General features: G+C 47.2%; 2 pseudogenes across 1 annotated transcript; both read left to right on the top strand.

The window, feature by feature from the left end:
• The first annotated feature begins 24,398 nt into the window (after positions 1–24,398).
• On the top strand, positions 24,399–85,558 carry LOC103791184 (potassium/sodium hyperpolarization-activated cyclic nucleotide-gated channel 4-like; annotated as a pseudogene). The gene is made up of 8 exons (XR_013532720.1): positions 24,399–25,752; positions 62,436–62,858; positions 71,399–71,555; positions 72,925–72,987; positions 73,265–73,280; positions 73,882–74,099; positions 77,841–77,916; positions 78,081–85,558. The product of XR_013532720.1 is annotated as a potassium/sodium hyperpolarization-activated cyclic nucleotide-gated channel 4-like (transcript).
• A 24,739-nt stretch (positions 85,559–110,297) lies between these two features.
• Positions 110,298–112,626, top strand: LOC100404285 (ATP-dependent RNA helicase DDX18 pseudogene; annotated as a pseudogene).
• The last annotated feature ends 29,993 nt before the right edge of the window (positions 112,627–142,619 follow it).

The raw sequence follows: 142,619 nt of genomic DNA, 5'->3' as shown, positions 1-142,619 counted from the left end.
GCCTTGTAGCTACAAATTCAGTTCTTTAAATAGCTATTGGACTATTTTGGTTATTAATTTCTTGTGTGAGCTTTGGTAGTATCAACTACAAATTTGAGTTTATTGGCATATAGATGTTAATGTTCCTGTTTATTTTTTAGTATCTATAGACTCTGTAGAGATGTCACCTTTCTAATTATTGATATAAGTCATTGTTCTTTCTTTTTTCTTCTGGGTTGTCTGCATAGAGACAGAAAACCCATGGTTTGCGCCTGCCTTTCATGGTCTTCTCTTTCTGAAGTCCTGGCCTATGAATTTTGGACATGCTCAGCCTCCACAAATGCATAAGACACTTTCTTGTGATAACTCTGTCTTGCCTTCAGGGGCTCCAGTTACATTTATGTTGGGCTGCTTGAAGTTTTCTCACAGCTCACTGATTCTCTTTTCATATTTGCAGTCTTATTTTTCTATGCTATGTCTTCAAGTTCACTCATTTTTTTTCTTCTGCAGTGTTAAACTGCCATCAATCCCAGCCAGTGCATGTATCCACTCAGATATCATAGTTTCCATATTTAGAAGTTTGATTTGGTTCTCTTAAATATCTATTCCTTCTCCACACACAAAATGTGTTCATCTTTCCTCTACCTTCTTGAACATGTAGAATCACTAGAGGCACTCTTTTAATGTGTTTGTCTATTAATTTTATCTGTGTCATCGTGTTTGTTTCTATTGGTTGATTGATTTTCCTCCTCATTTGTGAGTCATATTTCTCTGCTTACTCACATGCCTACTAAGTTTTGATTAGATGCCAGACATTGTGAATTTTATCTTTCTTTGTGCAGAATACTTTTGCATTCTTATAAATATTCTTCAGCTTTATTCTGGAATGCAGTAAAATTACTTGAAAACAGTTTAATTCTTCTGAGGCTTGCTTTTTAGCTTTGTTTGCTGGAACCTAAGCAGCATTTACTCTAGGGCTAATTTTTCCCCAGGACTGAGGCAGTAACCTTCTGACAATTCCACCTGATGTCCTATGAGTCACTAGATTTTTCCACTCTGGCTACTGGGAACACAAACTGTTGCTGGTCCTGTGTGAGCTCTGAGGATTGCTTCTAGAATTCTTTGAGGGAGTAGTTTCATCACATATGTGCACTGTTCCGCACTCCGATGGATACATTGAGGAACCCTTCTGCAAGTCTTGGGAGTTCTCTCCATGCAGTTGGTCCTCTTTGGTGCTCTGCCTTGTGAACCCCAGCCAACTTGAACTCCCTGGACTCAGTTCTCCTCCCTGCTGTAGTGTGAACTCTCTCTCTAGAGAGTGTGGCTAATGCAACTGAGGAACCCAGTGTTGAATTTTAAGTTTAATCAATTTCAACTTAAATGTAGGTAGCCACACATAGCCAGTGGCTACTGCCATGGATGGCTCAATCTCTAGTGCAGCTGGTAGAGAGCCTGGGATGAGGGGTCTCTGCTCTTCTTTTGGGAAGTGAGCTCTGCTCTTTCTGCAGTCAGGACATGTGTGAGCTTAGCTGGCTCTGGTCAACCTGGAAAACCACAGTGGAGAGCTCACCTGTTCATCACTTGTCCAAGGTGGGCCTTACATTGGCCTAGTTGAAGCTGGGTGCTATGATTTGAATGTTTGTCTCCTCCAAAACTCATATTGAAATGTAATCCCTAATGTGGCAGTGTTAAGAGGCAGAGCCTTTGAGAGGTGATTGAGTCAGAGGATCCTGCCCTCGTGAATGGATTAATCCATTCATAGATGAATGGATTAATGGGTTGTCATGGAAATAAGACTGATGGCTTTATAGGAAGAGGAAGAGAGACCTGAGCTAGCATGCTTAGTGCCCTCCCCATGGGATGTCTGGTACTTCCTAAGGACTCTGCAGAGTTCCCATCAGCAAGAAGGCCCTCACCAGATACACCCCCTTGTTTGGACTTTCTGTCCTCCAAAACTATAAGAAATATATTTTTAAATATGAATTACCCAGTTTCAGGCATGCTGTTATAAGCAACAGAATATAGACCAAGATACCGAGTTTTGCAGCAGAGTTAGCAGTTTACCCTTCACTGCAGTATGGCAGGTGCTTAGCTGGGCTCTGGTTTCCAAAGAGCCCCCTCTTCTAGCCCAGTTCTGTCAGAGCTTGACTCAGAAAATAGCTGTTTTCAGATCATCATAAACTCAAGAGGAGCCATTGTGACATTGGGAAAATAGACAGTAATGCCACACTTCCAGCCTCCAGGGTCTTACTCTGTCCTAGGCAGTGCCATGGAATAGAAAATCCCAGAATGCCAGCCCAGTCTCATCTCACAGGTGAGCAAACCAGCCCAGAGAGACTACGGACTTGCATCCAGAAATAGCACATAGGGACGTGGCCTTGTCTGGAGCACCCTGTACCTCCAGACCCTTCATCCTGGCCAGCTGGCCCATCCCTCTCTCTCTGCACATTCTCTGATTCTAACTTGCTCTTGCCTCTGCTCCCTCCCTTTCTCATGGGGCTTTCCCTCTTCTCTAGGTACCCATTCTGGTCCTTTCCAGAGAAGACAAAGAAACACAAGGAGAATTCCATCTTGGGTTCACGTGCAAGGGCATGTGCTGGACGTTTCTCTTTTATGTGGCCCATATCCCCATCTGCGTCCTCCCCTCTGGGGTGACTCTGCTTTTGAAAGCCTGTAGACAGAGAGGGTGGAGGGACCCTCTGGGGGAGAGACACTGCAGGCGGGGAGAGAATCTCATTCCTCAGGGAGGCTTGTCGATTGAGTCCTGGTCTGCCTACAGGCAGCTGTGTTCTTCTGTCTCTGAAGGCCTTCTTAGGACAAATTCTTCATAGTGGGACCATTGGCCCCAAGGTGTCATGCACATTGAAGATTTTGCTACATATCATTAAACTGACATTCAGAAAGAACCCTCACCAATGTCATGAGAACAACTGTCCCCACCCCTCCTCTTGACTGTCTGTCTAATCTTTGAGCAGGCTGGTCTCTGAGTCAAAGGACCAAGGAATGAGTTAATGCCCAGGGCCTAGGTGGGAGGTTAGGTCCCTACTGAGGGATGGGTGGGTGCCCACAAGGCAGGGTCTTGGGAACTTTGATACTCACAATGCAACCATTGAAATCAAGACACCACCTTGACCCATTACTGCTGTCTAATTGTCACAGCAGTTTAAGGGTGACCAGTTGTTTCAGTAAAGACCTGCTTGGAAAAAGTGTCTTGGTCAGAATCATGCATTGCATTTAGCTGTCATGTCTCTTTGACCACCTCCAGTGTGGCTTACTGGCCATTTATATACCTTCTTTAGAGAGATGTCTGTTCAAGTCCTTTGCTATTAGGTTTTTGCTGTTGAGTTGTAGGAGTTCTTTATATATTCTGGATATTACTCTCTTATCAGATATATAATATGCAAGTATGCTCTTCCATTTTGTAGGGTGTCTTTGGCCTCTACTAATAGCATCCTTTGGTGCGCATGTGCACAGATGAACCTTGAATAACTTGGGGGTTGGCATGCCAACACCTGCATGGTTGAAAATCCATGTAAAACTTTTGACTCCCCCAAACTTAACCACAGAAGCCTTGCCGATAACATAAACAGCACATATTTTGTATGTGTATTATATACTATATTCTTATGATATAGTGAGCTAGAAAAAAATGTTATTAAGAACTTCATAAGAGAAAACGTATTTACTATTCACGAAGTGGAGGTGGATCATCACAAAGGTCTTCATCCTGGTCGTCTTCACATTGAGTAGGATGAGGAGGAGGAGGAAGAGGAAGGCTTGGTCTTGATGTCTCCAGGGTGGCAGAAGCAGAAGAAAATCTGAGTGTGACTGACGAGGTTCAGATCTATGTTGTTGAAAGACTAACTGTATGTATCTAATTCATATATATACAATATATATTATATATATACACATCACATTTTAATATATGTGTATATATATCACTCTTTTTTTCTTTTTTGAGACGAAGTCTCACTCTGTCACCCAGGCTGGAGGGCAGTGGTGCAACCTCGGCTCACTGCAACCTCCACCTCTCAGATTCCAGCAATTCCACTGCAACCTCCTGACCTTAGGTGATCTGCCCACCTTGGCATCCCAAAGTATTGGAATTTCAGGTGTGAGCCACCGCGCCTGGCCAACATTTGTACACATGTATGTGTCACATTTGTGTATATATATGACATTTGTATATGTACTATATATCATGTGTGTGTGCATGTGGGTGTGTGCCTGTGGGTGTGTGCATGCATGGGAGTCCATTACTATTAACTGATATTTAGGTTGCTTCCACCCTTTGGCTACTGTAATTAATGCTACAATGAACATGGATGTGCAAAAATCTCTTCAAAATCCTGTTTTCAGTTCTCTGGATCTATACCCAGAGTGGGGTTCATAGCTAATATGGTAGGTAATTCTATATTTATTTAATTTAATTTAATTTATTTTTTTTGAGATGGAGTCTCACTGTCATCCAGGCTGGAGTCAGTGGTGTGATCTCAACTCACTGCAACCTCTGCCTCCTGGGTTTCAGCAATTCTCCTGTCTCAGCCTCCCAAGTAGCTGGGACTCCAGGTGCACGCCACCACACCCAGCTAATTTTTGTAGTTTTTAGTAGAGATGGGGTTTCACCATGTTGGCCAGGATGGTCTTGATCTCTTGACCTCATGATCTGCCTGCCTCAGACTCCCAAAGTGCTGGGATTAAAGGGGTGAGCCACTGCGCCCAGCCTATTTTTAATTTTTGAGATGACATTTTGTTCTTGTTGCCCAGGTTGGGGCTAAACGGTGTGATTTTGGCTTGCCACAACCTCTGCCTCCCACGTCCATGTGATTCTCCTGCCTCAGTCTCCCAAGTAACTGGGATTACAGGAATGCCCCACCACACCCAGCTAACTTTGTATTTTTAGTAGAGATGGGTTTTCACCATGTTGATCAAGCTGGTTTTGAACTCCTGTCCTCAGGTGATCTACCCACCTCAGCCTCCCAAAATGCTGGGATTATAGGTGTGAGCCACCATGCCTGGCTCAGTAATTCTATTTTCAATCTTGCAAAAACCTCCATACTATATTCCATAGCAGCTGTGTCATTTTACATGCCCACCAACGCGCATAAGGATTTCACTTTCTCCTCATCTTTGCCTATACTTGCTGTTTTCTTTATGGTGGCCATCCTGAGGAGTGTGAGGTGGTTTCTCGTTGGTCTGGATGTGCGTTTCCCTGATGTTTAGCTGATGTTGAGCATGTCCCTGTTGGCCATTTGTATGTCTTCTTTTGAGAATCATCTATTCAAGTCTTATTCCCATTTTTTCATCAAGTTATTTGGTTGTGCTTCTTGTTGTTGTTGACGAGTTGTAAGAGTTTTTAGATATATTCTTGATATTAATCTTCATCAAGATATATGTTTTACAAATATTCTCTCCCATTCTTCTGTGTCGTAGGTTGTCTTCACTGCTGATTATCTCCTTTGCTGTGCAGATGTTTTAAAGTCTTGTCTAGACCCATTTGCCTATTTTTGCCTTTGTTGCCTGTACTTTTGGTATCATACCCAAGAAACCATTGCAAAATCCAATGTCATGAAATTTTCTATGTTTTCTTCTAGAAATTTCATAGGTTCAGGTCTCAAGTTTAGGTCTCTAATCCATTTTGTGTTAAGTTTTGTTTGTAGTGCAAACTACGAGTGCAACTTCATTCTTTCGCATGTACATATCAATTTTCCCAACACTGTTTATCAAAGAGAGCACTCTTTCTTGATTGCATGGATTTGACAGCCTCATTGGAGGTCATATACATGAGTTTAATTATGGGCTCTCTACTCTGTTTCACTGTTCTATATTTCTGTCTTTATGCTTGTACCATATTGTTTTGATAAGTGTAGTTTTTGGAATTGTTTTACTTTCTTTATTTCTTTTTCCTTTTTTTTTTTTTTTTTTTGAGTTGGTGTCTTGCTCTGTCACCCAGCTGGAGTGCAGTAACATGATCTCAGCTCACTGCAACTTCTGCCTCCTGTGTTCAATCTATTTTCCTGTCTCAACCTCCCATGTAGCTGGGATTATGGGCATAAGCCACCACACCCAGATAATTTTTGTTTTTTGTTTTTTAGTAGAGATAGGGTTTCACCATGTTGGCCATGCTGGTCTCAAACTCCTAACCTGAAGTGATCTGCCCTTCTCAGCCTCCCAAAGTTCTGGGATTACAAGCGTGAACCACCATGCCCAGGCTGAAATTGTTTTCTTAACTTTCTTTTTGGATTGTTCATAACTAGTGTATAGAATGCAACTGATATTTTGCATGTTGATTTTATATCCTGCAGCTTGACTGAGTTTATTTATTATCTCTAACAGTTTCTTCGTGAATCATTTAGGATTTCTTTTGTATAAGATCATATAATCTGTGAAGAGAGATAATTTTACTTTTTCCTTTCCAATGTGCCTTTAACTTTTTTTTTTGAGATGGAGTTTCACTCTTGTTGTTCAGACTGGAGTGCAATGGTGCAATTTCAACTGCCACCTCCTGAGTTCAACTGATTCTTCCCTGGCTCAAATGATCATCCCACCTCAACCTCCCAAGTAGTTGGGACTACAAGATATGTGTCACTATGCCCAACTAATTATTATTATTTGTAGAGACAGGGTCTGACTAAGTTTCCCAGGCTGGTCTCAAACTTCTGGGCTCAATAAATTACAGGCATGAGCTTCCACATCCAGCAAGTTCTTTTCATAAGTGTTTGGTAGAATTCTCCAGTGAAGCCATCTGGCTTTGATTTTATTACTCCTCACTGGTTATAGGCCTGTTCCAATTTTTCTCTTTCTGTATGTGTCAGTTTTAACACATTGTGTGTTTTAGAAATTTTCATTTTAGTTAGGCTATCAAATTTATCAGTATACAATGGCATTTACTCATAATTTTTTGATTTCTGTAAAATCTGTAATAATGTCCACACTTTCATTTCTGATGTTATTAACTTGAGTCTTGTGTTTCTCTTTCTTGGCTGTTCTAGTGAAAGATATGCCATTTTTTGCTGACCTTTTGAAAGAAATAACTTTGGTTTTATTGATTTTATTTTTCTATTATGTTTCTATGTTCTGTTTCATTTATCTTTGATCTGATATCTTGGATGGAAAGCTTTGGGTTTAGTTTGCTCTTTTTTCCCCCCAATTCCTTAAGGGGTACAATTATTGATTTGAGATACTTTTTCTATTTTAATGTAGGTGTTTATAGCTATGCATTTCTCTATTAGCACTGTTTCCACTGTATCTCACAAGTTTTGGTATGTTTCATTTTATTTTCATGCATCTAAAGGTATTTTCTAATTTCCCTTGGTATTTCTTCTTTGACTCTTGGTTGTTTAAGAGTGTTTTGTTTAATTTACACATATTTCTAAAATGTCCAGTTTTCCTTCTGGTATTGATTTCTAGTTTCATTCCATTCTAATCAGAAAATACTTCAGATATTTCAATTTTTTAACATTTATTAAGAATTGTTTTGTGGCTTAGCATATGATTCATCTTGGAGAATGTTCTATGTGCATTTGAAAATAATGTGCATTCTGTTGTTGTTTGGTGGCATTGTTTGTATGTTTTTTAGGTTTAATTGGTTTATAGTATTTTCTAAATCTTTTGTTTTCTTAGTGTTCCTCTGGTTTTTCTGTCCATTATTTAAGTGGGATGTTTAAGTTTACAGCTACTGTTGTATAACTCTTCATCCCTTCAATTCTATCAATGTTTGCTTCATACATTTTTGGTCTCTGTTAAATGTTTATATATTTATAGTTTTACTGTCTTGCTGTATAAAGACTTTACTCGATATATATTGTTTTTCTTTGTCTCTTGTAAAGTATATTTTTCTGACAATAATATAGCCATCTGAAGAACAATCCAAGATGGCTGATCGCTGACATCTCGGGATTGCAGGTCCCAGTTAAAGCAAAGAGAATGAGAGGACGCCACACTTTCATACAAAATTTGGTCACTCATGGAACAAAAGATTCCCAGTGGAGGAGTCACACGAATTGCGAGTGCTACTCTTGTGGCTGGCGCAGCGGTTTTGCCAGCACTTGGACATGGCAGCTCGTGGTGCAGAGTAAATGGGACTGGTCCCCCTTTTGACCGAGGTTTGGGAGGAGCTGCACGGGTCACCAGCGCAACTCTTGTGGCTGGCACAGCAGTTTTGCTGGCATCTTGGCACAGCAGCTCTTGGTGCAGAGTAAACGGGACTGAATCCCCTTCTGACCAAGGTTTGGAGCTCCAGGAAGGCAGCGTTGCCTATTACAAACTCAATAAAGCCAGAATGGAGATTCCTGGGCAGAAAAGCACCATCAGTCTTAACGCCGCTGTTTTGGCCAGTGCAGTGAGTTGCTCATATTTTGGCCCTGGGAATTAACAAGTTGGACGTCCACTCAGAGACCTTATTTGAAAGTTGGTAATTACAAAGACGACAGGTGGATAAATTTACAATGATGGGAAGAAACCAGTGTAAAAATGCTGAGAATACTCAAAATCAGAATGCCTCTCCCTCTAAAGAGGATCACAGTTTCTCACCAACAAGGAAACAAGGCTTGATGGAGAATGAGCACATCCCATTAACAGAATCAGGCTCCAGAAGATGGATAATAAGAAACTTCTGTGAGTTAAAAGAACATGTTGTAGCCCAATGTAAAGAAACTAAGAACTTTGAAAAAAGGTTTGACAAAATCCTAATGAGAATAGACAACTTAGAGAGAAATATAAGTGAATTAATGGAACTGAAGAATACAATACAGGAACTCTGAGAAGTATGCATAGGTTTAAACACTCGATTTGTTCAAGCAGAAGAAAAGATATCAGAGATCGAAGTCCAACTTAATGAAATAAAATGAGAAGATAAGATTAGAGAACAAAGGACAAAAAGGAATGAGCAAAGTCTCCAAGAAATGTGGGACGATGTGAAAAGACCAAATTTACGTTTGATAGGTGTACCTGAATGCGACGGAGAGAAAGAATCCAAGCTGGAATATACTCTTCAGGATATTATTCAGGAAAATTTTTCTAAACTAGCAAAGCAGGACAAGATTCAACCCCAGGTAATACAGAGAACACCACAAAGATATTCCTCAAAAAGAGCAACCCCAAGGCACATAATCATTAGATTCACCAGAGTTAAAATGAAGGAGAAAATACTAAGGGCAGCCAGAGAGAAAGGTCAGGTTACACACAAAGGGAAGCCTATCAGACTTACAACAGATCTCTCAGCAGAAACTCTACAAGCCAGAAGAGAGTGGGGGCCAATTTTCAACATCCTTAAAGAACAGAATCTTCAGCCCAGAATTTTATATCCAGCAAAATTAAGCTTCACAACCGAAGGAAAAATAAAATCTTTTATGAACAAGCAAGTACTCAGAGATTTTATTACCACCAGGCCTGCTTTATAAGAGCTTCTGAAAGAAGCATTACACATAGAGAGAAACAACCAGTATTATTAGCCTTTCTAAAAATATACCAAAAAGTAAAGAGCATCAACATAAAGAAGAATTTACATCAACGAATAAATAAAACAGCCAGTTAACATCAAATGGCAGTAATCCTAAATTTCAATTGACTAAATCCACCAATCAAAAGATACAGCCAAAACCCAATGGTATGCTATATCCAGACCCATTTCACATGCAAGAATATACAAAGACTCAAAACAAAAAGATGGAGAAAGATTTACCAACCAAATGGAAAGCAAAAATAAATAAATAAATAAGAAGCAGGAGTTGCAATTCTTGTATCTGATAAAATAGATTTTAAAGCAACAAAGATGTAATGGAAAAATGATAAATGCAACAATAAGAGCTAATGATCCTAACACCTAGATACATAGAGTCTTAGACTCAATGAGACATAAAATTAATAAGGATATCAAGGACTTCAACTCAGATCTGGAACAAGTCAACTTAATAAATATTTACAGAGCTCTCCACTATAAATACACAAAATATACATTCTTGCCAATACCGCATCACACCTACTCAAATTTAAATAAAATATTGATTGGTCATTATTAATATCCATTTTTTTTAAATAAAGCAATATTTCTGTTCTCTCTCCCACTTCTTCTTCTACTTTATTCCTCTCCTTCCCTCCTTGTTTTCTTTCCTTCTCTCAAAAAAAGAAAAAAGGAAATCAATTTGTAGACCTCTAGACACAGGTCGGCAATGTCTCTATCATTGCCTGATTTCCTTCCTTCGCTTCTCTCCCTCCCTTCCTCCCTCCCTCCCTCCCTTCCTCCATCCCTCCCTTATTCCTTTCCTCCGTTCCTGCTTTCCTCCCTTCCTCCCTAATAATAATAATAATCATCATCATCATCGTCATATAGCCATCCTAGCTCTTTTTCCTTACTATTTACATGGAAAGTCTTTTTCTACTCTTTTATATTAAACTTCTTTACATCCTTCTGTGTAAAGTGAGCCTCTTGTAAACAACATGTAGATAAACATTGATTTTTAAAATTCAATACTCCAATCTGCTCTCTTTTTTTTAAAATTTTTTATTGGATTTTAAGTTTTGGGGTACATGAGCAGTGCATGCAAGACAGTTGCGTAGGTACACACATGGCAGTGTGCTTTGCTTTCCTTCTCCCTTTCAACCACCTTTGGCATTTCTCCCCAGGCTATCCCTCCCCACCTCCCCCTCACACTGGCCCTCCCCTTTTCCCCCCAATAGACCCCAGTGTTTAGTACTCCCCTTTCTGTGTCCATGTGTTCTCCTTTTTCATCACCCGCCTATGAGTGAGAATATGCGGTGTTTCATTTTCTGTTCTTGTGTCAGTTTGCTGAGGATGACGTTCTCCAGATTCATCCATGTCCTTACAAACGACACGAACTCATCATTTCTGATTGCTGCATAATATTCCATGGTGTATATGTGCCACATTTTTCCAATCCAGTCTATTATCAATGGGCATTTGGGTTGATTCCAGGTCTTTGCTATTGTAAACAGTGCTGCAATGAACATTCGTGTACATGTGGCCTTATAGTAGAATGATTTATAGTCTTTTGGATATATACCCAGTAATGGGATTGCTGGGTCAAATGGAATTTCTATATCAAAGGCCTTGAGGAATCGCCACACTGTCTTCCACAATGGTTGAACTAATTTACACTTCCACCAACAGTGTAAAAGTGTTCCTTGTTCTCCACATCCGCTCCAGCATCTGTTGTCTCCAGATTTTTTAATGATCGCCATTCTAACTGGTGTGAGATGGTATCTCAGTGTGGTTTTGATTTGCATCTCTGATGACCAGTGATGATGAGCATTTTTTCATATGATTGTTGGCCTCATATATGTCTTCTTTCGTAAAGTGTCTGTTCATATCCTTTGCCCAATTTTTAATGAGCTTGTTTATTTTTTTCCTATAAATCTGTTTGAGTTCTTTGTAAATTCTGGATATCAGCCCTTTGTCATATGGGTAAACTGCAAAAATTTTTTCCCATTCTGTTGGTTGCCGATTCAGTCTAGTGACTGTTTCTTTTGCCATGCAGAAGCTGTGGAGTTTGTTTAGGTCCCATTTGTCTATTTTGGTTTTTGTTGCCAATGCTTTTGGTGTTTTGTTCATGAAGTCCTTGCCTACTCATATGTCCTGGATAGTTTTGCCTAGATTTCCTTCTAGGGTTTTTATGGTGCCAGGTCTTATGTTTAAGTCTTTAATCCATCTGGAGTTAATTTTAGTGTAAGGTGTCAGGAAGGGGTCCAGTTTCTGCTTTCTGCACATGGCTAGCCAGTTTTCCCAACACCATTTGTTAAACAGGGAATCCTTTCCCCATTGCTGGTTTTTGTCAGGTTTATCAAAGATTGTATAGTTGTAGATATGTTGTGTTGCCTCCGGTGCCTCTGTTTTGTTCCATTGGTCTATATTTCTGTTTTGGTACCAGTACCATGCTCTTTTGATTACTGTAGCCTTGTAGTATAGTTTGAAATCCGGTAGTGTGATGCCCCCCGCTGTGTTCTTTTTGCTTAGAATTGACTTGGCTATGCGGGCTCTCTTTTGGTTCCATATGAAGTTCATGGTGGTTTTTTCCAGTTCTGTGAAGAAAGTCAATGGTACCTTGATGGGGATAGCGTTGATTCTGTAAATTACTTTGGGCAGTATAGCCATTTTCACAATATTAATTCTTCCTAACCTTGAACATGGAATGTTTCTCCATTTGTTTATGTCCTCTCTGATTTTGTTGAGCAGTGGTTTGTAGTTCTCCTTGAAGAGGTCCCTTACGTTCCTTGTGAGTTGTATTCCAAGGTATTTTATTCTATTTGTAGCAATTGTGAGTGCCAGTTCGCTCTTGATTTGGCTTTCTTTAAGTCTGTTATTGGTGTAGACGAATGATTGTGATTTTTGCACATTGATTTTATATCCTGAGACTTTGCTGAACTTGCTTATCAGTTTCAGGAGTTTTTGGGCTGAGGCGATGGGGTCTTCTAGGTATACTATCATGTCGTCTGCAAATAGAGACCATTTGGCTTCCACCTTTCCTATTTGAATACCCTTTATTTCTTTTTCTTGCCTGATTGCTCTGGCTAGAACTTCCAGTACAATATTGAATAGGAGTGGTGAGAGAGGGCATCCTTGTCTAGTACCAGATTTCAAAGGGAATGCTTCCAGTTTTTGCCCATTCAGTATGATATTGGCTGTTGGTTTGTCATAAATAGCTTTTATTACTTTGAGATACTTTCCATCGATACCGAGTTTATTGAGGGTTTTTAGCATAAAGAGCTATTGAATTTTGTCAAATGCCTTCTCTGCATCAATTGAGATAATCATGTGGTTTTTGTGCTTGGTTCTGTTTAGGTGGTGAATTTCGTTGATAGACTTTCATATGTTGAACCAGCCTTGCATCCCCGGGATGAATCCTACTTGATCATGATGAATAAGTTTTTTGATTTGCTGTTGCAATCGGCTTGCCAATATTTTATTGATGATTTTTGCATCTATGTTCATCATGGATATTGGCCTGAAGTTTTGTTTTCTTGTTGGGTCTCTTCCGGGTTTTGGTATCAGGATGATGTTGGTCTCGTAAAATGATTTGGGAAGTATTCCCTCTTTTTGGATTGTTTGAAATAGTTTTAGAAGGTATGGTACCAGCTCCTCTTGTGTGTCTGGTAACATTCGGCTGTGAATCCATCGGGACCTGGGCTTTTTTTGAGTGGTAGGCTCTTAATTGCTGCCTCGACTTCTGACCTTGTTATTGGCCTATTAATAGTTTCAGCTTCCTCCTGGTTTAGGCTTGGGAGGACACAGGAGTCCAGGAATTTGTCCATTTCTTCCAGGTTTACTAGTTTTGTGCATAGAGTTGTTTGTAATATTCTCTGATGATGGTTTGAATTTCTGTGGAATCTGTGGTGATTTCCCCTTTATCATTTTTTATTGCATCTATTTGGTTGTTCTCTCTTTTATTTTTAATCAATCTGGCTAGTGGTCTGTCTATTTTGTTGATCTTTTCAAAAAACCAGCTCTTGGATTTATTGATTTTTTGAAGGGTTTTTCGTGTCTCTATCTCCTTCAGTTCAGCTCTGATCTTAGCTATTTCGTGTCTTCTGCTGGGTTTTGAGTTTTTTTGATCTTGCTCATCTAGCTCTTTCAATTTTGACGATAGGGTGTCAATTTTGGATCTCTCCATTCTCCTCATATGGGCACTTATTGCTATATACTTTCCTCTAGAGACTGCTTTAAATGGGTCCCAGAGGTTCTGGCCTGTTGTGTCTTCGTTCTCTTTGGTTTCGAAGAACTTCTTTATTTCTGTCTTCATTTCGTTGTTTACCCAGTCAACATTTAAGAGTCAGTTGTTCAGTTTCCATGAAGCTGTGCGGTTCTGGATTGGTTTCTGTATTCTGAGTTCTAACTTGATGGCACTATGGTCTGAGAGGCTGTTTGTTATGATTTCAGTTGTTTTGCATTTGTTGAGCAGTGCTTTACTTACAAATATGTGGTCAATTTTAGAGTAGGTGTGATGTGGTGCTGAGAAGAATGTGTATTCTGTGGATTTGGGGTGGAGAGTTCTGTAAATGTCTATCAGTTTTGCTTACTCCATGTCTGAGTTCAAGCCCTGGATATCCTTGTTGATTTTCTGTCTGGTTAATCTGTCTAATATTGACAGTGGAGTGTTAAAATCTCCCACTATTATTGTGTGGGAATCTAAGTCTCTTTGTAAGTCATTAAGAACTTGCCTTATGTATCTGGGTGCTCCTGCATTGGGTCCATATATGTTCAGGATCATTAGCTCTTCTTGTTGTACCAATCCTTTTACCATTATGTAATGACCTTCTTTGTCTCTTTTGATCTTTGTTGCTTTAAAGTCTATTTTATCAGAGATGAGAATTGCAACTCCTGCTTTTTTTTGCTCTCCATTTGCTTGGTAAATCTTCCTCCATTCCTTTATTTTGAGCCTTTGTGTATCCTTGCATGTGAGATGGGTTTCCTGGATACAGCACACTGATGGGTTTTGGATTTTTATCCAATTTGCCAGTCTGTGTCTTTTGATTGGTGCATTTAGTCCATTTCCATTTAGGGTTAATATTGTTATGTGTGAATTTGATACTGCCATTTTGATGCTAAGTGGCTGTTTTGCCTGTTGTTGTTGATTCTTCATTATGTTGATGCTCTTTAGCATTTAGTGTGATTTTGGAATGGCTGGTACTGGTTGTTCCTTTCTATGTGTAGTACCTCTTTTAGGAGCTCTTGTGAAGCAGGCCTGGTAGTGATAAAATCTCTGAGTACTTGCTTGTTCGCAAAGGATTTTATTTTTCCTTCACTTCTGAAGCTCAGTTTGGCTGGATATGAAATTCTGGGTTGAAAGTTCTTTTCTTTAAGAATGTTGAATATTGGCTCCCACTCTCTTCTGGCTTGTAGTGTTTCTGCCGAGAGATCTGCTGTGAGTCTTATGGGCTTCCCTTTGTGGGTGACCCAACCTTTCTCTCTGGCTGCCCTTAGTATTTTCTTTTTTATTTCAACACTGGTGAATCTGATGATTATGTGCCTTGGGGTTGCTCTTCTTTTGGAATATCTTTGTGGTGTTCTCTGTATTTCCTGCATTTTAGTGTTGGCCTGTCTTGCTAGGTGGGGGAAATTTTCCTGGATGATGTCCTGAAGAGTATTTTCCAGCTTGGATTCATTCTCTTCGTCCCCTTTTGTTACACCTATCAAACGTAGATTAGGTCTTTTCACGTAGTCCCACATTTCTTGGAGACTTTGTTCATTCCTTTTTGCGCTTTTTTCTCTAATCTTGGTTTCTCGTCTTATTTCATTGAGTTGGTCTTCGACTTCAGATATTCTTTCTTCTGCTTGGTCAATTCTGCTATTGAAACTTGTCCATGCTTCGCGAAGTTTTCGTATTGTGTTTTTCAGCTCCTGTAATTCATTCATATTCCCCTCTAAGTTATCCATTCTTGTTATCATTTCCTCATATCTTTTTTCAAGTTCCTTAGTTTTTTGCATTGATTTAATACATGTTCTTTTAGCTCACAAAAGTTTGTCATTATCCACCTTCTGAAGTCTAATTCCGTCATTTCTTCACAGTCATTTTCCGTCCAGCTTTGTTCCCTTGCTGGTGAGGAGTTTTGGTCCTTTCTAGGAGGCGAGGTGTTCTGGTTTCAGGTGTTTTCCTCCTTTTTTCGCTGGGTTCTTCCCATCTTTGTGGATTTATCCGCTTGTCGTCGGCGTAGTTGCTGACTTTTCTATTGGGTCTCTGAGTGGACACCCAGATTGTTGATGATGAAGTTTTTCTGTTACTTGGTTTTCCTTCTACCAGTTTAGCCCCTTCGCTGTACGACTGCTGAAATCCACTCCAGGCCCTGCTTTTCTGGGGTGCACCTCTAGCAGCTGTGGCACAGTGAGGGATGCTACCAATTTCTTTTTCTGCTATCTTTGTCCCAGGATGATGCCTGCCAAATGTCAGTCTTTTGGATATAGAGGGGTCAGGGACCTGCTTGAGGAGACAGTCTGTACTTTATAGGAGCTCAATTGCTGAGCTGTGAGCTCTGTTGTTCATTCAGGGCTGTTAGGCTGCTATGTTTAATCCTGCTGCAACAGAGCTCATTAAAAAAACCATGTTTTTTCTCAAATGCTCTGTGTTGGGAGTTTCGGGCTTTATTTTTGGATGTTCGTTGAGGTGTCCTGCCCAGCTAGGAGGCAGACTAGCCACTATTTGCCTGCCGAGGCTCCGCCCTGCTGTTGTGTGGTTTGCCCTGTTGCTGCAGGTTCTCTGGTTTTTTTATTTTTTATTTTTCTATGTGTAGTGCCTCTTTCAGGAGCTCTTATAAAGCAGGCCTGTTGGTGACAAAATCTCTGACTACTTGCCTGTTCACAAGGGATTTTATTTTTCCTTCACTTATAAAGCTCAGTTTGGCTGGATATGAAATTCTCTGTTGAAAGTTCTTTTTTTTAAGGATGTTGAATATTGGCCCCCACTTTCTCTAGCCTGTAGTGTTTCTGCTGAGAGATCTTCTGTGAGTCTGATGGGCTTTCCTTTGTGGGAGACCCGACCTTTCTCTCTGGCTGCCGTTAGTATTTTCTCCTTCATTTCAACCCTGATGAATCTGACAATTATGTGCCTTAGGTTTGCTCTTCTTGTGGAATATCTTTGTGGTGTTCTCTATATTTCCTGGATTTGAGTGTTGGCCTGCCTTGGTAGTTTGGGGATTTTTCCTGGATAATATCCTGAAGGGTATTTTCCAGCTTGGATTCATTCTCTTCGTCACATACTGGTACACCTATCAAACGTAGGTTAGGTCTCCTCACATAGTCCCACATTTCTTGGAGACTTCGTTCATTCCTTTTTGCACTTATTTGTCTAATCTTGGTTTCTCATTTTATTTCATTGAGTTGAACTTCGATTTCTGATATTCTTTCTTCTGCTTGGTCAATTCAGCTGTTGAGACTTGTGCATGCTTCGTGAAGTTCTCGTGTTGTGTTTTTCATCTCCTTTAATTCATTCATATTCCTCTCTAAGTTATCCATTCTTGTTATCATTTCCTCGAATCTTTTTCAAATCTTTTTTCAAGGTTTTTAGTTTCTTTGCATTGATTTAAAACATGTTCTTTTAGCTCACAAAAGTTTCTCATTACCCACCTTCTGAAGTCTAATTCCATCATTTCATCACAGTCATTCTCCGTTCACCTTTGTTCCCTTGCTGGTGAGGAGTTTTGGTTTTTTGTAGGAAACAAGGTGTTCTGGTTTCGGGTGTTTTCCTCCTTTTTTTGCTGGTTTCTTCCCATCTCTCTGGATTTATCCACCTGTCATCTGAGTACTTGCTGACTTTTTGATTGGGTCTCTGAGTGGACGCCCAGATTGTTGATGATGAAGTATTTCTGTTACTTGGTTTTCCTTCTACCATTCTAGCCCCTCCAGTGTACGACTGCTGGGGTTCACTCCAGGCCCTGCTTCTCTGGGGTGCACCTATAGCAGCTGCAGAACAGTGAGGGGTGCTACCAGTTTCTTTTTCTGCTATCTTTGTCCCAGAATGATGCCTGCCAAATTTCAGTCTTTTGGTTATACAGGGGTCAGGGAGCTGCTTGAGGAGACAGTCTACTTTATAGGAGCTCAAGTGCTAAGCTGTGAGCTTTGCTGTTCATTCAGGGCTGTTAGGCTGCTATGTTTAATTCTGCTGCTGCAGAACTCATTTAAAAAAACCTTTTTTTTCTCAGATGCTCTGTCTTGAGTCGTTGGGGCTTTCTTTGCTTTTTTTTTAATTTTTTATTGGATTATAGGTTTTGGGGTACATGAGCAGAGCATGTAAGACAGTTGCGTAGGTACACACATGGCAGTGTGCTTTGCTTTTCTTCTCCCCTTCACCCACATTTGGCATTTCTCCCCAGGCTATCCCTCCCCACCGCCCCCTCCCACTGGCCCTCCCCTTTTCCCCCCAATAGACCCCAGTGTTTAGTACTCCCCTTTCTGTGTCCATGTGTTCTCATTTTTCATCACCCACCTATGAGTGAGAATATGCGGTGTTTCATTTTCTGTTCTTGTGTCAGTTTGCTGAGGATGATGTTTTCCAGATTCAACCATGTCCCTACAAACGACACAAACTCATCATTTCTGATTGCTGCATAATATTCCATGGTGTATATGTGCCACATTTTTCCAATCCAGTCTATTATTAATGGGCATTTGGGTTTCTTTATGAGTGTCTGTTGCGCTGTCCTGCCCAGCTAGGAGGCAGTCTATTCAGTATTTGCCTGTCATGCCTCTGCCCTGCTGGTGTGATGTCCACCCTTTTGCTGCAGGATCTGCCCTGCTGCTGCAGTCTTCACACTGCTGCCACGGGCTATGTTCTCTAGTGGAGTCTCTCTGTTGTGGTGCGTTGCCTCGGCAACAGCAGGCTGCGTCAGCAATGGGAGTGTACCTCAGTAGAAGCAGATTGCCTCGGTAATGGCGGACGCCCCTCCCCCACTGAGCTGCACCGTCCTGGGTTTAGCTGTGCCCACAGTGAACCTCTCCACCCAGAGCATTTGGAATCACCGTTTTGTTTGTCCCACTGCGCTGGCCCAAACATCGTTTCTCTGGAATCTTCTGGCCTGGCTCAGTGTCCAAGTCCCGTTTAGCCAGATGGATATGTCAATCTGCCCTCCCAAGTCTCAGATTGCCGGTTCAAAGGGCACCCGGACCTGTGCACTTTGTGTGGAGTGCCGCTGCGGTGCCGACCATTGGCTGCCCCAGCCAAAACCTTTGCACTGGCGTCACGCGTCTCTCCTATACCTGGGAATTTCCCCGTTCTGTGGGCAACAAAGATCCGTCTGGAAATGCGGCCCTGACTCACCCTCCACCTGTTCACTGAGAGCTTCAATCCTGGGTTGTTCTCACCATGCCATGTTGAGTCGGTCTCCACAGATGGACTTTCTTATAGAGCTAGCTTAGGACCACAGCTTAGTGGCTCCCTAAATTGGACACCTCTCATTAGCCCTATCCTTGATTACCCCACTGTCAGAATGCTGCAGGCCTTATCCATGTCAGGCTACTCCATTCACTGTTTCATCCATACTAAGCACATGCCCCACACACACACATGCACACACACACGTGTGCACACACAGACATACACACACACACACACAGTAACCGCTTTCTACTTCCTCCAGGAAACCCACCTTGACTCTACTCGGAAGCATCATTGCCCTGGGCTTCTGAACATTCCCTCTGACCCTTGACTACAAACCTCTGGGATGGTCTTTTGCTTCTTTGACCAGACCAGGCACTGCCCAAGCTAGGGCCTCTCTCTGCCTTCTAGGCCGCCATCCATGTGTAGCTGTGCAAGAGTTGGGCACCCAAGGGCTTGGTCCAGACTGGCTGGTTGGTTTGTTTCCTGGAACATCTATATCCAGTCTGTTTGCTCCCTGCATGCCCCCTTCCCTTTCAGTTTCCTTCCTTCCTTCCTTCTTTCCTTCTTTCCTTTCTTTCTTTCTTTCTTCTTTCTTTTTTTGAGACAGAGTTTTGCTCTTGTGCCCAGGCTGAAGAGCAATGGTGTGATCTCAGCTCACTGCAAACTCTGCCGTCTGGGTTCAAGCAATTCTCCTGCCCCAACCTCCTGAGTAGCTGGGATTACAGGCATGTGCCACCACACCCAGCTAATTTGGTACTTTTAGTAGAGACAAGGTTTCTCTGTGTTTTTCAGGCTGGTCTTGAGCTCCCTACCTCAGGTGATCCACCCGCCTCTGCCTCCCAAGGTGCTGGGATTGCAGGCATGAGCCACTGCACACAGCCCCCTTCCAGTTTCTTTATCAGGAAGCCTCAGGACAGAAAACATGAGGGCATAGTGCTGGTTCAAGTATTCTTTCTTGGAGGCCTTGTCTCCAGGACAGGACACCCAACAGGAAGCCTATAGTCCCTGATCCCTGTCCAGCCCTACAGAGCAGACCCACGCTGGGGCAGAGGAGAAGGGCAGGACTGTATCTACACTGAACAAAAAGATGAAGTGCCATATATGTATGGATACAACTCCTCGCCACCCCCAGACCTTCTCAGAGGGTCTTGAGCACAGAGTCAACTGTGTGGCCTCTGAGTCAGCAGCTGCCTATGCAGCAGGGTTGTCCAATCTCTTGGCTTCCCTCGGCCACACTGGAGGGAGAAGAATTGTCTTGGGTCACACATAAAATACACTAACACTAATGATAGCTGCTGAGTCAAAAAAAAATCACACACAAAATGTCTCATGATGTTTTAAGAAAGTTTACAAGTTTGTGTTGGGCCACATTCAAAGCTGTCCTGGGCTGCATGTGGTCTGCAGCTGCGGGTTAAACAAGCCTGCTGTAAAGCCTGGGAACAGAGCAAGTTCCTGTCCCAGAGAGAAGGAATTCTGCCTTCTGGAGACCCAGCCAGGGATTTTCAGGGATGGAGGGTTCAAAGGAAGGAATCTTGTATAAAACATCCCTTTCATCCTGACAGGAAGTTTTAAGATGACAATATGACCTAAATTGGATACCCAAGGCCAGGTGCCTTCCTCTCCATTGGGCCACGCAGGTTTCATGCCATCATTTCATCATTCAGTGTTTACAGAGAACTTACTACAAATGAGATGCCAAGCTAGGTGCATTCATTTTCTCATTAGTCTTAGCAATAACTCTTGAGGTGCATATCATCAAGCCTATTTTACACATGAACAAGATTGAGGCATACACAGGCAGTAACTGACAGAGAAGTAGTTAATCCTCCGGTTTTTGTTTTTCAGTCTCATGCTCTGTTGCTTACAACAGGGGTTCCCAGACGTTTGGAACTTACAGACCAATAACATTTCAAAAATGATTTTTTGGAAGAAATGCAGAACCCAGTGCCAACTATTTATTTAGCCAATGACATTGAAAAAACACCATCTTCCAGCACCAGGATTTCATAAAAGGGCATTTTCACACAGAAAATGTGGTAAGGACATAACCTTAGAATAAAGCCAGCCTTCTAAGAAAAGACAGTTGGCAACCTTATCCTAAAATAGCCTACATTGTTCTCTCTCTCCCTCTCTGTTTTTTTTTCTTCATTTCATTTCAAGCATAACTGGACAAAACTTTGGCATTGCAGGGTGTGGGAGCCACTGCCCTACCCCAGAGCTACCTCTTCAAGCAAGAACAATGTCCTCTGCCCATAAGCAAATAAGCTTCCAGAATTTCCCATCCCCCTCTGGCCATCTAGATCCTACCCAAATAAGGCCTGAGGTTGATTTACACAATCAGCTACATTCTCTACTTCTACTCCCAGCAGGTCTTCTACCTTGCCCCAATATCCAGTGTTCCTTCCAGGGAAGGAAACCCATCCTCCCCAATCCCCTTCTCTCTTAGACTCAGATGTTTTCTAGGTTTGCATTCCAGTAATACCCAAGCCCACTGCAGCCCTGCAGCAGCCCATCTGTCTCCAAAGTCCCCTAGTCCTCACCCATGGTCAGAGTAGCAGGTCTTCTCCACATTTTAGTCCTGAGGCAGGGCCTTCCCCTTACTGGGGTCCCCAGGCCCTGGCTACTGTGTTATCAAAGGAACCAGAGCTGACCCCAGGCCTTCTAGGCAGTGCTGGAAAGGAGAGCATCTGAGACCCGGGTGGAGCAATAGGGGGATTACAGAATGTGGGGGTCCTGTTTATTGTCTCTCCATTCTTCACCTTCTCTCTCCTTCTCCCTTCACCTGTGCCTGCTCCCCACCCACCTGCATGAGCAGATGGGAAGTAGAGCAGAGTCTGCCCCCCACCTACCTGCATGAGCAGATGGAAGGTAGAGCACAGCCTGCCCTGTGGAGCCCTTCGTTGGAATTCCAGCTTCACCATTTTCTTGCTATGGGGCATTTGGCAGGTCATTTTACCTCTCATGCTTTAGTTTTCTTGCCTGCAAATGGGAGTAAGAATGTTAGGTTGACCCATGTGAAATTACCAAAATTTGACAATATTGGGCTCACAAAAATCAAAATTTCATGTGGTTTAACAACAATAAAAAGGTGCAAACTGTAGTGCTGGATATATGTCTTTCATCAAGTCTGACCCCCTCCTCCAGGAAGCACTCCCTAGATATTCCATGTCCAGCAATAGCTCCCTCTGAAATCTCACCTGTCTGGGGGCATAACTTAGTACACATTTCTTTCCTGTCTTCAGTTTTCCTTCTCTATTTTCATGCCCTATTCCTGAGAATGAGTCTAGCTTCCTCACAACTTAAAGCCCACCAAAGGCAAGACCTGGGGCTCCTCCTCGTCTGTCCCCTGGAATGCTGGCACACCACCAGTGTCCTCCATTAAGGCTTCCACATAAAGGAGACAGGAGAAGACAGACCTCATTGGAGTTTACCAAGGGCCTGATTTATCTAATATTCGTTGGTGCACCCAGAATTGGTCCTAGATGGTCATGAATGGGTGCCATTAATGAAATTGAGGGTGAGTGAGGTACTGGTGGGGAGAATTTGAAAGACCCTGACCCCCGGCCAACCTGTTGCAACAGTACCCTGGGAAGCAGAATTTTGGTCTTATCCTCCATTTCCTCCAAGCTTCCCCTCCAATGCCATTAACTTCTAGGGTCCCTCACTCATTGGTAGAGTTGGCACTTATTGATCTGCTTTCTGTCCACCCTTGTGTTGGTGAAGAGTTCCCTGAGATAGGGTGGACCTGCTCTACCCTCAGGGTACAGACTGCACTGTGTAATCAGTGCTCAGGGTCACAGGAGCTAATGGGCCATGGGAACCAAAGGCAGGGACGTGACCAAGGTTTTGGTGGTTAGGAGGGTTCCCAAAGGAGGAGATGTCTCTACCATAGGTCATCGGGAAGGCTGTATGGGCTGACTTCCTGAGCGAAGTTAGGGCAGACTAACTCCCAGCTAGACAAAGCCCAAAGAAGTGAGTTCAATGGAGGCCTTCTCTCGTGGCCAGTGGACCAGGGCAGGCTGGGCTCACAGCTCTTTAAGAACACACCTTCTCAAGGAGACCCAAGGACACTCAGGGATTAGGCCTCTAGCATCTGTGCAGAGTACTGTCAGCTCAGAGCTGCTCAAAAGTAAAAATGCCAGCTACCAGTGATATCATCACCCTAGTCATTCCTCCCCCTGTGGTAGGTCCTGTGGTCCAGTGGATGGAGCAGAAGAACCCCCTGCTAGGCTGCCCACCTGGAATCCTGCCTTCCAAATTCCTACTCTGCATGGAGGAGGGGGAAGTGGTCACATTGGGCTAATAATGAGAGTAAAGAAATCACTTGGAAAAAAAACTTGATGTTATTTCTCGGAGAAATGGCAGAACCAGGCGACCTTTTTGCCTCCCTCCTGTGATACTTCGCTGTGGGTCCACTCCAGCATTAATCTCACCTCCAGCCTTTCCTGGACAATCCCCTTCCCTTAATGCCCAATCTATCCTCCTCCCCATTTCTGAACTACTCTGGGGTATCAGGCTGTCCTGGATGTTGGAGAGGGGTAGGGCTATATCTTAGGCTGAGCTAGTAAAATTTGTCCATATGTACACTTGGGAGAGACTGGGAGAGGACATACAGCTGGACCCTTGGCTAGGGGTGGCAGGGCTGGGCTGCAGACTCGAAGGGAGTGGAGGCTGTGCAGCTGCTTGGGGGAGGAGGTGGGGTGTCTGGGTGGAGCAGAAACTCCCAGCGTGGGTCCATATAGGAGGTGTCATAATTTGGATGGGAATACAGGGAGAAGGGGCTCCAAAGCCAGTTACAGAGTGCCCGGGGCGTTCAAGGAGCTGGCCAACCAGCTCCCCGCTGCAGCCAGCTCGTCCCTCTCTGGGAACAGCCCCGGGAGAGGTGCGTGCGGAGATAGGTGTTCGGATCTTGCGTCCGTGACTGTTGCCGGCACATTTCCTCGAAGTCTTACCTCGAAGGGCTGGCTCCCACCCATGCGCCCTGTGCGTGTCTCCCTGTTTCCCCATGACCTCTTTGCCTGGCTGCTGCGAGGCTTTGCAGGGAAAAGACAGGCGCGGGGTTCGCCCCCAGCCCTTATCACTGGAAAACCCTGGGAACCTCCGCGACGCAGTGCATTTCCTGGAAACCCCTTCTCCAAGCGGGTTGCGGGAAGGCCCGGACTCTTCATGCAGACAACCCGGTAGCCTCCCAAGAGGAGGGTCGGGGTACCCAGCGGAGGAGCAAACCTGCCAGTGAAAGGTGAACCCAGAGCTTGGTGATGGAGAAATTGAGAAGCCATCCTGTCCCCTTGGATCTTGGGATGGGGAATTCGCAACTGAAGCCGGAGCTCTAGACTCGGGGCGCGCTCGCAGCTTGGCCCAGGAAAAAGATTTAAGGGCACAGGAGTGAGGACACCTCTCAACCCGGCCCCGAAGGTCTAGCGAGGGTCTAACCTGAGACCCTAGCTGGGCCCGCCCCCCGCCCCCTCCCAGTCCTTGGCCCTTGCGCAGCTGCCCCTTTAAGAAGCCCAGGTAGGCAGGCCCACCTGCGGGAGCCGCTCCTATGGCAACCCGCGAGCTGCGGCGGCTTCATGAATATTCCGAGTGCGTGAGCCCGAGCGCAGCCGGAGGGCACACCAAGGGAGGACGCAGCTGATGTAAGCCCGGCGGGTCGCTAGGCTCCGCTTGGCTGCGGCAGTAGCCCCAGCACTGACCAGACGGGCCGGGGCGGAGGACGCGAGGCTAGCTCGCGGGTGGCCGGCCACAAAGCTCGGGCGGCGAGACAGACGGACAGCCAGCTCTCCCGCGGGACGCACGCCCGGGAGCCGCGCGGGCCGTCGGAGAGGTTCACCGAGTGCCGCGGCCACAGCGCCTCTCCAGCCGGCGCACATTGTTCCCCGCGGGGGCGGGGCGTCTGGAGCCGCGCCGCGACCCCTGAACGCAAGAGGGAGGGAGGGAGGGAAGGAAGGAAGGCGAGGTCCTGGCGACCAGCCCGGCCCGGGAGGAGGCGCACTGCGGCGAGCCCGGGAACTTGGAGCAGAACTGGGAGCCTCCCCGCGGCACGCAGCCTGCCGGAGAATGGGCGCCTGAGGTGGCCCCGCGCCGGCGGCGAAGGACGCGTCCCCATGGGCGGACTGACCGGCGGGCGGACCTGGATCCCGTCCGCGGCGCCGCGTCCCTGTCCCCGGCCCGGCCCGGATCCCGGCACCTGGCACCATGGACAAGCTGCCGCCGTCCATGCGGAAGCGACTCGACAGCCTCCCGCAGCAGGTGGGGGCCAAGGCGTGGATCATGGACGAGGAAGAGGATGCCGAGGAGGAGGGGGCCGGGGGAGCCGCCAAGACCCCAGCCGCAGGAGCATCCGGCTACGGCCGCTACCCTCGCCCTCGGCGGCCGCGGGGGGCACGGAGTCCCGGAGCTCGGCCCTCGGGCTAGCGGACAACGAAGGACCGGCCCGCGGCGCGCGCAAGTCCAGCACTAACGGCGACGGCAGGCGCTTCCGCGGGAGCGGGGCCTTGCTGGGCAGCCTGGGCGGCAGCAGTCACGGACACCTTCATGACTCCGCGGAGGAGCGGTGGCTCATCGCCGAGGGCGACGTGTCCCCTGGCGAGGGCAGGACGCCCGAGGCCTGGCAGCCGAGCCCGAGCGCCCTGGCGCCTCGGTGAACCCCGCAGCCTCGTCGCCACCGCCCCAGCAGCCACCGCAGCCGGCCTCCGCCTCCTGCGAGCAGCCCTCAGCAGACACCGCTATCAAAGCGGAGGGAGGCGCTGCCGCCGGCCACCAAATCCTCCCGGAGGCAGAGGTGCGCCTGGCCAGGCCAGTTTCATGCAGTCCCTCTTTAGGACCATGCTCCAACCCTGGGTCAACAAATTCTCCCTAAGGATGTTGGCAGCCAGAAAGCCATGGAGCACTAGCAGGAGAGGGTCAAGTCGGCGGGATTTTGGATCATCCTCCCCTACAGCGATTTCAGGTAAGGGGCCGCAGCGATGATCCAGTGGGTGCCTCCTGCTGACCCTGCCTCCTAGCTGGAGTTAACTTTCCTTCCTTGCGCTGGGAGCTCCAAGAGAAGCAGGGCGCTTCTAGGTTCCGAGACACCCCTAGGCACGCCCTGCACCTCGCTGGGAACTTTGCTCTGTGTTCAGGCACCGGTCTTCTCGTGTCTGGGCTGCATTGGACACAGACTGAAAAGGTGTTCTGAGCCTGGCCTAGCCCTGCCAGCAGCCAGGATAGGGCTCTGCCATCTTAAGCCACTCATTCCTCCTCCCACTTCAAGGCTGCAGTCAGGATGACCATCCTAGAGGCAGCTCCGGGTCATTCAGCCTGCAGAGCAGGGCCATGAAGAGAGACAGACCTCTTAGCAACGGACCAACTCCTTGGGTACTGACAGCAGGCATTAATATCTGCCTTCTGGTGCCCTAGAAAGCTGTGGCCGGATCCCTGGAGGACAGAGGTCGCTGGGGCCTCAGGCCAGGGTGTAAACCCCCTGCACCCACTGTAACCCTGAGCTCAGCCCCTCATGCTAAGTGGTGGGAAAGGAGCAGGCACTCTAGACAGCTGGCATCAGGAACAGCAGGGCGGAATGACCTTGCTTATAGTGATGGGTGAAGATGCCTGGTGTTCTGACTGATGAGCAGCTGTCCTGTGCCCCATGCTTGTTCAGTGGCCTCTCCGTACCCCAGAGACCCAAGCTCCAGCATAAGCTTGGTCTCTCATGGGCTACTGGTCGGTTCCCAAAAAACGTATGACTGCCAGTCAGGGAGAGGAACCCTGCCCCCTTCCACATCATCTGAGTCAGATGCCACTGAACAGCAGACAGCACTGGGAATTTGTGGGCATATTTGTGTAAAAAGAGGGATTGTTGGTTGTCTCTACGGTTGGGATCAGGGATGCTTTTACCTAAGTCAAGGTCCTGAGGTCCCCTAGTGCCCCTCTGGGCTTACCTGATACATAAAACTGAGATGAAGGTCTGGGAAACAGTTTTCAAGCTGGGTTTAATTCTCTCATTCTCTCTCTGGGCCCTGCCCCCTACGTATCTCTATTCCTTGCCTACCTTGCTTGCCTGCCTATAAAAATGAGCATTTTGCCAACCCAGAGCCCTCTTTGCAATCTCCAGGGAAGATGGGTTTGTAATGAGAGCAAAGCCTTTTTTCATCCAATGAGAGAGATTTCTTGTGCCGGGAATGACCAGTCAGACAACACTCGGTGGCTTAAAATAGGTAGTGAGCAGAGCCCCTCCCCCACTTTTTCCTTTTGGAGACTGCTTTTCCTAACCCTAATACCTCCAGGGTTCTCATTCCCAGAGGATTAGGGAGACCATAGGGCAGGCTAAACAGACAGCCATAGTCATCAAATTGTGTGAGCAAATGTGGGACCCTCCCATCAGCAATGGTGACTGGGTTCCCAGTGCCAGCTTCCTAAAGAGTGTACTTGCCTCTGGGTGGTACTGGGCCCTGAGGATCCCAGGCTGAGCTAGGGAGGAGTGAGCAGGAGCTATGTTTCTTTCACCTCCCTGGGTGTCCTTGGCTTTTCCTCCTGTCTCTGAATTTTTCAGTGGTGGTGACAGGGGGTTCCAGTACCAACCACTTGGGTGTTGAAGGGCCCTTGCCTCCATTGCCCAGGTCCCTGAATAGAAAGCATCTGTTCAGGGTTCTCATCACCAAGCCCATTGCCTGGGGAGCCTACAAGAGGCCAACCCCCTGGCATGCCCAGCCTCCCTCAACAGCAGGCAGTGACTGAGGACCTTCTGGATGCTGGGCCTGGCCCTTCCTGTCTCCCTTACCTTGGATGGTGAAGAGTTAGGACTGGGTCAATTTTATCAAATAGGATCCTTTCCCCCTTCCTTGTCTTACTCCTACCCATTCTGGTATGTGTGTCTGCAGTCCCCCTGCTGCAGAATCTCCCACTAACTGCAGGCTGCCTGGGACATGGCTGCAGAAGGTGGTGGGGATGGGGAAGCAGGGATGCAGCAGGATTTTTAAATGGGCAACATGAAAAGGGTTGGAATGGGCTTTGAATTGGGGTTTGTGCAACAAGCAACAGGGACTGGTGGCCACAAGTGCATTTCTTCTTTGCACAACCTTGTAGCTGTCTGGAGCTAGGTTGGGTGTAAAGAAAGAAATCCAACAAAGATCATCTCAGTGTGTCTGGAGGAGCTGTGGCCATGCCGTTCCTGCTTTTAGGCCAGTACAGCTAGTCCCATCCTCAGAAAGTTAAAGAGGCAAGAGCTTAGCTAAGTCTTCTAAGCTTAGAAAACCTACCACTCAACCGCACCTAACCCATCCCACTCCTACCAGCACCCCCAGCTTCGGTCTCTAGAGTTTCAGCCACTGGCCTTGGGCCTCTATGTGTAGCCAATTGCTATTTCCCATCTCAGGCTTCACAAGAGCTTCTGCAAGCATTGCTCAGGCTAGTCGAGGATTTATTCATCATTTTGATGGGCAGGAAGCATTGATCTAGCAGAAATGGTTTAATAAAGAATCACCAGCAAACCATGATAGATGGAGTTTGCGGTTTGGAGTTCAGGGCTGACCGTGATGGGCTGCTTCCAGCATCTCCCATTCCTGGGGGAGGAAGGCTGCATACCTTTTCCAGGGCAAGGGTGGGCTGTGCTTTGAGGGACCAGCATAACCTGGGCCATGGCTAATAAGCTTTTCTGGGCTGCCTCTGCTTCTCTTTACTCTACCTGACCCCGATCCCACCCTCCAACAGAAAAGAAACCATGCCCTGGGTATCCCTGTGGCTCTCCCAGGCTCTCTGGCCTTTCTGGCTTCCCCTCCCCTCCAACTCCCCATTTGCCTTTTGAAACTTGTGTTTGTGGTGTGTTAAGGGAAGAGGCCAGGACGCTGCAGCCCCTGAGGACATGGCTTCCCGGGTTCCTGCCCGAGGCTGGCTGGGCTCTTGGGTCCTGGATGGAGCCTTCCTTCCATAGAAGCTGTGTCCTGGAGAACCTGGAACAAACAAAACATAGTACCTGGATAATCTTGTTTTTCTAAGAGGAGAGAAAGGAAATGGAACCCCAAGTGCAGATATAGCTGGTTGTGTTCCCGGAAGCTGGTCAGGCTCAGGGGTGTGTGTATCTAGGTGTCTGTCTGAGCAGGTGTCTGGGGGCTATGTGGGTGGATGTGGAAGCTGGTGGGGACCAACCTTTGTGGAATGTGAGTTCTGGGATTGCTGCTGCATCCCCGAAGCTGGCTCAGCCTTGAGAATGGAGGCAGGCAGAAGTTTGGCCTTTCTCATCCCCTGTCCCTATCCTGTTCTAGACCGAGCCTCCTGAAGCCTTGAGGAAGGGAAGGTGCATGGGGATGCTTAAAGTATCCTTTCCTTGGGGCAAAACAGCTGGGCTCTGAAATCTTGGAAACTGGGCCAGTGGCCTAGCAGGTCCCAGGGGTAGCCTGAGCTGACTTCCTGCTGCTGGTCACTGGCACCCCATAGCTGCCATTATTCACCTCCCATCACCTCCCCAACCCTGACTGCTATGGAGCCCTGTGTGCATTACAAGCCTTTTTTGAGCCCCAGTTTTCCCATTTAGACAATGGGAATCTTGTCACCTGTTGCCATGCCAAACACAAATGGTACAACTGTGGTAGCCCTGCAGAGGTGAGAAGCTCCAGTGAGCTGTCACGGGGGCAGTGATGCTGTTGTGAACCACACCTCCCCTGCCCTTACTACTACCTCTCCTAGGTTTTGGGAAGATCACATGGGTCTCTGTCCTTGGCCCAAGCAGGGGTTCTGAACCTGCTTGGGGTCTGAAATTTCACTTCATCCAGAAAGATACCTGGGTGTCCAAACACATACAGTGTGGCACTTAATTTCTGGTGTCTGTGGTCCCCTAAGTTGAGGACCATCAGGGGCCTCAAGGTTGTGAACCCCTCTCTAGGCCATCCCAGAAGAGAGCCTGGGCCTGGTGATAGGCAGGCACTCACCTTCTCTGGAGCCTGGTAGTGGGGTCCCTCTGCAGTCTAGGGCTTGGGCCTCCCATTGCCAGCAGAATGGAAATGAAAACAGGGCTCCGAGTTAGATGCCCAAGGAAGGAAAGGGGTTCTGCCTGGGGACTGTTTTTTTTTTTTTTAATTTCTTCAGTCCTTTATCCTCCCACCTCTCTCCTTTTGAGTCCTGGGAAGGACTCTTCCAGCAGGAGGTGGTGAGGAGGAAGAGGTGGCAGCCTATCTCTGGGTCTGGGGGTTCTGAGGCCCCTTCTTTGCTGGGCTTTCCTGGGGCCATTGCCCAGGAATGCTGTTACGACTCTCAGTGTGCAAAGCTAGGCTGAAAGGAGCCACAGGCTGTGCTGGAGGGGGAAGAGTGCCTAGTTGCAGAGGGGAATTCCAAGGTGAGCTGCCTGGGCTGTGCTATCAGCTGGCACAGTGGGCAGCAGGGCTCCCTGGGAATGAGATGTGTCCCACCTGACAAGGCAGGGGCCCCTGGAGCCCAGGACTGAGATGGTCCCAGGATGCTGGGTGCACAGAAACCCAATAGGGTCAGAGGGCTAGGACCCCTATACTGCTTGGCTAGAGGTACCTCAGCACCAGGTTCTCCCTGCTACTCGGCTCAAGTCCCTGGTCTGGTGGCTACATGATAAGGCTGGGGGTTGCCTTCTCCCCATCTTGGCCCTGCGACACTGGTTCCCTTAGCTGCTGTGGGCATTGAGGCTTTTGGGCTGCCAGGTAGCCTGCCTCACATAGGGAGCTTCCAACTGTGTTGATCTGTCTCCCTGTCCATCCACCCTCCTCTCCCATGTTTTAGGGCCTAATGTCCCTAGGGCCTTGTGGGACACCCTTTCAGGCCACACTGGCTGCCATCCATCTCTCCCTAGCTGACCACTTTGTGGCATTTGGACAGAGCTCTCTGTTTGTTACAATGCAGTTTCTCCTGTTATAATGTCATCCGACTCACCTGGGGATCTTGTTAAATACAGATTCTGATTCAGTAGGTCTGGATAGGGTCTGAGATACTGCATTTCTCATAAGTGCCCAAAGTATGCTAATGTGGCTGGTGCCCAGACAAGGATCATGCTTGGAGTATTGAGGTTACCATTCATGTGCTTGTTCCATCCGTAGCCCAAGCTCCCAAACTGAGCTCCCTGAGGGAAGAGCTCCGTTTTAGCTCTTTGGCCTCAGAGCCTGTGGCCTCTATTCCCAAACTCAGCATGGCAGGGTAAAGTCTGTGAGCTAGGCCGAGCCAAGCCACAGAGGTCTGCCTGGCAGTGTGGGGATGTGGGATTCACAGCTTGCTCTTCCACCGTTCCTGTCCTGCTGCTTGGACCCTGCTGGCCTTGCCTGCTGGCTTTTGGGGTAGGTGTGAACAGGAAGAAGCTGGGTGGCCAGAGGACCCTCATTAATCCATCATGTCCTACCACTTTTTGCAGCTCTTTTCCCATTCAAAGGGCCAGAGGGGTGGGCCTGGCTGGGAAGAAGGGGCAGGGAGTACTGTGACTGCTGCATTGCAATGAGATTGCTGGAAAGGAGCAGATGTCAGTATGAGCACAGAGGTGACTGAGCTGGGGAGCCAGTGGCTCTGATGGGGGCCAGCTGAGAAGAGGACAGAGGTATTCAGTAACTGCAGCTGCCTTAGCACCTTAAGCAGGGCCTTCTTCCCAACCTTAGTCCTCCCCTGCCCCAGGCTATGCCCAGCAGTATCCCCTGGGGGCTGGGCTTGCCTGTCACTTTTCCCTGCCCACTCCTACCCTGGAAGGCATTAGCTTTCATAAAAATGTTGGGGCTGACAAGTATCATAGCAGCCTGAGTGGACCTTGTGCCTGCCACAACACTGGCTGCCATGGGGGAATTCACTCAGAGCAGAAGGTCCAGCCCCAGTCCCCTGGGGGCTTGTCATAGAGCTGAGGAGGCTGCTGGCTCCTGCACATGCTCACTTGGCTCAAGGGCTCTTACAAAGCTGCAACTGCCAGTTGCTAATTAATAGAAGGGCTACAGAGGCCAGCCAGACAGTCTTGCTTTTGCCCAGGGGATGATGAAGAATTCACCTTTCCCAGACAGAGAGGGCCATGGGTGGTCAGGGGCACTGCCTTGGCTTTGGAGAGGATGTTCCTTGCCAGCTACACTTCTTTACTGAGAAAGCATTGCCAGGGCCCTAGAAGTCCCAAGGGCTGGGAAGCCACTTGGAGACACTGTACCATCAGCACCCACTCGGATCTGAGGCAGGAGGCAGCACGGAGAGATGGTGAGCTCCCCGTCACCATGGGCATTCAAGGTAAAACTGAGCAATACTTCGATCAGAGGTTGCCAAGCAGCATCCCTTGCACCAAATATAGCACCCAGATATGCTCTGTTTGGCCAGCATAGTGTGTCATAACAAATCTGAGCCAATGTTTTTTTTTTAAATGGAAAGATATAACATAAAAATATGGCTTTTGGGCTTCTCTTGAAAAACTGGAAACTCTGGCAGCCCTGGCCCCATTTTCCCACTCCACAGTGGGGAGCTGAAGGAGACACCAGAGGCTGCTTCCTTTATGTTGGCTTTTGCTCTGCAGTTGTGCATGGTCCCAGCTGTTGATAAGGCCACTGTCTTACACCCAGCCATATCATTCTTGCCATTTAGCTGCCTGGACCCTGTAGGCTTCAGAGTTTACAGCCCTAGAATCAAATCAGCAGAGAATAAAGCCAAGTGGGTTCACAGATTAGTAACCACCATTTACAAAGCATCTACCATGTACCAGGCTGTGCTAGGAGCTCTCTATCTCCCATTTAACTTGTTCTTCACAATGACCCCCAAATAGTTTTATATCCCCAGTTTACAGATAAGGCTCTGATGATGAAAGGAGAGAGAGATATTCCCCAAATCATGCAGTCATGAAGATCAAAACTGGAATTTGACATTCCTCCTCATTTTATGTTAGCTTTTTAAAATTTTAATTACAGGAGAGGGGATTAAAGATGGCACGGTAAGAACAACCCAGGATTGCAGTTCTCAGTGAATGTGCAGAGGGTGAGTCAAAGCCGCATTTCCAGATGGATCTTTGTTGCCCACAGAACGGGGAAATTTCCAGGTGTAGGAGAGACACGGGATGCCAGCGCAGCTGTTTTGGGTGGTGCTGCTGCTTTGGCCGGCACCGCAGCACAGTGGCACTCCACAACACTCTGCCCAAAATGCACTGGTCCAGGTGCCCCACTAAACTGGCAATCTGAGACTTGGGAGGGCAGATTAGCATATCCATCTGATTAAATGGGACTTGGACAGTAAGCCAGACCAGGAGATTCCTGGGAAGTGGCGTTTGAGCCAGCGCAGTGGGTCGCTGCATGGGAAATCACACAGATCCCAGTGCTCTAACAGCAGTAGACTGAAATACCTGGGAGAGAGTCAACCATTCAACTTAAAAAAAAAAAAAGACGCTCTGAGGCAGGGAGCCAGTGAGCAGGCTCGATGGGTTTCACCCCCACAGGGACAAACAAAATGGTGACTCAAAACGCTCTGAGTGGAGAGTTTCACTGCAGGCACAGCTGAACCCAGGACGGTGCAGCGTGGTGGGGGAGGGGCGTCCGCCATTACTGAGGCAATCCTCCGCTACTGAGGTACACTCCCATTGCTGATACAGCCTGCCATTGCCAAGGCAACCTGCCATAACAGAGAGACTCTGCCACAGGGCGGAGCCTGTGGCAGCAGGGCGGATATCACAGCAGAAGAGCAGAGCCCCCAGCAACAGGGCGGGCCCCAGGCCAGCAGCGTGGAGCCTCAGCAGGCAAATAGTGACTAGACTGCCTCCTAGCTGGGCAGGACAGTGCAACAGACACTCATAAAGAAAACCCCAACTCCCCGAGACAGAGCATCTGAGGAAAAAAGGGGTTTTATGAGTTCTGCTGCAGCAGACTTAAATGTAGCAGCCTAACAGCCCTCAATGAACAATGGAGCTCACAGATCAGCACTTGAGCACCTATAAAGTACAGACCATCTCCTTAAGCAGCTCCCTGACCTCTGTATATCCAAAGAGTCACCACAAAAAGACTGATCAGACTGATATTTGGCAGACATCATTCTGGGACAAAGATAGCAGAAGAAGAAACAGGTAGCACCCCTCACTGTTCTACAGCTGCTACAGGTATACCCCAGACAAGCACGGCCTGAAGTGGACCTCAGCAGTTGTACAGCATAGGGGCTAGACTGGTAGAAGGGAAACCAAGTAACAGAAATACTTCATCATCAACAATCTGGGCATCCACTCAGAGACCCAATCGAAAAGTCAGCAACTACTCAGACGACAGGTGGATAAATCCACAAAGATGGGAAGAAACCAGCACAAAAAGGAGGAAAACCCCCAAAACCAGAACCTCTCACCTCCTACAAAGGACCAAAACTCCTCATCAGTAAGGGAACAAAGCTGGACAGAGAATGACTGTGACGAACTGACAGAATTAGACTTCAGAAGGTGGGTAATGAGAAACTTCTGTGAGCTAAAAGAACATGTTTTAAATCAATGCAAAGAAACTAAGAACCTTGAAAAAAGACTTGAAAAAGATTTGAGGAAATGATAACAAGAATGGATAACTTAGAGAGGAATATGAATGAATTGAAGGAGATGAAAAACACAACACGAGAACTTCGCGAAGCATGCACAAGTTTCAACAGCCGAATTGACCAAGCAGAAGAAAGAATATCAGAAGTCGAAGATCAACTCAATGAAATAAAATGAGAAGCCAAGATTAGAGAAAAAAATACAAAAAGGAATGAACAAAGTCTTCAAGAAATGTGGGACTATATGAAGAGACCTAACCTACATTTGATAGGTGTACCAGAATGTGAGAAAGAGAATGAATCCAAGCTGGAAAATACTCTTCAGGATATTACCAGGAAAATTTCCCCTACCTAGCAAGGCAGGCCAACACTCCAATCCAGAAAATACAGAGAACACCACAAAGATATTCCACAAGAAGAGGAACCCCAAGACACATAATCATCAGATTCACCAGGGTTGAAATGAAGGAGAAAATACTAAGGGCAGCCAGAAAGAAAGGTCGGGTCACCCACAAAGGGAAGCTCATCAGACTCACAGCGGATCTCTTGGCAGAAACTCTACAAGCCAGAAGAGAGTGGGGGCCAATATTCAACATCCTTAAAGAAAAGAACTTTCAACCCAGAATTTCATATCCAGCCAAACTGAGCTTTATAAGTGAAGGAAAAATAAAATCCTTTGCGAACAAGCAAGTAATCAGAGATTTTGTCACCACTAGGCCAGCTTTACAAGAGCTCCTAAAAGAGGCACTACACATAGAAAGGAACAACCAGAACCAGCCATTCCAAAAACACACTAAATGCTAAACAGCATCAACAAAATGAAGAATATACATCAACTAACGGGGTAAACAGCCAGCTAGCATCAAAATGGCAGTATCAAATGCACACATAAGAATATTAACCCTAAATGTAAATGGTCTAAATGCACCAATCAAAAGACATAGACTGGCAAATTGGAAAAAAACCAAAACCCATCAGTGTGCTGTATACATGAAATCCATCTCACATACAAGGATACACAAAGGCTCAAAATAAAGGGATGGAGGAAGATTTACCAAGCAAATAGACAGCAAAAGAAAGCAGGAGTTGCAATTCTCATCTCTGATAAAATAGACTTTAAAGCAACAAAGATCAAAAGAGACAAAGAAGGTCATTACATAATGGTAAAAGGATCGATACAACAAGAAGAGCTAACAATACTAAATATATATGGACCCAATACAGGAGCACCCAGATATATAAAGAAAGTTCTTAATGACATACAAAGAGACTTAGACTCCCACACAGTAATAGTGGGAGACTTTAACACTCTACTGTCAATATTAGACAGATCACCCAGACAGAAAATTAACAAGGCTATCCAGGGCTTGAACTCAGACCTGGAACAAGCAAACCTGATAGACATTTACAGAACTCTCCACCCCAAATCCACAGAATATACATTCTTCTCAGCACCACATCACACCTACTCTAAAACTGACCACATAATTGGAAGTAAAGCACTGCTCAGCAAATGCAAAACAACTGAAATCATAACAAACAGCCTCTCAGACCATAGTGCAATCAAGTTAGAACTCAGGATTCAGAAACTAACCCAGAACCGCACAGCTTCATGGAAACTGAACAACTGGCTCTTGAATGTTGACTGGATAAACAATGAAATGAAGGCAGAAATAAAAAAGTTCTTCAAAACCAACAAGAACAAAAACACAACATGCCAGAATCTCTGAGACACATTTAACGCAGTTTCTAGAGGAAAATATATAACAATAAGTGCCCATATGAGAAGAGTGGAGAGATCCAAAATTGACACCCTATCATCAAAACTGAAAGAGCTAGAGGAGCAAGATAAAAAAAACTCAAAACCTAGCAGAAGACAAGAAATAACTAAGAGCAGAGCTGAACTGAAGGAGATAGAGACACGAAAAACCCTTCAAAAAAATCAATAAGTCCAAGAGCTGGTTTTTTGAAAAGATCAACAATAGACCACTAGCCAGACTGATAAAAAAGAAAAGAGAGAACAACCAAATAGATTCAGTAAAAAACGATAAAGGGAAATCACCACAGATACCACAGAAATTCAAACCATCATCAGAGAATATTACAAACAACTCTATGCACATAAACTAGTAAACCTGGAAGAAATGGATAAATTCCTGGACACCTGTGTCCTGCCAAGCCTAAACCAGGAGAAAGCCAAAACTATGAATAGACCAGTAACAAGGTCTGAAGTCAAGGCAGCAATTAAGAGCCTTCCACACAAAAAGAGCCCAGGTCCATAGGGGTTCACAGCTGAATTCTACCAGACACACAAAGAGGAGCTGGTATCATTCCTTCTGAAGCTATTCCAAATCCAAAAAGAGGGAATCCTTCCCAAATCATTTTATGAGACCAACATTATCCCATTACCAAAACCCAGTAGAGAGCCAACAAGAAAGGAAAACTTCTGGCCAATAACCATGATGAACATAGATGAAAAAATCTTCAATAAAATACTGGCAAGCTGATTGCAACAGCACATCAAAAAACTTATTCATCATGATCAAGTAGGATTCATCCTGGGGATGCAAGGCTGGTTCAACATACACAAGTCTATAAACGTAATTCACCACATAAACAGAACCGAAAACAAAAACCACATGATTATCTCAATTGATGCAGAGAAGGCATTTGACAAAATTCAACAAGTCTTTATGCTAAAAGCCCTCAATAAACTCGGTATCGATGGAACGTCTCTCAAAGTAGTAAAAGCTATTTACAACAAATCAACAGCCAATATCATACTGAATGGGCAAAAACTGGAAGCATTCCCTTTGAAATCCGGCACTAGACCAGGATGTGCTCTTTCACCACTCCTATTCAATTAGTACTGGAAGTTCTAGCCAGAGCAATCAGGCAAGCAAAAGAAATAAAAATATTCAAATAGGAAAGGTGGAAGCCAAATGGTCTCTATTTGCAGACGACATGATAGTATACCGAGAAGACCCCATCGCCTCAGCCCAAAAACCCTGAAACTGATAAGCAACTTCAGCAAAGTCTCAGGATATAAAATAAATGTGGAAAACTCACAAGCATTCCTCTACTCCAATAACAGACTTAAAGAGAGCCAAATCAAGAACAAACTACCATTCACAATTGCTACAAAAAGAATAAAATACCTAGGAATGCAACTCACAAGGAACGTAAGGGACCTCTTCAAGGAAAACTACAAATGACTTCTCAACGAAATAAGAGAGGACACAAACAGATGGAGAAACATTCCATGTTCATGGTTAGGAAGAATTAATATCGTGAAAATGGCTATACTGCCCAAATTAATTTACAGAATCAACGCAATCCCCATCAAGCTACCATTGACTTTCTCCACAGAACTGGAAAAAACCACCATGAACTTCATATGGAACCAAAAGAGAGCCCACATAACCAAGTCAATTCTAAGCAAAAAGAACACAGCGGGGGGCATGACACTACTGGATTTCTTTTTTTTTTTAATTTTTTTATTGGATTTTAGGTTTTGGGGTACATGAGCAGAGCATGCAAGACAGTTGCGTAGGTACACACATGGCAGTGTGCTTTTCTTTCCTTCTCCCCTTCACCCACATTTGGCATTTCTCCCCAGGCTATCCCTCCCCACCTCCCCCTCACACTGGCCCTCCCCTTTTCCCCACAGTAGACCCCAGTGTTTAGTACTCCCCTTTCTGTGTCCATGTGTTCTCATTTTTCATCACCCGCCTATGAGTGAGAATTTGCGGTGTTTCATTTTCTGTTCTTGTGTCAGTTTGCTGAGGATGACGTTCTCCAGATTCATCCATGTCCCTACAAACGACACAAACTCATCATTTCTGATTGCTGCATAATATTCCATGGTGTATATGTGCCACATTTTTCCAATCCAGTCTGTTATCAATGGGCATTTGGGTTGATTCCAGTTCTTTGCTATTGGAAACAGTGCTGCAATGAACATTCGTGTACATGTGTCCTTATAGTAGAATGATTTATAGTCTTTTGGATATATACCCAGTAATGGGAATGCTGGGTCAAATGGAATTTCTATTTCTAAGGCCTTGAGGAATCGCCACACTGTCTTCCACAATGGTTGAACTAATTTACACTCCCACCAACAGTGTAAAAGTGTTCCTTTTTCTCCACATCCTCTCCAGCATCTGTTGTCTCCAGATTTTTTAATGATCGCCATTCTAACTGGCGTGAGATGGTATCTCAATGTGGTTTTGATTTGCATCTCTCTGATGACCAGTGACGATGAGCATTTTTTCATATGATTGTTGGCCTCATATATGTCTTCTTTCGGAAAGTGTCTGTTCATATCCTTTGCCCACTTTTGAATGGGCTTGTTTGTTTTTTTCTTGTAAATCCGTTTGAGTTCTTTGTAAATTCTGGATATCAGTTCTTTGTCAGATGGGTAAACTGCAAAAATTTTTTCCCATTCTGTTGGTTGCCAATCCACTCTAGTGACTGTTTCTTTTGCTGTGCAGAAGCTGTGGAGTTTGATTAGGTCCCATTTGTCTATTTTGGCTTTTGTTGCCAAGGCTTTTTGGTATTTTGTTCATGAAGTCCTTGCCTACTCCTATGTCCTGGATAGTTTTGCCTAGATTTCCTTCTAGGGTTTTTATGGTGCCAGGTCTTATGTTTAAGTATTTAAGCCATCTGGAGTTAATTTTAGTGTAAGGTGTCAGGAAGGGGTCCAGTTTCTGCTTTCTGCACATGGCTAGCCAGTTTTCCCAACACCATTTGTTAACCAGGGAATCCTTTCCCCATTGCTTGTTTTTGTCAGGTTTATCAAAGATTGTATAGTTGTAAATATGTTGTGTTGCCTCCGGTGCCTCTGTTTTGTTCCATTGGTCTATATCTCTGTTTTGGTACCAGTACCATGCTGTTTTGATTACTGTAGCCTTGTAGTATAGTTTGAAATCCGGTAGTGTGATGCCCCCCGCTGTGTTCTTTTTGCTTAGAATTGACTTGGCTATGCGGGCTCTCTTTTGGTTCCATATGAAGTTCATGGTGGTTTTTTCCAGTTCTGTGAAGAAAGTCAATGGTAGCTTGATGGAGATAGTGTTGATTCTGTAAATTAATTTGGGCAGTATAGCCATTTTCACGATGTTAATTCTTCCTAAGCATGAACATGGAATGTTTCTCCATCTGTTTGTGTCCTCTCTGATTTCGTTGAGCAGTGGTTTGTAGTTCTCCTTGAAGAGGTCCCTTACGTTCCTTGTGAGTTGTATTCCAAGCTATTTTATTCTTTTTGTAGCAATTGTGAATGGCAGTTTGTTCTTGATTTGGCTTTCTTTAAGTCTGTTATTGGTGTAGACCAATGCTTGTGATTTTTGCACATTGATTTTATATCCTGAGACTTTGCTGAAATTGCTTATCAGTTTCAGGAGTTTTTGGGCTGAGGTGATGGGGTCTTATAGGTATACTATCATGTCATCTGCAAATAGAGACCATTTGGCTTCCACCTTTCCTATTTGAATACCCTTTATTTCTTTTTCTTGCCTGATTGCTCTGGCTAGAACTTCCAGAACTATATTGAATAGGAGTGGTGAAAGAGGGCATCCTTGTCTAGTGCCAGATTTCAAAGGGAATGCTTCCAGTTTTTGCCCATTTAGTATGATATTGGCTGTTGGTTTGTCATAAATAGCTTTTATTACTTTGAGATACATTCCATCGATACCAAGTTTATTGAGGGTTTTTAGCATAAAGGGCTGTTGAATTTTGTCATATGCCTTCTCTGCGTCAATTGAGATGATCATGTGGTTTTTGTTTTTGGTTCTGTTTATGTGGTGAATTACGTTTATAGACTTGCGTATGTTGAACCAGCCTTGCATCCCTGGGATGAATCCTACTTGATCATGGTGAATAAGTTTTTTGATTTGCTGTTGCATTCGGCTTGCCAATATTTTATTGACGATTTTTGCATCTATGTTCATCATGGATATTGGCCGGAAGTTTTCTTGTCTTGTTGGGTCTCTGCTGGGTGTTGGTATCAGGATGATGTTGGTCTCGTAAAATGATTTGGGAAGTATTCCCTCTTTTTGGATTGTTTGAAATAGTTTTAGAAGGAATGGTACCAGCTCCTCTTTGTGTGTCTGGTAGAATTCGGCTGTGAACCCGTCTGGACCTGGACTTTTTTTGTGTGGTAGGCTCTTAATTGCTGCCTCGACTTCTGACCTTGTTATTGGTCTATTCATAGTTTCAGCTTCCTCCTGGTTTAGGCTTGGGAGGACACAGGAGTCCAGGAATTTATCCATTTCTTCCAGGTTTACTAGTTTATGTGCATAGAGTTGTTTGTAATATTCTCTGATGATGGTTTGAATTTCTGTGGAATCTGTGGTGATTTCCCCTTTATCATTTTTTATTGCATCTATTTGGTTGTTCTCTCTTTTCTTTTTAATCAGTCTCGCTAGTGGTGTGTCTATTTTGTTGATCTGTTCAAAAAACAAGCTCTTGGATTTATTGATTTTTTGAAGGGTTTTTCTTATCTCAATCTCCTTCAGTTCAGCTCTGATCTTAGTTATTTCTTGTCTTCTGCTGGGTTTTGAGTTTTTTTGATCTTGCTCCTGTAGCTCTTTCAATTTTGACGATAGGGTGTCAATTTTGGATGTCTCCATTCTCCTCATATGGGCACTTACTGCTATATACTTTCCTATACAGACTGCTTTAAATGTGTCCCAGAGGTTCTGGCATGTTGTGTCTTCGTTCTCATTGGTTTTGAAGAACTTCTTTATTTCTGCCTTCATTTCATTGTTTACCCAGTCAACATTCAAGAGCCAGTTGTTCAGTTTCCATGAAGCTGTGCGGTTCTGGGTTGGTTTCTGTATTCTGATTTCTAACTTGATTGCACTATGGTCTGAGAGGCTGTTTGTTATGCTTTCAGTTGTTTTGCATTTGTTGAGCAGTGCTTTACTTCCAATTATGTGGTCAATTTTTGAGTACGTGTGATGTGGTGCTGAGAAGAATGTATATTCTGTGGATTTTGGGTGGAGAGTTCTGTAAATGTCTATCAGCTTTGCTTGTTCCAGGTCTGAGTTCAAGCCCTGGATATCCTTGTTGATTTTCTGTCTGGTTGATCTGTATAATATTGACAGTGGAGTGTTAAAGTCTCCCACTATTATTGTGTGGGAGTCTAAGTCTCTTTGTAAGTCATTACGAACTTGCCTTATGTATCTGGGTGCTCCTGCATTGGGTCCATATATGTTCAGGATCGTTAGGTCTTCTTGTTTTATCGATCCTTTTACCAGTATGTAATGGCCTTCTTTGTCTCTTTTGATCTTTGTTGCTTTAAAGTCTATTTTATCAGAGATGAGAATTGCAAATCCTGGTTTTTTTTGCTCTCCATTTGCTTGGTAAATCTTCCTCCATCCCTTTACTTTGAGCCTTTGTGTATCCTTGCATGTGAGATGTGTTTCCTGGATACAGCACACTGATGGGTTTTGGATTTTTATCCAATTTGCCAGTCTGTGTCTTTTGATTGGTGCATTTATTCCATTTACATTTAGGGTTAATATTGTTATGTGTGAATTGATACTGCCATTTTGATGCTAATTGGCTGTTTACCCTGTTAGTTGTAGAATCTTCATTATGTTGATGCTCTTTAACTTTTAGTGTGATTTTGGAATGGCTGGTACTGGTTGTTCCTTTCTATGTGTAGTGCCTCTTTTAGGAGCTCTTGTAAAGCTGGCCTGGTGGTGACAAAATCTCTGATTACTTGCTTGTTTGCAAAGGATTTTATTTTTCCTTCACTTCTGAAGCTCAGTTTGGCTGGATATGAAATTCTGGGTTTTAAGTTCTTTTCTTTAAGAATGTTGAATATTGGCTCCCACTCTCTTCTGGCTTGTAGTGTTTCTGTCGAGAGATCTGCTGTGAGTCTGATGGGCTTCCCTTTGTGGGTAACCCGACCTTTCTTTCTGGCTGCCCTTAGTATTTTCTCCTTTATTTCAACCTTGTTTAATCTGACGATTATGTGCCTTGGGGTTGCTCTTCTTGCGGAATATCTTTGTGGTGTTCTCTGTATTTTCTGCATTTGAGTGTTGGCCTGTCTTGCTAGGTGGGGGAAGTTTTCCTGGATGATATCCTGAAGAGTATTTTCCAGCTTGGATTCATTCTCTTCGTCCCCTTCTGGTACACCTATTAAACGTAGATTAGGTCTTTTCACATAGTCCCGCATTTCTTGGAGACTTTGTTCATTCCTTTTTGCACTTTTTTCTCTCTTGGTTTCTCGTTTTATTTCATTGAGTTGGTCTTTGACTTCAGATATTCTTTCTTCTGCTTGGTCAATTCGGCTATTGAAACTTGTGCATGCTTCATGAAGTTCTCGTATTGTGTTTTTCATCTTCTTTAATTCATTCATATTCCTCTCTAAGTTATGCATTCTTGTTATCATTTCCTCATATCTTTTTTTAAGTTCCTTAGTTTCTTTGCATTGATTTAATACATGTTCTTTTAGCTCACAAAAGTTTCTCATCCACCTTCTGAAGTCTAATTCCGTCATTTCATCACAGTCATTCTCCGTCCAGCTTTGTTCCCTTGCTGGTGAGGAGTTTTGGTCCTTTCTAGGAGGCGAGGTGTTCTGGTTTCGGGTGTTTTCCTCCTTTTTTCGCTGGTTTCTTCCTATCTTTGTGGGTTTATCCGCTTGTCGTCTGCATAGTTGCTGACTTTTTGATTGGTTCTCTGAGTGGACACCCAGATTGTTGATGATGAAGTATTTCTGTTATTTGATTTTTCTTCTACCAGCCTAGCCCCTTTGCTGTACGACTGCTGAGGTCCACTCCAGGCCCTGCTTGTCTGGGTTGCACCTCTAGCAGCTGTGGCACAGTGAGGGATGCTACCCGTTTTTTTTCCTGCTATCTTTGTCCCAGAATGATGCCTGCCAAATGTCAGTCCTTTGGATATAGAGGGGTCAGGGAGCTGCTTGAGGAGACAGTCTGTACTTTTTAGGAGCTCAATTGCTGAGCTGTGAGCTCTGTTGTTCATTCAGGGCTGTTAGGCTGCTATGTTTGATTCTGCTGCAACAAGGCTCATTAAGAAAACCCTTTTTTTCTCAAATGCTCTGTGTTGGGGTGTTTGGGTTATATTTTTCGATGTCTGTTGAGGTGTCTTCCCAGCTAGGGGGCAGACTAGCCACTGTTTGCCTGCTGAGGCTCCGCCCTGCTTTTGTGTGATTCACCCTGTTCCTTCAGGCTGTGCTGTGGTCTCCGCCTTGCCTTGGAGTGGAGTCTCTTCATTGTAGCGTGTTGACTCAGCAATGGCAGGCTGCGTCAGCAGTGGGCGTGTATCTCAGTAGGGACGGGTTGCCTTGGCAATGGCTGGCTGCATCAGCAGTGGGCGTGTATCTCAGTTCGAGCGGGTTGCCTCGGTAGTGGTGGACGCCCCTCCCCCACAGAGCATCTCAGACCATCTTCTTGGGATAGTTTGAAATCGTGGTTTTGTTCTTCCCACTGGGTAACCCAAACTCTCTGTCCCTGCAATCCCCCGGGGCGGCCTACTGTCCAAGTCTCGTTCAGTCTCAAGTCCGGCCCTCTCAAATCTCAGGTTGCCAGTTCAACAGGGCACCCGGACAAGCATGCCCTCTGGGGATTGCTGGGTAGGGCCGGCCGCCGCCGCCCCGGCTGCCAGCTTTGCCAGGCAGACCTACTGCCTGGCATCCCGTGTCTTTTTTATACTTGGGAGTTTCCCCGTTCTGTGGGCAACAAAGATCAGTCTGGAAATGCAGCTCCCACTCACCTCTTTGCGGATTCAAAGAGAGCTCCAATCCTGGGTTGTTCTCACAGCGCCATCTTGAGTCCTCCCGACACTACTGGATTTCAAACTATACTACAAGGCTACAGTAATCAAAACAGCATGGTACTGGTACCAAAACAGAGGTATAGACCAATGGAACAAAACAGAGGCATCGGAGGCAACACAACATATCTACAACCATATAATCTTTGATAAACCTGACAAAAACAAGCAATGGAGAATGGGTTCTCTGTTTAATAAATGTTGTTGGCAAAACTGGCTAGCCATGTGCAGAATGCAGAAACTGGACCCCTTCCTGACACCTCACACTAAAATTAACTGTAGATGGAATAAAGACTTAATCATAAGACCTGGCATTATAAAAACCCTAGAAGAAAATCTAGGCAAAACCATCCAGGACATAGGAGTAGGCAAGGACTTCATGAACAAAACACCAAAAGCATTGGCAACAAAAGACAAAATAGACAAATGGGACCTAATGAAACCTCATAGCTTCTGCACAGCAAAAGAAACAGTAACTAGAGTGAATCAGCTACCAACAGAATGGGAAAAAATTTTTGTAGTTTACTTATCTGACAAAGGGCTGATATCCAGAATTTACAAAGAACTCAACCAGATTTACTGGAAAAAAACCAACAAGCCCATTCAAAAATGGGTAAAGGATATGAACAGACACTTTACAAAAGAAAACATACATTAGGCCAAGAAACATATGAAAAAATGCTCATCATCACTGGTCATTAGAGAGATGCAAATCAAAACCACATTGAGATACCCTCTCATGCCAGTTAGAATGGCGATCATTAGAAAATCTGGAGACAACAAATGCTGGAGAGGATGTGGAGAAAAAGGAACACTTTTACACTGTTGGTGGGAGTGTAAATTAGTTCAACCATTGTGGAAGACAGTGTGGCGATTCCTCACGGCCTTAGAAATAGAAATTCCATTTTACTCAGCAATCCCATTACTGGGTATATATTTAAAGGACTATAAATCGTTCTACTATAAGGACACATGCACACAAATGTTCATTGCAGCACTGTTTACAATAGGAAAGACCTGGAACCAACCCAAATGCCCCTCGATGATAGACTAGATTGGGAAAATGTGGCACATATACACCATGGAATATTATGCAGCAATCAGAAATGATGAGTTCGTGTCATTTGTAGGGACATGGATGAATCTGGAGAACATCATTCTTAGCAAACTGACACAAGAACAGAAAATGAAATACCACATATTCTCACTCATAAGTGGGTGATGAAAAATGAGAACACATGGAGACAGGGAAGGGGGTACTAAACACTGGGGTTTATTGGGGGAATAGGGGCGGGGCAGCAGGGGGGGAGCTGGGGTGGGATAGCCTAGGGAGAAATGCCAAATGGGGGTGAAGGGGAGGAAGGCAGCAAAACACACTGGCATGTGTGTACCTATGCAACTATCTTGCATGTTCTGCACATGTACCCCAAAACCTAAAATACAATAAAAAATAAATAAATAAAATAAAATTTTAATTACACAAGTCTTTCAATAAAACATTCTCCTGAGAATTAAAACATTGAGGAGGGGCTCAGAAAGGGATAGTCAGCAGGCACCAGAAATTTTTCAGGTGTGGGAACACAAGATCTGGAGAGGCCTCAGGAGGTTCCTGGCCTGCAGCCTTTGTTTCATAGATGGGGAGCAGAGGAGCAAAGAGGGGGAGCAACTGGCTCAAGTTCACAGAGTAAGTCTGTGCCCAAGGTGAAACCAGAGACCAAGTGGGCTGTGCAGTGTCTGTCTACAAAGGTCTTTCAAGCTTAAGTCCACCCCCAGCTTCCCAGCCAGAGTGTTTATGGGGAAGGCTTTTCCGGAATGGTCCTGTCAGTTGGAGCTTTTTCTTGTCACCATAGCTCCTTACCTGTCTTTCTGGAATGATAGGTATTTTCAGGATTTCATAGTCATTTAGTCTGCTTCCATGAGAAGGGAGTCTCCCCCTTTCTGAAAGTGCAGATTCTGGTGGCTGAGGCTTGCTGTCCTGATGCCAGCTCTGGGGTTGCTGTTCCTGGGGATGCTGGACTGGGATGCCTGCCCACCTCTTCCTGGGGCAGGTCCTGACTGCTAGAGACCTTTGGGGCTTGGGGACTATATCCAGGTGCCATTGATTCTCCTGTTTCTGGGTCAGGGTGATTGGGGTCCAGAGGAGAAGGGGCAAGTGGCCAGTGGTATCTTTCTCTGATCCACCAATAAATGGTCATGTGATGTATTCATTATATACTTCAGAAAAGTCAGGAAGCGGAGTCGATCTGTGGTTTAAGACCCAGCATGTGATGGGAATCAGGGCTCATTCTGTGACCATGGCTAGAACTCAGTTTCTGACAAAGGTTGGGGCACAGTGTGTAACCAGGATTGGGGTTCAGTCTGTGGCTGGGGTCAAGGTTAAGTCTGTGGCCAAGGGAAGGGCTTGGTCTAGGGTCAGGAATCGGCATCCTTGTTCAAAGCCTTTGAGCCAATTTCAGTGCCCTTCCTGAGGTACCAAGGCTCTGGGCTCTATCTTTGTGCCTTGCCTCCCTTTAGGAAGCTCTCCCTAAGTTCCCTGAGCTCCTACACCTCTTAGCATCTGAGCCAGCTGCCTCTGGTCCTCTCTGGGAGATAAGTACAAATTATAAATAAACAACAGTGCCCTGATGCCAACGCCAGAGCCACCAAATCTCACATGTGACTTCTCCCCACCCCACTCTGCTCTCTCATTGTTTGGGGCTAGTGTCTGGTGTTCTCAGCCAGGCAGCAAGCTCAGGCGCCTGCAGGGTCAGGGTTGGACCTAGAGTGGAGCTGGCTGGGTAGAGGGACTCCCACCCACTGTACTCCCAGCTCTGGGCTACCACAAATTGCAGAGTGAGCAGCGGGGACTCCAGGTCTGATCACGGCAGCTGTGGGGGCCTGATAATTGGCTGCTGATGATTTTGTGTCTGTCTAAGCATTTATCTGTGTGGGTGGATGTGTTATGTCTGCGTGAACAAGGCTTTCAGAAATTAATACATAATGGGGGCTGGTTAATACATTATCCTCTGGGCTTGGGGAGGGAAAAACTAAGGGATTAATGCCCTCCAGAATGCGGTATCATCTATTCCAAGACTGCTTTCACCCCCAAGACTGCTGGGGGTGACAAAGTGGAAAGTAGGGTCCCGGTTCTAGTTTATGGGAGGGAAGATGAGCAATAGATCAATATGGATTGATGGTCAGGGAAGGCATCCTGGAGGAAGTGACTCTGAGCTGGATCTGAAGGAAACAGATAACCATTCTGTGTACTTTCTTGGAAGCACACCTCTGGAAGCTTGAGCTAAGGGCTGCTCAGCTGGGGTGGGTGTTGGGAGGCACTGGGGGCTGCTTACTCAGAAGCTAGTTCTTTTAAACTGCATGAGTTAGGCTCTGCCCTTCACCCTCGAGGACTCTGAGCAGGCTATTGCTGCCATCTGATTCTGTGTGGTGTGTTTGCCTGTGTGTGTATGTGTACCCTGGTCCTGGCTGCACAGCCTTTGAGAAGACTCCCTTCTCCTGCAATACTAGGCCCAGAAGGCAGGTGTTGCTTGCAATAATGTCACCGAGTGTATGGCTTGGCGCCCAGAAGTAATTACCCTGCAGTTCCCCATTGGAGGCTGGAGCAGCCCCTGTTAATGATTAATTTAAGTCCCCAGCCACTGTATACCAAAGCCAGCCATGGGCTTCTCCTACCTCCAGTGTCCTCAGAGGATGTGAGGGCACTTGTTCCCTTCCTCAAAGACAGGAAAGACCCTCAGGTCCTCAGGTCCCATCCATGCCATTAGCACCTTTTAGAAGCTTGGTCCAGCTGAGAAGACTGCCCATGTGGCCCAGCTTTCTGCAATGTAGGGGCTTTCCCACCCCAGAGCCCTGAGCCCTCCATCCTGAGCTGGCCTGGGCTGGAACTACCCACCCCTCCCACCCTCGGGTTATTCTCTTGACCCTCATCCTGTTCTGCTGGGTGACCTCAGGAAGCTCCTCTCCTCTCTTGGTGTCCAGGGTCAGGGCTCAGTCTGAGGCTGAGAGGAGAGCAGAGCTAATTAGCCAAATAGGTATTGAGCCCTGAATCCTGACCCCATTAGCACAAATTGAGCCAGCAGGTCAGATATAGCACTGCTGACCAGTAGAGCGTTTGAGAATCTCTCTCCCTCTTTCTGGCTGCATCACTGAGGTCCAGCCAGGCACGATCTTGGAGTTCTTCCACTCCTGGGGGCCAGACACACGTGAGAGATCTCTTACCCAGGGGCCTCACTTTGCGGAGGCTCTACTGGCCCTTGTCCTGAGGAGCAGGGCTGGGGATCTTCCTGGCATGTTGTGTCATATTGGTGAGGCTTTTTGAAGGTCCTCCCTCCCTTAGGTCATGGCCCCCATGGAGTGGAGGTCAGGCTTTCTTTTCTTTGTTTCCGGGGCATCCTTCCCAGGGAGGGATGCAGCAGGAGCTTAATGAAAATGAACTGAAATGCCTGCCTGGAAAGGGCCTCAACCATGCTTTCCTCCCAGCCTCCCCTCCTAGGGAGTAGTCTGCTCCTGGGAGCCCAGACCTGGTCTCAGAAGAGCTCAGGGTGTAAGAACCCTGATGCAGACTATAGGGCACACTAGATGCCTGTGGGGGAGGGGCCCTGTGGGACGGGCCAGCAGGATTATCAACTTTGGGATTGGCAGAGGAAGGAAACAGGAAAAGCTGTTCAATGTGTCCCACAGGCTCTGGGGCATCCTTATCCCATTGGGTTGTTCTGCAGCTGGGGGCAGAGTCTGAGGGACAAGCCTGCAAATTCAGCCAGTAGACTTGTCTCTGTACCGCCCAGCTGTGTGGACTCAACTGAGGCCTCACCTCTCTGGGTCTAGCTTTCCTCCTCTGAAAATGGGACTGGAGGGGGCTGGGTGTTATCAAGATGCCAAAGCCTAAATTGGCAGTCGCTGAAGAGTCACCTGGGTGCTTATGTGATCACGGATGCTTGGGCTCCCTGGGTGGGGCTGGGAATGCAGTTTTAGGAAGCACAACAGCTGCAGTTGTCTGATTGCACTGTATTTGCTTTAGTCCTTCAGTGCCTCCCCAGAGCTTGGGGTAAAATCCTGCCTTCCTAGCCCAACATCCAAGCCCATTGGTGATAGGCCTCCCTCTCCAGGGAGTTTTACCCCCTCTTTTTCCTTGTGGGTTGAAAGGAGTCAGAATCATAAAATTCTGAGGTCAGGAGGGACCTCAGAGAACAAGATCCCCACTCACCTTCTTGTTAGACTGTGTTTTCCTGGAGAGAAAGCAGCGTGTTCCCTCCAGCTGTCTCCCCAGATGCCCCAGTGAATCCTTGTCATTTGACTGGCAGTCAAGCTCCATCCCATCAAAAGGGGGCAGTTAGACCCTCCTGGAGTCAGTGTTTAGCTACCTTTTATGGGAAAGCCTTCCTATGGCCTCCCTCATAGCCCCTTCCATGACCAGTGCTACCTGCCTTAAAAAGTTTTGCCCCAGGCCATGCACTGCATCTCACTCTTGTAATTCCAGCACTTTGGGAGGCTGAGGCAGGAGGATCACTTGAGCCTAGGAGTTCAAGACTAGCCTGGGCAACATGGTAAGACCCTATCTCTACCAAAAATAAAAAAGAAAGAAAAAATTAGCTAAGCATGGTAGTGTGTGCCTGTAGTCCCAGCTACTCCAGAGGCTGAAGCAGGAGGATGGCTTGAGCCCAGGGAGGTTGAGGATGCAGTTAGCCAAAATTGTGCCACCACACTCCAGCCTAGGCTACAGAGTGAGATCCTATCTCAAAAAAAAAAGAAGTTCTGCCCCACATCCATTTCCCCATTTCTCGTGCTGCGTGCTGCCACTCAAGCTCGTTTCCTCCCACTGCTGGCAGTGCCTTCCTGCTTGAGCAGGTGAGCTCTCCCACCTAATTTCCCTAGAGGGTATGTTCCTGTGCTACTCCACAACAATACTTTATTTTTGTTCCAATCTCCTGAGTGGGAGGGCAGAAGGTTCCTGGGGGAGTGGTGTTAGAGCCTTCTTTGATTTTTGTAAGCTAGACTGAGGTCTCCAGCCTCTGGTTCCCTCCCCGATTTTCCCCAGTGTTCTTGTCAGCTGGGTGAAGCACAGAGAGGTTAGGCCCTGGCCTGAGGGAACATGTATCCGGGTGGCTTGGAGCACTATGGAGCAGATGTCCTCTGCTTTGCAGTTTGAGTGTGTATGTGTGCACGTGCATGTACCTGTTCACTGATGTGTCTCTTCATGTACAAGTGTAGGGTCTCCAGAGGAGGAATTAGCCTATCAGATAAACAATGGGTTTCTATCTCAAAGTGTTTCTTTTGCCCAAGCCTGTCTTCACTGTGCTGTTGAGAAGGTGTGGTTGCAGTCCCTTTCTCAAGGAATTCCCTTTCTCTCTAACCTTCCCAGCCCCTCATGTACCCTGGAAGAGCTCTGAGTTCTCAAGCTGGCATGCAGGAGGTCTCCAAAATTTTCTTCAGAGCTGAAAGCTGAGGTGTCAGGGTTCCCTGAGATGCATGTTCTTCCATGAGTGAGCTGTTGATCTGGCCGGCTGCCCTTGGCTGACCTCTTTAGCCTCTGCACTGCAGAGATTCATGGAATGCAGCATATCTTTAGAGATGTCTAGCTCCATCATTGCATTGTGCCAATGGGGAAACTGAGGAAGGGATAGTGAGAGGAAGGGACTTATTCAAGATAGCACAGCAAGTTAGAGAGAGAGATGGGACTAGAACTTGAGACTCTCAGGCCCCTGACCTGGACACCATCTACTGCATAGCATCAGCCTCCTTCCTGTGACCCCTTGGCTGTAGCCACACTGCTGTCTCCTGACCAGCGGACCTACTTGGGCACCTGCCTGCCTCCTCTTTGAGGCTTTAGTACCCAACAGGCCATGCTGTCCCCTGCTTCTTTCTGCAAGCCTGGCTGAATTTCTCCTGCCCTCTGGCCATCCCCAGCCTATGGGACAGAGTCAGAGATTCTGCATCAACCCTCTTATTCCCTTCCTTTGGCTCATGGCTCCATCTGCCCATGGAGCTGGCCTGAATTTTCAGCTCCCCTGTGGGGTGGTTCTGTCCATCCTCTAGACTGAAGGCTTCTTGAGGTGGGATCAATTCATGTCTCTCAGGGTCCTCCTAGCTCTCAGGCCAGGACCTGCATCTTAATGGCTATAGAATAATGATGATGTTGATGATGATGATGATGATGATGATGATGGCCAACTTGAATTGAGTATTTATGCCATATAGCATATTGTAAATATTTATTTATTTATTATTTTGTATTTAGAGAGAAACAGGAGAAGGAGAAAGAAACAGTTAACTCACACTGAGTGAGAGAATCCAGAAGGATGGAATCCAGGAGAGGAAAGCAGCTTCCATGCTGAGTGGAAGGAAATAGAGAGAGATGGAGTTTAGGAGGGGAAGACAGGGTTCCTCGAAGGGAGTGTTCATAGCAGGGGACTCCAGAGGGGAAATTCAGGGAGAGAAAGATGACTTCCATGAAGGGATTGTTCGTAGAAGGGGATTTAAACATGGAGTCCTGCATATCGCAAATACTATCTCATTTGATCCTCCTAGAATTTTATGAGGTGGGGCTTAGCATCCTCATCCTGCATATTAGAAAACAGGCTCAGAGAGATTAAATGATTTGCCCATGGCCTCATAGCAAAGCACCTAACCACTATATTTATGCTATAGCTTGGCCGTGCAGAAATGGGGTTTCTGCACCAGCAACCTCAGCATCACCTGGGGGCTTGTTAACAGTGCAGATGTCGGCCCCACCCCATGTCAACTGAAGTCTACCAAATCTGCAGCTCAGAAAGATCCCCAGGTGATGTGTGTGTACATTCCAGTGTGAGGTGCACTGCGCTGTATGGCTGAAGGATTGCAGATTAAGAAGAGAAGCCCAGGTCAGCTGTAGCCCTCCCACAGCTTGCCTTCTCCTTGGGGAGAGGCTGAGGCCAGCTCTCACTGCATCATGAAGGCAGGACCTCAGCCCAGGGTAAGGAGATACCTTAGAAAAGACAGGGGTAAAGGGTCATCACTGGGTTTTAAGAAAACAAAACAGATAAAACCAACTTTGTTCCTCAAGTTTGATAAACATAGAAAAGTTGGAAAATAAAGGCACACCCAAATCCAAACCACTCACCTGTAACTAAGCCCCAGATGCCCTTGGCTCTGAATTGGACTGTGTCTGAGGCAGCCCTTGGCAGCCAAGGGAGCAGTTACCTGGAAGCCTGTGATTCTGAGTCAGAGATTTTGAGGTGGGTTAAAAATAGAGCCCTGGTGGCCAGGTGGGGTGGGAGGAAGACAGAAATTTTTCTATTGTGGTGGGAAGACCCTGGGGTCAGGGAAGAGCAGTGAGGGGAGGTTGGGCAGGATGGAGGCAGTGGGTGGGGGTGTATTTTTCTCCAGAGACCTGAGCAGCTGAGCACCCATCCTGACTCAAGAAGGCTGTGGGAGGTGATTTCAATACTGAGGGTACGGTGGGGAGACTAAGATGCCAGCCGCAGGACACAGGCAGGGAGAACTCCTGCTCACTCTGTGGCAAAACACTCCCCACCACCACCAGAGAGGCAGCTTCTTCTGGGGTATGGGATGGTGAAGAAGCTAGCAGTGGTTCTGCCTTGGAAAATGTAAAGAGGAGCTAGACAGGTATGGACTGTGGAGGGGGAGTAATAGGTGCTTTCAAACAGTTATCAAGGTGTTTGGAGGGGAGACAGGGAAGGCATCTTCGTGTGTGTCACATGTGTGTGTCATGGGCTGGCACACATGTGATGTTAAGCTAGCCTCCTTTGCCTATTACACTTGCTCTTCAGATTACTGCCCTCTCTCCATCTTCATCACTGACCTCCTCCAGAATGTCTTCTCATCCTGACCTTGCCCCAGTCATGGCAGTGACTGCCACATATTTCTGCTGATGACTTAGGAGCTGTCTGGGGACCAGAGTTGTTTCTGTCTCCTGACACATGTTAGAGGACTCCTCACAGCAAAGGGTGCTGGCCATTGCTTAAAGGTAGATGAATGTTTCTGATTATAAAGGTAATATCTGCCTGTTACGGGGAAGCGGGGGAAAGTAGAAAGGTGGAATGGAAAAACTCAAAGTCACATAATCCCACACTTAGAAATCATCAGTGTTAGTGATTTAGTGAATTCTTTTTTTGTTTTATTTTTGGCAGTCTTTTCTTCCTCTGCCAACAGTCTTCCATCCATCCAACTGTTCATCCATCTGTCCATCCAACCATCCATCCATCCATCCATCCAGCTATTTAACAAAAAGATAATGTTACTGAGACTCCTCCCCACCCCTTGCCCAGCTGTGTGTTTCCATCTTAGAAAAGGGAAGAAAAATCATTTCTGCCGTTGGGGAGCTCAAAGCTGGGAGCTGTAAGACTCATCCTAGGTCTGTCTGGTTGGGGGAATTGAGGGGTACTCCAGAAGAGCAGTGGAGCTGCCTCCTTCATCCCTTCCCCAGGGCTTCTGGGTCTCGGTGCTAGGCCTATTTGGGAAGAAAGGAGAACCTTTAAAATCCCTTGTGGTGGAGGTGGTTTTGGGGGGGTGTCAAGGAGGCATACCCATAATGAGGAGGCTTATTATGGGTGGTTAGTTCTGCCCCCACCACCTGCACAGCTCAGGCTGGAAACTCAGCCTCAGCCGTGGTTGCAGTCTTCAGCCACAAGGTCCCCCCACCAGCTCTCTCTTATCCCATCCTGTCAGAGACCCCAGGCCCCTTGTTTCTTCTGGACTATGTCTGTTCACCTGCCTTATCCCCCACTTTCAATGCCTCCACTCTTTCTCTGTCACTTTTCCACTGTGATTATCAGCACTGGGTGGGGCTGCCTGCTGAGGGCTGTTGCTTTGAGTATTGGGGTTTGGATGTGCTAAGTTCTTGCCTGATCATCGGATGCTTGTGAAAACCTGGTGGGAAGGAGTCTGTTTCAGAGGGCTGCCTTTGTCACGTGGCTTCTGCTGGGCTCCATGCCACTCAGCCTTTGGCACACACTCCTGAGACACACATGGCATGAACTCATCTGTTCACCCCCCCATCCACTCATTTGCATGTTTTCACCCATTCACATTATTTATCAGGACCTATCATATAAAAGGTACTGTGCTGACTTCAGAGAGTCATTGATGGCAAGTTAGTCACACACACAGTTTCATTATAACATGATGAATACTATATGAGGGCAGTGCCTGTGAGGGGCAGCTAACCAGATTTCTAGGATACAAAAGCTTCCCAGGAGAAGTGATGCCTCCTGTGAACCAAGGGGGATAGGTGGGCACAAGTGGGAAGAAAAGTCCCAGGCAGAGATGTCAGCATGTAGGAAAGCCCAGAGGCAAAGAAAGCACCATGCACTGGGGACACCAAAGGCTGCTGAGTCTGTCTGCAGCAGAGCATGCAAGGAGAGGAATGGGGAGCTTCAAGGCAGGAGAAAGAGGCAGAGTCCAGACTGGGAAAGGCCTTGGGGACAACAGTGAGGAATTTGGATTTTGGTTGGGGGGTGGTGGGGAACACAGAAGGATTTGGAGCTTGGCAAAGTGTGGAGAGTGGATTGGAGGAGGGTGCTGGCCCCAGCCCTATCCCTGAGGCATGTGAGGTCCTGGGATGGCCAGGAGCTCAGCTAGGAAGCTGTTGGAATAGTCCCCATGGTGGCTTGATGGGACACTTTGGATCCAATTTGAAGAAGTGTTAGAAGGCAAGGGAGATGGAAGAGTTGAGGATAACTCTGAAGTTTCTATGATATGCTTTTGAGTGCCTGGTGGTACCATTTTCTGGAAGCACATGAGTGTGAAGGAAGCTGTGAAGTTCTGTCTGAATATGGCAGAGGTGAGGTTCCTGTGGGACATCCAGGTGTAGACATAGTCAGCAAGTCAATGCATGACTGTAGAGTTCAAGAGAGAGGTCTGGTTTACAAGGCAGCAGAATAACAAGGCCATGTGGGTCTGTAAAGTCACCTGGGAAGAGTGCATAGATGGGGAAAGAGATGAGGGCCCCAGAGCAAAAACATGGAGTGGCCATGCTGAGGAAAAGGAGGCCATTCAAGGAAAGGGAAAGGAGAGGCAGCAAAGAACAGAGACAAGCCAGTGGAGTGGGCCACCTGGGGAGCCACAGAGGAGACTGTCTGCAGGGCAGAATGATCTATGGGCCAGATGATGCTAAAGGCCAGGGAGGAAATGGACTGGAAAGTGACCATTGGATATAGCAGCAGGGTGCATATTGGTGACGTGCTGAGTAGCGGATGGCAGAATCACTTCTCAGCCTTTGGCTAAGATCAAGTGGAGTGGAGAGGAGCGGTGGGTGAGGGACGTGAAAGTCAGAGTGTGGGGATGGTGACACCTCCTTCAAGGAGCCTTGGAAGAGATAAGACAGCAGGGGTTCAGGGAGGGATTTTTTTTAAGTTTTGAGAGCTTCAAAGGAAATGCTGTTGGGAAAGGATCAGTGGAGAGCGAGAGATGGAAGAGATAGGTGAGAGAGGGAGAGATGGAAAAGATAGGTGAGAGAGGGAATTTTCTGTAGATTAAGGTCCCTGGGGAGGAAAACGGGGATGGTATCAAGAGGGCAGACAGGTAGGAGAGCCACTGAGTCTCTTGTGACTGGGAGGAAGAGATGGGATTGGGGAGATACTGCAAGGTGGCAGAAAGAGGAAAGGGACACTGTGGTGGCTTTTTTTCTCTCTGGTATAGAAAGTGGTGTTACCTGCTGACACTGACAGAAAAAGTGGTGGCTTCAGAGTTTTGGGGAGAGAGGAAATAATTTGAAATGGCAGCTGTGGGGGATGGGCAGGAGCATTTACAAGGGTCTCCTGGAAGGATGGGGGACAGAAGTGAGGGCCGCTAATGAGACTGTGATGAGGATATTGAGGCACGAGGAGCTAAGAAACTTGGATATTAGTAGGACTGCTCTGAGGCTGTGGGATTCTCTACACGGCCCCCATGTGAATGTGCAAAGGGTTGATGGTGGGCTGGGATTTTATAAAGGTGTTGGAAGGAGGGGCATGGAAGTTAAAGGCACTGGTTTTAAAGAGGCAGATGAGCTGGACCATCATGTCTGGGGTAGGGGGTGGTTGGGAGGATGTGGGAGAGTTCTGATGGGAGGATTAGAGGAGTCGGCAGACTAGATATTCCCAGGGCACTGAAGAACAGGCGCAGCACAACTAAATAGAAGAGCCAGGAGGAAAGCAGGGCAAGGAATACTAGAGGATGGCAGAGATGCAGCAGTTGGAGGTGGTGGCATGGTCAAGGGTGCACTTTGGAATGGACCATCAAGGTGGGATTATTAGAGTCAGGGAGGCAAGCTACCAAGAGGCCAGGATGTTGTCTGGGTCGATGATATGGAGTAGAAGTCACCCAGAACAACAGGATTTGGAGTGGAATGGGAGGTTGTGAACCAGGTGCCAGCATTGCCAAGGTCCTTGAGGGTGGCAGATGGATGCTGGAAGGATGGCCAACAGATGACAAAGATACCCAAAATGTCTTGTAGACATTTCTACCACAGGTAAGAGGTAGCAGCAGTAAGGAGAGGGGAGGGTGCTGACTCACCCCTGACCCTGAGGTATGAGGGATTTGGGAGAGTGAAGTCCTTAGGACACAACTAGGGTTCACTTAAGTGGGGAGGCAGAGGGGTCTGGGAGTGAAGAAGTTAAGGATGAAGGTGCCATGGGAGAGAGCACAGGGGAGAGAGCTGGGAGGGAGACAAGGAGTTGGGAGAGGCACAGAGTTAAGGAGTAATAGAATACCACCAGCCAGATTGATGTTTCTGTAGCATGGTTAGAAAGTAGGCCTCTGGAGTCAGGCTTCTTGGGTTTGAATACTTGGCCCACCATATAGAGCAAATCTCTCAACTTCTTGTACCTCAGTCTCCTCATCTGTAAAATGGGCATAATTATAGTATCTACCTCATAGGGTTGTTTATGTGGATTAAATAAAGTAATCCAGATAAGATGCTCAGATTAGTGCCTAGCAAATGGTAAGTGCCCAGCAAGTATTGACTGCCATCTTCCTCCAGGCTCACTGTCTTCACTGTCACCTTGGACAGGATCTTTGCTGTGTCTGGAAAACCTGGGGAATGGGAAACATAAACTAGAGATCATATGAGTTGGAGGGGAATAGAATGGAGGTTGGAGACCAGGAAGGAGATAGGGGCAAAGTTCCAGGTGAGGGACAGATGTAGAAGCCATCACAGATGCAGCTAGACTAGACATGGTGACTTCTGGGGGTGTTGCTGTAGGGGTGAGTAGGAGGTAAGAGGCAGCAGTAAGTGATGGCTGTGAGGTTTTGAGCCTAGATGATTGAAATGCATACTGTGCCATTCAGCTTTGAAGAGGAGGATGCTGAATTCAACCCTGGACTTGTTGGCTGTAGGAGACAGTTGGCCCTCCAGATGGCTGCATTTTGCAGGCAGGTGAGAATGCAGGTCTGGTGCTGGGAGTGGCGCTGAGTGGGAGCCATCCGCAAAATGGCACTGAATGTGCTGCTCACCTGGGAGAAAGCATGGAGACCTACAGGCTATAGTCAGCACTGCAGGGACATGGGTGTCTGAGACAAGGCCCCTGTCCTCCAGGAGCCCATGGTGTTTTAGGAGAGCCAAAACCAAGGCTCAGGCTGTGCAGAGGCTTCAGTGGTCAGAGTTGAAAAGGTAGTTTGAAAGGTGGAAAATATGTTAATGACAAAACAATGACATTCTTCTTCTTCCAGCTGACAGGAGTCCCAATGGATATCATTTGTGCCAAAATGTATGCAAGAAAGTATGCATGTGTGAAAATGGATGCATGTAGGAGGGCAAAAGAGAAGAGTGTGTTTACAAAAAATGTATTCATGGTATTGCATGTCTGTATGTGTGTGCATGTGTGCATGCATGCTCATGTCTGTGTTTGTGCATGTGCACATGTGCAAGCATGTATATATGTGCATATGTCCTCAAAGGCAAGTGTGGGTGTGTGTGTACAAGAAGAGGCTGAAGGAGGTCATCCCTATGTGGGACCTCCACTTTTCCTAATTTTATTCTGTCACTGTTCATTCTGTCCTCTTTGGCCTCCAGGGAAGGAGAGGGCCCTTGATCTGGTCCTTGAGTCCCTAAGTTCAGGGTTAACCCCCTCCTATCATGTCTTCCTTAGATCCCTTGAGGCTATGAACTTCCTCTTACACTAAAACATGAAATTTCCAGATGTCAGTGTAATGAATTGCTTGGCTTTTTGCCATCCCCCATTCTTTCTGCATATGGGACCTGCCCCTCCAGTGTCAGCCTATACTCTGCCTCTTCCTGCTGAGAGGCTACCTGCCTGGGTGGACCCACTGGTCCAAGTAAGGACTGAGAGAAGACAGGTCTGGGAGCCTGGAGCTGAGCCTGGGCTGGGGCTTGCAGAGCCTAGTTGGTGCCTTGCTGCCCAGGACTCCTGTTAATTTAAAAAGCACTGGGCTGGACGATTTGGAGAGACCAGGCCCCTTCTTGTGCCAACTCCAGGATATCTGAGCATGGCTGTGCCTTGCTTCCCTGCCAGGGCATGACACTCACCAGCATGGATTTACACCCTGGATTTTGAGATTTATTCATGAGTGATTCTAGGGGTGGCTGGATGATAAGGCATCATTGGGCATTCAGCTTAAAGCTTTGGAAATGTTGCTCTTCCTTTCTTCGTTTTCTCTTCTATAGGACATGTCCAACCATGACTGACTGCAGATAGCCAGGGTGCCTTTAGCACTTGAGAGGTGTGCTACTTCCTCTACTTCAGGCAGCCCTAACATCAGGAACATAGGGCCCCCAGATCTCTTTGGAGTCTTTTCTTCTCTTTTGTCTCTGGGGCAGGGGCTGCACCTGCCGTGGTAGGCTGCCTTTCTATGGTGATGCAAAACTGTCAGAAAGGCATGTCTGCCTCCCACATACCCCTAGGGTACCCACAACCCCAATAACTCAAACTCTGGAGTCCCAGAGACTTCTCCTAATCTTGCTTGTGTCCCTTACTAGCTGTCTAGCCTAGGGAAGACACTTCTCTCTGAGCCTCAAGATCATCATCTGTAAAATAATAGCAGCCACAGTGCTGGTGTAAAGGATAAATGAGGTAATGCGTGGAAAACACAAAGTACTGTATACATGTGAAGTGTTTTGGGGTCTTTATGAATAAAGTATTTTCAGTCACCAGGAGCTCCCAATAAAAATGCCCAGAGATATCAAGGAATCACTTGAGATGCTTCAGACAGCAGGATTAGAAATAAAGAGAGGCCAGCAAGCTAAGCATGCCAGTGCAAAAGCGGTTGCCAGCTTCCCCTGCCTAAACCCGCTGAACCTAGCTGGCGGGCATGCTGGGCACTGTCTGTGGTGCTGAACGCCACATTTGGCTCTGGCAGGCCTTGGCTTTCGGAGATCTGTGCAAGTATCTGGCAAGGAGTAAGGAAAGTTGTCCAGGAGGTAAAGGGCAGCCTCCAAAATCCAATTCCTCTCACCTCCTCCAGAAGCACTTTCCTGGGCTCACCTTTCTAAGCTACTGGGTTCCCATTTCTACAGACACCTGGGCTCCTTGGGATGGTTCTTACATCATTGCCCAATTGTCTTCTATCCAAGCCTTGTCCTCTGACCACACCATGAGTCTCTGGAGGTGAGGGCATCTGTGTGCTGAGGAAAATAGATCTGTCATCTGATTGCTATGGGGACTCTGTAAGCTAGCCCTTGCCTCCTGCTATCAGCTCTCCTGGGTCTATTACAGGCTCCTCTGTGATCCCACTCCCAACAGATGTTTTGCTTTGGCTCTTCTCTAGGAGATTTGATCTTCCCCTATCTTACCTCTTTCCTGCAAATTTATGTATTTGAATGATTTTTTTACTCATTTCATAATATAGTTGGGCATAGGTCAGAGTATTTGACAGAAATCAACTGATTTCCTCCTTATGACAGTGCTGCTGGTCAGGTACTGTGGTTATCCTCATTGAGCAGATAAGAAAACTGAGGCATGGCATGGTAAAGTGACTTGCTAGTAAACAATGGAGCAGGAATCAAACCCAGGTTGGCTGGCTCCAGGGCCCTTCTCTCCTCCAACCATGTTATGCTGTCTCTCCAGCAGCTCTCCAATGTTCTGGGGTAGTGGGTTGTGGGGAAGAACGCTCCAGGACCCCGACCCCAGCTGAGATCAAGTGCAGGAAATATCCCTGAGCTTCTGGAAGCTGAAGAATGAAACCATTAGTCAGAGTGCGAGGAAATGGGTATGTTTGCTTTATGCAATTTGGTTTTATGAAGACCACTAAATACAAACATTCTCCTGTTCAGTACTGTCTCATATTTGAACTGTAATTGAGGGAACTAGATCTGGGGAGAGCATAGAAACCCGTTGCAGTGACAGGCCTGTCCAAGTCAGCATTCCCAGAAGCCTTGCACCTGCTCTGTTAATTTTAGAAACTCCTCCAGCCTGGGTGTATTAGCTTTATGTACAGAGGGCTACATGGCCTTCAGTGGCCTTTCTATGCACAGTTTTAAAAATTTGTTTTCTTTTGTTTTTCCCTAGAGATTAAATGAAAAGAGATGACAGCAGAGTGTATAGAGGGGTGTTTGTGCCCTGTGCATGTGAATGGGGATACCTGTGTGTGGTGTCTAATGAGTGTACACAGTTGTCTTTGAGTGAGTTTCATGTGGCTGGGTAGAGTGTGCATGGCTCTAGGGCACCCCATAGATGCTGAAACCATTCTCCTGGGGTCCATGACTCATTAGCAGATGTGCTGTGTTCTTTGTAGTGAAGTGTGAAGCTGAGGGTGGGTCCTCAGGCCTTAGCTGGATTCTCTCAGCTGGCATACAGGTACTGGGACCACAGGAAGGAGTGGTAGGTCAGGGGGTAGAGAGGAGATGAAGTTGGCCTCTTGGCACCCGGCCTTATCCCCCATGAGGCCCTATCTTGAGGCCCTGAAGGGCTTGGCTTTAAGCAGAGCTGCAGGAAGCTGACTCTGTAGAAACTGCCCTTCACCATGCAGGGTGATGTAGGACAGCCATCTCACCTACCTTCAGTGAAAGAAGCCCTACCCACTCCTTGACTCACAGCCCCTACCCCCTCCTTGATTTACAGCCCCTCCTTGACTCACTTTTGAGTCTGGTGAACAAACAGACAATTTACTGTGAAGTAATTTCTTTGCAAACCTGGAACTGTGTAGGCAGGGGCACTTTGGTCTATGGTGGGACCGTATGAAGACTCGAGGAAAGCTTATCTTTTTCTTTCTCACTTCCTTCCTCCTGGCTTCCCTGCAGTAAAGAATCAAAGATGGCGGAAAGGTTATTTCTCCTGGGAGAAGACATGCTTATTTCTGCCTGACTTAATACCTTTATCTGGCATTGTGTAACTGTCTAAATTAACAGCAGAAAGAAACAGCTCTGCAGTGCAAGTTTTTGGTCTTGGGGACAGCCCTAGGATGGGTGGTACCTGGTCCCTGGGAATAATTGGCCAAGCCTTCTGGATTGGGGTCTTGGCTATCCATGGTGTTTTCACACTCCAGAAGGCCCCCTGCTTGGTGAGTTGGGAGAAACCCAGCATAGACCTGTAAGTTGGTGTTGTGCCTCCTTCTCATGCTGCTAAACCTCTCCGAGGCTTTGCCCTGAGGCTCCCTCTGTGAAGGACTTGAAGGTGCCTGAGGCCTTAGGAGAAATGATTCTGGAAGCCCTGGGTTGGTCTCTTTTTATGGCATTGAGTGGTACCTCACTGGTGCCTGAAATCCCCTCATTAATTCTTCTGCTTTTGAAGTTCTCTCTCCCACTTCACACTCCCATGTTGGGATGCAAGCCTCTGAGGGAAGGAGAGGGTTAGACATTTTCTTATTATAGTGGTTGGACTAAAGGAGGTTGCTAGAGAACCAGTGTAGGAGAGGGCCAGATCAGAATGATAGGACTCATTGCACAGTGGGGAAACTGAGACCCAGAGTAGGGAGGCCCTACCGGATGTCACACAGCATGTTGACAAAGCTGGGACTGAAGCCTGGGCCTCATGCCTCCCAGGCACCTGCTTCCTGTCTGCACCTCCCCTGCTCATTCGTCATGGTCTGTGGCATGTCTCCCTGGCAGCCCATCTCAAGCCACAGCTAACCCTCAGGGAGAATGGGGCAGCTTAGCCTGAGCCTGGGGTGGTGTGGGGTGAGCTGCTTCTTTTCCTAAAGCAGCCTCTTGCTTCTCTCTGAGTGTGACTTATTGGCTTTTCAGCCTGACTCTCACTGTGGGGTGGGGACAGCAGGATGAAGCTTGTCATTGGGGGCCTGGGGAACTCACAGAAGGGCAGCACAGAGGGTATCCTTAGTGAATGAAGAGTCTCTTACCATGTCATTCCCTGTGCAAATTTCCACATCTTGCCCTGTTACCCTTGTGCCTATCTTCCTGCCTTGGAACCTCCCAAGACTTCTCTCTCCCAGTTGCTATCCCTCAGACCTTCCTCCCTTAATCTGTTACCTGTCCTCTCTCTCTTGGTGACTGACCCCTGTGTCTCTGGGCAGATTTTACTGGGACCTGACCATGCTTCTGCTGATGGTGGGAAACCTGATCATCATTCCTGTGGTCATCACCTTCTTCAAGGATGAGAACACCACACCCTGGATTGTCTTCAATGTGGTGTCAGATACATTCTTCCTCATTGACTTGGTCCTCAACTTCCACACAGGAATCGTGGTGGAGGACAACACAGAGATCATTCTGGACTCACAGCAGATTAAGATGAAGTACCTGAAAAGCTGGTTCATGGTAGATTTCATTTCCTCCATCCCTGTGGACTACATCTTTCTCATTGTGGAGACATGCATCGACTTGGAGGTCTACAAGACTGACCAGGCCCTTCACATTATCCACTTCTGAAGATCCTCAGCCTCTTACATCTCTTATACCTCTCCCACCTCATTTGATATATTCACCAGTGGGAAGAGGTGAGTGGTCAGTGCACATCTCTTGGGGTATGGGCCATCCCCTCCAGAGGGGTGAGGAACTGGCAGGGAACCTTGGATCATTGGGCATGGGCTGTCAGATTGTGGCAGGCACACCTGCTCCAAGAGGACAAATACTAGTAATTTCTTGACTTTTTATCATGTGCTCTATACTTTACATGCAGTATCTCAATGAAGTTTATAACATCTATAGAGGAAACCATATAGGTACATGTATATACTCATTTTTCACATGAAGAAGCAGAGAGACAGAAAGCTTAAGTGACTTATACAAGGTTGCACAATTAGTAATTTGTGAACCTGGAATGTGAACTTAATCTGATCACCTCCAGAGCCCATTTTGTTAAGCACTGAATAATGTTGTAGGGTTTGTAAACCTATAAGCTTGTTGGGGACAGACAGGGAATGGGGATGGTTTGAAAGGGCCAGTTGGGGGACAGTAGACAGTGTGGTGGATGAGAAGAACTAGAGAACATATACTCCATCTGTATTGGGTGGCCTCTATGCAGCTCCAGCTAATTTTTGTCAAGTAGGAATGGGCCAAGGGTTGCTAGATCTACAGCATTATGAGAAATGGAAGTCTGGGTTTTTGTACAAATTTTGTTGTTAACTATCTTAGTTTGGGGTTTTCCTGAGCAGACCCTGAGACAAAGATTTGAATGAAGGTGATTTTTTGGCAATGTATTCCCAGGAAAAACTGATAAGGGGCTGGCGGAGAGGGACATGGACAGGCAGGAAGCCAAGCAATGGTTGGACATTGTTGGAGGGCAGTTTGGCTCAACCCCATGGGGATCTGGGGATGGTGTGCACCACACCTTGGAGTTGCCCAATCAGGGCAAGGGAGTTGGGATTTTTCTATCCCCTTACCTGTCAGCCATTGATTCAGGGCACCACCCTCCTCAGCACTCACAGCCAAAGCAGTTTCCAGCAGCCTCTGACAAAAGGTGGGGCCGCTGGCTGTAGAGGGTGAAATCATGTGGGCAGCCTGGAGTCTTGTGCTCAGAAACTGTAAAGGATCCTGAGGGCTGTGGACACTGGCTACAGGAGGAAAATAAAACATTGAAAAAGAACTGGGTGGACCAACTCTGTTCTGAACAAATCTCACTAATCCATGGGCTGAAGCAGTTGTCTGCAGCAGAGGAGCTAAGGGCCGCACTGGGAGAAAGAGCACCTGACCTTGCCAGGTGCTTTGGTCTGTGTCTGCCACCCACCCAAGTTACACGACTTGGCAGCAGCAGCAGTAGGCCAGCCCGAAGGCCCCACTCTCTTCATCAGGCAGCCCACCTTGGGGTTGGGTGGTCTGTGGGCTGGACAAGCTTACATGGAGGGCCATTTCCCACCCCATCCCTGTGCCACATGACTGACTTCCCAGCCTCCAAGACCCTAGTTGCCTGGGCAGAAGTTCTCATGCTCAAGACATAAAACCCCCCACCCCCACCCCCAGCAGCAGCCTGGGCCTTGGCTGGCAGTACCCATGGCTGATGGTAGAGGCATGAGCAGATTCAGGTCAGAGGTGTCAAGAACACACATGCCACGGGAAAAGTGTGTGCACTAGTTTGGCAGTGTCGCTCCATGGCAGAAATTCTCTTTGGCTTGGAAAATTTGCATTACTTATGCTGACAGAGCGGGGCCACGACTTCTCCAAGGTTATGCAGTTAGACCTCTGGTAGAACTGGGGCAGAATCCAGCTAGCTCTCTTGGTCCCCAGCATATAGTGTGGGCTGTCCCTGCCCAGTGAGTGGAATAGCACATTTAAGACCCCAGTTAAAATCCCACACTGCCTAGTTTGTAGCTTTGGGTCCACTTTGCCTCAGTCTTTTTATCTGCAAAATGGATATAAGTAGTACTTGATGTTTATAAAGCCTTAGCATGAAGCCTGGTGCAGAACTGTTTAATATATGTCCCTTCTGGCCGGGTGTGGTGGCTCACACCTGTAATTCTAGCACTTTGGGAGGCCAAGATGGGTGGATTGCTTGAGGCCAGGCATTCAAAACCAGTTTGGCCAACATGGTGAAACCCTGTCTCTACTAAAAATACAAAAAATTAGTCAGGCCGGATGTGGGTGCTGTAATCCCAGCTACTCAGAAGGCTGAGGTGTAGGGAATTGCTTGAACCCAGGAGATGGAGGTTGCAGTGAGCTAAGATCGCACCACTGCACTCCAGCCTGGGACACAAGAGTGAAACTCCATCTCAAAAAAAAAAAAAATATATATATATATATTTATATATAATAATAACAAATATATTTATATATATAATAAAAATATATATGTATGTGTGTCTATGTGTGTGTTTGCACGCTTGTGTGTGTGTATATATACATATGTATATATCCCTCCCCACCCAGTTGTCTTAGTAGCATTTCCTTGATTTCTCACACTTAGCTGGCAAGAGAAACAGGGCAAGATTAATTATCCCTATATGTCAAGTGAGGAAACTGAGGATCAGAAAGGCCAGCTGTCCCAGCAATAGGGCTTTTGGCTTAGGCCTCCTGTCTCCCAGTTCCAGGCACTTTCCACTTTCTCAGATGGAAGGGGACTTTGATTTTATTACTGGTCCCTGTCATGGCTGGGTGCCTCCATGGGGACTGGACTTCATTCAGTCCAGCCAGTGCTTGGTGGGCACCCACCTGTGCTGTCCTGGGTGGGCTCTGGAATCAAAGAACGAGGATGACTGCTGGCGGAGAGTGGGAAACAGCGGCCGGGCAAATCTGTGTGACAGGTTGAGTTGGAGATGCCTGTGGGACAGAGAAGTACAGAGATGTGGCAGGTGTTCTGAGGTGAGGGCTGAGAGGAGACAGTGACTCTGGAGGGTAGCAGCTGGATCCACTCTGAGGGGCTGTGAAGGAAGGATTGAGGCATGTTTTTCATCATTCCCTGACACACTTTTCTCCTGGTTTCCATTGCAGGTGAAAATGTAAGACCAGGTTGGCTCCCTTAGACCCTGAGAAACCCCAACCTTCTGCGTGTCTTGGACCCACAGCTAGACTGCCATGAAAACCAGAGGCATGCCAGCCCTTTCTCTCCTTTGGCATCCACTTGTGTCTCCAGGCCTCAACCCATACAGGGACTGACCTTAGTCCTCCAGGGCCTGGGGACTGTGGGCTTTTGTAGGAGTTGGAAAAGATGCCAGTGGCTGGCAGAGTGAGTCCTGGGTGGAGCTAAGCTTGTCTTTCACGTCCCCACATTATGCATCCTGGGAGCTCAGGCCTGGGGCTCTTGTCCCCACTGCCACCCTGGCCTGACAACCCTGTGGGCCACCCAGAACTGGTCAGGCACCCATCCTGGCCTTTCTCTGGGGGAGGCAGAGACCCCAGGAGGCCTTGGGTCAGGCCTCTGAATTGGACGTGCTACCCCATCTTGTGGGCAGGAAGGAGATCCCAGGAGGCCAGATGGATGACTCTTGCCCTTCCACACACAACCTTATCTCTCCTATCAGCTAGGGAGAAAATTGCTTTAAGCTAGTTTCTGATGGGCACACCGCCCCACCTAGGGCTCTCACTGGACTCCTGGGAATGGGCTGGGCCTAGGAACCCTGTCTCCAGGACCATAACAGATCACTCCAGCCCAGGGGCTTCTCCCTCCTCTGCCAGGTCCAGAGGCAGCAGGAGAAAGACCTTTGAAGCCCCAGGTCCACATAAGCACTGGGGAGAGAAGTATTTAGTACAGAAAACCCTGCCCTAATCTCTTCTTTCAAGTCCCTCTGTGAGTCTCTTTCCTCCTTTGGGCCTCAGTTTCCCCACTTGTCAGATACATGCTGATGTTGTTCTCTGAAGCTGTGGCTCCCTGGGGCCCAGTCCCCAGCACCCATCTCCCTTGGCAAGGTTTATGTTAGCTGATCCTGAAGACCTTGTGATAGCTCACAGGGTGGAAGGAGGATGCCCTGGGGTGGGGCTGAGGAGCTTACCTTCCACAGACTGGGGAAAGCTTTCCCTAGTCTGCCTGGTGAAGCTGTGAAAAGCTAGGTTCTGACCCCAGGCTTCCACTGCCTCCCCCAGCCAGGCCTAGACCAGGTAGGACCCTAGGAGATCTCCTAAGTGCTGTTGGCAGTCAGGCAGTCTTGTGAGTCAGCATAGCTGGAGTGGTCTAGGGCAGGTATAGACCACCATCTTGGAGGACGCCAGCCTCTGCCTCCATCCTGGGTGATCTAGGTCAGCAGACTTTCTCAGCCTTTCCAGCTGTGCCTTCTCCTACCCTCTGGGATGTGAGCCTGTTCCATGCACAGAGGCTATTGTTAGAAACCATGGTTACCCCTCTTTGGATGTTACCCTGCAAGGGCTAGCGGACCTTAATTGCCTCATCTCAGAATCTGGTGCTTGGCATCTGAGAGAAGTGGAGATGATGCAGAGGAGTGGTCCTGGGGCCTGGGTACTGGCCCTGTCTCCTGCACCCAGGAAGGGACCCAGCTTGACCCTCAGTGCAGCTGCCTTCAGGCTGCACCCAGGATGCATATGCACCAGCTGCCCTGCCAGGCCTGGGATTGCCATCTTCAATGCAGACACTTGTTCTTGGGACACAGGTGGAAGTTTCTTGTTCTTCCATGAAGAGAAAATTAATCCATAGGAAGGGATTCAACCAGGCCCCAGGAAGAAGCCTTGGTGGAAACAGCAGCAGCCTGATCTCCAATTTCTGGTCTCTCCTCAAGACTGAGAAATCAACTCTTTGTTTGGAGGGTTGGGAAAGACAGGGAAGGAAAGAAACCAACATGTCCTGAATGCCTAACATGTGCCACTGGTGGCTATAATCTCACTTAACCCCCATGATAGCCTTGAGAGCTGGCAATTACTGACCCATTTCACAGATGAGGAAACTGAGGTTTGGGGTGGAAAAGGCAGTATCCACCCACGGTGGAAGATGTGTGGCTCTGTCCTTGCATGGCAGTTGAGAAACTGCAGAAGGACTGAGAGCAGGGCTTCCCCAAGTGCCATGTATGGCAGAGTGACCACCTGCCTGACAAGGCTTGAAGGGACCTGGAAATGAAGGTGCTCAACCCCTGCAGTCAGAACCAATATCATAAGAGGGAGTTTTAATGAAATATAAAGAGCAAGGCAAATCTTTGCCTGTGCAACTGACTTTCAGGTAGCCTGTGGCCTCAGCCAACAGTGACACACCAGTATTTAGCAGCCTCTCCCAGAAACGTCCAGCCTTGTTCTCAGCACCATGTCCTGGGTGCCACAGAGTGGTGCAAGTGAGTTGAGTGTCTTCAAATCTAGGGCACCCCCTCGCCTGAATGGATGTGCCCCCACCAGCTCTTCCCAGGCAGCTCAGATTGTGCTCTAGCTTTGTGATGTCTTAAAACCGTCTGCAACATGCCCCTCCAGCCCTCCCACCTGCACCTACCCAGGGCCCACAGCCCTCCTCACTGCAGTCCCAGGCTTCACCACCACTATGCTCTCAGTAGGACACGGAAGTCTGTGTCCCCTGCAGGAGAAGGCACTTTTCTTCCCACAGAGACAAGGGCAGGTTCCCTGTGGACTACATCTTCCAGAGTGGGTGCCTTTTAGTTCTTCAGATGTCTATGCTAGCAGAAGCCCTGCCTACCACCATTCTCATCACTGTCATCATCAACTTCACCTTCATCATGAAGCCCTTCTCAGTTCCTGAAACCTTACCACATGCTCTGTGCCATGTTCACTGCTGAGATCATGATAAAGGCAAAATTAGACAGGGATCCGATCTTGGAAAAAAGAAGTGATGAAAAGAAAAACAAAGATGATGCAGAAGGAAAGGAGGTCATTGCAGGAAAATGCGCCCCCCTCGATGCTCTGTCTTTAAGGCCCGGGGTGATCTGCCCAAAAGAGCAGTCATTTTGGCCTGTGACAGTCTGGGACTCTTTCTAGCCATGGCCAGAGGCTTTCTTGAGCTCCCGTATAGTACCAACTCATTCATTTAGACATATGTGCATTTATTCAGGCAATCAGCAGATACTTCTGATGCCTGCTTGTGCTAAGTGTGGAGGAACGCAGAAGTGAGAAATAGAGAAGAGCCCTGCTTTGCGCAGCAGCACACAAGTCAGTGAATGTCGTTTCAGATGGTGAGAACTCCAAGAAGGAAATACATCAGGGCAAAGAGTCATGGTGAGAAAGGGAAGGTAGGGCCCTTGGCTGTGTGACACACAGGGATCCAGTTTCCTTCCTTTTCATGGAAGTGGCTTTTGAGCCCAGACAGGATGACCAGAAGGAGCTGGAGGCAACATGCAGGCAGATGGAAGAGCAAGCCCAGTGCTGAGGCCCTGGGGCAAGCGTGAACTGGCCTGAGGCATTAAAGACACAAAAGAAGGCCACTGTGGCCAGAGATGGCCTGAGGCAGAGTCAGGGAGGCCAGTAGTTGGGGACCAGGATTCCAAGGGCCACAATCAGCAGTTGGAGTGTATCCACAGGTGCAGTGGGAAGTCATTGTAAGGTTTGTGGTAAGAGGGTGACATGGTCTGATTTATGTCTCCAAGAGGTCTTTCTAGCTGCTTGGTTGAGAATAACTTGGAGCGGTGGAAAACTTCATCAAGTATTTGGGTCCATTATCTTTGGGGTTTCTAGATTGGAGTCATATTGGGATTGGAGGGAAGTAGATAGCTTTGAGAAGTCCACTTAGGTAGCAGAGCCAAAAGGACCTGGATTGCTGGTGGATGGGATGTGGGGAGGGGTCAGAGACTCATGGCTGACTGGTGGGTTTTTGTTGCTCAGCCTCATGAAAGGCAACACCAGTTGTGAGATGGAACAGGTTTTGGATGATGTGTCCATGTAGAGATAGATTGAGACAGCTGAACATGTGAGCTCATTTGTGTCACTCTTAAAATCTACCTGTGTGCTTCAGGCATGACAGAAGCAAGGAACTGGGGATGTCCCAGGGCTTGAAAGAGGAGCACAGGGAAGATTGCCTTCATCAGAGGAGAAACATTGCCAATCTCCACAGCCCCTTGTGATGGGGCAACACAGTTGCATCCTGGGAGCTCCTCAGCCAAGGGGACCCCACTCAAGGTGCTTCCAGAGATGCCCTAGGCTTTGATACCCTCAGCAGCTAAAGAAACCTTCAGTGAATTTAAATAGAGGGTGGCTATGGAATTTCATGTCCATAGTCAGGTGTGGCACTGTTGTCCCCTCTGTCACCAGGGCCATGGGGAAATGATGGGACAGGCTTAAGCTACCAGACCCCATGAACCTTTAGCTGTCCATTTCATCCTGAAAAGACTCCCAGATTTGCAGCTGGAACATTCAAGGTTATGCCCTTGATGGGGGCCACAGGTGGGTATGACTGCAGGTGATTAGCTGTGGACAAAAAGTGTTCATCTTTGGTCACTAGTATCAGAATATCCTACCACTAGCTACAGGGCTGGAGCTGGAAGACCAGTAGACAGGGGCTGACATATCTAGGCTCTGTCTCTTTGGGCCTAGTTTCTACATCTGAAATGGGCTTAAACTAGGTATCTGTGGCATTTGACTCAAGCCCCCCTCCAAGAGGGCTGTCTTTGCCTGGAAATAGTATGGAGGGATCAGAATGGGGGTTAGGTGGCTAGACCCATTCCAAAGTCTCCCAGGCCACAGAAGCAAGGCCAGAACTTCCAGAGACTTTCCTCTAGACTTGCCTCCACCTCTCCATCCCCCACTGCTCTGATACCAGGGAGACCCCAGCATGGTAGCTTTGGAAGTGGGTGGGGATATGCCTACCTTGGCCCTGCCCAGCTACAATGCAGCCCCCACCTGAAGCTGCAGGAGTGGAGAGGTGCTGGTGACAGCAGCTGGGGTTAAGGGTGCTGTAAAGGAGAGCATTACCCGAAATACATATTAACCAGTCATGAAGATTAATTATTAATCACAACTTAGCAATAAATAATGGTTTGTAATTTATTGAACACTCCTCTTCCCATTACTAAGCACTTTGTTTATATAATTTAATCCTTAGCCCACTCAGATGAGAATTTTTATCACCATATTCCAGATGAGAAAACATGATCAGAGAGGTTCAAGGTTACAGAGCTAGGAACTGGGAAAGACCTGGGCTTGGGATCAAGGTTTGCCTGAACTTGGGACCTGAGCCTGTGCTGCTTCCTCTGCAGTTCCATGGCTGCCCTGTGTGGGTCTTGAGAATTTAGTGATAGATTTAGGGAAATAATCCCTGGCATGTCTGCAGACCTTGGATCCCTGAGGAGCCTCAGGCTGTCAGGTTTTTCTCCCTGGTGTCCTCACACTCCAGGCACACTGAGGAAGTTACTTCTCTGCTCACTTCTGGGCTGCATGGAGCTCTAGGTGTCCTTCCACATGTCCTGAATGGTTAGACCTTCCAGGAAGACCCCCCCTGTCTGTACAGATGTCAGGAGATATCCCTCTGGGACCCTGCAGCCTGCAGTCTTCCTCTTCTGAGGCCTGGACTGATGCCTTCCCACCCCACCCCCAGCCTGGACTTATACCAAGTGGATTCCCTGTGGAGTCCGTGTAGAGCAGTGTCCACCAGCAGCTGCAGGGAAGGGAAAGGGGCCACTGCCCCTCCTGGCTGCTCACCTAACCCGGCCAACTTCTTCTCTGCCAGCAGATCTTCCACATGACATACAACCTGGCCAGCACCGTGGTACACATCATGAAACTCATTGGCATGATTCTCCCACTGTGCCACTAGGATGGCTGCCTGCAGGTCCTGGTGCCCTTGCTGCAGGACTTCCTGATGACTGCTGGTGTTCATCAACAAGGTGGTGAGTGCACCCTGCCTGGCTCTCTCTCTGGGCCATAGATGGGCTCTCCAGAGGCAGGGAGGCAAGATGTGGACTTGGAACTTCTGATTTCCAGCATGCAGGAGCCTGAGTGCTGCCTGGCACTGAGGGGCATGTTGCTGTACCCAGTATAAGCCCAATCATGAGTGGCCATTCCAGGAATCCATTCACAGCTCTGGGTTGGGAGCTGATAACTCCACCTTCTCACAGCCTCCATTGCAACCGGGAGCTTCAATATTTGGCCTTGATTTTACCCAGGGAGACTAAGTCATGGCAGTCTCAGGTTGTACCAAGTGTGCCAATGTTGGGCTGGCAGCTCCTGCCCTCCTGCCTCTGCCCCCTAGAAGATAAGTCCTTAAAAGCTGAGCCTGAGGCTGGGTGCAGTGGCTCATACCAGTAATCCCAGTGCTTTGATTACTCCAGTGCAGGACGATCGCTTGAGCCCAGGAGTTGGAATCCAGCCTGAGCAACATAGGATGTGTGCCTGCTACACAGGAGGATCCCTTGAGCTCACTTGCACTTCAGCCTGGGTGACAGAGCAAGATCCTGTGTCAAAATGAAGTGTCAAAATGAATAAATAAATAAAAATTAAAAAAACAAAAAGTTGAGCCAAAAAAACAGACACCTTCGAGGGTACTATTTGCAGCCCATGCAGACTCCCAGATCATGCGTGGCCACTTGCTACTCCAGCAGCAGAGATGGGATGCTCCCCTTCCCCAGCATATCCTGCTCCCAGGTGGAATCCCACAGGGGACAGCAGGCTGGATGGAGCCTGACCCCACCCTATCCCTGCAACCTTTTGAGTGCATCAGGGTGGGGGAGAGAAGTTGGACTTGGGGCCTCAGAAGCCACAGGGCAGAGTTTCTAGTCCTCCTGTGGATGAGGTGGGCTCCAGGCTGGATGGAAGACCCCCTGGAGCTGTGAGCCTTTCTGGGTCTCTGGTGAACCCCTGCCTATTCCAGGCTCCCTCCCAGTCAGTTTGGTCTGAAGGCAAATTCCCAGGGCCCCAGGGGAGGAAGAATCGGCTTTTAAAGAGGCAAAAGAGATCCTGAAGCATCTTTCAGCATCAAACAGGCCTTTACAAAACAGCCTTTTGATGAGCTAAGTGTAAATAAATCAGCCATATGGATTGAATTCCTTGTTCCCAGAGGCTCAGCTCTAAAGGCCAGGAGTGCTGACTGGAGGCTGCTGGGGGCCTGCCCCTCTTCCCCAAGGCTGTGATCCCAGGCTCCTTCCACTACTGGGGATCAGCCCTACTGGCCCCCATGCCAGTCTAGACTGAGCCACCAGACTGGAGGAGCCAGCTCAGCTCTGCTCAGGGCAGTCTGGTTGACTTTGAATATGGCTTAAGGCTCATGAGCTCCTATGCCTTCCCCAGAGGACTGGGCCTCTGGCAGGTGCTCTATGGGCCTGGGTAGGTTTCTGCACTGTGGCTCAGGCATCTGCCCTGTGAGCAGAAAGACACCAGGAAGGTGGCCAGTGCTGGCATCTGTCTGGTTCAACCTGCCTTCATTTGGGGCAATGTTTTCTCTATGTGAGGGTGGCAGGCCCATATATGAACTAAATTCAAGAGATGGCCCTTCTCATCCCAGTGTTTCTGTACTGAACCTTCCTTGAGACACTGGCTGGCTTTGTAGACAAAAATAGCCAAGAGCTTCCCTCCTCCTGTCTCCACTCCTTGTGTGTTCCAGAGAGTTTGCCTTGGGGGTAGTGGGAGGAGAACTGTTGGCCCCAGCCCTGGCAGAGGCGGACAGGGTTCCTGCAGGAGGCCAGTTAGCTCATAGCTTTAACTTTTGCTCACCCAAAATTAGGACAGTGTTTTTTGGCTGTTTGCCAGAGCTTGTCCCCTCAGGGAAGCATATCTGGTTTTATAATTGAGGTCAGTGGGGAAATGGGCTTCACTTGACAGCTGTATAAGGGGTGAGTGTGGAGCTGTATTAGCAAGAAAAAGACAGCAGTGTGGCTCAGTCCTGGGCCTTTGCTATGCAGCCAGGAAGCAACAAGCTGCCCCACTGGGGCTGGGGATGGGACCAGGGTCTGGCTCCCATACCTTCACTGGGGCTTCCAGTCTGATCCCTGCCCGCACTGCAAGAGGAAGGCTCACGTGGGGGACTAGCTGACAGCACAGGCTGCCTCTGTGGGCCTCCTGCCCCTTACCCAAGGCTTTCAGCCAACAGAAAGTTTGGTGAGCCCTGGGCCCAGCCACTGAGAAAGTTAGATTGAGGGGAGGAGGTGGGAGGGACTTTTGTTGCTAGTGATAATGGCCTTCTCTCTCGTCCATTGCCACCACCCATCTGTCTGTCCATAGAACAACTCCTGGGGGAAGAAGTACCCCTATGTGCTCTTTAAGTCCATGAGCCACATGCTCTACATCAGCTTCGGGCAGCAAGTACCAGTGGACATGTCTGACGTCTGGCTCACCATGCTCAGCATGATCGTGGGTGCCACCTGCTATGCCATGTTAATCGGCCATGCCACTGCCCTCGTGCAGTTCCTGGACTCCTCCTGGTGCAGTACCAGGAAAAGGTACCTCCACCCAGGGAGAACCTGCACATTGGTGTCTTCCAGTCACCACAGCCTGGAGTCCCCAGTGGCCAGGACTCCACCCCAGACCCTCCTTCTGTCTGGGCCCCAGTGCTGTGGTTTCACCACCTGGCCCCACAGGCTCTGTGTCCATCTTTGCAAAGTGGGGTCTGCAAGGCATCAGCAGCCCCACCTCCTCTCTCAGATCCAGGCAGTTTATTTCATGCCTCCCTGTACACTCCACTCGCCTCACACCCAGCCCTCTCCACTCCAAACCTCCGATCTTCCAGATACCCAGGCCAGAGACTAGGAGCCTCTCTGTCATCAATGCCTACGTCAAAGCCACAGCTCCTTCTCTGCATCCTAGCCACCCTCCCCAGTCACCATCTTCCTCTCTCCCTGGGGTCTCAACAACAGCTCCCTCACCACAGAGAATGAATCCAGTGGTCTGGAGTCAGGCCAACTGGGTCCTACCCCAGCTTCTCTGCTGCTAAGCTCTGAGTGTGGGCCTGCGCTTCCACAATGTGGGGCCCCGTTTCCTCATCTGCAGGGCGGGCTGGTGCCTGGCATCAGGCCATGGGGGTTGCGAGTAAGCTCCCCCAGATTTATCAGCTAAGCATGTTCTGCCCTGGCAATTTCCACTGGATGCCTCACACAGCAGTTTGAGTGGCATCTAAAATATATCAGCCTGATCCTATTGCTCCTCTGCTTAAAACTCTTCAGGGACTTCACGTTGCTCTGAAGATGCAGATTAACTCCTAAGCATGTTTTCCCAGCCTGACATCTGAGGGGCATAACCAGGGCTCTGCTCTCATGCTCAGCTCCTGCCCTGGGCCCTGCACCCTTTATTCTAGCCTGGCCAGACCTCTCTCCCCATGCCCACTCCTGCCACAGGGCCCAGACACGGGCTTTCACTCGCAACTCTCCTGCCCACTCTCCACCTGACACCCTCTGTGCATCCAGCCTCACCTCTTGGAGAAGCCTTCTGTGACCCAGCTAGCCCCTCACTCTGGGCCTGGCTCATAGGAAGGGCAGAGGCTGGGAATGGAGAGGGCTGGGCAGGTTTCTCATGTGACCCTATGGCACCCTCTCCTCCTTCACCACACTCAGCACTCCTGTAATGATGTAATTAACCACAGGCAGCCATCTGTTAAAAGTCTGCCTTCCCTCTCTAGGCCATGGCTCCATGAGGGGAGGACCCAGTGTGTCATTCTCCATTTTATGCCCCATGCCTGGCACATAGTAGGGTCAGCATTTGTGGATTCATTGCCTGCCTGCCCCAGGCACTGTCCCTTGGTGGGGTGACTGACAGGTGGTGGCCACCCAGGTGTGGAGGTCCAGGTCCCATGATGCCAAGAAGAGAGCTCAGGAGACCCTACAGAGCTGGAAAGAGAGAAGAGCTCACCCTGGGGAAACAGAGGAAGGAGGTGGTGGAAGGTGGAAGAGAATTCAAGGCCAGATATCAGGACAAGCATGAACACAGGTGTGGTGGCAGAGAAACTAGCCTGGCTAGAACACAGGGTCCTGGGTTAGAAGGAAGCAGATGAGGGGGAGGTAAAGAAGGCATTGAGCTACAAAGGTCAGGGTGTAGCCCAGGTGAAGGATCACTCTGGAGCCAGCACCAGGGCCCAGCCTGTGACTAGGGTGAGGCTCAGCATGTGAGTGGGGTCAGGGCTCTGTGTGTGTGTCACCAAGGCTAGGGTTTAGTCGGATCAGGATCAGGGATTTAGAAAAAGCATCTGGGGCCAGGTGCAGTGGCTCACAGCTGTAATCCCAACACTTTGGGAAGCTGAGGCAGGCAGATCACCTGAGGTCAAGAGTTCAAGACCAGCCTGGTCAACATGGTGAAACCTTGTCTCCACTAAAAGTACAAAAAAAAAAAGAAGAAGAAAAGAAAAAAAATTAGCTGGGCATGGTGGAAAGCACTTGTAGTCACAGCTACTTGAGGAGGCTGAAGCAGGAGAATTGCTTGAAGCCAGGAGGCGGAGGTGCATTGAGCCAAGATCAAGACACTGCACTCCAGCCTGGGTGACAAAGGGAGACTCCATCTCAAAAAAAAAAAGAAGAAAGAAAGAGAGAGAGAAAGAAGAGAGAGAGAGAGAGAGAGAGAGAGAGAGAGAGAGAGAGAGAGAGAGAGAGAGAGAGAGAGAGAGAGGAGAGGGAGAGAGAAAGAAGGAAAGAAAAAGAAAGAAAAGAAAAGAAAGAGGAGAAGGGTCTGGGAGGCTGGGCATGGTGGCTCATGCCTGTAATTCTAGCACTTTGAAAGGCTGAGGTGGGCTGATTTCTTGAGCCCAGGAGTTTGAGACTGGCCTGGGCAACATGGCAAAATCCTGTCTGTACAAAAAATAAAGAAATTAGCCAGGCATGGTGGCATGCACCTATAGTCCTGGCTACTTAGGAGGCTGAGGTGGAAGAATCACTTGAGCCTAGGAGGTTGAGGCTGCAGTGAGCTGTGTTCACTTCACTGTACTCCAGCCTGGGCAACACAGCAAGATCCTGTCTTAACAAAAACAAACAAAAAAAGCATCAGAGTTCATTTTAGGGCCAGAGTCAAGTTGCCTGTGGCTTTTCATTTGAGACTTTAAAATGTTTATTCTTTGGCTAATATCCAAATCTACCTGATAAATTTATCTTAAATGTCCTCCCTCTATCCCCATGTCTGTCTCTCACCTGGACCACTTCAACCTCTTGCCCCATGTTCAGACCCTGCCTCCACACCCCTACCTATTCTCTGGGGATCAGGGGAAGAATTTTCTAAAACACCAGGTATTCTGGCTGCCTCTGCCCCTATAATAAGCCAGGAAGTCACTGTCTCCTGGGACTATGTATAATTTCACATAGAGGCCAGGGTGGCTGGAAGGAGTTTGGGAAATGTCATTTGTCAGCCCTCATTTGCCTGTGGGTATTTCGCTGCAGCAGTTCTGTGTTTCCACCTCTTTGGAGCACACATAGATGCAGAGAGGTCACCCCATTTTGAATTGCTGCTGGGGTTATAGGGACTTCCTCTACTTCACATGCAGAAGGGGTCTCTGTGGTTGCCTAATCAATACCTCCCATCCCTCATCCTTCTCTTGAGAATCCCACTGTCTACTCACAATCTAAGATGGTGGGAGCAACATCCACTCTTCTCAGTGAGGGTAGTCAGGGTAGTTTCTTAATGTTTGAGACCCAGGGACTCACAAACCTTTTATCCCCGAGCCTCTATTTGAAGGTCCCCTCAAATCAGTCTACCCTGCTCTTCCCTTGCCTGGAGTTGCTCTCAATGAAATGACCCAGGGTCTCAGCTGAGGCTGGGTTTGGATTCATAGCATAGAGCAGCCAGGCATCCTTGCTTCTGCCTCTGAGCATTCTGACCATCACAGCCTCGCCTCCTGACTGTGCCAGTCACTGCTGGGAGGAAACAGTTTCCCTCCTCCCAGAGTCGGTGAGACCTCCCTGTCACCAGTGTAACATTCCAAGGAAATGTGATCGACTTCCCTGATGATACAGTTGATGTGTCCTGTCACTGGGCTTTGGGCAATCCCTGCTGCACCCCACCCACCTCCTTAGTATTGAACACAGTGAGGACCAGATGCCAGCAGGGCTTTTGCCTTCATGCCAAGCAGCTGGGAGCTCTGGCAGTTGTTTTGAGCACAGTGAGGTCATATCTACACCATTGACTTCAGGTCTTAAGGAACTAACTTTGGCCAAGAAAGCCCCCAGGGTGGGTTCTGATGTTCTGGCAGAGATCTGCCTGCTTACCAGGGGCCGACACAGAGCTAGCATGAGGGCCAACACCTACTACCACCTCTGTTTGCTGAGCATGGACAACTTCAACGAGGTGCTGGAGGAGTACCCCATGATGTGAAAGGCCTTCGAGACTGTGGTGCTAGACCACCTGGACCACCTGGACCACATCAGTGAGGGAGGTGGGCCACAAGTGGACTGAGGGGGGATTGGGGGTAGTGGGTGGGGCATAGGCAGGGCTTCCTATGCCTAAACTAGGTCTGCACCCCATCTCCTTCCACGCTCTGCTCTGAGTGCCCACTCTCATTCCGTGGCCCAGGCAAGAAGAACTCCATCCTCCTCCACAAAGCACAGCATGACCTCAACTCTGGCATCTTCAACTACCAGGAGAATGAGATCATCAAGCCAATTGTACAGCACGACCAGGAGATGGCCCACTATGCACATTGCATCCAGGCCACAGCCTCTGCCACCCCGACCCCCAGGCCTGTCATCTGGACCCTGCTGATCTAGGCATGGCTGCAGGCCATCGCCCTCACCCACCACCCTCACCTGCCTGCTGCCATCTTCTGCCCTCCCCTAGGATCTGGGCTGGGCAACCTCAGGACTGGGCAGATGCCAAGGCACCTGAGGTGGCTGCAATCCCTGGTCCCTTCTGCGCTGGGCTCTGCCTCACCCACCAGCAGCCCATCCCAGGTGGACATGCCATCTTCATCCTCCTTCCACATCCAACAGCTGGCTGGATTCCCTGCTCCCGCTGGACTGAGCCCACTCCTGCCTTCATCCAGCTCTTCCCCACTCCATGGGGCCTGTAGCCTCCCCCGCTGCTCCCACACCATTAGCTGCTGCAGCTGCAAATCCACCACAGCTGGATTTGGCCACTTCCACAAGGCACTGGGTGGCTGCCTGTCCTCCTCTGACCCTCCCTTGCTCACCCGCTGCAGTCAGGCACCCACTCCCCACAGGCTGCCCAGTCACCTCCTGCACCACCCAGGGCCCAGGGAGGCCTGGGACTCCCAGAGCACTTCCTGCCACCCTCACCCTTCTCCAGGTCCCTGTCATCTAGCCCTGGGCAGCTGGGCCAGCCTCCAGAGAACTTATCCCAAGGTCTGGCTGCTGATCCACCGAGCACACTGTAGACACTCCCAGGCTGCTGTCCCTTGTGGTACGGGCTTCTGGGGGGGCTTCCCCTGTAGCCTTTATTGCCCAAGGAGGTCTCAGCTCCCCCAGCCACAGCCCAGACCCCCCAAGAACTTTCCTGAGTGCCCCACCCTGGGCCTCTGGGTCCCACAGCTCCTTGCTCCTGCCACCCGCATCCAGCCCCCTGCCACCTCAGGTACCCCCCAGCACTGGGACATGCCCTCTGTTAGCCCTGGCAGCCTCACCCAGGACCTCAAGCTCATCTCCACATCTCAGCAAGCCCTGCTTCAGGATGGGGCACATACTCTCTGCAGAGCCTTCCTGTGCTCCTCAGCGGAGTCAATGGCTGCTTTCATGCTCTTCCCCAGGGCCAGGGGTGGCAGCAGGGGCCTCGGTCCCCCTGGGAGGCCCTATGGTGCCATCCCTTTCTGGGCCTAAGCCCCACCCCTGGAACCTGAGAGAAGGGCCTGGAAATGTGCTCCAGTGCTCACTGGGCCAGGAGGGAGTAAAGGCACCAAGGGCTCATCATCTACCCAAGAGATGGGGCAGAAGGTTCACAGATGGGCCAGGTGACAGGGTCCTCTCCTGAGACCAAGGCAGAGTCCCTGAAGCAGGAGATGGTGACCTCCATTTAAGGAGACCACAAGGGAGGAGGAGAAGGGCAAGATGGTAAGTTCTTGACCCCTACGACTAACCCACCCAGGGAGAACTGTGTGCCGGAGCTGGGTGGTTGCTTCTGTGTGCCAAAACCTGGAAGACACAGGTGCTCCGTGTCCCTGCTCAAGTCTGTCCCCACCAGCCACAGTATATGCAGCCAGTCAGCTAAGCCCTACGTAGGGATGGAACCAGGTACCTGGACCTCAGCTACAGCAATGCTCAGCTTAGGGGCTCTAGGTCAGGGCCAGCATCCTCCTCCAGCCTCCCTTGCTCCCTGGCACAGGTCATCAGGGACTTCTGCCTGTGCAGGGACCCACCCAGGTCAGCACTGGTCCTATGTGGGCCTTCCCTGATGGCTCACCATAGTGAGGAAGCCCTTTATAGGACCTCACCCCATGAGGTCTGTGCCTCCCCTGTGGAACTGCCCCGACCTCTCTGAAGTCAGGCTGGCATGCATCCTGTGTGCATGTGGGAGCCTCCCAGGCAGCCTCAGCAGCCTCTGACCAGCAAAAGACTGGGCCCTCCTGCCCCTTTTCTCTGGGGCCACCAGCAGTGTTCTCCTGGCCACATGGAAGTCATAAGTCTGGGAGCTAGTGCTTGCTTGGTAATCTCATGGGGCCCAAAGGTCCAGAGGCACAGCGCTCAGGTATGTGGGTCATGCCCTGTGAGAGGGGGGCTGTGATCCCTCCAGGGACAGCCCCAAGCACTGGACCCTGATATACCCTGACTCAGGGTCACCATCTCTTTCCAATTCATACAAAGGCTCCACAAAGGTGTTGACAGTTCAAGATCATTCCTGGCCAGCCCTACGGAGCCTGTGCATGTTGGGTGAAGCTGTACCCAGGCAAACGGTGCAGGCTCCTCACCCAGAATTCTCCCTAAGGAACCCCTGGCACGCCTGAAATCAACCAGGTTTCCTCCTGCAGTAACCCCCATGGGGCACTCCTGAAAAGGCAACGAGGAGACAAAGCCTAGCTTCTGGCTGCTTCAGCTGCAGCAGAGAAATCCCCCTGAAATTCAGAGACAGAGCCTCACCTCATGCCTTCACAGCCCCTACAGGAATTGGCTGCTGGATCCTGTCCCAGGTCAGTACCCCTGGGGGCACTTCTCTCTTGTTTATCTTTCTTCCATTAGAAAGCTCAAAACTCCACTGCCAAAGCCCTTCATGGCACCCTCTACAGCTTGCTTCATTCCTGGTGGCCTCACCATCCTCACTTTTGTACCCCAGAAAGCCTCAAGTCATCCTTGACTCCTCCTCATTCTTAAATCCATGGGCACCACCAACTTTGCTGGCTGCCCTGCCCACACAGAGAATCCTCTCTCCATCCCTGTTCCTATGGTCTGCCACCACTCAGGTCCTCAAGAGGCCTCCTGCCCCACCTCCCTCCTCCAGTCTTTGGAATCAGTCAGCTTTGAGGATGTCCCCAGCATGGAGGTCCCTTCCCAGGGAAGTGACAGCTCTCCCTGGGCTTGGCAGTAAGCGAGGTCAGGAGTTCCATGCATGACAGCTGGGGGCTGCCTCCCAAGCCCAGTCCTGGTGATTGGCTGCAGGGCCTTGCCACAGAACCCTCCGTACCTCGTTTTCCCTTGATTGTGACAGAGGGACAGCAGGGCCTTGCTGGAAAGGGTACTTGAACTTTAGGGGAGGGAACAGCAGTATTCTCCCACATGCTGCCCTCAGCCTGGTCGAGCACAGCAGGCACTGAACAGAGCTGAAGACCAGCACCATGACAGGTGCAGAGGGGTCTGTGGAAATGGCAGAGCAGGCCTCAGCCTGTGTGTGCTGTGGGCTGAGTGTGTAGCTCCCTGAAATCCACAGGTTGAAATCCTCCCCCATGTGGTGATGGCATTAAGACATGGGGCATTTGGGAGGTGGCAAGGCAACAAGGGCAGTGACCTAGCGAATGGGATTGGTGCCCTCACACAAGAACCTCAGAAAGCTGCTTTGCCCACCACATGAGGACACAGGAGATGGCACCAGGGATGAGCCAGGAGAGGCCTCATGCATAGTGGATCTGCCAGTGATTTGCGTGGCCCTCCAGCCTTTGGAACTGTGAGATGTTTGTTGTTTCAGCCCTGACTCTATGGTACTTTTTAATAGCAGCCCCAGGACTAGGACAGTTGGAGACTTTCTGCTTATAGATATTCTTCCTTCTTGCTGAAGAGCCAAAAAAAAAAAGTCTAAATGCCCTTTTCTTAGGTGCTGGGAGCAAAATGAAAAAACAGAACTGACAGCAATGACCCTTCCCAGTCTCCTTCCCAACTGCAGAAATGAGCAGAGCCACATGGGCTCATAGGTAGGGCAGGCCTGACTGCAGGCATTCCCCTCCTCCTTGTCCTGAGCCAGGTCTGCTCTCTGAGCCTGCTGCTGTCCCCAGGCCAGAGACATGCCTACCAGCAAGAACCAGGTGTAGGGAAGGCCCAGGCCACAGCTGAGTTGCAAGAAACTGCTGTCTGTTGAGCACCGCCAGGTACTTTTTGACTCACGGGTCATTTTGTTCCAAAATGTGTATCCCCTTTAAACTCAGAATAGAGTCAGGTCCTGTTTGCTCTTCCTCTAGGAGCCTGCAAAGGCCCCAGCAAGTTATTCTCCTCAGGCATCCTTAGGGCACTCCTGCTCATGGCTCCCAGTCTGGGGCTCCTCTTTTGGTGCTTATCTCCAGAAAATATGCTTGGACTTATTTCTTATTAGGCTCCCAATTCTCAAAAATGGACGATTCTCCAGGGCAGGACCCTGTTTGTTTTTCCAGTGCTGTGTCCCCAGTACTTGCAACAGTGCCTGGCACACACTGGATGCCAATAAGCATTTATTGCATGGACGGATGCCTAGAAAAGGGTCGGATTCAGCTGTGAAGGGCATTTACTTAGCCATGTGTTAAAAATAAAACTTTAAGTTGACCCAATATAATGATCTAATTCCTTTGGAAGGAAGTGGAGAGGGAAGGATGTATGGGGGGAGGCAGTGGGTGGGGAGGTGGTGGAAGGGGATGTAAGGGAACAGGACTGTCATTTACCCTGGGAAGAAGTCCATCATTCAGTTCACTTCTAAAATGGAAAAACCAATAACTGGCAGTGTGAGCATTTTACTTAGAATCATAAAAGTAAATGTGAGAAGGAACAGCCAACAGACTCACATGGAATGCTTATAGGGATGGGAATTAGGACAGGGGACTGTCATTTTTCTTTATAAACCTTGTAATATGTTGAAATGTTTTAGAAAATGTCTACATATTGCTTGGATAAAGTTTAACAATTAAGTAATAAAAAAAATCTCAGGCAAACATCAATCAAAGGAAAGCATCTGTGAACTCCAAGAGAAGGTATAGGAATTATGTAATCTGAACAACAAAGATACAATAGACTGAAAATGAAAACAAAAAGAACAATCCTTCAGAAACCTGTGATACTGTAACAAACGATCTAATTCATGTTATTGAGTCTCAGAAGGAGAGGAGAAAGAGGTGGGCCCTAAAAAGGACGCAAAGATACAATGGTTGAAATCTCTACATCTGGCAAAAGATATACACTTACAGATTCAAGAAGCTGACTTACTCAAATAGGACAAACCAAATTCACACCATGATGTATCATGGTTAAACTTTTGAAAAATAAAAGCAAAGAAAAAATCTCAAAAGCGTTTGAGAGAGAAAAGACACCTTCCTACCTGTAGGAAAAAAAGTAAGAATGACAACAGATTTCTCATTAGAAAGCACAGAGGTCAAAAGTGGCTCATTTTTCAAATGCCGAAAGAAAATAGCTATCAACTCAGAATTCTACTTTCAGTAAAATATTCTTCAGGAACAAAAGAAATTAAGATATTTTCAAATGAAGCAAAAGTAACAGAATGTGACAATAGCCACTTACCCTAGAATAATTAAAGAAAGTTCTCTAAACAGAAAGAAAATACTAAAATAAGGAATCTCAAAGCATCAGAAAGGAAGAGAAAAACAGTAAGTGTAAAAAATATTGGTCAACATTTCCTTCTGATTGTCAGTTTTCTAATTTTGTTTGACAGTTGTCACAAAAATTACACTGTCTGATGTATTTCTGTATGCATGTTGAAAAAATATTTAAGACAACTGTATTATAAATATAAAAGGGTAAATTAGCATGAAGGGATATGAGTTTACTATACTTAAACTGGTAAAATATTAACCTCAGTACACTAAATTATGTATATATCATGTAATACATCAAACAGCCATTTAAAAAGCGATACAAAAAGATACACTCAGAACACTATAGACAAACTGAGGTCAAGTTCTAAAGAACTTTAAATAACCCATAGGAAGGGGAAAAAAGCCCAGATAAACTAAAAATAGAACAAAATGAAAGCAAAAAATAAAATGGACAACTTAAACCCTAAACATGTCAACAATTACGAAAAATGTAAATAGTCTATACCAATTAAAAGACAAAGTTGGACAGAATGAATTAAAGATATGACCAACCTATATGCTGTCTATAAGAAACTCACTTCAAATATAATGATATGGGCAGGCTGGAAGTAAAATGATGAAAAAAGATGTCTCAGGCAAACATCAATCAATAGAAAGAAAGCAGGAATGATAAGTATATTAATACCAGATAAAGTACATTTTAGTGCAAAGAAATTCACTGGAGACAGAAAGGGACATTATATAAGGATGAATGGGTCACCCACCAAGAAGACATAGCAATTCTAAACTTGCATGCACCAAACAACAGAGATGAAAATTATGTGAAGCAAAATTTGATTGAAACAAAATAAGAAATATATAAATCCACACCTCTTTTAACAATTCATAGAACTACTGTTTCAACACAGAACTACTTTCAGCAATTCACAGAACTACTAACAGAAAATTAGCAAAGATATAGAACACCACCACCAAAGAACACTATCTGTTCAACAGGTGGAGAAAACCCCATGTAACAACAGTAGAATACACATTTTTTTCAAATGCCCATGGAGCCTATTCTAAAATAGACTGTATATAGGCCTTAAAATAAACCTCAAAACTTTAAAAATAATTGAAATTATGTAGAGCGTGTTCTCTGACTGCAATGAAATCCAACTGGAAATGAACAATGAAAAGATAATAGGAAAACCTCTAAACAATTGAAAACAAAAAAGCACATTTCTAAATAAATTATGACTCAAAGAGGAAATCTTAGGGGATATATAAATATATGTTGGACTAAATGAAAATAAAGATGCAAATGAAAATTAGTAGGAAACAGCTAAAATAGTGCTGACAGGATGTTGGTTAGCACTAAATGCTTATATCACAGAAGAGGAAACATCTTAAGTCATTAATCTTTGTTTGCACCTCAAGAATCTAGACAAAGCAATCAAGAGGGAATAATAAAAATAAAGGCAGACATCAATGACATTTAAAACAGAAAAACTATAAGCAAAATAAAATGAATGAAACCAAAAGCAGATTCTTTTAAAAGATAGATAAAATTAACAAACCTTTAGCAAGACTGACAATGGAAAAAGAGAAAACACAAATCATCAGTATTTTGTTAAGAATATATTCATATGCAATATTGGCCTATGGTTTTCTTTTTTAACATGTTCTTAGTCTGTTTCAGATGAATCATGTCATTAGCAAACAAGCATAGTTTAATTATTTCCTTCCCAGTCTGAATGCCTTTTATTTATCAGTCGGTTACAGACTAAGACAGACTTATTTTTGTATCAGAGTAATACTAGCAATAGTATAAAAGCTGAGTGAATTCTGTGGGTCAATCCCCTTAGAGTCTGGGTGATCGCAGGGTCAGGAGCTGGCTTGGGACGTGCTTCATGAGTGTCCCTCCCCCACTGCCATCTCCCCAGGAGACAGGAGTCCCAGAGTGGCATCCTGCCTGCATCCTCCAAAGCTGAAGTGGAGCCTGCACGTGGTGCATGTGTGAACACTTGTCAGTCATGCATTCCAGTAGATGGAGCAATGAATGGGTACAGACCTGCTTGTGAGGGTCTCCTGGTCATTACTTGTTTCTTTTAAAAAAAATTTATTTATCTTACTTAAAGGTGCATACCATATCTAGCATTTCTCCCCATGTTATCCCTACCCACCATCCCCTCTCCCCCTACCCCCCTGCTGTCTCTCCCCTACCCTCTCCAACTGCCCCCAGTGTGTGATGCTCCTCTCCCTGAGTCCACATGTTCTCATTGTTCAACAGCCACCTATGAGTGAGAACATGCAGTGTTTAGCTTTCTGTTCTTACGTCAGTTTGCTGAGAATGATGGTTTTTAGATTCATCCAAGTTCCTACAAAAGACACAAACTCATCTTTTTTATGGCTGCATAGTATTCCATGGTGTATATGTACAACATTTTCTTTGTTCAGTCTCTCATTGATAGTCATTTGGGTTGGTTCCAGGTCTTTGCTGTTGTACACAGGACTGCAATGAACATATTTGTGTATGTGTCTTTATAGTAGAATGATTTATAGTTCTTTGGGTATATATGCACTAATGGGGTTGCTGGATCAAATGGAATTTCTATTTCTAGATCCTTGAGAAATCACCATACTGTCTTCCACAATGGTTGAACTAATTTACACTCCCACTAACTGTGTAAGAGTGTTCTATTTCTCCACATCCTCTCCAGCATCTGTTGCCTCCAAATCTTTTAATGATCACCATTCTAACTGGTGTGAGATGGTATCTCAATGTGGTTTTGATTTGCATTTCTCTAAATGACCGGTGATGATGAGCATTTTTTCATATGTTTGTTGACCTCATATATGTCTTCTTTTGAAAAATGTCTGTTCATATCTTTGCCCACTTTTGAATGGGGTTGTTTGTTTTTTTTCTTGTATATCTGTTTTAGTTCTTTGTAGATTCAGGATATTAGCCCTTTGTCAGTTGGGTAGATTGGAAATTTTTTCCCCCATTTTGTTGGTTGCCAATTCACTCTAATGATGATGGTTTCCTTTGCTGTACAGAAGCTCTGAATTTTAATTAGATCCCATTTGTCTATCTTGGCTTTTGTTGCCATTGCTTTTGGTGTTTTAGTCATGAAGTTCTTGCCTATACCTATGTCCTGGATGGTTTTGCCTACGTTGCCTTCTACTGTTTTTATGGTGTTAGGTTTTATGTCTGAGTCTTTAATCTATCTGGAGTTAACTTTAGTGTAAGGTATCAGGAAGGGGTCTAGTTTCTGCTTCCTGCACACTGCTAGCCAGTTTTCCCAACACCATTCATTAAACATGGAGTCCTTTCCCCATTGCTTGTTTTTGTTGGGTTTGTCAATATTGAGGATCATTTAAGAGTTGATTGATTGGCTGCGTGCAGTGGCTCATGCCTGCAATCCAAGCACTTTGGGAGGCCAAGGTGGGTGGATCACCAGAGGTCAGAATTTCAAGACCAGCCTGGCCAGCATGGCAAAACCCTGTCTCTACTAAAAGTACAAAAATCAGTCAGGCATGGTGACAGGTGCCTATAATCCCAGCTACTCAGGAGACTGAGACAGGAGAATTGCCTGAACCTGGGAGCCAGAGGTTGCAGCGAGCCAAGATTCTGCCACTGCACTGTGCCTTGGCACTTCCTGAATCACACTGTGGCTTCTCATCTCCATGCCTTTACCCATGCCATCTTCTTTATCTGGAATGCCCCCTTTTTCATGCACTTACTTGGTGAACTCCTACTCACCCTTCAATACCCAATGTAAGACATCCTTCCTCCAAGAAACTCATCCTCACAGTTCAAGCTTATGTACCCTGGCTTCTCTCTCACCTGGATGAATATCGTCCTGGATATTGGTCTCCTTGTCCACTCTCTCCCCACATGGTGAGCTCTGTGAGGGCAGAGCACCCACCAGGACTTCCTTAATCTAGTGGTTACCACCTCCTCTTTCTAAACATAAAACAGATTAACACAGTTCACAGAACTGCAGAGAACTTGAAACAGTTCAAAACCAGCTAGCCAACATGTTGAAACCCCATCTTTACTAAAAATACAAAAATTAGCTGAGTGTGGTGGCATGTGCTTGTAGTCCCAGCTACTTGGGAGGCTGAGGCAGAAGAGTCGCTTCAACCCCAGAGGTGAAAGTTGCAGTGATCCAAGATCATACCATTGCACTCCAGACTGGGTGACAGAGCCAGACTCCATCTCAAAAAGAAATTATTCCATTTGTCAGAGGAAGAGACCAAGGGACAGAGTGGCTTTCACAACGAGGCATAGAGTCTTCCCTCTTAATTGCTTTAGTATGATTTTTCCTAAGGCGATTAAGTCTGCAGTGACTGGACTTTGAACTTTGCACTATTTCCATTTTTTGAGGCGCGTGCTGCCTACCTGGGCAGGGGCTTCCATGGGTCATTGTTCAGAAGGTGAGTTGTTGAGTCCAGAGTGTGCGGATATAAATCTGTGATTGGTCCCATCAGGTGCCATTCAGAAAGGCCAGGCCGTTCACATGTCATTACCCCTAGCCTTGCAAAATCAAAGAGGTGGCCAGCCCCATGCTCCAGGCCTTGTCCCTGGACTGTCCAATCTGGAGCTGAGATGAGCTAACTCTAACTCTCCCCCCAGGACCCCTGCAGAGCAGGAAGGAGGCTGACCCTGCAGCCCCAATGCCTGGTGCCTCCTCCCTGAGCTGCTGGGTGCGTACGTGGACAGTGATGATAGCAACAGTAGCAACTGAGCCCTCATAGGACCCCCTCATCAGGTCAGGCTCACAAGACCAGCTTCAATCACATGGAGGCCAGCATTGCTGGTAGTCAGGGCAGGAGGCTTGGGCATTACCAGAGCCCTGAGGGACAAGCACCAGTGTGCTCCAAGGGCATAGGGCCAAGAAGGGTGTCAGCCCCAAGATGTTGCTTCTCTCTGCCCTCACCTACCTCTCAACACCTCGGGGACCCCTGCTCCTCCTGCCACCACCTGTCACTGTGCTCAGGTCTGTGACATCCCTGGGGTCTCAGCTTCCAACACTACCTCAGGGTGGTGGTGTTTGGAGCTTGGGGCAAGCCCACTAGCCTCTAGATGGCCTCATCTCTTCCATCCACAAACTGTCTGGAACCAATAAAAGAAAACCTGCTAACCAGCCTTCCCCTTCTCTCTCCTGGAGTCTGATGAGGAGGCCCCAGGACAAGGCCTCTATTAGCATAATTCAAGGGTTATTCCACAGAGGCTTTCTTTTTTTTTCTTTGAGATGGAGTCTCTCTCACCCAGGCTGGAGTGCAATGGCGCCATCTCAGCAAACTGCAACCTCCATCTCCTGGATTCAAGCGGTTGTTCTGCCTCAGCCTCCCAAGTAGCTGGGACTACAGGTATGTTCCGCCATGCCCAGCTAATTTTTATATTTTTAGTACAGACTGGGTTTCACCGTGTTGGCCAGGATGGTCTTGATCTCCTGACCTAGTGATTCACCTGCCTTGGCCTCCCAAAGTGCTGGGATTACAGGCATGAGCCACCACACCCAGCCCACAGAGGCTTTTTCTTTTTTTGAGACAGGATCTCACTCTGTTGCCCAGGTTGGAGTACAGTAGCACATTCTCTGCTCACTGCAGCCTTGAACTCCCAGGCTCAGGTGATCCTTCCTGGATCTACCTCAGTCTCACGAGTATCTGGGACCTCAGGTATGTGTCACCATTCCTGGCTAAATTTTGTATCTTTAGGAGAGACTGGTTTTCGCCATGTTGTTCAGGGTGATCTTGAACTTATGGGCTCAAGCAATCCTCCTGCCTCAGCCTCACAAAGGGCTTGGCCTCACGCAGGCAGGAGCCACTGGGCCTGACCCAGATTTTTAGGCTTAGTTGTCACCTGAGTGTGCCAAGGCTTATGGTCTAGGCCTTTTTTCTTTTCTCTTCTTTTTTCTATCTTTCTTTAAGAAAAGCAAATTGAGGACCCGTGCAGTGGCTCATGCCTGTAATCCCAACACTTTGGCAGGTCCAGGCGGGTGGATCACGAGGTCAGAAGTTCGAGATGAGCCTGACCAACATGGTGAAACCCTGTCTCTATTAAAAATACAACAAACTAGCTGGGCATGGTGGTGCATACCTGTAGTCACAGCTACTCAGGAGACTGAGGCAGGAGAATCGCTTGAGCCCAGAAGGCTGAGGTTGCAGTGAGCCAAGATCACGCCACTGCACTCCAGCCTGGGCAACAGAGCAAGATTCCACCTCAGAAAAACCAATGCAATTGAGAAACAGGGTCTGCCCATATTACCCTGTCTGGACTCAACATCCTGTCTTCAACCAGCCCTCCTGCTTCAGCCCCCAAAGTCCTGGCATTATAGGCACATGCCACAGTTCCTGTTTTAAATGAGGCTTTTTTTTCCTTTCAGGCAGGATCTTGCTCTCTCACCAAGGCTAGAGTGCAGTGATTCAGTCACAGCTCACTTCAACCTCAATCTCCCAGGCTCAAATGATCCTCCCATCTCAGCCTCCCAAGTAGCTGGGACTAGAGGCAGAACCACCACACCTACCTATTTTTTTTTGGTAGAGTAAGAGTCTTACTATGTTGCTCAGGCTGGTCTCAAACTCCTGGCCTCAAACAATCCTCCTGCCTTGGCCTCCCAAATTGCTGGGATTCCAGGCATGAGCCACCACACCCAGCTGGGATCTGGGCTTTTGAAGCACAGCATATCATTCCATTTATGCCAGAGTTCAGCCTTCCCCTACTGGGACCATTGGGTTCATTCCCCATAATTTTGCTGCTAAACAAAGTGTCACAACAAACCTCCTCATCGGTGTTTCCTTATGAATATGGACCAATACCTCTTCAGAACACACAGCCAGAAATAGAACTGCCTACTCAGAGAAGGTTCATATTGTTCTTTTTAGAACATTCTACAGGCCAGGAACAATGCTTCATGCCTGTAATCCCAGCACTTTGGGAGGCCAAGGTGGGTGGATCACCTAAAGTAAAGAGTTCAGCCTGGCCAACATGGTGAAATCCCATCTCTACTAAAAATACAAAAATTAGTTGTGTGTGGTGGGCCCCTGCAATCCCAGTACTTGGTAGCCTGAGGCAGGAGAATCCCTTGAATCTGGGAGATAGGAGTTACAGCAAGCTGAAATAACACCACTGCATTCCAGCCTGGGCAACAGAGTGAGATTCTATCTCAAAAAATAATTAATTTTTTTTAAAAAAGAGATATTACAATTTGCCTTCAAAGGGACTGAGCTCTACATACTTAACAAGGATGGGACTCAACTGCTTTATCAGTAGAAAGCTCTGGCTGGGAAGTCCCTCCTCAGAAGGGGTAGCACAAGGAGTTGGCAGAGGGAAGGAAGGAATCTGTATTATCAGGTGTTTCCTGAGCACTTGGCAGAAACAAATTTGAGTTCCCACTTCTGACAGTGCCTCTTATTTTAATTTTTTTTTATGACAGAGTCTCACTCTATCACCCAGGCTGAAGTGCATTGGCATGATGATCTTGGCTCTCTGCAACCTCCACCTCCCAGGTTCAAGTGATCTCCTCCCTCGCCTCTAGAGTAGCTGGGATTACAGGCACACACCACCACACCCAGCTAATTTTTGTACTTTTACAGAGTGCTGGGGTGACAGGCAGGAGCCACCAGGCTTGCCTGTGATCGACCCCAGCACTTTGTAAAAGTAAAGAGATGGGGTTTTGCCATGTTGCCAGGCTCGTCTCGAACTCCTGACCTCAAGTGATTCACCCACCTTGGCCTCCCAAAGTGCTGGGATTGCACGTGTGAGCCACTGCATCAGACAAGAAACTTTTATGTACATGAATCTTCAGGTCTTCCAAAAGAAAGAAAGAAAAAAACCTTGTATGTATTAACTTTTACAAATAAAGTTAATGTATACCAAAGGTGGTGATGACTACGATGAAAATAAAGCAGGTAGGTGAGTTCTAAGGAGAGGAGGGGATCCCTTGGGGGGTGTTGATTGCCCATCTCTCCCTCTGTTTTCTGGTGCTGCATAACAAATTATACCAAAATTTAGCAACTTAAAAACAACAGCTCTGGGTGTTGTTTCATCAGGTCTTCTGTTTTAAGGTCCAGCAAGAATGCTATCAAGACAGAGGCCAGGCCAGGTGCAATGGCTCATGGTTGTAATCCCAGCACTTTTGAAGGCCAAGGTGAGCAGATCACTTGAGATCATGAGTTAGAGACCAGCCTGGCCAACATGGCAAAACCCTGTCTCTACAAAAAATACAAAAATAGGCTGGGCTTACACCTGTAATCCCAGCACTTTGGGAGGAAAAGGCAGGTGGGTCACCTAAGGTCAGGAGTTTGAGACCGGCCTGGCCAACATGGAGAAACCTTGTCTTTACTAAAAATACAAAAAATAAACCAGATGTTGTGGTGGTCACTTGTAATCCCAGTTACTCGGGAGGCTGAGTTAAGATAATCGCTTGAACCTGGGAGTCAGAGGTTGCAGTGAGCCGAGATCACACCATTGCACTCCAGCCAGGGTGACAGAGCAAGACTCTGGCTCAAAAAAAAAAATACACAATGTAGCTGGGTGTGGTGGCGTGTGCCTGTAATCCCAGCTACTTGAAAGGCTGAGGCTGAGACTTGGGCTGGGGTGTCTGAAGGCTCAACTGGGGAAGGACCTGCTTCCAAACCTTTATGGTTGTTGACAGAATTCAGTCCCTCACAGCTATTGGCCAGAAGACAACTCGGTTTCTTACCTACAAAGACCTTGCCAGCAGCTTGTGTCTTTGTCCATTTGTGCTGCTTTCACAGAACACCACAGACTGGGTATATTATACACAATAGAAGTGTATTCAGGCCAGGTGTGGTGGCTCATGCCTGTAATCCCAGCATTTTGGGAGGCTGAGGCAGGTGTATCACCTAAGGTCAGGAGTTCAAGACCAGCCTCGCCAACATGGTGAGACTCCATCTCTACTAAAAATACAAAAATTATCCAAGCATGGTAGTGGGCATTTATAATCCCAGCTACTCAGGAGGCTGAGGCAGGAGAATTGCTTGAACCCAGAGGCAGAGGTTGCAGTGAGCCAAGATTGTGCCACTGTATCCCATCCAGCTTGGGTGACAGAGTAAGACTCCATCTCAAAAAGATTGGTGCCTCCATCCCAGCACCCTAAAACCATCTGGCATATTGTGGGTGCTAACAAATGGGCTGAGTGGTCATCACTCCATTCCCTATTGAGGAAACAGGCTCAGGGAACCCCAGGTTCCACCTCCTCCCCCAGACACACACCCACTCTTTCATATGCCACTTCTTTTTTTTTCCACCCTGGGAAGCTTTGTTTTCTCACCCTGTGTTTCACCAGCAGTTCTGCTCTGGGTCCCGAGTTCCCTCGTGGGGGTTCCCAGGGCTGAGGGAGTAGAGGAGCATGCATCAAGCTCTGTCCCTGCTGATCAGCAAGGGGACCCCTCCCTTCCCTGCCCCACCACCCCGGGCCCCCTTCTCTCATCCTCTGAAGCCTGCCGTTGCCCCATCCTGCTGACAGTACCTGTTCCCCACCAGCCTGCGTCCGTCATCCTGTCTTGGGAGCTGTCAGCCCTCATCCCAGCTCTCCTCCATCAACTCCTCCCGGGCTGCCTGGCTGCTGGACCACATCAGAGGGACGGGGAGGAGGGGTGATGGGGGCACCTCTTGCTGGAGCCAGCTGCTTGCTCCAGCCTGGGCTTACAGGAGAAAAGGGGCCACACCATTTCCCCAGCTTTTGTCAGTTCCAGCATGAGGGTAGGGTTCCCTGAGCCTGTTTCCTTATCTGGTAATGGGGTGACACCAACTAGGTCCACAAACACCCCTGAGGCATATGCTCTGTTGCTGCCCCATCTACAGATAAGGGAGACTCCCCAACCTCCAGGGTGAGGGAAGGACAGGGCTTGGGTTTGAATCTCAAGGCTCCAAGGATACACCTTTGGTTACTAGGCTCCGCTGCAACTCCAAGAGCTGGGCTGGGCCTGCATGTCAGACTGGAGTCAGTGAAGGGTTGGATTGTGCCTCCCGCATTGGATAGGGGTCCTTAAAAGGAAGGCTCATGTCTCCTCCAGCAGACTGGGACCTTGTAAGTTAGTGCCATGCCTCCTGTGTTGGACTGGGCACCTTGAAATTTAGACCATGCCTCCCCATCAGACTGGGGACCCCTGAAGTTTGGACTATGCCTCCCTCATTAGACTGGGGATGCTTGAAGGCAGGCCTATGTCTCTTCCATTCTTCTGGGACCCTTGAAATCAAAGTTATGTCTCCTCCATTAGACAGGGGGCCTTTGAAGGTTGAACCTTTCCTCCCCCATCAGACTGGAGACTCTTGAAGATAGGTTTGTGTCTCCTTCATCAGACTGGGAACCCCTCAAGGTAGGGGCATATCTCTCCCATCAAATGGAAGCCCCTGAAGTCAGAGCCACAACTCCTCCATCAGACTGGGGTCTTCTGTGGGTGAGGCCATGTCTCTGCCATCAGACTGTGAGTTAAGGAAGGCAGAGCTGTCTGGGCACAGTGGCTCATGCCTGTAATCCCAGCCCTTCAGGAGGCCAAGGCAGGAGGATTGCTTGAGCCCAGGAACAGGAGACCAGCTTGGGCAACATGGAGAAACCCTGACTCTACAAAAACTACAAAAATTGCCAGGCACGGTGCCTCACACCTGTAATCCTAGCACTTTGGGAAGACAAGGTGAGTGAATCACGAGGTCAGGAGTTCAAGACCAACCTGAGCAACATGGTGAAATCCTGTTTCTACTAAAAATACAAAAAATTAGCAGGGTATGGTGGTGGGTGATTGTAATCCCAGCTGCTTGGGAGGCTGAGGCAGGTTCACTTGAACCTGGGAGGCAGAGGTTGCAGTGAGCCGAGATCGTGCCATTGCACTCCAGCCTGGGCAACAAGAGCAAAACTCTTGTCTCAGGGTGGGAAAAAAATGCACGGCAAGGTGGCTTATGTGTATAATCCCAGCACTTTGGGAGACTGGTGGATCATGAGGTCAGGAATTCAAAGACTAGCCTGGACAAAATGGTGAAACCTTGTCTCTACTAAAACTGCAATAATTAGCCAGTCACAGTGGCAAACACGTGTATTTCCAGCTACTCTGGAGGCTGAGGCAGGAGAATCACTGGAACCCGGGCAGCATAGGTTGCAGTGAGCCAAGATCATGCCACTGCACACCAGGCAGGTGAAAGAGTGAGACTCTGTCTCAAAATAAAAAAAAAAACTATAAAAACTAGCTGGGCATGGTGGTGTGCAGCTGTAACTCCAGCTACTTGGGAGGCTGAGGCAGGAGAATTGCTTGAACCCAAGAGGCAGAGGTTGCAATGAGCTGAGATCTTGCCAATGTATTCCATTGCACTCTGGCCTGGACAACAAGAGAGAAACTCTGTTTCAAAAAAAAAAAAAAACCCAGCGTGAACGAATGTATCTTGAGGACATCAAGCTCAGTGAGAGACGCCAGACACAGAAGGCCACACAGTGTATGATCCTATCCCTATGAATGTCCAGGACAGGCTCATCCATAGAGACAGGAAGTGGACTTGTGGTTACCAGGAGCAGGGGATTTGGAAAGATGGAGAGTGACAGCTAATTGGGTTTGAGGTTTCCTTGAGGGGTGTGGAAAATGTTCAGGAATTAGATAGCGGTGATGGTTGCACAACCTTGTGGACACACTAAAAACCTTAAATTTTACACTCTGAATGGGTGAATGATAGGATCTGTGAATTACATTTTTTGGGTTTTTTTTGAAAAGAAGTCTGGCTGTCTTGCCCAGGCTGTAGTGCAGTGGCACAATTGCAGCTCACTGCAACCTCCACTTCCTGGGTTCAGGTGATTTTCCTGCCTCAGCCTCCTGAGTAGCTGGGATTACAGGAGCTCAGCACCACGCCTGGTTAAGTTTTGTATTTTTAGTAGAGATGAAGTTTCACCATGATAGCCAGACTGGTCTCGAGCTCCTGACCTCAGGTCATCTGCCCATCTCGGACTTCCAAAGTGCTGGGATTATAGGCATGAGTCACTGCGCCCAGCCAATGTGAATTATATCTCAAAAATAAAGCAATGAAGCCAGGCATGGTGGTTCAAGTCTCTAATCCCAGCACTTTATGGGGCTGATGCAGGAGGATCACAAGGTTAGGAGTTCAAGACCAACCTAGCCAACATGGAGAAACCCTGTATTACCTAAAAATATAAAAATTAGCCAGGCAGTGTGGCACACACCCGTAATCCCAGTTATCAGGGAGGCTGAGGCAGGAGATTCACTTGAACCCGAGATGCAGATGTTGCAGTGAGCCTAGATCATGCCTCCGCTCTCCAGCCTGGGTGACAGAGCTAGCTAGACTCAGCCTCAAAACCAAACAAAAAGCAACAAAACAAAACAAAAAGAACCAAAATCAGTGCCTGGCTATAAGCGCTTAACAGGAGTGAGCTCTTATTCTTTCATGTACCAGGTGAGAAAACATCCTCGTCATCAGCCATTATCTGACAGGCTGGGATTCTGGAAGCCAGAAGAATCTCTGGAGGATAGTTCCCTGGGCCCCACCCACCCTGGAGGAGCCCCCCCCATCAGTTGCCTCTCAGACTGTGAATGCTGGGGAAGGAGGGTCACGCTGCCCAGCCCACCTCCTTGTTATTGCCCACTCCATGACCACCTCTTGGTAGCCCTCCCTGGTTTCCCTCCTCTCCTGGTCAGAAATCCAAAGCTCACAGTCAGGTGCAGTGGCTCAGGCCTGTAATCCCAGCACTTTGGCATCCCAGAGTGCTGGGACTACACTTCCAACACTTAGGGAGGCAGGAGGATCTCTTGAAGACAAGAGTTCAAGAATAGCTCAGGAAACATGGAGAGACCCTGTCTCTATAAAAAAAAAAATTAGCTGGGTGCAATGGTGTGCACCTGTAGTCCTAGTTACCAGGAAGCCGAGATGGGAGGATTGCTTAAAACCAGGATGTTGAGGCTGCAGTGGTCTGTGATTGCAACACTACACTCCAGTCTGGGCAAAATAGCAAGACACTGTTTTTATAAAAAAAAAATTACCGGGGTGTGGTGGTATGCACCTGTAGTCCTAGTCCTACTGGGAGGCTGAGATGGAAGGATTGCTTGAGCCCAGGATGTTGAGGCTGTAGCGAGCTATGATTGCAATGCTGCACCCCAGTCTGGGCAATAGAGTGAGACCTTTCTCAAAAATAAAGGAAAAGAAAAGAAAAAGAGAAAACCCAAGCTCACAAGTTTATACAGCTGATTTAAGGTCACAGGGCAAGGTGATCGGACCTCCAGCCTGGATCTCTTTCTCCTTTACCTCCTTCTGCCCCTCCCCACAAACCTCTCCCCACTCCCCTCCTTCGGGTAGGGTGAGGGGGAAGCCCCAGGAGAAGCCAGCTCCAAAGTACAGGAAAGTCAAATGTTCGATTCTGGTCCCAGAGCCTCTAATTGCTATTCCTAACACATCCTGTAATTAGAAGGCCCCTTTCAACTATTTATACCTCAGATATCTAGTTCAATCTGGCAGGGAGATGAGTCGGATTTGATGAGGTCTGTCAACAGCTCATCCTCCTGCCCTGGAATTGCCTTGCAGCTGACAGAAAGCAGGACAATTACCCACTGTGCTCCCTGGCTGCCCCAAGGGTACTCTGCCTTGTCAGGGATGATGACTGATCAGAAAGGGTGGGGCTGAAGTGGGGGTGGCTGTGCACTTCTGGAAAGAGAAAGGAGTTCAACAGGTTTGTGTTGGAGGATGCAGTCAGTGTGGGGAAGGGAGGAACAGAAGGGTCTAGATGCCTGCAGTCTTCAGGGGCTTTGCCTTGTTGGCTCCAGGTCTGTTTCCCCATCTGGAAAATGGAGCTCATCATGGAGAGAAGTTGCAGAGCTGATTCCCTAAAGAGACACTGGGCTGGGCGTGGTGGCTCATGCCTGTAATCCCGGCACTTTGGGAGGTTGAGGTGGGTGGATCACCTGAGGTCAGGAGTTAGAGACCAGCCTGGCCAACATGGTAAAACCCTGTCTCTACTAAAAATACAAAAATTAGCTGGGTGTGGTGGTGGGTGCCTGTAATCCCAGCTACTCAGGAGGCTGAGGCAGGAGAATTGCTTGAATCTGGGAGATCGGAGGTTGCAGTGAGCAGAGATGGATCGGGCCACTGCACTCCAGTGTGGGTGACAGAGCGAGACTCCATCTCAAAAAAAAAAAAAAAAGAGAGAGAGAGACTCCAGTGCCACCTAGGCCAGTCCCCCCATGGCGTTGTCCAGGCAGAATGAACTGTGGAGTAGCTCTGAATAAGTCCCTCCCGGCTCTATGCCTCAGTTTCCCCATCAGTAAAATGAGAAAGCTGGGTGATAACTTGCTCTCTGCTGGGATCCTTCCTCAAGCTGTCTGGGTTTTCCTGGTAGAAACCACATCTTTCAAATAAGGAAACCAAGACTCGGCGAGTGACAGACCCTGCCCCCAGCCCCGGGTCCTGCCAGAAGGCCCAGTCATAGCAGCGTTGGTTCTGACTTCTTTCTTGTCCTCCAACTGTCTCCTCCAAGCTAAACTTGTACCCAACCAGGGAGATGGGAATGGCCACAAGACCAGAGAATCTGGGGTCCCATCCTTCCTGACCACCTCTCTCTCACTCCAGCCATTAGGAGGAACTGGGCAAGCCCCCTTATGCGGAAGGTAAAAAAAAAAAATAGTTCTACCTTGGAAAATTTGCCAGTGGCCCCCTTTTTCTCTCCCACCCCCAAAACCTCTCACTCTCACCCTCAGACAACGGCGGCTGACAACAGGCAGCCAGGACAGGACAGACCCCTCTCACTTCTGCCCCTCTTCACCCCCTCCCAGAAGCCACAAAGGGACAGATGTCCAGGACAGGCTCCAGACCCAGATATCATCTCCCTTCCCCAGGCCAGCTGTCCCAAACCCTCCCCCTGCCCACAATTAGTCCCAGGGTGGGTGGGTGGGGGTGCAGAGCAGAGCCCTTTTAGAAGAGGGGAAGCCCGATCCCCATCATCCCTTCCTTTGCCCCCCTTTTCCTTCTCGCTGAGTCAATATCAGTTCAGCCAGTGATCTCTCCACCAATTTCCACAACCCCACTCTTCTGGTCAGTTTAATCCCAGACATCGGTTCCATTTTGACCTTCCGTGTTGGCCATTCCCACCCCCCTCTGCTGGCTGTCACCCCTTCTGGCTGTCAAGTCCAGTCCTCCATTTCCCGGTCAATTTCCCCCTCCCCTTCTTGTACCCCTCCCTAGTTGTGTCCCTCCCAGCAGGTCCCCACCTCCGGCGCTCCGAGCTCGCCGCCTCCAGTCTTGGGCGTCCGGGTCTGTGTCCAGCTGGCTTAGCCTTGGCCCCGGAACTGCCGCCCCCCGGCCCTCCTTCCCTCCGTGGGCAGCGGCTCTCTCCCTCCCCAGAACAGCTGAAGGTCTCAGTCACCTGCGAGGGGAGCGCAGGGGGAGGGGAGAGGCGGGGGACGCGGCGGAGGGGAGGAGGGGGAACCTTGATGCTGCTGCGCCGACCCGGCCCGCGGCTGGTGGGAACCTGGCCTTGCCCCCGCGCGCCTCCTCCCCAGCGTTCCACTTCCCGGCCGCGCGCCAGCGGCGGCGAGGAAAGTCTCTCAGAGAGCGTGAAGGGGGATTGAAGGCGGTTTTATTTCTCTTTGTGCGGGTGGCTGGGACTGGATAGAGGCGGCCCAGCCGGTGGCCACGGGATTGGGACTCCCCGCTGAGCCGAGAGGCTCGCGACAAAAGATGCTTCCCGCTGGGGTCGCTGTCTCGGCGCCCCGACTTTGCACGCGGCGCCCACACCCCTGGGGAGCCCGCCCGCTGCGCTGAGATTCCCCGGCGTCCAGGCTGGGCAAGGGGCCGGGAGCGTATGTAGGCGGCGCTGACCCTGACCTTCGGAACCTAGGAAGGGATCCTGGAGCTTCGCGGAGGCGGCGAGCGGCCGAGCCGCGCCAGGGAACCATGCTGCCCTTGGAAACTCCGCGCACCTCCGCGGATGCCCCTCACCCTGGCCCCCAGCGTTCAGGGCCCTGTGGAGAGCCCCGTTTCCCCGCGGTGCTTCCCCAACCGGAGTAAGGTGGGTTTGTCCTCCTCCCTCCTCCGTCACCTCCTTTTTCTCCCCCTCGTTCACCTTCTCCTTCCCTCTATCCATCCAGAGCCCGGCCAAAGTGCGCACCTGACCTTTCTCCTCTTTCCCTGCTCTTCCTCTCCTCCTCCTCTTCCTCCTCCTCCCTGGAGAAAGGGTCCCAGAGAAGCGCAGGTGGGGGTCCCTCTGACAGTGGCTGGATTGGGAGTGACAGGCGCCCAAATGGCCAAGTGGCTACTGGACAACCTGAGCTTTGGCGGTCGGAGGCCCCCTTGGCAGTCACCCACCCGGGACTATACCGAGAGCGACATCCTGAGGGCCTACCAGGAGCAGAAGAACCTGGACTTCGAGGACCCCTATGAGGACGGTGGAGAGCCGCCTGGAGCTGGACCCTATGGGCCCAGGGGACTCCAAGAAGCCCGGAGATTCCAAGTATGGCTTTCCCAAACACTGACTCATCAAGGTGGAGGCTGCGGATATGATCAGAGCCAAGGCCCTTCTGGGAGGCCCCAGGGAGGAGGTGCATGACTGGGTGGAGAGGAGGCTCAGGTTGGGCTCCCTGTATAGAGGAGATCTTGTTTTATGTGTGATCACAGAGGGGACAGAGGCACCAGACAGGCCCTTCCCAGTCCTCCAGACCTCCACCTGCTTGGGCAGGGCTGTTCCTTTTTTTTTTTTTTTTTTTTTTTTTTTTTTTTTTGAGACACAGCAGGGTCTTCCTCTGTCACCCAGGCTGGAGTACAGTGGTGGGATCTTGGCTCACTGCAACCTCTGCCTCTCAGGTTTAAGTGAATTCTCTCACCTCAGTCTCCCAAGTAGCTGGGATTACAGGTGTGCACCACCACGACTGGCTAAGTTTTGTATTTTCAGCAGAGCCGGGATTTGATGGTGTTGGCCAGGATCATCTTAACTCCTGACCTCAGATGATCCTCCTGCCTGGGCCTCCCAAAGTGATGGGATTACAGGTGTGAGCCACCACGCCTGGCCGATATCTGTCCTCCTGCCTCTCTGACCACCCTGCTTGGTCTCCAGGTCCTCCTCCTCCATGGCCATCCCCATGGCCCTCCAGTTCTCTCGACTTAGCACCCCTTCCTCTTCAAACCTGGTGGGACCTTCCTAAAACACATCTGAGTGAGTGGCTCCCCCGTTGGGCATGTAAACATCCTTTCTGTGACTCTGCCCTTCTGACCACTATGTTCCCATTTTGCAGAAGTGGAAACTGAGGCTCTCAGAAGAGCAGTGAATTCCCCAAGGTCTCATAGGTTTCTAGCTTAACAAGATTTGAACTCAGGCCACCAGGAGCAGTAGCTGATGACTGTAATCCCAGAAGTTTGGGAGGTTGAGGTGGGAGGATTGCTTGACTCCATGAGTTCAAGACCAGTCCAGGCTAACAGAGTGAGACCTTGTGTCTCCCCACCAAAAAAAAAAAAAAATTAGCCAATTGTGGTGGTGCACAGTTGTAATCCCAGCTACTCAGGAGGTGCAGGCTTGAGGATCACTGGAGCTTAGGAGGTCAAGGCTGCAGTGAGTCATGATTGAGCCACTCCACTCCAGCCTGGGTGACAGAGCAAGACCCTGCATCAAAAAAAAAAAAAATTCCAGGCATGGTGACTCTCACCTGTAATCCCAGCACTTTGGGAGGCAGAGGTGGGCAGATCACATGAGGTCATGAGTTCAAGACTAGCCTGGCCAACATGGCGAAACCCCTTCTCTCCTAAAAATACAAAAATTAGTCAGGTGTAGTGGTACAAACCTGTAATCCCTGTTACTTTGGAGAATTGCTTGAACCTGGGTGATGGAGGACAATAGGTGCATCCCATTGAGCCTGGCTAATCTTTGTATGTTTAGTAGAGACAGGGTTTTGCCATGTTGGCCAGGCTGGTCTCAAACTCCTGGCCTCAAGAGATCTACCTATCTTGGCCTCCCAAAGTGCTGGAATTATAGGCAGGTATGGGTCACCACACCTGGCCTCTTATTATTACTTTTTTTTTGAGACGGAGTCTCCATCACCCAGGTGGGGTTCAGTGGCACAATATCAGTTCACTGCAGACTTTGCCTCCCAGGTTCAAGGGATTCTCATACCTCAGCCTCCCAAGTACCTGGGACCACAGGCACCCACCACCACGCCTGGCTAATTGTTGTATTGTTAGTGGAGACAGGGTTTCACTATATTGGCCAGGCTGGTCTTGAACTCCTAACCTCAGGTGATCCACCTTCCTCAGCCTCCCAAAGTGCTGGGATTACAGATATGAGCCATGACACCTGGCCTTATTTATATTTTTTGAGATGGGGTCACCTAGGCTGGAGTGCAGTGGCACAATTATGGCTCACTGCAGCCTCCACTTCCCAGGCTCAAGCAATCTTCCTGCCTCAGTCTCACAAGTACCTTGGATTACAGGTGTGTACCAGCACATCTGGCTAATTTTTGCATTTTAGGTAGAGACAGGGTTCTACTATATAGTCCATGCTGGTCTCAATCTCCTAGGCTCAAGCAGTTTATCCACCTCAGCTTCCCAAGGTGCTGGGACTACAGGTATGAGCCACCATGACTGGCCCTGGCTAATTAAAAAAAAAATTTTTTTTGAAACAGAATCTCGCTCAGCTGCTCAGGCTGGAGTGCAGTGGCTCAATCTTGGCTCACTGCAACTCCCAGGTCAAGCAATTATCCCATCTCAGCCTCCTGAGTAACTGGGATTACAGGTGAACACCCCCATGCCCAGCTAATTTTTTTTCTTGCTCTGTCACCCAGCTGAAGTACAGTGGTGTGATCTTGGCTCACCACAACCTTCGACACCCAGTTTCAAGCAATTCTCCTGCCTCAACCCTCCGAATAGGTGGAACGACAGGCACACGCCACCAAGCTTGGCTAATTTTTTGTATTTTAGTAGAAACGTGGTTTCATCATGTTGGCCAGGTTGGTCTTGATATCTGACCTTGTGATCTGCCTGCCTTGGCCTCCAATAGTACTGGGATTATAGGCGTGAGCCACCACACCTGGCCTAATTTTTAAACGTTTTTCTGTGGGGATGGGGGTCTCACTTGTTGCCCAGGCTGGTCTCGAACTCCTGGCCTGGAATGATTCTAGAGCCTCAGCCTCCCAAATCACTGGGATTACAGGTATAAGCAACTACACCAGCCACCGCACTGCTATTTACTGGATTTTGGTGACACAGGAGCATCAGGCCCTGGGCACTGTGAGAGGTGGCTTTGGGGATGGTGGCTTTCTGGGTGGTGGTCTGGGTGCTCAGGAGGCCCTTTCTCCCTCATCCCCCAGGAGCAGCCAGGGGTTCCTGCACCTGAAATCCTCAAGGACCCCAGAGAACCAAGTGGTGCTGGGAAAACACACTAGGCCCTTTCCCAGCATGCTGGAGCTGGTTCAGGCCCCCTGCCAGTATCTGGCTGTGCTGTGCCTCATAGTCATGCAGACCCCCTGACAGTGACACTCAGCCCCCTTTTGAGTCATTGGGCCCAGAATTGTATCCCAAAGCCCTCCCCTGGCCTAGAAAATAAATAAGTTATTGTTTGTCTTAGTGTCCTTTCTGGGCTGCAGAGGGAAGGAGGGATCGCTGACTTCCAGGGGGAAAGCCCTAAGGGGTCCTGGAGAGGGGGATGATAGGGTAATAGAAACCCTGGAGAAGGCTGGGTGCGGTGGCTCATGCCTGTAATCCCAGCACTTTGGGAGGCTGAGGTGGGTGGATCACCTGAGGTCGGAGTTTGAGGCCAGCCTGACCAAATGGAGAAACTTCAACTCTACTAAAAATACAAAATTAGCCAGGTGTATGGTGCATGCCTATAATCCCAGCTACTCTGGAGGTTGAGGCAGGAGAATAGCTTGAACCCAGGAGGCATAGGTTGTAGTAAGCCGAGATTGCACCATTGCACCCCAGCCTGAGTGACAAGAGCAAAACTCCCTCTCAAAAAACAATGCTGCAGGCAGGTGGCTCTGTAATCCCAGCACTTTGGGAGGCCTAGGCTGGCAGATTGCCTTTGCTCAGGAGTTCCAGACGAGCCTGGGCAACACGATGAAAACCCATCTCTACTAAAATACAAAAAATTAGCCAGGTACGGTGGCATGCAAGTAGTCTCAGCTACTCGGAAGCCTGAGGCAGGAAAATTGCTTGAATCTGAGAGGCACAGGTTGCAATGAGCTGAGATCACACCACTACACTCCAGCCTGGGGGACAGAGTAAGACTTCACGTCAAAAAAAAAAAAGATTAAAAGAAAAGGAGAGAGAGAGAGAGAAAAGAAAGAACTAAAAGAAAGGAAGAAAGAAAGAAAGGAAAAAATAGAAAAAAAGAAAGAAAGAAGAAAAGAAAGAGAAAGAAGGAAGGAAGGAGAAAGAAAAGAAAGAGAGAGAGAAAGCCTCAAGGGCCAAGGACATCCCCAGCTCTTTGTTTTGGGGACAGAGTTGGGGTTGGAGCCTGAATCTCCCATAGGGAGGGACCAGAACACAGCAAGAGACAGAGGGGGGGTCAAGCAGATAAAAACCACATACCATCTGGGCACAGTATGTGATCACCCCTGTAATCCCAGCACTTTGGGAGGCTGAGGCGGGCAGATCACAAGGTCAAGAGATTGAGACCATCCTGGCCAACATGATGAAACCCTGTCTCTACTAAAAATAAAAAAAAAATTCGCTAGTCGTGGTGGTGCCTGCTTGCAGTCCCAGCTACTAGGGAGGCTGAGGTGGAAGAATCACTTGAACAGGGAGGCAGAGGTTGCAGTGAGCTGAGACTGAGCCAACACACTCCAGCCTGGTGTCAGAGTGAGACTGTCTAAAAAACTAAACTAAACTAAACAAAAACAAAAACAAACAAACAAACAAAAAAACCCAGCACACACCATAGAAACCGGCAGATACAAATATGTAGAAACTGAGTGGTGCCAGGCTCTCAGGCCAGCTCTGCTCCCTCCTCTGGGCTGCAGGGGCTTGATCTGCAGAAAGGATATCTGTCTGCAGAAGCAGGGGAGGGGAGCCGGGTCTAGCTGGTGACAGTTGGGCAGAAGCATGGGGAGGGGGTCTTGTAAACACCAAGAAGCCCCTGACCTCCCCTCTTCCCCTCTTCTCCCCCTAGCTCCAGGCCTGCCTGGGGGTGATGCCAGCTGTAGAGGGTGTCTTTCAGGGCAGGGTGCTGTTTGGAAACCAGAGCACCATATTCACTTTCTGCTCCTTGGATTTGTCTCTACAAGTATAAGGTGGAAAGGAGGTTTTGAGTTGTCACAAAGTCGCTTGGCCACAGTGGGCCTCTCCAGCCACCCCCGGGAGCTCTGGGACCCCCAGATGACCCCTTAAATCTTTTTTCTTTTTTTCTGAGATGGAGTGTCGCTCTGTGCCCAGGTTGGAGTGCAATGGCACAATCTTGGCTCACTGCAATCTCCACTTCCTGAGTTCCAGCAATTCCCCTGCCTCAGCCTCCCAAGTAGCTGGGACTTCAGGTGCCTGCCACCACATCCAGCTAATATTTTTTGGTACTTTTAGTAGAGACAGGGTTTCACCATGTTGGCCAGGATGGTCTCCATCTCCTGACATCACGATCCACCCACCTCAGCCTCCCAAAGTGCTGGGATTACAGGCCTGAATCACTATGCCCAGCCCCCTTAAATCTTTTTGATTTAAAAAAGCCTCCTGAAAAAAAAAAGCCAGTCGTGGTGGCTCAGGCCTGTAATCTTAGCACTTTGGGAGGCTGAGGCGGGTGAATCACCTGAGGTTAGGAGTTCAAGACCAGCCTGGTAAACATGGTGAAACCCTGTCTTAAAAAAAGTAATAAAAATAAAAAATAAAATAAATTAAAAAGCCTCCTGGGTTCCAGCAATTCTCCTGCCTCAGGCTTCTGAGTAGCTGAGATTACAGGTGTGTGCCTCCACGCCTAGCTAATTTTTTTATTTTTATTTTTAGTAGAGATGGGGTTTCACCATGTTCGTCAGGCTGGTCTTAAACTCCTGACATGATTCGCCCACCTTGGCCTCCCAAAGTGTTGGGATTACAGGTGTAAGTAATCTTGCCCATTTTTTTTTTTGGATTACGGGTGTAAGTAACCTTGCCCATTTTTTTTTTTTTTTTTTGGATTACGGGTGTAAGTAACCTTGCCCATTTTTTTTTTGAAATAGGATCTTTCTCTGTCATCCCGACTAGAGTGTACTCTCTGTTACCTAAGCTGGAGTGCAGAGGGGAAGTCATAGCTCACTGCAGCTTCCACCTCCTGGGTTCAAGCAATCTTCCCACCTCAGCCTCCTGAGTTGCTGGGACCATAGGCGTGTGTCAGCGAACCTGGCTAATTTTATTTTTGTTGAGATGGAGTCTCGCTGTGTCACCCAGGCTGGAGTGCAGTGAGGCAGTCTCAGCTCACTTAAATCTCTACCTCCCCAGTTCTAGTGATTCTCCTGCCTTGACCTCCCTAGCAGCTGGGACTACAGGCACAGGCCACCAAGTCTGGTTTATATTTGTATTTTTAGTAGAGATGGTTTTGCCATGTTACCCAGGCTGGTCTCTAACTCCTGAGCTCAAATAATCCTCCCACCTCTGAGTCCCAAAGAGCTAGTATTACAGGCGTGAGCCACCATGCACAGCCTAATTTTTTTATTTTTTGTAGAGATGGGATCTTGCTAGGTTGCCCAAGCTAAGAGCTTTGGCTCTATTTCTGAAAAATATGGGTATAGGACATAGGAGCCAGCCTTCTACTGCCTTCATCCCTCCTCCCACCTTCCCGGAAGCTGAAGCAGGAGTGCAGATGCAGTGGGTCTTTGTCAAGCAGATGCAGTTCCCACAGCCTTCACCCCACCCCACTTTACCTGGGCTGTTACCTGAGTCTCTGCTGGCAGCAGCAGTGGCTACAGAACGAGGCACCCAGCACCATTGAGGCCACACCAACGCTCTCCACCCCCAGCAGCACAAAGAGGAGTCCTGGGTTGGGGGAAAAGGGATGGTCTAAGCAGGAGGGTGGGGGCAGTGATGGGGGAGGAAATCACTGCAGGAGGAAGATGCTGGGGGAGGAACACAGGTCAAGGCCCATCTGGGAAGTTTGGGGTTGGGTTTCGTTTCTGTGGGGGGTCATCTACAGACAAGAAATCTATGTTCTAGGAGGGTGTAAGTGTTCAAAGGGGGATGTAAGTGTTCCTCCTTCTGCCAGGCTTTGTGGTTTCAGGCAGGTGTTTACTCTGAACCTGTTTCCTCTTCTGAAAAATGAGGCTCAGCAGGGCACGGTGACTCACGCCTACAATCTGAGCACTTTGGGAGGCCGAGGCAAGAGGATCACTTGAGGTCAGGAGTTCGAGACCAGCCTAGGCAACATGGTGAAACCCTGTCTCTACTAAAAAGATAAAAATTAGCTGGGAGTAGTGGTGTGCACCTGTAATCCCAGCTATTCAGAAGGCTGAGGCAAGAGAATCGCTGGAATCCAGGAGGCAGAGGCTGTAGTGAGCCAAGATTGTGCCACTGCACTCCAGCCTGGGTAACAGAGTAAGACTCTGTCTCAAAAAAAAAGGCAAGGGGGGTTGGGAGTTGGGGAGAGATAACATGGGGAGAAGTGCCAGATATAGGTGATGGGGAGGAAAGCAGCAAATCACACTGCCATGTGTGTACCTATGCAACAATCTTGCATGTTCTTCACATGTACCCTAAAACGTAATATGCAATTAAAAAAAGAAAGAAAAATGAGGCTTACTGTTCCTGTCTGGTTGGGTAATTGTGGAAAACTGCCAGCTCGGACTTGTTATCATGAGCTCCGCCATCTTTGTCCTGGGGCTCCTGTTCAGTTGTTGTTTTGTTTGAGCATGAACTCTGAGCCACACCATTTTACAGATGGGGAAACTGAGGCTCAAAGTGCCTAAGTCTCTTGGGGAGGTTCCCCTACCCAGGAGGCAGACAAGACCAACTTTGAACAAAACCCTTTCTCACTTGAGCTCAGAGAAGGTAACACTTAGGTTACTTGAGCACTTACTATGTCCAGGCCCTGTGCTAAGCACTGCTTTGTTGTTGCTGTGTGTTTTTCTGGAGACAGGGTCTCTCTGTATCACCCAGGCTGGAGTGCAGTAGCAAAATCATAGCTCACTGCAGTCAACAAATCCTGGGCTTAAGCAATCCTCCCACCTCAGCTACTCGAGTAGCTGGGACTATGGGTGCATGCCACCATGCCTGGGTAATTTTAGAATTTTTTGTAGAGATAGGATCTTGCTGTGTTGGCCAAGCTGGTCTTGAACTCCTGGCCTCAAGCAATCCTCCTGCCTTGGCCTCCCAAAGTACTGAGATAGCAGGCATCAGCCACTGCACTTGGATTATAGTACTTTAGCTATAACCCCTCTAAAGTCACTTAGCCTGATGAGGAAACACTATTCACTGTATTTTGACAGCAGAGGGAACAGGCACAGAGAGGTCAAGTCACTTGCTCAAGGTCACACAGCAAGTAAATGAAACAGAGGCTTGAATCTAGGTTTGTATAATTTACAGGAACCCCAGCCTAAAGGCTGCAAATGCCCCAATTAAGATAAGGTCCAGGACCCCAACCCCCTCCTGTTACAGCTTCTGAGGTTAGGAGTTGATCTCTGGGGGCTACCAAGCTTCTGTTCAGGGTTGGAGGGGGTGGGGAAGTCAGCTGTGTGAGGCTGAACCCATGCAGGCTACCCGCTCTCTCAAGCTGCCAATGCACAGCCTGACGCCTCCACCACCCTGCCTCCTCTAATTGCTAATTGGCCCCTTTGACATTGGAGGGGTGGGGGAAGGTAGGTAAGACATCCATAACACACCCCTTCCTTGAGGCAGGCACTTGTCCCTGCCAGCAGGCTGGTCCTACCAGCTGGAGAGGAATGGGCATCCTAGGAGCTGGGAGCTGGGAGCTCCCTTCTGCCAGAGGGGGCTGGGCAAATGCCCAGGGCCCACAGGAACCCCTCACAGAGCAGGAGGGAAAGGCTGGATCCCCTTGGGTTTGTTAATTCTGCCCAGGGTGAGTCTATAAGTGGTGACAAGGCAAAGTGAGGAGTGCATAGGCTGCAGCCCTGCCTAGTGAATAGTACTAGACATGTCTTGGCTCTCTTTGGCCTCACCTGCCTCATCTGTAAAATGAGTAAACTGCCTTTGCTGATATGGAGTTTCTTCCAACTTTGAGAGTCCATGGCTTCTTTGTAAGAGGGAGTCTAACTCTGTGGCCCAGGCTGGAGTGCACTGCTGTGATCTCAGCTCACTGCAACCTCCACCTCCCAGGTTCAAGCAATACTCCTGCCTTAACTTCCCGAGTAACTTGGATTATAGTCTCGCACCACCACACCAGGCTAATTTTTGTGTTTTTAGTAGAGAGGGGGGTTTCATCATGTTGGCTAGGCTGGTCTTGAACCCCAGACCTCAGGTGATTCACCCACCTTGGCCTTCCAAAGTGCTGGAATTACAGGCATGAGCTACTGCACCCAGCCAATGGCTTGTCTAGAGACAAGATATCGCTCTGTTGCCCAGGCTGGAGTGCAGTGGTGTGCTCATAGCTGACTGCAGCCACCAACTCCTGGGCTCAAGTGATCCTATTCCCTTAGCCTCCCAAAGTGCTGGGACTACAAGCAACAGCCACTGTGCCTGGCTGATGACTTTCACATTCTGGATTCTATAATTCTAGAATTCTGTTTATTTGTTCGTTTGTTTGTTTACTGGAGACAGTCTCACTCTCTCACCAGGCTGCAGTGCAGTTGCATGATCTTCGCTTACTGCAATCTCTGCCTTTCAGGTTCAAGTGATTCTGCCTCAGCCTTCCAGAGTAGCTGGGACTACAGGTGCACACCACCACACCCAGCTAATTATTTTATTTGTAGTAGAGACAGTTTCACCATGTTTGCCAGGATGGTCTCAGTCTCCTGACCTCGTGATCTGCCCATCTTGGCCTCCCAAATTGTTGGGATTACAGGTGTGTGCCACCGTGCCCAGCCAGGATTCTGTTTTTAAACAGTCTAAAATTCCAAAATTCTGGCCAGGCATGGTGGTGCATGCCTGTAATCCCAGCCCTTTGGGAGGACAAATCAGGCAGATCACCTGAGGTCAGGAGTTCAAGGCCATCCTGGCCAACATGGTGAAACCCCATATCTACTAGAAGTACAGAAAAATTGGCCAGGCATGGTGGCTCATGCCTATAATCCCAGCATTTTGGGGGCCGAGGTGGGCAGATCACTTGAGGTTGGGAGTTCCAGACCAGACTGATCAACATGGTGAAACCCTGTCTCAAAATAGATAAATGAATGAAGGAATGAATGAAAGAATGAAGAAATAAATAAAAAATTAGCTGGGCATGGTGGCCAAACCTGTAATCCCAGCTACTTGAGAGGCTGAGGCAGGAGAATTGCTTGAACCTGGGAGGCAGAGGTTGCGTGAGCCAAGATCATGCCATTGCACTCCAGCCTGGACAACAAGAGTGAAACTCCATCTAAAAAAAATTGATATGATGAATTAAGGCTTTTATGTTTCTTGGAGTTACAGATTCAAGAGTCTTAAGATTCTTGTCAGGCAATGTTGCTCACATCTGTAATCCCATCACTTTGGGAGGCCAAACCATGTGGATTACCTAAGATCAGAAGTTTGAGACCAGCCTGGCCAACACGGTGACACTCCATCTCTATGAAAAATACAAAAATTATCAGGCATGGTGGTGAGCACTTGGAATCCCAGCTACTTGAGAGGCTGAGGCAAGAGAATCTCTTGAACGTGGAGGTGGAGTTGCTGTGAGCCAAGATAGTGCCACTGTACTCCAAAGCCTGAATGAAAGAACAAGACTCTGTCTTAAAAAAAAATTTGGTACGTGCTTCTTGGACACCATGTCTCACCTGCCGATGAAACTCCTGCGCAGGAAGATCAAGAAGCGGAACCTCAAATTGCGGCAGCAGAACCTAAAGTTGCAGCAGTGGAACCTGAAGTTGCAGGGGGCCTCAAATCTGACCCTATCGGAAACTGAAAATGGAGATGTGTCTGAAGAAACAATGGGAGGTAGAAAGGTTAAAAAATCAAAACATTCTATGAATGTGGGCTTCTCAGAAGCCCAAAATGGAGATGTGTCTCAAGAAGCAGTGGAAAATATAAAAGTTAAAAAATCTTCCCAGAAATCCACCGTCTTAACCAATGGGGAAGGAGCAATGCAGTCTCCCAATTCAGTATTGAAAAAGAAAAAGAAGAAGAAAAAGAGAAAACTGGTGAATGATGCTGGGCCTGATACAAAAAAAGCAAAAACCAGAAACAAAGGGGAATCTGAAGATGAAAGTGCTGAGATTCCTAAAGAAACAGAAAATAATGTGGAGAAGCCAAATAATGATGAAGATGACAGTGAGGTGCCCAGCCTGCCCCTGGGACTGACAGGAGCTTTTGAGGATACTTCATTTGCTTCTCTATCTAATCTTGTCAATGAAAACACTCTGAAGGCAATAAAAGAAATGGGTTTTACAAACATGACTGAAATTCAGCATAAAAGTATAAGACCACTTCTGGAAGGCAGGGATCTTCTAGCAGCTGCAAAAACAGGAAGTGGTAAAACCCTAGCTTTTCTCATCCCTGCAGTTGAACACATTGTTAAGTTAAAGTTCATGCCCAGGAATGGAACAGGAGTCCTTATTCTCTCACCTACTAGAGAACTAGCCATGCAAACTTTTGGTGTACTTAAGGAGCTAATGACTCACCACGTGCATACCTATGGGTTGATAATGGGTGGTAGTAACAGATCTGTGGAAGCACAGAATCTTGTTAATGGGATCAACATCATTGTGGCCACACCAGGCCGTCTGCTGGACCATATGCAGAATACCCCAGGGTTTATGTATAAGAACCTGCAGTGTCTCGTTATTGATGAAGCTGATCGTATCTTGGATGTTGGGTTTGAAGAGGAATTAAAGCAAATTATTAAACTTTTGCCAACACGTAGACAGACTATGCTCTTTTCTGCCACCCAAACTTGAAAAGTTGAAGATCTGGCAAGGATTTCTCTGAAAAAGGAGCCATTGTATGTTGGTGTTGATGATGATAAAGCTAATGCAACAGTGGATGGTCTTGAACAGGGGTATGTTGTTTGTCCTTCTGAAAAGAGATTCCTTCTGCTCTTTACATTCCTTAAGAAGAACCGAAAGAAGAAACTTATGGTCTTCTTTTCATCTTGTATGTCCGTGAAATACCACTATGAGTTGCTGAATTACATTGATTTACCCGTCTTGGCCATTCATGGAAAGCAGAAGCAAAACAAGCATACAACCACATTCTTCCAGTTCTGCAATGCAGATTCAGGAACACTGTTGTGTACAGATGTGGCAACAAGAGGGCTGGACATTCCCGAAGTCGACTGGATTGTTCAGTATGACCCCCCCCCCGATGATCCTAAGGAATATATTCATTGTGTAGGTAGAACAGCCAGAGGCCTAAATGGGAGAGGGCATGCCTTGCTCATTTTGCGTCCAGAAGAATTGGGTTTTCTTCACTATTTGAAACAATCCAAGGTTCCATTAAGTGAATTTGAATTTTCCTGGTCTAAAATTTCTGACATTCAGTCCCAGCTTGAGAAATTGATTGAAAAGAACTACTTTCTTCATAGGTCAGCCCAGGAAGCATATAAGTCGTACATACGTGCCTATGATTCCCATTCTCTGAAGCAGAACTTTAATGTTAATAACTTAAATTTGCCTCAGGATGCTCTGTCATTTGGTTTCAAGGTGCCTCCCTTTGTTGATTTGAATGTCAACAGCAATGAAGGCAAGCAGAAAAAGCGAGGAGGCAGTGGCGGATTTGGCTACCAGAAAACCAAAAAAGTTGAAAAATCCAAAATCTTTAAACATATTAGCAAGAAATCGTCCGACAGCAGGCAGTTTTCTCACTGAAGACATGCCTTTCTTTCATCTTGAATAACTTTGTCCTAAATTAAATTTTTTTTACCACTTGATTTAACAGAATTTTTGTAGCCTTTAGAATTTGGACTTCGTTAACAAGAGTATAAATTGACTTGGGTTGCAAGCACTGAGCACTGTTCCTTCTATCAAGTCTCTCTTTTATTTTTGAGATACAAAACAGGCATTGTTTTCTTGGTTGCCCAAGGGCAGAGCAAAGAATATCTGGTCTTTCTTATGAAAAGATCAACAAAATAGACCACTAGCCAGATTGATTAAAAATAAAAGAGAGAACAACCAAATAGATGCAATAAAAGATGATAAAGGGGAAATCACAACAGATTCCACAGAAATTCAAACCATCATCAGAGAATATTACGAACAACTCTATGCACACAAACTAGTAAACCTGGAAGAAATGGATAATTTCCTGGACTCCTGTGTCCTCATAAGCCTAAACCAGGAGGAAGCTGAAACTATGAATAGACCAATAACAAGGTCAGAAGTCGAGGCAGCAATTAAGAGCCTACCACTCAAAAAAATCCCAGGTTCAGACAGGTTCACAGCCGAATTATACCAGACACACAAAAAGGAGTTGGTACCATTCTTTCTAAAACTATTTCAAACAATCCAAAAAGAGGGAATCCTTCCCAAATCATTTTACAAGACCAACATCATTCTGATACCAAAACCCGGCAGAGACCCAACAAGAAAAGAAAACTTCAGGCCAATATCCATGATGAACATAGATGCAAAAATCTTCAATAAAATATTGGCAAGCCGATTGCAATAGCAAATCAAAAAACTTATCCAACATGATCAAGTAGGATTCATCCCGGGGATGCAAGGCTGGTTCAGCATACGCAAGTCTATAAACGTAATTCACCACATAAACAGAACCAAAAACAAAAACCACATGATTATCTCAATTGACGCAGAGAAGGCATTCGACAAAATTCAACAGCCCTTTATGCTAAAAACCCTCAATAAACTCGGGATCGATGGAACGTATCTCAAAGTAATAAAAGCTATTTATGAAAAACCAACAGCCAATATCATACCGAATGAACAAAAACTAGAAGCGTTCCCTTTGAAATCCGGCACTAGACAAGGATGCCCTCTTTCACCACTCCTATTCAATATAATACTGGAAGATCTAGCCAGAGCAATCAGGCAAGAAAAAGAAATAAAGGGTATTCAAATAGGAAAGGTGGAAGCCAAATGGTCTCTATTTGCAGACGACATGATAGTATACCTAGAAGACCCCATCGCCTCAGCCCAAAAACTCCTGAAACTGATAAGCAACTTCAGCAAAGTCTCAGGATATAAAATCAATGTGCAAAAATTACAAGCATTCGTCTACACCAATAACAGACTTAAAGAAAGCCAAATCAAGAATGAACTGCCATTCAAAATTGCTACAAAAAGAATAAAATACCTTGGAATACAACTCACAAGGAACATAAGGGACCTCTTCAAGGAGAACTACAAACCACTGCTCAACGAAATCAGAGAGGACACAAACAGATGGAGAAACATTCCATGTTCATGGTTAGGAAGAATTAATATCGTGAAAATGGCTATACTGCCCAAATTAATTTACAGAATCAACGCTATCCCCATCAAGCTACCATTGACTTTCTTCACAGAACTGGAAAAAACCACCATGAACTTCATATGGAACCAAAAGAGAGCCCGCATAGCCAAGTCAATTCTAAGCAAAAAGAACACAGCGTGGGGCATCACACTACCGGATTTCAAACTATAATACAAGGCTACAGTAGTCAAAACAGCATGGTACTGGTACCAAAACAGCGATATAGACCAATGGAACAAAACAGAGGCACCGGAGGCAACACAACATATCTACAACTATACAATCTTTGATAAACCTGACAAAAACAAGCAATGGGGAAGGGATTCCCTGTTTAACAAATGGTGTTGGGAAAACTGGCTAGCCATGTGCAGAAAGCAGAAACTGGACCCCTTCCTGACACCTTACACTAAAATTAACTCCAGATGGATTAAAGACTTAAACATAAGACCTGGCACGATAAAAACCCTAGGAGGAAATCTAGGCAAAACTATCCAGGACATAGGAGTAGGCAAGGACTTCATGAACAAAACACCAAAAGCATTGGCAACAAAGGCCAAAATAGACAAATGGGACCTAATGAAACTCCACAGCTTCTGCACGGCAAAAGAAACAGTCACTAGAGTGGATTGGCAACCAACAGAATGGGAAAAAATTTTTGCAGTTTACCCATCTGAAAAAGGGCTGATATCCAGAATTTACAAAGAACTCAAACAGATTTACAGGAAACAAATAAACAAGCCCATTCAAAAGTGGGCAAAGAATATTGAACAGACACTTTCCGAAAGAAGACATAGATGAGGCCAAAAATCATATGAAAAAATGCTCATCGTCACTGGTCATCAGAGAGATGCAAATCAAAACCACATTGAGATACCATCTCACGCCAGTTAGAATGGCGATCATTAAAAAATCTGGAGACAACAGATGCTGGAGAGGATGTGGAGAAAAAGGAACACTTTTACACTGTTGGTGGGAGTGTAAATTAGTTCAACCATTGTGGAAGACAGTTTGGCGATTCCTCAAGGCCTTAGAAATAGAAATTCCATTTGACCCAGCAATCCCATTACTGGGTATATATCCAAAAGACTATAAATCGTTCTACTATAAGGACACATGTACACGAATATTCATTGCAGCACTGTTTACAATAGCAAAGGCCTGGAATCAACCCAAATGCCCATTGATAATAGACTGGATTGGAAAAATGTGGCACCTATACACCATGGAATATTATGCAGCAATCAGAAATGATGAGTTTGTGTCGTTTGTAGGGACATGGATGAATCTGGAGAACATCATCCTCAGCAAACTGACACAAGAACAGAAAATGAAACACCGCATATTCTCACTCATTGGCAGGTGATGAAAAATGAGAACACATGGACACAGAAAGGGGAGTACTAAACACTGGGGTCTATTGGGGGGAAAAGGGGAGGGCCAGTGGGAGGGGGAGGTGAGGAGGGATAGCCTGGGGAGAAATGCCAAATGTCGGTGAAGGGGAAAAGGAAAGCAAAGCACACTGCCATGAGTGTACCTACGCAACTGTCTTGCATGCTCTGCTCATGTACCCCAAAACCTAAAATCCAATAAAAAATTTAAAAAAAAAGTTTGATATGAAGAATTTAGTTTTTGTTTCTAGGAGCTTGAGATTCAAAAGTCTTAAGAGTCTAGGATCTGGCCACGTGTGGTGGCTCACTCTTGTAATCCCAGCAATTTGGGAGGCTGAGGCACCTGGATCACCTGAGGTCAGGAGTTCTCAACCAGCCTGAACAATACGGTGAAACTCCATCTCTACTAAAACACAAAAAATTAGCTGAGCATGGTGGTGTGTGCCTGTAATCCAGCTACTCAGAAGGCTGAGATGGGAGAATCACTTGAGTCTAGGAGGGGGAGGTTGCAGTGAGCTGAGATTGTGCCTGGGTGACAGAGTGAGACTCAGCCTCAGAAGCAAACAAAAATTAGCCAGGCATGGTGGTCAGCACCTGTAATCGCAGCTACTCGGAAGGCTGAGGCAACATAATCTCTGGGAGGTGGAGGTTGCTGTGAGCCAAGATATTACCACTGCACTCCAAGATCTGGATGACAGAGCAAGGCTCTGTCTCAAACAAAAAAAAATATTTGATATAAAGAATTGAGAGTTTTTTGTTTCTAGGAGTCTGAGATTCAAAAGTCTTAAGATTCTGAGATCCGGCCAGGCAAGGTGGCTCACACATGTAATCCCAGCACTTTGGGAGGCCCAGGCAGGTAGATCAGGAGGTCGGGAGATTGAGGGCATCCTGGCTAACACAGTGAAACCGCATGTGTACTAAAAAAATACAAAAAAATAGCCAGGTGTGGTGGTGTGTGCCTGTAATCCCAGCTACTTGGAAGGCTGAGGCAGGAGAATCACATGGACCCAGGAGGTGGAGGTTGTGTGCTATACCGGGCCTAGAGTTAGAACCTGAGCAAAGCCATTTTATAAGACAAAGCTGTTTTCTCAAAAATAAGTTGTAACGGCTGCCCCATTCTCCTCACAATAACTGCTGACCTTGGCTTCTGTAAACAAAACTGCTAGCTTGCTCTAAAGAATGCCCACCATGAAAAGTTGCTTGCCTTTTTCTTATCAGTAACTGTCTGGCCTTTGTTTATCAGTAGTTACCAAAATAAGCCTCTGTAAGGTTGCTTGCTCTGTATCCACTCAATCCTAAAACCAGGATGTGGTTTTTCAGCTTAAATACCCTGATGCCCCTGAGTTCAGGGCGACGTGTTGGAGAGACGTGAGTACTCCGTGGTCGCCGGCAATAAAGACCCTGCAATTTGGCATACTTTTGTCTTGGTTGATAATTTTATACTCAACCAAAATACTTCATTTGGAGTACCCAACAAGATCTATTCTTTTTGTTTATCACCAGATAAAAGCCATCTCTCAGTCTCACCCAGGTGGCCACTCCAACCTCAAGGGCCTCTAGGGGAGGGACCCACTGGGTTGCCCCAGGGCCCCAGAGTGTCACCCTAAAGGGTAAGTGACCACCTGGCCGACAGTCACCCGAAATTCTTCAGGGTCCTAAAAACCTCTGGAGGTAAGTTTGGTCTGTAATCTGGTCTGGAATCTGGGAACTAGTTCAAGGAAGGCCTGAGTCAGGAGACTGGACGCAGTCATAGCAACCCTAACTGGGCAAGCCCCACTGAGACATCACTTGAGGCTTCTGGTAGCTGGCACAGTGGGCATCAGCATCAGGTAGCTGGTATAGTGGGTACCAGCATTCGATTGTTTCCATAAACTCTGTGTGAATGAGAGAGTGAACGTGTATATATGTAGTCCCATGGCTGGAAAGCTATGGCGCTTGTGTGGGCCTTCACCCGTGGTTTCATGGGAGCATCTTAAGGCATAATGGTAATTCACTCCAGGGTCAAGCCCGACTTCCTTCCTGAAGTGACCAGGCCCGGGGGTTATACGGGTACACCTTAGCCAAGATGCACCTGAAATACCCCTCTGGGGGCATAGCCGGGCAGGCATCAGATTGGTCTCCTATCTAGGGGACACCCATCCTTTGTTTGTCACTCTTGTATGGGATGTGTCTCACCTGTACATTTGTCAGTTTTATTAGATTCATAATAGCAGACATACACTGGTTCAGGCCATCTTCCCTTGAGGTAGGGGATATCTTACAGTGGTTGACAGACCACTGGATGCAGGAAATTTTATTGATTACACCCCAGCAGAAATTACCCTTTTCTCTTTCTTCCTCATCTTTTTTTTTTTAATTTTTATTGCATTATAGGTTTTGGGGTACACGTGCAGAACATGCAAGACAGTTGCATAGGTACACGCATGGCAGTGTGTTTTGCTTCATTTCTCCTCTTCACCCACATTTGGCATTTCTCCCCAGGCTATCCCTCCCCAGCTCCCCCCCTGCTGGCCCTCCCCTTTCCCCCAATAGACCCCAGTGTTTAGTACTGCCCTCCCTGTGTCCATGTGTTCTCATTATTCATCAGCTGCCTATGAGTGAGAATATGCAGTGTTTCATTTTCTGTTCTTGTGTCAGTTTGCTGAGAGTGATGTTCTCCAGATTCATCCATGTCCCCAAAAACAACACAAACTCATCATTTCTGATTGCTGCATAACATTCCATGGTGTATATGTGCCACATTTTCCCAATCAAGTCTATCATTGATGGGCATTTGGGTTGGTTCCAGGTCTTTCCTATTGTAAACAGTGTTGCAATGAACACTCATGTGCATGTATCCTTATAGTAGAACGATTTATAGTCCTTTGGATATATACCCAATAATGGGATTGCTGGGTCAAATGGAATTTCTATTTCTAAGGCCTTGAGGAATCGCCACACTGTCTTCCACAATGGTTGAACTAATTTACACTTTCACCAACAGTGTAAAAGTGTTCCTTTTTCTCCACATCCTCTCCAGCATCTGTTGTCTCCAGATTTTTAATGATCGCCATTCTAACTGACATAGAGATGGTATCTCAATGTGGTTTTGATTTGCATCTCTCTGATGACCAGTGATGATGAGCATTTTTTCATATGATTTTTGGCCTCATATATGTCTTCTTTCGTAAAGTGTCTGTTCATATCCTTTGCCCAGTTTTGAATGGGCTTGTTTGTTTTTTTCCTGTAAATCTGTTTCAGTTCTTTGTAAATTCTGGATATTAGCCCTTTGTCAGATGGGTAAACTGCAAAAATTTTTTCCCATTCTATTGGTTGCCGATCCACTCTAGTGACTGTTTCTTTTGCCGTGCAGAAGCTGTGGAGTTTAATTAGGTCCCATTTGTCTATTTTTGCTTTTGTTGCCAATGCTTTTGGTGTTTTGTTCATGAAGTCCTTGCCTACTCCTATGTCCTGGATGGTTTTGCCTAGATTTCCTTCTAGAGTTTTTATGGTGCCAGGTCTTATGTTTAAGTCTTTAATCCATCTGGAGTTAATTTTAGTGTAAGGTGTCAGGAAGGGGTCCAGTTTCTTCTTTCTGCACATGGCTAGCCAGTTTTCCCAACACCATGTTAAACAGGGAATCCCTTCCCCATTAATTGCTTTTGTCAGGTTTATCAAAGATTGTATGGTTGTAGATATGTTGTGTTGCCTCTGATGCCTCTGTTTTGTTCCATTGGTCTATGTCTCTGTTTTGGTACCAGTACCATGCTGTTTTGATTACGGTAGCCTTGTAGTATAGGTTAAAGTTCAGTAGTGTGATGCCTCTTGCTGTGTTCTTTTTGCTTAGACTTGACTTGGCTATGCAGGATTTCTTTTGGTTCCATATGAAGTGCATGGTGTTTTTTTCCAGTTCTGTGAAGAAATTCAATGGTAGCTTGATGGGGATAGCGTTGATTCTGTAAATTACTTTGGGCAGTATAGCCATTTTCACGATGTTAATTCTTCCTAACCATGAACATGGAATGTTTCTCCATCTGTTTGTGTCCTCTCTGATTTCGTTGAGCAGTGGTTTGTAGTTTTCCTTGAAGAGGTCCCTTACATTCCTTGTGAGTTGTATTCCAAGGTATTTTATTCTTTTTGTAGCAATTGTGAATGGCAGTTCGTTCTTGAGTTGGCTTTCTTTAAGTCTGTTATTGGTGTAGAGGAAGGCTTGTGATTTTTGCACATTGAGTTTATATCCTGAGACTTTGCTGAAGTTGCTTATCAGTTTCAGGAGTTTTTGGGCTGAGGCGATGGGGTCTTCTAGGTATACTATCATGTCGTCTGCAAATAGAGACAATTTGGCTTCCTCCTTTCCTATTTGAATACCCTTTATTTCTTTTTCTTGCCTGATTGCTCAGGCTAGAACTTCCAGTATTATATTGAATAGGAGTGGTGAAAGAGGGCATCCTTGTCTAGTGCCGGATTTCAAAGGGAACACTTCCAGTTTTTGTTCATTCGGTATGATATTGGCTGTTGGTTTTTCATAAATAGCTTTTATTACTTTGAGATACGTTCCATCGATCCCGAGTTTATTGAGGGTTTTTAGCATAAAGGGCTGTTGAATTTTGTCGAATGTCTTCTCTGCATCAATTGAGATAATCATGTGGTTTTTGTTTGTGGTTTAGTTTTTGGGGTGAATTACGTTTATAGACTTGCGTATGTTGAACCAGCCTTGCATCCCCGGGATGGATCCTACTTGATCATGATGGATAAGTTTTTTGATTTGCTGTTGCAATCGGCTTGCCAATATTTTATTGAAGATTTTTGCATCTATGTTCATCATGGATATTGGCCTGAAGTTTTCTTTTCTCGTTGGGTCTCTGCCGGGTTTTGGTATCAGGATGATATTGGTCTCATAAAATGATTTGGGAAGGATTCCCTCTTTTTGGATTACTTGGAATAGTTTCAGAAGGAATAGTACCAGCTCCTCTTTGTGTGTCTGGTAGAATTAGGCTGTGGACCCATCTGGACCTGGGCATTTTTGTGTGGTAGGCTCTTAATTGCTGCCTCGACTTCTGACCTTGTTATTGGTCTATTCATAGTTTCAGCTTCCTCCTGGTTTAGGCTTGGGAGGATGCAGGAGTCCAGGAAATTATCCATTTCTTCCAGGTTTACTAGTTTATGTGCATAGAGTTGTTTGTAATATTCTGTGATGATGGTTTGAATTTCTGTGGAGTCTGTGGTGATTTCCCCTTTATCATTTTTTATTGCATCTATTTGGTTGTTCTCTTTTTTATTTTCAATCAGTCTGGCTAGTGGTCTCTCTATTTTGTTGATCCTTTCAAAAAACTAGCTGTTGGATTTATTGATTTTTTGAAGGGTTTTTCGTGTCTCTATCTCCTTCAGTTCAGCTCTGATCTTAGTTATTTTTTGTCTTCTGCTGGGTTTTGAGGTTTTTGGATGTTGCTCCTCTAGCTCTTTTAATTTTGACGATAGAGTGTCAATTTTAGATCTCTCCATTCTCCTCATATGGGCACTTATGGCTATATACTTTCCTCTAGAGACTGCTTTAAATGTGTCCCAGAGATTCTGGCATGCTGCATCTTTGTTCTCATTGGTTTCGAAGAACTTCTTTATTTCTGCCTTCATTTCATTGTTTACCCAGTCAACATTCAAGAGCCAGTTGTTCAGGTTCCATGAAGCTGTGTGGTTCTGGGTTGGTTTCTGAATTCTGAGTTCTAACTTGATAGCACTATGATCTGAGAGACTGTTTGTTATGATTTCAGTTGTTTTGCATTTGCTGAGGAATGCTTTACTTCCAATTATGTGGTCAATTTTAGAGTAGGTGTGATGTGGTGCTGAGATGTATGTATATTCTGTGGATTTGGTGTGGAGAGTTCTTTAAATGTCTATCAGGTTTTCTTGCTCCAGGTCTGAGTTCAAGCCCTGGATATCCTTGTTGATTTTCTGTCTGGTTGATCTGTCTAATATTGGCAGTGGAGTGTTAAAGTCTCCCACTATTATTGTGTTGGACTCCAAGTCTCTTTGTAAGTCATTAAGAACTTGCCTTATGTATCTGGGTGCTCCTGTATTGGGTCCATATATGTTTAGGATCATTAGCTCTTCTTGTTGTATCAATCCTGTTACCATTATGTAATGGCCTTCTTTGTCTCTTTTGATCTTTGTTGCTTTAAAGTCTATTTCATCAGAGACGAGAATTGCAACTCCTGCTTTTTTTTTTTTTTGCTCTCTATTTGCTTGGTAAATCTTCCTCTATCTCTTTATTTTGAGCCTTTGTGTATCCTTGCATGTGAGATGGGTTTCCTGGATATAGCACACTGATGGGTTTTGGATTTTTATCCAATTTGCCAGTCTGTGTCTTTTGATTGGTGCATTTAGTCCATTTATATTTAGGGTCCATATTGTTATGTTTGAATTTGATTCTGCCATTTTGATGCTAGCTGGCTGTTTTGATCGTTAGTTGTTGTAGATTCTTCATTATGTTGATGCTCTTTAGCATTTAGTGTGATTTTGGAATGGCTGGTACTGGTTGTTTTTTTCTATGTGTAGTGCCTCTTTCAGGAGCTTTTTCAAAGCAGGCCTGGTGGTGACAAAATCTCTGAGTACTTGCTTGTTCACAAAGGATTTTATTTTTCCTTCACTTCTGAAGCTCAGTTTGGCTGGAAATGAAATTCTGGGTTGAAAGTTCTTTTGTGTAAGGATGTTGAATATTGGCACCCACTCTCTTTTGGCTTGTAGTGTTTCTGCTGAGAGATCTGCTGTGAGTCTGATGGGCTTCCCTTTGTGGGTGACAGGACCTTTCTTTCTTACTGCCCTTAGTATTTTCTCCTTTATTTCAACCTTGTTGAATCTGACGGTTATGTGCCTTGGGGTTGCTCTTCTTGCGGAATGTCTTTGTGCTGTTCTCTGTATTTCCTGCATTTGAGTGTTGGCCTGTCTTGCTAGGTGGGGGAAATTTTCCTGGATAATGTCCTGAAGAGTATTTTCCAGCTTGGATTTATTCTCTTCATCCCATTCTGGTACACCTATCAAATGTAGGTTAGGTCTCTTCACATAGTCCCACATTTCTTGGAGACTTTGTTTATTTCTTTTTGTGTTTTTTTCTCTGATCTTGGTTTCTCATTATGTTTCATTGAATTGATCTTTGACTTCTGATATTCTTTCTTCTGCTTGGTCAATTCGGCTGTTGAAACTTTTGCATACTTCGCGAAATTCTCATATTGTGTTTTTCAGCTCCTTTCATTCATTCATATTCCTCTCTAAATTATCCATTGTTGGTATCATTTCCTCGAATCTTTTTTCAAGGTTTTTAGTTTCTTTGCATTGATTTAAAACATGTTCTTTTACCTCACAAAAGTTTCTCATTATCCACCTTCTGAAGTCTAATTCTTTCATTTCGTCACAGTCATTCTTCGTCCAGCTTTGTTCTTTTGCTGGTGAGGAGTTTTGGTCCTTTGTAGGAGTCACGGTGTTCTGGTTTCAGGTATTTTTCTTCTTTTGGCACTGGTTGCTTCCCATCTTTGTGGATTTATCCACTTGTCATCTACGTAGTTGCTGACTTTTCGATTGGTTCTCTGAGTGGACACCCAGCCTGTTGATGATGACGTATTTCTGTTACTTGGTTTTCATTCTACCATTCTAGCCCCTCCATTGTATGACTTTTCAGGTCCACTCCAGGTTCTGCTTGTCTTGGGTACACCTATAGCAGCTGCAGAACAGTGAGGGATGCTACCAGTTTCTCTTTCTGCTGTCTTTGTCCCAGAATGATGCCTGCCAAATGTCAGTTTTTTGGAAATAGAGAGATCAGGGAGCTGCTTGAGGAGACAGTCTGTACTTTATAGGAGTTCAAGTGCTGAGCTCTGTGCTCTGTTGTTCATTCATGGCTGTTAGACTGCTACGTTTTATTCTGCTGCTGCAGAGGTCATAAAAAAGAAACCCTTTTTTTCTCAGGTGCTGTGTCTTGGGGGGTTGGGGCTTTCTTTGTGAGTGTCTGTTGTGCTGTCCTGCCCAGCTAGGAGGCAGTCTAGTTACTATTTGCCTGCCAAGGCTCCGCCCTGCTGGTGTGAGGTTCGCCCTGTTGCTGCAGGCTCTGCTCTGCTGTTGTGGTTTCCATTTTGCTGCCACGGGCTATGCCCTGCAGCAGAGTCTCTCTGTTGTAGCGGGTTTCCTATGCAATGGCAGGCTGTGTCAGCAATTGGCGTGTACCTCAGTAGGGGCGGATTGCCTCAGTAATGGTGGACACCCCTTTCCCACGGAGCTGCACCGTCCTGGGTTTGCCTGTGCCTGCACTCAGAGCGTTTGGAATCGCCATTTTGTTTCTTCCACTGCACTACCCCAAACGCGGTTTCCCTGGAATCTCCTGGCCTGGCTCACTGTCCAAGTCCAGTTCAGTCTCAAGTTCAGCCCTCTCAAGTTTCAGATTGCCGGTTCAACAGGGCATTCGGTGCAGTGCACTTTGTTCAGAGCCCTTTGGAACGCCGGCTGCACTGGCTGCCGGCTGCAGCAGCCAAAACCTCTGCCTGGCATCCCGTGTCTCTTTTATACCTGGGAATTTTTCCGTTTTGTGGGCAAGAAAGGTCCATCTGGAAATGCGGCCCTGACTCACCCTCTGCGCATTCACTGAGAGCTTCAATCCTGGGTTGTTTTCGCCATGCCATCTTGAGTCCCTCTTCACAGCCCTCTTTATAAATGGCACCATGCACATGGGCCGTAGCAAACGCATATCAGCTATCTGTATAGATGTTGACAGCTTTTTTTCCCACCCAGTCCAAGGCCTTTATCAGAGCTATGAGTTCTGCCTTTTGGGCTGAAGTTCCGTGTGGGAGAGCCTGGACCCAGATAAAAAACTCTAGGTTGACCACAGCTGCCCTGGCATACCTGACTCCGTCGACCATGAAACTGCTGCCATCTGTATACAGTACCTCTTCTGGGTTCTGCAGGAAGACGTCAGTGAGATCTAGTCGCACAATGTGGAGGACATCTATTGTCTGTTGGCAGTCATGTATGGGCTCCTCTAGCTCGCTGTCAGGTAGCAATGTGGTGGGGTTTAGAACTGTGGTTTCTGAAAACTTTATGCAGGGCTGGTCCAAAAGTAAGGCCTGGTATTGGACTTTGCAGACATTAGACATCCATTTTTCTGGAGCTCCACGGAGTAGTGACTCAACCTCATGGGGTGCCACTAAGTTTAACTCCTGCCCCTAAGTCAGCTTATCTGCCTCTTTGACTAATAGGGCTGTGGCCGCCACCACTCCTAGGCAAGCCAGCCATCTGGAGGCTACAGGATCAAGTCTTTTAGAGAGATAGGCAACTGACTGGGACCAGGGTCCCAGAGTCTGGGTGAGTACCCCCTTAGCTACCCCCTGTTTTGCATGTATGAATAACTGGAAGGGCTTAGAGATGTCAGGCAAGACCAAGACCAGGACTGTGGTCAAGGCTTTTTATAGCCTGTCAAAAGCCTGCCGTTCCATTACTGTCCAAGTCAACGTCTGGTCCCCTCAGGTACAAGCGTACAAGGGCTTCACTATTTCAGCAAATCCCAAAATCCATAGCCTACAGTACCCTACTGCCCTGAGGAATTCCCAAACTTGGCATTTGGTGGTAGAAGTGGGTATCTGCAGTACAGCTTGGACTTGGCTGGGTGCCAGTGCTTGGTTTCCCTTTTCTACAATATAACCCAGATAAGTGACTCTTGACTGCCATATTTGGGCTTTCTTGGCTGAGACCCGGTAGCCCAAAGTCTGTAGGGTCCTTAGTAGGGACAATGTGGTCTCCTTACAGTCGTCTTGGGTTTTTGTGGCCAAGAGTAAGTCATCCACATATTGGAGGAGGGTACACCTTGGGTCTTTGGCTTGGAAGGCTGAGAGATTTTGGCTCAGCACCTCAACAAACAGAGTGGGGGAATTTTTGAAACCCTGTGGCAATCTTATCCAAGTGAGTTGCCCAGAGACTTTTGTATCAGGGTCAGCCCATTCAAAAGCAAATATGGCTGGCTGACTGGGGCCAGCAGTATACAGAAGAATGCATCTTTCAGGTCCAAGACAGTATAGTGGAGGTGGTCCAGGGGCAATAGACTCAGGAGGGTGTACGTGTTTGGGACTGTGGGATGAACAGTTTCTACCCATTTATTTACCTCCCTTAAGTCCTGCACAGGTCGATAGTCCTGTGTGCCTGATTTTAGCATGGGGAGCAGGGGGGTATTTTAGGGAGACTTACAGGTAGTGAGGATTCCTCCCTTTAAGAGCTTGGTGATGTGTGGAGCAATTCCTTGTCTGGCTTCCTGGCTCATAGGGTATTGTTTCACCCAGACTGGAGTTGCCGTTGCCAAGAGTTGGACCACGACTTGGGTGTGATGACTTGCCAAACCTGGGGGACTTGTCTCAGCCCATACTCCCAGTACATTCTCTTGGAACTGGCGGAGGAGGTCTGGTGTTGGTGGTTGGTCTATCTCTGTGGATAGCACTTCCTGCAAGAGATACTCATCTAACAGAGCACAGGAGATGAGGATCTGCTTAGGTGGCCCCATGGCTAGGGGAGGAGGAATTGAGAGGCAAGCCTGACCTTTGCTGAAATAAATACTTGCTTGTAGTTTGTGAAGTAAGTCCCGTCCTAGGAGTGGGTACAGACACTCAGGAATGACTAAGAATTAGTGGGTGACTGTGCCATTCCCCAGATCAACGAACAGACTGGTGGTCCAGGGGCTAGATGTGCTTCTTCATGTGGCCCCCTGAATAATTGTTTTTCTGCTGGGTAGTGGTCCCAGAGGCTGAGTGAGGACTGAGTGGGCTGCTACAGTGTTGACCAGAAAACTGACAGGGGTGCCCCCAACTTTTAAAGTGACCCTGGGCTCCTAAGGGCTTAGTTGATAAGAGCCCAGGCTCTGTCAGTCCTGAGTTTCTAAGCTGAAAATGGCCCTTGGCTGTTTCTCCTGTGTTACCCCTTGCCTCTTTCTCTCTGGACATTTGTTCATTCATTTTTCCAATGTCCCTTTTGTCAGCAGAATGCACATTGGTTGTGCCCTAAGTTGGGCCTCTGTCCCCCTGGGCCTCTTTGCTGAATTCCTGGTCCCCATGAGATAACTTGGGTTACCTGGAGTGCTACTATAACTGCCTTAGTAACTCTCATATTTTGCTTGGCCTCTATGGTGTCTCTATTGTTAAAGACTTTTTGGGCAATCTCCGACAACTGAGTTAAATTCATTCCCTGGAACCCTTCTAATTTTTGCAATTTTATTTTTATGTCTGGAGCAGCCTGGAAAATAAAAGCCAGATTGATGGCCCGCTGATTTTCCGGGGCCTTGGGGTCAATAGGAGTGTAGGTTCAGTAGGCATCCTGTAGGCACTCAATAAAAGTTGCTAGGGACTTCTGTGGACCTTGGGTCATGGTCCTTACCTTGAAAAGGTTGGTAGGTTTTCGGGATGCCCCCCTAACTCCTTCTAACAAGTACTGGTGAAAATTGTTCAAAGCCTGTAGGCCCACTGAGGTGTTTGGGTCCCACTTGGGCCTGGTGGAAGGGAAATTTTTATTAATTTGTTCCTGGCGGTCTTCTACTGATCCTCCCCCCATCCCAATTATTGCTTTATGGGCTTCTTGTCTAATTCTGCTTCTCTCCTCTGTGGTGAACAACACCAGGAGTAGCTGCTGGCAATTGTCCCAGGTAGGATGGTGGGTTCGTAAAACTGACTCCAGGAGTCCTGTGAGTGCCTGGGGCTTTTCAGAAAATGGAGGATGTTGAGCCTTCCAGTTATACAAATCACTAGAGGAAAAAGGGATATGAACAAGGAAGGGGCGGCCCCAGCTGCTGCCATCTGTGGGAGGTGCTTCCCAGAGGGGCAGCAGCTTTGGCGGGTGTGGGGCCCTGCTTCGAGTGTGGAGAGAAGATAAGGGCTGATCATTTGTACTGTCCAGAGAAAGGTGTCTGGACCCCACCAAGGGCCAAGAGTACAGTGGAGGAAATTCCTGGTCCTCAGTAGGGGCTGGGAGAATAGCCAGTGCTGAGGGGCTCTTCCTTGGGCCTGCTAGCATAACCTGAAGTCCTGCCCACTTTATGCATTTTTCAAGCCAAGGAGGAGGGTGCCAGATCAATTTTAGCCATTGATCAATGTATGGAAATTGATCAGGGTGGCCCAGGGACCCTGTCATGATGTCACAGACAGCCTGAGTTATCTTGAGATTGTATGTCCCCGTATCTGGCCAGCCCACTCCAAAGGTTGGCCAATCTACCTTACAGAGGGTCTGAAGCCTTTGTGGGGTTAGTTTAATACCATATTGGCCAAAGAACCCTGTTGCTTGACACAGGGACCCTGAAAAGCATTAAATTGCTGTCTCTCTATCTCTTTCTCCTTGTTTCTCTTTTTTTGTCTCCTCACTCCTCTCTTTTCTGTCTCCTCTCTTCTTCCCCCTCTCTTAATTTCTTTTCCTCTCTCCTCTTTTCTTCCCTGTTTGCTTTCTCTCTTTCTCTCTTCTTCCCCTACTTTCTCTTTTTCTCTCTTTTTCCCCTACTTTCTTGTCCTCTCTCCTCTTTCCTTCCCTGTTTCTGCTGTCTCCTTTTTGGCCCCTTGCTTGCTACTTGTGTCTTCCTCTTTCTGTGGTATAGCCAATTTTGGAAACCCTAAAATTCAAATTTGGCCCTCTTTAAAGCAGGTTTTAGCAGGGCTTCTGCATCCAGGTCCTGCAAGGACTAGACAATTGAATTGGTGGATCTGTCTCTAGTCCTAGTCAAAGGAACAGGAGGCAAGGGCCAGGGAAAGGTGGTGGCCTCTCCCCTTGCATACCACAATTGGTGAGAATAAGCTCTTATGGAGGTTTAGAACTGCTCGGGCATAATCCTCTCGATTATAGGCTCTCCTATCCAAGGCCTGTGGAAAAGTAGGGATGTGGCAAAAAAGATGAATTAATAGATCAACTGGGTGTGTGTTTTGTACCCACCACAATTTGTAGAGTGAGCAAAAGAGTTGCCAATCTGTCTTTAGTGGTTTATGCACTGGAGTTCCCAACAATTGAGATAGTGCCCATATGCCTCCCTGTGATACACTGCCGGACACTGCCCATAACAACATTGGACACTTTCCTGGCAGAATAGGCAGTTACCAATTTTCCATCCCAGCCTGAAAAAGAGCACTCATAGACCCTGATCTAGGACTCTGTTTCCTACAACCCCAAAGAAACTACTTCTGAGGTGTCAAAGGACAATTGCCTCCCTGACATGGAATCAGACTCAGCATAGGCAAAAGTACTCTTTTCCAGGTGGAGGTGGCTGGGAGAATTTACAGGCCACAATGGTCATAAAAAGAAAGAGAATAAAGACAACTAGAGTTAAGACTATCTGCCACATGGCAAAAGAAGAAAGAGTGAGGCCTAAATGATAGAAGAAGAAGAAAAGAGATGGACTCAAGATGGCATGGTGAGAACAACCCAGGATTGAAGCTCTCAGAGAATGGAAGAGAGGGTGAGTCAGGGCTGCATTTCCAGATGGACCATTGTTGCCCACAGAACAAGGAAATTCCCAGGTATAAAAGAGACACTGGACGCCAGGCAGAGGTTTTGGCTGGTGCAGCTGGCAGCCGGTGCAACCGGTGGCTGGTGCTGTAGTGCAGTGGCGCTACACAGCACTCCACACAAAGTGCACTGGACCGGGTGCCCTGTTGAACCGGCAATCTGAGACTTGAGAGGGCTGACCTTGAGACTGAATGGAACTTGGACAGTGAGCCAGGCCAGGAGATTCCAGGGAAACAGCGTTTGGGGTAGCGCAGTGGGACAAACAAAATGGCGATTACAAATGCTCCAGGTACGGGCACAGCCAAACCCAGGATGGTGCAGTTCCGTGGGGAAGGGGCATCTGCCATTACTGAGGCAATCCGCCCCTACTGAGGTACATGCCCATTGCTGACACGGCCTGCCATTGCCAAGACAACCTGCCACAACAGAGAGACTCTGCCACAGAACATAGCCCGTGGCAGCAGGGCGGAGACCGCAGCAGAAGGGCAGAGCCTGCAGCAACAGATCAAACCTCACACCAGTAGGGCGGAGCCTCGGCAGGCAAATAGTGACTAGACTGCCTCCAAGCTGGGCAGGACAGCACAACGAACACTCACAAAGAAATCCGCAACCCCCTGAGACAAAGCATATGAGAAAAAAGGGTTTTTTTTAATGAGTTCTGCTGCAGCAGAATAAAACGTAGCAGTCTAAAAGCCCTGAATGAACAACAGAGTTCACAGCTCAGCACTTGAGCTCCTATAAAGTACAGACTGTCTCCTCAAGCAGCTCCCTGACCCCTCTATATTCTAAAGACTGACATTTGGCAGGCATCATTCTAGGACAAAGACAGCAGAAAAAGAAACTGGTAGCATCCCTCACTGTTCTGCAGCTGCTATACGTGTACACCAGACAAGCAGGGCCTGGAGTGGACCTCAACAGTCGTACAGTGAAGGGGCTAGAGTGGTAAAAGTAAAACCAAATAACAGAAATACTTCATCATCAACAATCTGGGCGTCCACTCAGAGACCCAATCAAAAAGTCAGCAACTATGCAGACGACAGGTGAATAAATCCACAAAGATGGGAAGAAACCAGCGCAAAAAAGAGAAAAACACCCAAAACCAGAACACCGCGACTCCTACAAAGGACCAAAACTCCTCACCAGGAAGAAAACAAAGCTGGACGGAGAATGACTGTGCTGAAATAACGGAATTAGACCTCAGAAGGTGGATAATGAGGAACTTTTGTGAGCTAAAAGAACATGTTTTAAATCAATGCAAAGAAACTACGAACCTTGAAAAAAGATTTGAGGAAATGATACTAAGAATTGATGACTTAGAGAGGAATATGAATGAATTAAAGGACCTGAAAAACACAATACGAGAACGTCGTGAAGTATGCACAAGTTTCAACAGCCGAATTGACCAAGCAGAAGAAAGAATATCAGAAGTCAAAGATCAACTCAATAAAATATAATGAGAAACCAAGATCAGAAAAAAAAAGCGCAAAAAGGAATGAACAAAGTCTTCAAGAAATGTGGGATTATGTGAAGAGACCTAACCTACATTTGTTAGGTGTACCAGAATGGGACGAAGAGAATAAATCCAAGCTGGAAAATACTCTTCAGGACATTATCCAGAAAATTTTCCCCAACCGAGCAAGACAGGCCAACACTCAAACGCAGGAAATACAGAGAACACCACAAAGATATTCCGCAAGAAGAGCAACCCCAAGGCACATAATCATCAGATTCAACAAGGTTGAAATAAAGGAAAAAATACTAAGGGCAGCCAGAGAGAGAGGTCGGATGACCCACAAAGGGAAGCCCATCAGACTCACAGCAGATCTCTCAGCAGAAACACTACAAGCCAGAGGAGAGTGGGGGCCAATATTCAGCATCCTTACACAAAAGAACTTTCAACCCAGAATTTCATTTCCAGCCAAACTGAGCTTCAGAAGTGAAGAAAAAATAAAATCCATTGCGAACAAGCAAGTACTCAGAGATTTTGTCACCACCAGGCCTGCTTTACAAAAGCTCCTGAAAGATGCGCTAAACATAGAAAGGAACAGCCAGTACCAGCCATTCCAAAACCACACTAAATACTAAAGAGCATCAACATAATGAAGAATCTACAACAACTAACGGAAAAAACAGCCAGCTAGCATCAAAATGGCAGTATCAAATTCACACATAACAATATTAACCCTAAATGTAAATGGACTAAATGCAACAATCAAAAGACACAGACTGGCAAATTGAATAAAAATTCAAAACCCATCAGTGTGCTGTATCAAGGAAACCCATCACACATGCAAGGATACACAAAGGCTCAAAATAAAGGAATGGAGGAAGATTTACCAAGCAAATGGAGAGCAAAATAAAGCAGGAGTTGCAATTCTTATCTCTGATAAAATAGACTTTAAAGTAACAAAGATCAAAAGAGACAAAGAAGGCCATTACATAATGGTAAAAGGATCGACACAACAAGAAAAGCTAACGATCCTAAATATATATGGACCCAATACAGGAGCACCCAAATAAATAAGGCAAGTTCTTAATGACTTACAAAGAGACTTGGAGTCCAACACAATAATAGTGGGAGACTTTAACACTCCACTGTCAATATTAGACAGATCAACCAGACAGAAAATCAACAAGGATATCCAGGGCTTGAACTCAGACCTGGAGCAAGAAAACCTGATAGACATTTACAGAACTCTCCACCCAAAATCCACAGAATATACATTCTTCTCAGCACCACATCACACCTACTCTACAACTGACAACATAATTGAAAGTAAAGCACTGCTCAGCAAATGCAAAACAACTGAAATCATAACAAACAGTCTCTCAGATCATAGTGCAATCAAGATAGAACTCAGAATTCAGAAACCAACCAAGAACCGCACAGCTTCGTGGAACCTGAACAACTGGCTCTTGAATGTTGGCTGGGTAAACAATGAAATGAAGGCAGAAATAAAGAAGTTCTTTGAAACCAATGAGAACAAAGACGAAGCATGCCAGAATCTCTGGGACAAATTTAAAGCAGTCTCTAGAGGAAAGTATATAGAAATAAGTGCCCATATGAGGAGAATGGAGAGATCCAAAATTGACACCCTATCATCAAAATTGAAAGAGCTAGAGAAGCAAAATCAAAAAACCTCAAAACCCAGCAGAAGACAAGAAATAACTAGGATCAGAGCTGAACTGAAGGAGATTGAGACAAAAAAAAACCTTCAAAAAATCAATAAATCCAAGAGCTGGTTTTTCAAAAGATCAACAAAATAGACCAGTAGCCAGATTGATTAAAAATAAAAGAGAGAACAACCAAATAGATGCAATAAAAAATGATAAAGGGGAAATCACCACAGACTCCACAGAAATTCAAACCATCATCAGAGAATATTACAAACAACTCTATGCACATAAACTGGTAAACCTGGAAGAAATGGATAAATTCCTGGACTCCTGTGTCCTCCCAAGCCTAAACCAGGAGGAAGCTGAAACTATGAATAGACCAATAACAAGGTCAGAAGTCGAGGCAGCAATTATGAGCCTACCACATAAAAAAAGCCCAGGTCCAGATGGGTTCACAGCCGAATTCTACCAGACACACAAAGAGGAGCTGGTACCATTCCTTCTAAAACTATTACAAATAATCCAAAAAGAGGGAATCCTTCCCAAATCATTTTACAAGACCCACATCATTCTGATACCAAAACCCGGCACAGACCAACAAGAAAAGAAAACTTCAGGCCAATATCCATGATAAACATAGATGCAAAAATCTTCAATAAAATATTGGTAAGCCGATTGCAACAGCAAATCAAAAAACTTATTCATCATGATCAAGTAGGATTCATCCCGGGGATGCAAGGCTGGTTCAACATACGCAAGTCTATCAATGTAGTTCACCACATAAACAGAACCAAAAACAAAAACCACATGATTATCTCAATTGATGCAGAGAAGGCATTCGACAAAATTCAACAGCCCTTTATGCTAATAACCCTCAATAAACTCGGGATCGATGGAATGTATCTCAAAGTAATAAAAGCTACTTATGAAAAACCAACAGCCAATATCATACTGAATGGGCAAAAACTGGAAGCATTCCCTTTGAAATCTGGCACTAGACAAGGATGCCCTCTTTCACCACTCCTATTCAATATAATACTGGAAGTCCTAGCCAGAGCAATCAGGCAAGAAATAGAAATAAAGGGTATTCAAATAGGAAAGGTGGAAGCCAAATGGTCTCTATTTGCAGACGACATGATAGTATACCTAGAAGACCCCATCGCCTCAGCCCAAAAACTCCTGAAACTGATAAGCAACTTCAGCAAAGTCTCAGGATATAAACTCAATGTGCAAAAATCACAAGCCTTCCTCTACACCAATAACAGACTTAAAGAAAGCCAACTCAAGAACGAACTGCCAATAACAATTGCTACAAAAAGAATAAAACACCTTGCAATACAACTCACAAGGAACATAAGGGACCTCTTCAAGGAGAACTATAAACCACTGCTCAACGAAATAAGAGAGGACACACACAGATGGAGAAACATTCCATGTTCATGGTTAGGAAGAATTAATATCGTGAAAATGGTTATACTGCTCAAAGTAATTTACAGAATCAACGCTATCCCCATCAAGCTACCATTGACTTTCTTCACAGAACTGGAAAAAACCACCATGAACTTCATATGGAACCAATAGAGAGCCCGCATAGCCAAATAAATTCTAAGCAAAAAGAACACAGCGGGGGGCATCACACTACCGGATTTCAAATTATACTACAAGGCTACAGTAATCAAAACAGCATGGTACTTGTACCAAAACAGCGATATAGACCAATGGAACAAAACAGAGGCACCGGAGGCAACACAACATATCTACAACTATACAATCTTTGATAAACCTGACAAAAACAAGCAATGGGAAAAGGATTCCCTATTTAACAAATGGTGTTGGGAAAACTGGCTAGCCATGTGCAGAAAGCAGAAACTGGACCCCTTCCTGACACCTTACACTAAAATTAACTCCAGATGGATTAAAGACTTAAACATAAACCTGGCACGATAAAAACCCTAGAAGGAAATCTAGGCAAAACTATCCAGGACATAGGAGTAGGCAAGGACTTCATGAACAAAACACCAAAAGCATTGGCAACAAAAGCCAAAATAGACAAATGGGACCTAATGAAACTCCACAGCTTCTGCACGGCAAAAGAAACAGTCACTAGAGTGAATCGGCAACCAACAGAATGGGAAAAAAGTTTTGCAGTGTACGCATCTGACAAAGGGCTGATATCCAGAATTTACAAAGAACTGAAACAGATTTACAGGAAAAAACAAACAAGCCCATTCAAAAGTGGGCAAAGGATATGAACAGACACTTTCCGAAAGAAGACATATATGAGGCCAACAATCATATGAAAAAATGCTCATTGTCACTGGTCATCAGAGAGATGCAAATCAAAACCACATTGAGATACCATCTCACACCAGTTAGAATGGCGATCATTAAAAAATCTGGAGACAACAGATGCTGGAGAGGATGTGGAGAAAATAAAACACTTTTACACTGTTGGTGGGAGTGTAAATTAGTTCAACCATTGTGGAAGACAGTGTGGCGATTCCTCAAGGCCTTAGAAATAGAAATTCCATTTGACCCAGCAATCCCATTACTTGGTATATACCCACAAAACTATAAATCGTTCTACTATAAGGACACATGCACATGAATGTTCATTGCAGCACTGTTTACAATAGCAAAGACCTGGAATTAACCCAAGTGCCCATTGATGATAAACTGGATTGGGAAAATGTGGCACATATACACCATGGAATATTATGCAGCAATCAGAAATGATGAGTTCGTGTCGTTTGTAGGGACATGGATGAATCTGGAGAACATCATTCACAGCAAACTGACACAAGAACAGAAAATGAAACACCGCATATTCTCACTCATAGGCAGGTGATGAAAAATGAGATCACATGGACACAGAGAGGGGAGTACTAAACACTGGGGTCTATTAGGGGGAAAAGGGGAGGGCCAGTGTGAGGGGGAGGTGGGGAGGGATAGCCTGGGGAGAAATGCCAAATGTGGGTGAAGGGGAGAAAGGAAACAAAACACACTGCCTTGTGTGTGCCTATGCAACTGTATTTCATGTTCTGCACATGTACCCCAAAACCTAAAATGCAATAAAAAAAATACAAAACAAAAAAATTTAGCCAGTCATGGTGGCTCACCTGTAATCCCAGCTATTCAGGAGGCTGAGGCAGGAGAATTGCTTGAACCCAGGAGGCACAGGTTGCAGTGAGCTGAGATCACACCATTGCATTCCAGCCTGGGTAACAAGAGCGAGACTTGGTCTTGAAAAAAAGTGTTTTTTGAGTGTTGGTTTGGTTTGGTTTTGGCTGCAAATAACAGAAATCCATGTGTGCTGGCCTCAGCCAAACTCAGAGGGGCTGGTACCAGGGACCACGGGCCCATTGCTTGGAAACAAAGCTGAAAGAGGGCAGCCCTGTCCCTAATGACTGAAACCAGTCCTAGAAAACTGCCACAGAGGCAGGGTAACCAAAGGAAATGGAGAAGGTGGCTTTTGTTTCTCTGTCTCCTCTTCCCTGCTCCAAGCCTGAGTCTGTTTCTCTCCCCAGTTCCTCCTCCTCTCCTGGTTTCTCTGTCTCTTTCTCTCCCCGCTCCTCCTCATGTTAAGGAAGAAAGGCAGCAACTCCAAGTTCCATCTTCTCTGTTGAGACAGCCAGCAGTTTGGCACTAAGGTTTTCCCCGTGCCTTCCAAGTGCCAAACTCACAGCAGGAAGAGTCACCAACAGGACTTCACTTAGTCCCATCATAGGCCAGAAGGAAAGCTCTGGTTTCATCCTTCTCACTTCCAGAGAAGGAAATGAAAGCCACGCAAGAGCTTCACAGAGAGGTGCAAGAAGCTGCCTGAGCCCAAGACACTGAGTGCCTCAGTCCCAAGCCAGGCTTGAAATCATGTCCTGCGCATCACCTTCCAGCATCAAAGACTGAAGGCCAGGCACAGTGGCTCACGTCTATAATCCCAGGACTTTAGAGGCCGAGGTGTGTGGATCACTTGGGCCCAGGAGTTTGAGAGACCAGCCTGAGCAACATAGAGAGACCCTGTCACTACGAAAAAATACAAAAATTAGCCAGGTGTGGTGGTGGGTGCCTGTGGTCCCAGCTACTCAGGAGGCTGAAGTAGGAAGATCACTTGCGCCCAGGAGATTGAGGCTGCAGTGAGCCATTATTATGCCGCTGCACTCCAGCCTGGGCAATAGAGTGAGACCCTGTCTCAAAAACAAGGAAAAAAGACTCAAGAACACACACATTCTTGGAAGGGAAATAGAATTGGCTTAGCTTGAGTTAGGTGAGCTGTTTTTGGACCAATCAGCTGTGGCCAAGGAGGTGGGTCTCGTAGAAAGACCATGAGAACCCCAGGCCCAGCGGTATGGGGCGGTGGGCCTGGCACCCAGTCCCAAAAGCCTTGCTCCCTTCCTTTCTCCTGAATGAACCTACCCTGCCTGCCACAGACACCCAAAGCCTTGCTGCCTCCATCTACCCACTCATGCAGTTAGATGAGGCCTGAGCTCCAATCCGGCCCCTTCCATTTCTCTAAGGATCGGCTCTTGGTGAAGTGACTTCACCTCCCTGGGCCTCAGAGTCTCCATTTGTGAATGTGGTCATAATTCCAACCTCTCCAGCATGTGGGGAGAGTCAAGTGACATAATGGCCCAGGTGAAACTTACAGCGTCTCCACATCATTTTCAGGGATGAAGGAAAAAAATAGCTGGGTGTAGTCTGAGCTTCGTGGGGTGTGCAGAATTCATCAGGCCTGGAGAGACAAGACTGGGACCTCAGCCATGCCCTGCCCCCAGGCCTACGGGCAGCTGTCTAAAGGCATTTTGTTCCTGACTCGCTGCCTCACACACTATCTTCATGTTCTGGGAATTTGTGACACAAAGAACAATGCCTAGCCAAGCAACAGCTTCTGTTACTTTAATATAAATTCTCAGTAAACAGCATGGGAACCGCCTCTCCTTTTTTCCTTTAAAAACCTCCTTATAACAGCTGCTGAGTGGAGTACATATTCAGAGCAGCTTGAATCCATGCTCTCAGGTCGGAATCCTCAAGACTGGCCCAAATAAACTCTCTACTGAATTCTACTAAGTCATTAAGTACATTTTTGCCTCCATTTTTTCCCTTTAGATTAACAGGGTCAAGTTCAAACTCAGGACATGAACTGGCTGGCAGCTGCTTAGCTTTCTAGCCCTACTTCCTCTCACTCTCGGGTGCCCCCTTTCCCTGGCCATGCCCACCTGCTTCGAGGTCCTTTAATTTCTCTGCTTTGTGCCTTTGCCAATACTCTTTCCTCTTCCTGGAATGCCTTCCCTCCTCTTCCCTCTCCTGACCTAGCCACATGTTCCCTGCAGTGGGTTCAATGGTGTCTCCCCAGAATGTCCATGTCCTAACTCCCTGATCCTGTGCATGTGACCTTATTTGAAAACATGGTCTTTGCAGATGGGATGAAGTTGAAGGTCTCAAGATGAGATCATCCTGGACTTAGCGGGGGCCCTAAATTTAATAATAGATTTCTTCAAGGAGAAACCAGAGGGAAATCTGAGATACAGAGACAGAGACAAAGGCCACAGGGAGATGCTGCAGAAATGGGAGGGACGCATCCTCAAGGCAGGGAGCACCAAAACAGCCGGCTGCCATCGGAAGCCAGGAGACAGGCACAGGGAGGAATTTCCCTCCAAGCCCAGAGAGAGGGATGGGGTGGATTCTCCCTCAGATCCTCTGGAAGGAGCCGGGGTTGTTGACACCTTGGTTTTGACTCTGGCCTCTAGAACTGTGAGAGAATGCATTATTGTTGTTTCAAATCACTTGGTTTGTGGGCATTTGTTGCAGCAGCTACAGAAACTCATATTCAGAAACTTCACTCAGACATCACCTCCTCTGGGAAGCCCTCCCTGACTCCCCACCTCGACTAGATGCCCAGAGCCCAGTGTGATCCTCTCCTACCTCTTGCCTCAGCAGCCGTGATCAGCAACACAACCATGTGGCTCCACTCAGAACGTAAAGTGAAGGGCAGGACTCCCTAATGGCTTAGATTACAGCAGCCTCTCCCAGAGAAGTCCACAGTTTAACAGGCTAGCAGCTGTCAACAAAAGATGGTTCTGTAATGGTGGAACTTCAGGCAGCTCACAGGTGCCTGCAAGAAGGATCTGTTTTGGGGGCTGGGCTCCTTCTCACCTTCTCACCCAGGCTTCTACTCCAGGTGTTAGGACAGGAAGGCCCTGTGTGGGGGCTGTAAGATATGGTTTGTCCTGAAAGACACCTGAAATGGACCCAGCTGCCTTCTCTTTGGACCAACTTACTGATCTCTATGAGAATGTTCTAGAAAAAAAGCTCAGGGTAGAAACTTATACTGGCAGCTCAGATGGAAAACAACCCAGGAAGGAATGTGGCCACATTCGAATAACCAAGGTCCAAAGGGATCATTATTATTATTAGTATTCTGAGACAGGTTTTGCTTTGTTTTCCAGTGGCACAATCATGGCTCACTGCAGCCTCGACCTCCTGGGCTCCAGTGATTCTCCCACCTCAGCTGCCTGTGTATCTGGGACATACAGTGTCCACCACCATGTCTATTTTTTTTTTGTAGAGACAGAGCCTCACTTTGTTGCCCAGGCTGGCATTGAATTCCTGGGCTCAAGCAATCCTCCCACCTTGGCTTCCCAAAGTGCTGGGATTATAAGCATGAACCATCATGCCCGGCCCAAAGGGATGATTTAGTTAAGTTTGCCCTTATGGAAAAATCTGCTTTCTCGGGCCTTGGATGGCCCGAGGTGGTTTGTCTCCAGCAGGGCTGGAGCAGCCCATGGGCTTGCCCATGAGTTGCCAGCATCCTGGTGCCCCATCTAGCAGTGGGGACCCATTGCACCCAGGGTCCCACCTGCAGCCATGCTTTAAGGCCCTGTTTGCTGTCCAGAGGGACAAATTCCTCTCAGCCCCTGGTCACCCCTGCTCCCTGTGGCTGTGGAACAATCCCCAGGTGGTTACAGAGGTGGCTGCAACTGAGAAGTTGCCACTTCAATACAGGAGAACTTGTGCCACAAAAGAGAAAACTCCAGACAGGGATTCAGAGAAGTGGGCTGGCCTCCTGTTCCTGGAAGAGTGGGCACATGGGAGGTGTGGCTCTGATATACCAGCAAACTGCCGGCCCAGTTTCCAGCTGTGACACCTTGGGGAGATTGCCACATACTCCCCTCTTCCTCACACTCCATCCACACATGGGTAATGAAACCACCTAGTGAGGAGGTGGTGATAGTGAAGTCAGGACCTTTCAGTGGTGACAGATGCTTGTGCAGCAGGATCACATAGCTACACATACATGCAAACAACACACACACACACACACACACACCCATGCAGAACAGGACACAGATGAGTATGCTCCATGGAGAGTGCCAGCATCACCTTCCAGGTTTTGATGTCATGCCACAGCTGTGAGAGATGTTATCGTGGGGGAGGAGAACTTGAGGGGCTGGGACCTCCCTGTATATTTCTTTGCATGTCTTGTAAATTTATGAGAATTTCAAAGCAAGAAGTTTTTTTTGTTTTTCTTTTTTTGCCAAGATGGAGTCTCGCCCTGTTGCTCAGGCTGGAGTACAGTGGCACAATCTCAGCTCACTGCAACTCTGCCTCCTGGGTTCAAGTGATTCTCCTGCCTCCTGCCTCAGCCTCCCAAGTAGCTGGGACTACAGGTACATGCCACCATGCCTGGCCAACTTTTTGTATTTTTAATAGAGATTTGGTTTCACTACATTAGCCAGGATGATCTCGATCTCCTGACCTCGTGACCCACCTGCCTGAGCCCCCTAAAGTGCTGGGATTACAGGTATGAGCCACTGTGCCTGGCCAAGTTATTTTTTAATGATTTTAAAGAAAAATATCTGGTGAAATGACCTTAGTATAAAACATAGTTTGACTTTGACAATTAATGGCAAAAAAGGGAATAAAGTTGTTCTTTCAGAGCCAGTTCTTGAACCCCATCAGCCCAACACCACAGCCCCTCGCTACCCTTGCACATGGCCCATCCCGTGGTCCTGTCTGCCCCTGCCCGTTCTGGCTGGGTTTCAGTCATTGTCACCCAAGTCTGTGGTCATCCAGCCCCTAAGGGCCCTTGAGTCCCCAGCTGGGGTCTTCAGTAACCTTTCTGAATTTCTTTGCCTCCCAGCCTTGAAATTTCCTGACTGTTTTCACACCCTCATCTCATACGGTCCTATGAAAGCCAGGGCAGATGTTATCCCCATTTCAAAGCAGTGGAAACTGAGGCTCAGGGTGGCTAAGCTCTTTGTGCAGGGATATGCAGCTAAGGACCAGCAGGGCCACCATGGAACTCAGCTCCAGTCCAGAGTGCTCCAACATCCTGAGGCAGCCGTGTGTCTGCTCAGATTTCAGCTTGGGAGAGAGGCACTGTCACCTGTCTCCACACCAGGTCCAAGGGAGGCTCTCAGGGGGAAAATGTTTTAGGTTCAAAGCCCAGAAATACAGCTGCTTCCCAGATGGGTCAGGCACAAACCACCTGCCTGCGATCACTGATCCATCTGTCTCTCTCCTCCTGGGCCGGGAGGAAGAAGGAAAGGGCAGAGAGGATGGAAGGGAGGCTTTTCAGCCATCCCAGAGGCAGTGTGATGAAGGGGAGAGCCCCTAGGAATCAGCAGGCCGTGGTTCAATCCCTGCTTCCCCATGTACCATGTCCCTCATGCATAGAATTTGAAAACAGAAATTCAAAGCAAGAAGTTAAAAAAATTTTTTTAGAGAAAAAGATCCAGTGAAATGACCTTAGTGTAACATATAATTTGACTTTTAATTACAATGAATGGCAGAAAAGCAAACAAATTTGTTCTTTCAAAGCCAGGTCTTGAACCCCATTAGCCCAGCACCACAGTCCCTCACCACCCCAGAATTCAGCTTCCCAGATGGGCCAGACACACACCACCACGGGCACATTGCAGCAGGGACTGTTTCTAGACTGTTCCAGGCTGGAACAGCGACAGGCAGTAGATACCACAACTCAGTGCAACATTTTACACAATTAAAAGAGAAAGCACCACTAACCAGGCTGATAGAATGCTTTCACCTCTACAAAAGTTAGTTAATTTTTATATTCTCTTCAATTGGTCTATATGTCTGTCTTTATGCCAGTACCATGTTGTTTTGGTGACTATAGCTCTATAGTCTGATAAGAAGTCAGGTAAAATCATTCTTCAAGATTTTTCTTTTAGCTCAGGATAGCTTCGGCTATTCTGGGTCTTTTGTGATTCCAGATAATTTTAGATTTTTTTTTTTTAATTTCTGTGAAGAATATCATTGGTATTTTGAGAGGAATTGCATAAATCTGTAGATTGGACATTTTAACATTTAACATTTTAACATTGATTCTTCCAGTCCATGAACATAGACTGTCTTACCCTTTTTGGTGTGTGTGTCCTGTTCAATTTCTTGCATCAATGATTTACGGTTTTCACTGTAGAGATCTTTCACTTCTTTGGTTAACTCCTAGGGTTTTTTTGTTTTTGTTTTGTGTTTCTTCCTGAGATGGAGTCTTGCTCTGTCCCCCAAGCTGGAGTGCAGTGGTGCAATCTCAACTCACTGCAACCTCTGCCTCCCGGGTTCCAACAATTCTCCTGCCTCAGCCTCCGGAGTAGCTAGGATTATTAGAGATATTAGCTGATAGTTTTTTTTTTTAATGTATCTTTGTCTGGTTCTGTTATTGAGGTAATACTAGCCTTGTAGAATGAGTTTGGAAGTATTGCTGACTCTGTTTTTCACCACAGTTTGAGTAGAATTTGAATTAGTTCTTCAAAGGTTTGGTAGAATTCAGCAGTGAAGCCATCAGGTCCTGTGCTTTTCCTAACTGGGGGACTTTTTACTATGGCTTCATCATGTTACTTGTTATTTGTCTGCTCAGGTTTTAGATTTTTTTTTGACAGAGTCTCACTCTGTCACCCAGGCTGGAGGGCAGCAGCACAATCTTGGCTCACTGCAATCTCCATCTCCCAGGTTCAAGCAATTCTCTTGTTCGAGCTTCCTGAGTAGCTCGAATTTCAGGTGTGCAGCACTGTGCCCAGCTAATTTTTTTTGGAGGGGTTGATTGTTTGTTTGTTTTTGAGACAGTCTTGCTCTGTTGTCCAGGCTGGAGTGCAGTAGCACAATCTGGGATCAATGCAACCTCCACCTCCTGAGTTCAAGCAATTCTCATGTCTCAGCCTTCTAAGCAGATGAAATTACAGGCACCTGCAATCATCCCAGCTATTTTTTTTTTATTTTTGTAGAGATGGGGTTTCACCTTGTTGGCCAGGCTGGTTTTGAACTCCTGGCCTCAGGTCATCCCCCTAGCCTCAGCCTCCTAAACTGCTGGGATTATAGGCATTAGCCACTGCACCCAGCCTAATCTTTGTATTTTTAGTAGAGACAGCGTTTTACCATGTTGGTCAGACTGATCTTGAACTCCTGACCTTAAATGATCTGTTTGCCTTGGCCTCCCAAAATGCTAGAATTAATGCAGGAGCCACTACACCTGGCCAGGTTTTTAATTTTTTCATGGTTCAGCTTTGATTTTTTTTTTTTGAAACAGAGTCTCACTCTGTCACCCAGGCAAGACTGCAATGGCATGATCTTGGCTTACTGCAACCTCCACCTCCCAGTTCAAGTAATTCTTGTGCCTCAGCCTCCCTAGTAGCTAAGATTATAGGCACACACCACCACGCCTGGCTAATTTTGGTAT

The sequence above is a fragment of the Callithrix jacchus genome, chromosome 2, assembly GCF_049354715.1.
Source record: "Callithrix jacchus isolate 240 chromosome 2, calJac240_pri, whole genome shotgun sequence".
In the NCBI taxonomy this organism is placed as follows: Eukaryota; Metazoa; Chordata; class Mammalia; order Primates; family Cebidae; genus Callithrix; species Callithrix jacchus.
This window is presented reverse-complemented; position numbering and strand designations above follow the sequence as displayed.